This window comes from Coregonus clupeaformis, chromosome 29 (genome assembly GCF_020615455.1).
Source record: "Coregonus clupeaformis isolate EN_2021a chromosome 29, ASM2061545v1, whole genome shotgun sequence".
In the NCBI taxonomy this organism is placed as follows: domain Eukaryota; kingdom Metazoa; phylum Chordata; class Actinopteri; order Salmoniformes; family Salmonidae; genus Coregonus; species Coregonus clupeaformis.
In genome coordinates, this window is record NC_059220.1 from 6,563,675 (window position 1) to 6,707,853 (window position 144,179).

The 144,179-nt window shown below is 45.8% G+C and overlaps 3 protein-coding genes across 5 annotated transcripts in view; 2 read left to right on the top strand and 1 right to left on the bottom strand.

Moving 5' to 3' along the window:
• Positions 1-1,396: 1,396 nt before the first annotated feature.
• Positions 1,397-63,062, bottom strand: capn3a (calpain 3a, (p94)). Its single transcript, XM_045209083.1, has 23 exons — positions 62,676-63,062; positions 59,264-59,333; positions 54,997-55,115; positions 54,543-54,676; positions 49,864-50,032; positions 49,210-49,293; positions 47,750-47,844; positions 41,756-41,833; positions 38,917-39,077; positions 35,374-35,429; positions 34,518-34,631; positions 34,202-34,213; positions 33,823-34,031; positions 30,691-30,727; positions 29,497-29,574; positions 27,071-27,128; positions 26,019-26,083; positions 25,215-25,283; positions 25,034-25,112; positions 17,136-17,252; positions 16,969-17,027; positions 4,033-4,097; positions 1,397-3,155 (listed from the first exon to the last, which is right to left on the bottom strand). Exons 1-22 carry the CDS (start codon positions 62,925-62,927, stop codon positions 4,071-4,073), a joined length of 2,142 nt encoding a protein of 713 aa, XP_045065018.1. The 5' UTR covers positions 62,928-63,062; the 3' UTR covers positions 1,397-3,155; positions 4,033-4,070.
• Positions 63,063-99,438: 36,376 nt separating this feature from the next.
• Positions 99,439-120,452, top strand: LOC121544527 (transmembrane protein 87A). The gene is made up of 19 exons (XM_041854464.2): positions 99,439-99,808; positions 100,700-100,757; positions 101,390-101,487; positions 101,772-101,888; positions 102,000-102,047; positions 103,613-103,669; positions 104,458-104,587; positions 106,888-106,949; positions 111,654-111,837; positions 112,050-112,149; positions 112,798-112,891; positions 113,401-113,581; positions 113,795-113,853; positions 115,539-115,642; positions 115,769-115,845; positions 116,883-116,953; positions 118,171-118,223; positions 118,984-119,014; positions 119,172-120,452. The coding sequence occupies exons 1-19, from the start codon at positions 99,704-99,706 to the stop codon at positions 119,211-119,213; spliced, it is 1,671 nt and encodes a 556-aa protein (XP_041710398.1). The 5' UTR covers positions 99,439-99,703; the 3' UTR covers positions 119,214-120,452.
• A 430-nt stretch (positions 120,453-120,882) lies between these two features.
• LOC121544529 (vam6/Vps39-like protein) overlaps positions 120,883-144,179 on the top strand; it is a 64,500-nt gene continuing 41,203 nt past the window's right edge. Inside the window, exons 1-10 of one of the 3 annotated variants that reach the window (XM_041854466.2) lie at positions 120,883-121,529; positions 121,945-122,010; positions 122,439-122,503; positions 122,986-123,028; positions 123,170-123,264; positions 123,424-123,522; positions 123,927-124,019; positions 124,324-124,507; positions 141,227-141,347; positions 143,913-144,033. In XM_041854466.2, coding sequence (XP_041710400.2) covers positions 121,457-121,529; positions 121,945-122,010; positions 122,439-122,503; positions 122,986-123,028; positions 123,170-123,264; positions 123,424-123,522; positions 123,927-124,019; positions 124,324-124,507; positions 141,227-141,347; positions 143,913-144,033 — 960 coding nt within the window. In that variant the 5' untranslated portion in view covers positions 120,883-121,456. The remainder of the gene's footprint in view (positions 121,530-121,944; positions 122,011-122,438; positions 122,504-122,985; positions 123,029-123,169; positions 123,265-123,423; positions 123,523-123,926; positions 124,020-124,323; positions 124,508-141,226; positions 141,348-143,912; positions 144,034-144,179) is intronic. The other 2 variants (XM_041854469.2, XM_041854467.2) reach the window with 2 other exon arrangements.

A 144,179-nucleotide genomic window follows, 5' to 3' on the forward strand; every position in this document is an offset into this window, starting at 1 on the left:
TATCTTAGTCTTGATCTTTTTCTTTCTGGCGTTGAGTGTGGTTGCTCCTTGATATTTTGGTGTTTGTTGAAGGACAGTGTAAAGTGTCAGGGTCTGAGATTGCCATTTGAAAATGTGGTTTTGCAGTGATGGAGCACTGAGGAACTGAGAGACATAATGGTGTGTGTTCTAGAATGGTTCTAGAATGTGTTCTAGTGTCAGTTCTAGTGTTGGTTCTAGAATGTGCTCTAGTGTTGGTTCTAGAATGTGCTCTAGAATAGGTTCTAGTGTCGGTTCACTGTGTTCCTATGCGTGAACAGGCGTGTGTGATGAGCGTAGTTAATTTGTCCTCATCGTTGAGACAGACGTGAGAAATTTGAAATAATCACTGTTTTGTTGTTTTTTTCCTGAAGGAGTGAGTTTGTACTTAGCAATAATTGTTGGATATTGCTGTGCATCTTTTGTGGAACTCTTACAGTATGTGGGTGTATTTTAAATCGGGTGTATCTACTCCACAGTAAGTAAGGGTTTGTTTTGAAGCACGGGCCGTTTCTGTGTAGAGATGAAGATGGTATAGAGGTGGTGTGTCGAGGGGTTGAAGAGCCCAGAGGGACAGAATCAGGATCCACCTCCCATGCCACACCTCAAAACCCCCTGATGAGACACACGTCACTCAAACCAATATAAACCACTCACACACACACATCACACAAACCAAGCTGATACGTTGATCAATCATGCCTTTTTTTCCCAAACAGTTTTTTTTCTTCTTTTTATAGTATTATAAAGCAACACGTTTTTTTAAATTAAATTGTAATCAATGTAAAAAAAAAAGTTCAGCCAATGTTCTCGTTGTAACGCTCCTTATCCATGTAGTGGCAGCTCTGGGTTGTGGTGGTGTAGGTGTTTGTTCAGCTGAGGTGAGAAGACGTACCTCCAGACGCGTGGAACCTTTCCTCTTCCCCTGGTATTGGAGGGAAAACATACAGTCGTCTTCTTATCTGACATTCCTGAGTTTCTTTGACAAACTTTGTTTGGTTCTTGCCAACAGTTGTGAACTTGTTATTGTATAAGTAAAAACCTGGTAAAAGCCTGTTGATTTTGTTGTCTTTCATCTGTAGTTGTGTATGTGCTTGAATATTATCTTGAACTAAAGCATTCACAGACAGAGCAGCGGTTTAAAATATTATCTTGAACTAAAGCATTCACAGACAGAGCAGCGGTTTAAAATATTATCTTGAACTAAAGCATTCGCAGACAGAGCAGCGGTTTAAAATATTATCTTGAACTAAAGCATTCGCAGACAGAGCAGCGGTTTAAAATATTATCTTGAACTAAAGCATTCCGACAGAGCATTTGACTTGTTTCTGCATTCATTTAATAAAGCATGTATTAGAGAAAAAATCAGTCCAACCAATAACTACACAATTATTTATTGTGTTAAAATGTTTAAAAATGCATTACTCTCATTTGACCAAAACTTTAATAGGAAACCACAAAAAGTCCAACCCATAGTCATATTCACAACTCCACATGTTGAACCCACCCTGTAGGGAGCTCTTCAACAGGCTAGGGAGGCTTCTGCCTGGTCGCTAGGGAGGCTTCTGCCTGGTCCTGGTCGCTAGGGAGGCTTCTGCCTGGTCCTGGTCGTACAGGGGAGGGTGGGAGGAGCTAGGGAGGCTTCTTCCTGGTCGCACAGCGGAGGTTGAGGAGGAGGAGTGTTCTTGGCAGGTTCTGTCTGTCCTGTTCTGCGTCTCGTCCATCCATTGGTAGGACTGGCAGATTAGCAGATTCTATAGACATTTCTCTGACACCAGTGTTTCAGAGCTGATGGGGAGATTTTTCCGGTTCCCACGGACCAACCAGTCCGGTGCTGAGTCAGAAAGTTCCAAGACTGAAGGGAGGAAGCACGGGTCCTTTTCCAACATCTCCAGTTCATCCAATGGCCATGAGAGAACCGTGGTCTTCACTGGAGCGATGTCGAGAAGGGGCTTGGCAGCGCATCATGTCAGGGTGGGTTGATATCCCAAATGTTAAGGATGGTATAGGGGAGATGTTCAGGATGGTAGGTGGTATAGGGGAGATGTTCAGGATGGTAGGCAGTATAGGGGAGATGTTCAGGATGGTAAGTGGTATAGGGGAGATGTTAAGGATGGTATAGGGGAGATGTTCAGGATGGTAGGTGGTATAGGGGAGATGTTCAGGATGGTAGGTGGTATAGGGGAGATGTTAAGGATGGTATAGGGGAGATGTTCAGGATGGTAGGTGGTATAGGGTAGATGTTAAGGATGGTAGGTGGTATAGGGGAGATGTTCAGGATGGTAGGTGGTATAGGGGAGATGTTCAGGATGGTAAGTGGTATAGGGGAGATGTTCAGGATGGTATAGGGGAGATGTTCAGGATGGTAGGTGGTATAGGGGAGATGTTCAGGATGGTAGGTGGTATAGGGGAGATGTTCAGGATGGTAGGTGGTATAGGGGAGATGTTAAGGATAGTAGGTGGTATAGGGGAGATGTTCAGGATGGTAGGTGGTATAGGGGAGATGTTCAGGATGGTAGGTGGTATAGGGGAGATGTTAAGGATAGTAGGTGGTATAGGGGAGATGTTCAGGATGGTAGGTGGTATAGGGGAGATGTTCAGGATGGTAGGTGGTATAGGGGAGATGTTAAGGATAGTAGGTGGTATAGGGGAGATGTTCAGGATGGTAGGTGGTATAGGGGAGATGTTCAGGATGGTAGGTGGTATAGGGGAGATGTTCAGGATGGTAAGTGGTATAGGGGAGATGTTCAGGATGGTAGGTGGTATAGGGGAGATGTTCAAGATGGTAGGTGGTATAGGGGAGATGTTCAAGATGGTAGGCATAATGAGGGAATCTATTCAGTAGATAGGAGTAGGGAACCAGGTGAAGGCTTAGAACGACAGGCACATTTTCCCCAGATAAATAAAACGGTGAATATTTTAAGAGATATTTGATGGGTTATGGAGAAGTGGTTCTGTGAGGTATCGTGACAGAAAAAGAGAGGTTATGTGTGTTTGATGCCTGAGAGAGAGAACAGTACATGTTGTAAGGAGTGGGGTGTGTTAAAAAAAGACATGGACGACTCAGAAGACACTGATGTTTCAGCAATACTGGGAAATGGACATGGTCAGGAGAGGAAATTAGAGAAGCCTGAGACCTAGAGAGAGGGAAGAGAGAGGATGAGGATGTGCAAACTGGTATGGACTGGTAAGTAGCAGTCTAATGTGAGGACTGGACTGGTAAGTAGCAGTCTAATGTGAGGACTGGACTGGTAAGTAGCAGTCTAATGTGAGGACTGGACTGGTAAGGAGCAGTCTAATGTGAGGACTGGACTGGTAAGTAGCAGTCTAATGTGAGGACTGGACTGGTAAGTAGCAGTCTAATGTGAGGACTGGACAGGTAAGTAGCAGTCTAATGTGAGGACTGGACAGGTAAGTAGCAGTCTAATGTGAGGACTGGACAGGTAAGTAGCAGTCTAATGTGAGGACTGGACTGGTAAGGAGCAGTCTAATGTGAGGACTGGACTGGTAAGTAGCAGTCTAATGTGAGGACTGGACTGGTAAGTAGCAGTCTAATGTGAGGACTGGACTGGTAAGTAGCAGTCTAATGTGAGGACTGGACAGGTAAGTAGCAGTCTAATGTGAGGACTGGACTGGTAAGTAGCAGTCTAATGTGAGGACTGGACTGGTAAGTAGCAGTCTAATGTGAGGACTGGACTGGTAAGTAGCAGTCTAATGTGAGGACTGGACTGGTAAGTAGCAGTCTAATGTGAGGACTGGACTGGTAAGTAGCAGTCTAATGTGAGGACTGGACTGGTAAGTAGCAGTCTAATGTGAGGACTGGACTGGTAAGTAGCAGTCTAATGTGAGGACTGGACTGGTAAGTAGCAGTCTAAAGTGAGGACTGAGGGTTGAAGTGAGGTGAACAGGAAGGAAGTGATGGTATTGGCATGGTTAGGGCAATGTTTTGGTACAGTCAGTATTGAGGTACATTCTGGTAGTTCTGCTCTGTTCTTCATGTGGGATGGGTCTCACCTGGGAGGCCGACCGGCCGAGAAGACCTTTCTGGCTCTCTAGGCATACATGGTCAGCTGGAGCCACTGGACATAGAGGAGAGACATAGAGGGGTAGTATCAGTTAGGATATAGAGGGGTATTATCAGGACATAGAGGGGTAGTATCAGGACATAGAGGGGTAGTATCAGGACATAGAGGGGTAGTATCAGGACATAGAGGGGTAGTATCAGGACATAGAGGGGTAGTATCAGGACATAGAGGGGTAGTATCAGGACATAGAGGGGTAGTATCAGTTAGGATATAGAGGGGTAGTATCAGTTAGGATATAGAGGGGTAGTATCAGTTAGGATATAGAGGGGTAGTATCAGGACATAGAGGGGTAGTATCAGTTAGGACATAGAGGGGTAGTATCAGTTAGGATATAGAGGGGTAGTATCAGGACATAGAGGGGTAGTATCAGGACATAGAGGGGTAGTATCAGGACATAGAGGGGTAGTATCAGGACATAGAGGGGTAGTATCAGTCAGGACATAGAGGGGTAGTATCAGGACATAGAGGGGTAGTATCAGTCAGGACATAGAGGGGTAGTATCAGGACATAGAGGGGTAGTATCAGTTAGGATATAGAGGGGTAGTATCAGGACATAGAGGGGTAGTATCAGGACATAGAGGGGTAGTATCAGGACATAGAGGGGTAGTATCAGTCAGGACATAGAGGGGTAGTATCAGGACATAGAGGGGTAGTATCAGTTAGGATATAGAGGGGTAGTATCAGGACATAGAGGGGTAGTATCAGTTAGGATATAGAGGGGTAGTATCAGTTAGGATATAGAGGGGTAGTATCAGGACATAGAGGGGTAGTATCAGGACACAGAGGGTAGTATCAGGACATAGAGGGGTAGTATCAGGACATAGAGGGTAGTATCAGTCAGGACATAGAGGGGTAGTATCAGGACATAGAGGGGTAGTATCAGTCAGGACATAGAGGGTAGTATCACAGGACATAGAGGGCAGTATCAGTCAGGACATAGAGGGGTAGTATCAGGACATAGAGGGGTAGTATCAGTTAGGATATAGAGGGGTAGTATCAGGACATAGAGGGGTAGTATCAGTCAGGACATAGAGGGGTAGTATCAGGACATAGAGGGGTAGTATCAGTTAGGATATAGAGGGGTAGTATCAGGACATAGAGGGGTAGTATCAGGACATAGAGGGGTAGTATCAGTCAGGACATAGAGGGGTAGTATCAGGACATAGAGGGGTAGTATCAGTCAGGACATAGAGGGGTAGTATCAGGACATAGAGGGGTAGTATCAGTTAGGATATAGAGGGGTAGTATCAGGACATAGAGGGGTAGTATCAGTCAGGACATAGAGGGGTAGTATCAGGACAGAGGGGTAGTATCAGGACATAGAGGGGTAGTATCAGGACATAGAGGGGTAGTATCAGGACATAGAGGGTAGTATCAGGACATAGAGGGGTAGTATCAGTTAGGATATAGAGGGGTAGTATCAGGACATATAGGGGTAGTATCAGTCAGGACATAGAGGGGTAGTATCAGGACATAGAGGGGTAGTATCAGGACATAGAGGGGTAGTATCAGGGCATAGAGGGGTAGTATCAGGACATAGAGGGGTAGTATCAGTTAGGACATAGAGGGGTAGTATCAGTTAGGATATAGAGGGGTAGTATCAGGACATAGAGGGGTAGTATCAGTTAGGACATAGAGGGGTAGTATCAGTTAGGACATAGAGGGGTAGTATCAGTCAGGACATAGAGGGGTAGTATCAGGACATAGAGGGGTAGTATCAGGACATAGAGGGGTAGTATCAGTTAGGATATAGAGGGGTAGTATCAGTTAGGACATAGAGGGGTAGTATCAGGACATAGAGGGGTAGTATCAGGACATAGAGGGGTAGTATCAGTTAGGATATAGAGGGGTAGTATCAGGACATAGAGGGGTAGTATCAGTTAGGACATAGAGGGGTAGTTACAGTTAGGACATAGAGGGGTAGTATCAGTTAGGACATAGAGGGGTAGTATCAGGATATAGAGGGGTAGTATCAGGACATAGAGGGGTAGTATCAGTTAGGACATAGAGGGGTAGTATCAGTTAGGACATAGAGGGGTAGTATCAGTTAGGACATAGAGGGGTAGTATCAGTTAGGATCAGTGGCGGCTCCTGAAAAAATTCTCAGGAGGGGCAATTTTTCTGATGATTTAGGTGACCTACACACATTTTTAAAAAGATATGTCCAGCAACAACATGAAGACAGGGGCAGCATATAAGTCAATACCAGAATCATTTATTGACTGATCTCAGGGAGTGCTCCTAATCTCAGCTTGTTACCTGTATAAAAGACACCTGTCCACAGAAGCAATCAATCAATCAGATTCCAAACTCTCCACCATGGCCAAGACCAAAGAGCTCTCCAAGGATGTCAGGGACAAGATTGGAGACCTACACAAGGCTGGAATAATAATAATAATAATAATAAATGCCATTTAGCAGACGCTTTTATCCAAAGCGACTTACAGTCATGCGTGCATACATTTTTGTGTATGGGTGGTCCCGGGGATCGAACCCACTACCTTGGCGTTACAAGCGCCGTGCTCTACCAGCTGAGCTACAGAAAGTGGATACTCATGGATGCGCATCGCAATTGTAAAATGTCAACACAATTGGAGACACCACGTCATTTTTGGAGACATGTTATTGACAGTAAACTATTGTAGATGCGACTGCTAACTAAATAAAACATTTTAGCTGGCTAGCTAATCATCTTAGCTAAATGTGGGGGCAAACAATTCAGTTATTTACCGTTAATTTGAGGGATTGGGGTGAAAGAAATCGAGTTACATAGTGATACTTTACGATATACTGTATTGACAATATCGCAATATAACCATATCCACCCTGTCCAAAGTCTCTACTTGGTCTCAGTTCTCCAGTAAACTTGTGATTATCAACACTAACCTCATCGTTGTGGCGGCGGACAGCTAGCCTGTATCCCTCATCCAGTTGAGTGGCAATGTTATTTTTTCGTTCGTACCATTTTTTGGAAAATCCTCGGGTGTAGGACTTCCCCCTTTAGTAGAAACCTGTTGAATTATTAAATTTGGTCTGGGGAGGTCCTAATTGTTTCGTTGCCAATTTATCTTCATTTGTTCGCGACAAAAAGGAACTTCTTTCAAAGACACAATCGAGTTGGACTGAAGCCTAGCCATTTTGATAGTAGTGAATTGATTGAGGCTGCTACCCGGTTTTTTCTTAGTTACGTTCATTCATGGTTACGTTACGTATGACGAAAGCGCGTAAGTGCAAGCCCTCAGACACCCATAGAGATTGTATTGAAAGCTCTGAAATTTGAAAAAAATAGATTTTACATGGGAGTCTATGACAGACTTCTGGGCGATTTTCAACCTGACTGAAATCGCCCCAAAAAGTGGGGGGGCCATTTGAAGCACGACTTTACCCTGATTGGACATTTAGTGGCACTGTGGCAGATCAGGCGTCTAGATTACAACACTGATAACTACTGTTGCCGTGATATAATTGATTAGAAAAAAAATCCCTTCCTTTTCCCGTTTGGCAGTGCGTCGCCCATATCGCCCTATTGAACACACCGCCCCTGGTTAGGACATAGAGGGGTAGTATCAGTTAGGACATAGAGGGGTAGTATCAGGACATAGAGGGGTAGTATCAGTTAGGACATAGAGGGGTAGTATCAGGACATAGAGGGGTAGTATCAGTTAGGACATAGAGGGGTAGTATCAGTTAGGATATAGAGGGGTAGTATCAGGACATAGAGGGGTAGTATCAGGACATAGAGGGGTAGTATCAGGACATAGAGGGGTAGTATCAGTTAGGATATAGAGGGGTAGTATCAGGACATAGAGGGGTAGTATCAGTTAGGATATGAGGAGTATCAGGACATAGAGGGAGTATCAGGATATAGAGGGTAGTATCAGTTAGGATATAGAGGGGTAGTATCAGGACATAGAGGGGTAGTATCAGTTAGGATATAGAGGGGTAGTATCAGGACATAGAGGGGTAGTATCAGGACATAGAGGGGTAGTATCAGGACATAGAGGGGTAGTATCAGTTAGGACATAGAGGGGTAGTATCAGTCAGGATATAGAGGGGTAGTATCAGTTAGGATATAGAGGGGTAGTATCAGTTAGGACATAGAGGGGTAGTATCAGGACATAGAGGGGTAGTATCAGTTAGGACATAGAGGGGTAGTATCAGTTAGGATATAGAGGGGTAGTATCAGTTAGGATATAGAGGGGTAGTATCAGTTAGGATATAGAGGGGTAGTATCAGGACATAGAGGGGTAGTATCAGGATATAGAGGGGTAGTATCAGTTAGGACATAGAGGGAGTATCTGGGACATAGAGGGTAGTATCAGTTAGGACATAGAGGGGTAGTATCAGTTAGGATATAGAGGGTAGTATCAGGACATAGAGGGGTAGTATCAGGACATAGAGGGTAGTATCAGGACACAGAGGGTAGTATCAGTTAGGATATAGAGGGTAGTATCAGGACATAGAGGGTAGTATCAGTTAGGATATAGAGGGAGTATCAGGACACAGAGGGTAGTATCAGGACATAGAGGCAGTATCAGTTAGGATATAGAGGGAGTATCAGGACACAGAGGGTAGTATCAGTTAGGATATAGAGGGTAGTATCAGGACATAGAGGGGTAGCATCAGGACATAGAGGGTAGTATCAGGACATAGAGGTAGTATCAGGACATAGAGGGGTAGTATCAGGACATAGAGGGGTAGTATCAGTTAGGATATAGAGGGTAGTATCAGTTAGGACATAGAGGGTAGTATCAGGACATAGAGGGTAGTATCAGTTAGGACATAGAGGGTAGTATCAGGACATAGAGGGGTAGTATCAGTTAGGACATAGAGGGGTAGTATCAGTTAGGACATAGAGGGGTAGTATCAGTTAGGACATAGAGGGGTAGTATCAGTTAGGATATAGAGGGGTAGTATCAGGACATAGAGGGGTAGTATCAGTTAGGATATAGAGGGGTAGTATCAGGACATAGAGGGGTAGTATCAGTTAGGATATAGAGGGGTAGTATCAGTCAGGACATAGAGGGTAGTATCAGTCAGGGACATAGAGGGGTAGTATCAGTTAGGACATAGAGGGGTAGTATCAGTCAGGACATAGAGGGGTAGTATCAGTCAGGACATAGAGGGGTAGTATCAGTAAGGACATAGAGGGGTAGTATCAGTCAGGACATAGAGGGGTAGTATCAGTTAGGATATAGAGGGGAGTATCAGGATATAGAGGGTAGTATCAGGACACAGAGGGTAGTATCAGGACACAGAGGGTAGTATCAGGACACAGAGGGTAGTATCAGGACATAGAGGTAGTATCAGTTAGATATAGAGGGTAGTATCAGTTAGGATATAGAGGGTAGTATCAGGACACAGAGGGTAGTATCCAGGACATAGAGGGGTAGTATCAGGACATAGAGGGGCAGTAACTCAGTTAGGATATAGAGGGTAGTATCAGGACATAGAGGGGTAGTATCAGGACATAGAGGGGTAGTATCAGTTAGGATATAGAGGGTAGTATCAGGACATAGAGGGAGTATCAGGACACAGAGGGTAGTATCAGGACATAGAGGTAGTATCAGTTAGGACATAGAGGAGTAATCAGTTAGGACATAGAGGGTAGTATCAGGACACAGAGGGGTAGTATCAGGACATAGAGGGGTAGTATCAGTTAGAATATAGAGGGGTAGTACTCAGGACATAGAGGGTAGTATCAGGACACAGAGGGGGTAGTATCAGTTAGGATATAGAGGTAGTACTCAGGACACAGAGGGGCAGTATCAGGACACAGAGGGTAGTATCAGTTAGGATATAGAGGAGTACTCAGGACACAGAGGGTAGTATCAGGACATAGAGGGCAGTATCAGGACACAGAGGGTAGTAATCAGTTAGGACATAGAGGGGCAGTATCAGTTGGGACACAGAGGCAGTACTCAGACACAGAGGGCAGTATCAGCCAGGATATAGAGGGAGTATCAGTTAGGATATAGAGGGGTAGTACAGTTAGGATATAGAGGCAGTATCAGTTGATATAGAGGGCAGCACCGGACATGAGGTAGTACACGCACATAGAGGGGTAGTATCAGACATAGAGGCAGTATCAGAGACATAGAGGCAGTATCAGGACATAGAGGGGTAGTATCAGGACATAGAGGGGTAGTATCAGGACATAGAGGGAGTATCAGGACATAGAGAGGTAGTATCAGTTAGATATGGGGGGTAGTATCAGTGCGGGGATATAGAGGGGTAGATCAGTCAGATATAGAGGGTAGTCAGTTAGATATAGAGGGCAGTATCAGGACATAGAGGTGGTATCAGTTAGGACACAGAGGGCAGTACTCGTGCTAGACATAGAGGGTAGTATCAGTTAGGATATAGAGGCAGTATCAGGACATAGAGGGGCAGCATCAGGACACAGAGGCAGTATCAGGACATAGAGGGAGTATCAGTGGGATATAGAGGGCAGTATCAGGACATAGAGGGTAGTATCACTTAGAATATAGAGGTAGTATCAGGACACAGAGGGCAGTATCAGACATAGAGGGGCAGTATCAGGACATAGAGGGGTAGTATCAAGGACATAGAGGGGTAGTAATCAGTTAGATATAGAGGGTAGTATCAGGACACAGAGGTAGTATCAGTTAGGACATAGAGGGGTAGTATCAGGACATAGAGGCAGTATCAGTGACATAGAGGGCAGTATCAGTTAGGACATAGAGGGTAGTATCAGGACATAGAGGGCAGTATCAGTTAGGACATAGAGGGAGTATCAGGCGGGATATAGAGGGGCAGTATCAGTTAGGATATAGAGGTAGTATCAGTTAGGATATAGAGGGAGTATCAGGACATAGAGGCAGTATCAGTTGGACAAGAGGGGTAGTATCAGGCAGGATATAGAGGGGTAGTATCAGTTAGGATATAGAGGAGTATCAGGACATAGAGGGTAGTATCAGTTAGGACATGAGGGAGTATCAGGACATAGAGGGGTAGATCAGTTAGGACATAGAGGGTAGTATCAGGACATAGAGGGGTAGTATCAGGACATAGAGGGGCAGTACAGAGACATAGAGGGCAGTATCCAGGACATAGAGGGTAGTATCAGTAGGACATAGAGGGTAGTATCAGGACATAGAGGGTAGTACAGTTAGGACATAGAGGGTAGTATCAGGACACAGAGGGGTAGCATCAGTTAGGACATAGAGGGTAGTATCAGGACATAGAGGGGTAGTACTCAGTTAGGACATAGAGGGAGTATCGGACATAGAGGGAGTATCAGTTAGGACATAGAGGCAGTATCAGGACACAGAGGGCAGTATCAGTCTAGGACATAGAGGGCAGTAATCGTCAGGACATAGAGGCAGTACTCAGAAGACATAGAGGGTAGTATCAGTTAGGATATAGAGGGTAGTACCGGGACACAGAGGGTAGTATCAGACCAGAGGCAGTATCAGGACATAGAGGGTGTATCAGATACAGAGGAGTATCAGGGACATAGAGGGCAGTATCATTGACATAGAGGTAGTATCAGTCGGACATAGAGGGGTAGTATCAGTCAGATCAGAGGTAGTATCAGGACATAGAGGAGTATCAGACACAGAGGTAGTATCAGGACATAGAGGGTAGTATCAGGACATAGAGGGAGTATCAGTTAGACATAGAGGGTAGTATCAGTTAGGACATAGAGGGTAGTATCAGGACATAGAGGGGCAGTATCAGTTAGACATAGAGGGCAGTATCAGGACATAGAGGAGTACAGGACACAGAGGGTAGTACTGCTAGGACATAGAGGGAGTATCAGTTAGATATAGAGGGTAGTATCAGGACATAGAGGGAGTACTGTCAGGATATAGAGGGAGTATCAGGACATAGAGGGAGTATCAGTTGTGACACAGAGGGGGAGTATCAGGAGGATATAGAGGTAGTATCAGTTAGGATACAGAGGTAGTATCAGGACATAGAGGGCAGTACTGCGACATAGAGGCAGTATCAGTGACATAGAGGGTAGTATCAGTAGGATATAGAGGCAGTATCAGGACATAGAGGGGAGTATCAGTTAGGATCAGAGGGGTAGTATCAGGACACAGAGGGTAGTATCTGCTAGACATAGAGGGTAGCATCAGGACACAGAGGGCAGTATCAGTTAGATATAGAGGGCAGTATCAGTTAGATATAGAGGTCAGTATCAGGACATAGAGGGTAGTATCAGTAGACATAGAGGCGTAGTATCAGTCAGGACATAGAGGGATATCAGGACATAGAGGGTAGTATCAGGACATAGAGGGGTAGTATCAGGACATAGAGGGTAGTATCAGGACACAGAGGGGTAGTATCAGTCAGGACATAGAGGGGTAGTATCATAGGACATAGAGGGGTAGTATCAGTTAGGACATAGAGGGGCAGTATCAGAGACACAGAGGGTAGTATCAGTCAGGACACAGAGGGGCAGTATCAGTCAGGACACAGAGGGTAGTATGTGCTAGGATATAGAGGGGCAGTACTCAGGACATAGAGGGTAGTATCAGTTAGGATATAGAGGAGTATCAGAGACATAGAGGGTAGTATCAGGAGACATAGAGGTAGTATCAGTTAGGACATAGAGGTAGTATCAGGACACAGAGGGGGTAGTATCGCGGATCATAGAGGGGAGTATCAGTTAGGACATAGAGGGAGTATCAGTTAGACATAGAGGAGTATCAGGACATAGAGGGGTAGTATCAGGGACATAGAGGGGAGTATCAGTTAGGACACAGAGGGAGTATCATGACAAGAGGGTAGTATCAGGACATAGAGGGGTAGTATCAGTTAGGATATAGAGGGTAGTATCAGGACATAGAGGGGCAGTATCAGTGGACATAGAGGGGCAGTATCAGGACATAGAGGGTAGCAGATCAGTTAGATATAGAGGGTAGTATCAGGATATAGAGGTAGTATCAGGACATAGAGGGGTAGTATCAGTTAGGACATAGAGGGGTAGTATCAGTCAGGACATAGAGGGGTAGTATCAGTTAGGATATAGAGGGGCAGTATCAGGACATAGAGGGGTAGTATCAGTGGACACAGAGGGTAGTACTGCTAGGACATAGAGGGTAGTATCAGGACATAGAGGGGTAGTATCAGTTAGGATATAGAGGGGAGTATCAGTGACATAGAGGGTAGTATCAGCTAGGACACAGAGGTAGTATCAGTTAGGACATAGAGGCAGTAGTATCAGGATATAGAGGGAGTTCAGGACATAGAGGGGTAGTATCAGTTAGGACACAGAGGGCAGTACTCAGGACACAGAGGGGCAGTATCAGGACATAGAGGGGTAGTATCAGTTAGACATAGAGGGTAGTACTCAGGACACAGAGGTAGTATCAGTTAGGACATAGAGGGTAGTATCAGGACATAGAGGGGTAGTATCAGTTAGGACATAGAGGGTAGTATCAGGATATAGAGGTCAGTATCAGTAGGACATAGAGGGTAGTACTGCTAGGACATAGAGGTAGTACTCAGGACATAGAGGGCAGTATCCAGTTAGGATATAGAGGGCAGTATCAGTCAGGACATAGAGGGAGTATCAGTTAGGATATAGAGGGTAGTATCAGTGACATAGAGGGTAGTATCAGGACATAGAGGGTAGTACTGCTAGGACATAGAGGGAGTAGTATCAGTTAGGACACAGAGGTAGTACTCAGGGACATAGAGGTAGCAGTCAGGACATAGAGGGGTAGTATCAGTTAGACATAGAGGGGTAGTATCATGGGACATAGAGGGTAGTATCAGCCAGGATATAGAGGGTAGTATCAGACATAGAGGTAGTATCAGCTAGGATATAGAGGGTAGTATCAGTTAGGATATAGAGGGCAGTATCAGTTAGATATAGAGGGTAGTATCAGTCAGGATATAGAGGGGTAGTATCAGGACACAGAGGGCAGTAATCAGGACATAGAGGGAGTATCAGTTAGGACATAGAGGGTAGTATCAGGACATAGAGGGTAGTATCAGTTAGGACACAGAGGGGTAGTATCAGGACATAGAGGGTAGTATCAGTTGGGACACAGAGGGCAGTATCAGGACACAGAGGGTAGTACTGCAGGACACAGAGGGTAGTATCAGGACATAGAGGGGAGTATCAGTTAGGACATAGAGGGCAGTATCAGGCAGGATATAGAGGGGCAGTATCAGTTAGGATATAGAGGGGAGTATCAGTTAGGATATAGAGGGGCAGTACCGGGACACAGAGGGGCAGTATCAGGACATAGAGGGTAGTATCAGGCACAGAGGGGTAGTATCAGTCAGGACATAGAGGGTAGCATCAGGACACAGAGGGCAGTATCAGTTAGGACACAGAGGTAGTATCAGGACATAGAGGGAGTATCAGGACATAGAGGGGTAGTATCAGGACATAGAGGGGAGTAATCAGTTAGGATATAGAGGGAGTATCAGGACATAGAGGGCAGTATCAGTTAGGACATAGAGGGTAGTATCAGTTAGGACATAGAGGGTAGTATCAGGACATAGAGGGTAGTATCAGGACATAGAGGCTAGTATCAGGACATAGAGGGGCAGTATCAGGATATAGAGGGGTAGTATCAGTTAGGATATAGAGGGTAGTATCAGTTAGGATATAGAGGGGAGTATCAGACATAGAGGTAGTATCAGTTAGGACATAGAGGGTAGTATCAGGACATAGAGGGGTAGTATCAGGACACAGAGGGGTAGTATCAGTCAGGACATAGAGGGTAGTATCAGGACATGAGGGGTAGTATCAGTTAGGACATAGAGGGTAGTATCAGGACACAGAGGGCAGTATCAGTCAGGACATAGAGGGTAGTATCAGTTGACATAGAGGGGTAGTTACAGTTAGATATAGAGGGGAGTATCAGGACATAGAGGGGTAGTACTCAGTTAGGACATAGAGGGGTAGTATCAGTTAGGACATAGAGGGGTAGTATCAGGACATAGAGGGAGTATCAGGACATAGAGGAGTATCAGACATAGAGGGTAGTATCAGGACATAGAGGGGTAGTATCAGTTAGGATATAGAGGGGTAGTATCAGTTAGGATATAGAGGGGTAGTATCAGGACATAGAGGGGTAGTATCAGTTAGGACATAGAGGGGTAGTATCAGGACATAGAGGGGTAGTATCAGGCAGGATATAGAGGTAGTATCAGTTAGGATATAGAGGGGTAGTATCAGTAGATATAGAGGGTAGTATCAGGACATAGAGGGTAGTATCAGTCAGGATATAGAGGGGTAGTATCAGTTAGGATATAGAGGGTAGTATCAGTCAGGACATAGAGGGGTAGTATCAGGACACAGAGGGTAGTATCAGTTAGGACATAGAGGGTAGTATCAGTCAGGATATAGAGGGGAGTATCAGTTAGGATATAGAGGGGTAGTATCAGTCAGGACATAGAGGGTAGTATCAGTTAGGATATAGAGGGTAGTACAGCATGAGGGTAGTATCAGTTAGACATAGAGGGTAGTATCAGGACATAGAGGGCAGTATCGTGATATAGAGGGCAGTACTGTAGATATAGAGGGTAGTATCAGTCAGGATATAGAGGGGTAGTATCAGTTAGGACATAGAGGGAGTATCATGGACATAGAGGGGTAGTACTGCAGGATATAGAGGGGTAGTATCAGTCAGACATAGAGGTAGTATCAGTTAGGATATAGAGGGTAGTATCAGTTAGGACATAGAGGGGAGTATCAGGACATAGAGGGGTAGTATCAGTTAGGACATAGAGGGGTAGTATCAGTTGGACATAGAGGGGTAGTATCAGGACACAGAGGGGTAGTATCAGTCAGGATATAGAGGGTAGTATCAGTTAGGACATAGAGGGAGTATCAGCAGATATAGAGGAGTACGACATAGAGGCTAGTATCAGGACATAGAGGGTAGTATCAGCTTCAGGACATAGAGGGGTAGTATCAGTTAGGACATAGAGGGGTAGTATCAGGACATAGAGGTAGTATCAGGACATAGAGGGTAGTATCAGGATACAGAGGGCAGTATCAGGATATAGAGGGGCAGTATCAGGACATAGAGGGAGTACAATCAGAGTATCAGTGGACATAGAGGGTAGTATCAGTTAGGATATAGAGGAGTACTGCCGGACACGAGGGTAGTATCAGGACAAGAGGGTAGTATCAGGATATAGAGAGCAGTCCAGGATATGAGGAGTACAGTTAGGACATAGAGGGAGTATCAGTTAGGATATAGAGGAGTATCAGGACATAGAGGGTAGTACTGGGACACAGAGGTAGTATCAGGACACAGAGGGTAGTATCAGGACAGAGGGCAGTATCAGGACATAGAGGGTAGTATCAGGACATAGAGGGCAGTATCAGTTAGGATATAGAGGTAGCACAGGACATAGAGGGTAGTATCAGGCAGGATATAGAGGGGTAGTATCAGGACATAGAGGGGTAGTATCAGACAGGATATAGAGGGGCAGTATCAGGACATAGAGGGGTAGTATCAGGCGGATATAGAGGGTAGTATCAGCTAGGATATAGAGGGGTAGTATCAAGTTAGGACATAGAGGGTAGTATCAGGACACAGAGGGGTAGTATCAGGACATAGAGGGGTAGTATCAGGACATAGAGGGTAGTATCAGTTAGGACATAGAGGGTAGTATCAGGATATAGAGGGGTAGTATCAGGACATAGAGGGGTAGTATCAGTTAGGACATAGAGGGGTAGTATCAGGACATAGAGGGGTAGTATCAGTTAGGACATAGAGGGGTAGTATCATAGCGCACCATAGAAAACAAGGAGTGAAAAGACATTAGCGCTGAAGAATGTCTTCTGTCGACACAGCCCCTAAGGCAACACGTTATTCGTCATCGTACTCCATACTGTGTAACGTTAGCATTAGCAGCATACCTCCAAGACACTGAGTCTGATCGTACCATCCCCATCCTGGTCAAAGGCCTGGAACGCCCCTGCAAACAAACCCCATTTCATCAATCAATCAATAAAACATGAACATGGCTTTGAGCCGGACCAGATAGAATAGGAAGGTGAAGTTTGTGTGCGCGTGAGTGACTTACTGAACATGGCTTCGAGCCGGACCAGACAGCTGATGAAGCTGTCAAAGTCGATGTTCATGCCCTCGTTGGCGTAACGCATGGTGATGATGTCATACAGCTGGTTGTTGAGACGGAAGCCTGAACGGGTCACAAGACACAACTGAGCAGTGACAAGACCGTTAGAGATAAAATATATTGGACATAGAGATTAGGCTGTGGAGTGGATGGAGTCAGTTACCAGGCTGCCACATTTAACGATAACACTAAGGTCTGAATACATTTACTCTGATTTTTAAATGACCTCTAACAATGTCACAGATACTCTGAATACTTTTCTAACACTTTTCTTACCTCGTCCCCAGGATTGGATTGCTCGCGCATAGATCCTGGTAACATTGTGCAACAAAGTGGGACTTTGGGTGTGGATAAAATAGAGGCCGGAGATGGAGCGAGCTGGCTACAGCTGTATTAGATGGGACTTTTCAAAAATGGCGACAATCGAAATAAATGTTCTATTTACATGTAAGTCATTTAGCAGACGCTCTTATCCAGAGCGACTTACACGTAGTGAGTGCATACATTATTATTTTTTTGTTATATATATATATATATATATTTTTTTTTTTTCATACTGCCCCCCCGTGGGAATCGAACCCACAACCCTGGCGTTGCAAACGCCATGCTCTACCAACTGAGCTACATCCCTGCCGGCCATTCCCTCCCATACCCTGGACGACGCTGGGCCAATTGTACGCCGCCCCATGGGTCTATCACATTGGCTTTATTCTTTTAAGGAAGCCCAACTGATTCTGAGTTTGGGCCAGTAGTGGGGTGTGGGTAAAATCACTGGGGAAGCCAGGCCAGTCAAAAAGCCATATTACAACCTATGTTGTGATAATTGCGTTGTTTGCTCTATATCCCATTAGTTCATACGCCACCGTGATATACAATAAGGTCGTGACAACAAAAAGACAACAGTCAAACAGTGAAGGACTAAATTCAACTACACATACTGTTTGTTTCGTCACAAAACCCGGAGAGCAACGTCTGTCCGGTAATATTGCACGTAACAAACTGTTTATATGACCTGCAGCACGGTCAAGCAAGTTCACGTTTTCGACAGTTTACTAAACCACTACTGCTTTAGAACCACAGAGTTACAGCAAGTCAGCCCAAAGACAACAGGAGCACTGCCTCCACTATACTAACTAACCCTAACCCTAACCCAAAGACAACAGGAGCACTGCCTCCACTATACTAACTAACCCTAACCCTAACCCAAAGACAACAGGAGCCCTGCCTCCACTATACTAACTAACCCTAACCCTAACCCAAAGACAACAGGAGCACTGCCTCCACTATACTAACTAACCCTAACCCTAACCCAAAGACAACAGGAGCCCTGCCTCCACTATACTAACTAACCCTAACCCAACCCAAAAGACAACAGGAGCACTGCCTCCACTATACTAACTAACCCTAACCCTAACCCAAAGACAACAGGAGCACTGCCTCCACTATACTAACTAACCCTAACCCTAACCCAAAGACAACAGGAGCACTGCCTCCACTATACTAACTAACCCTAACCCTAACCCAAAGACAACAGGAGCCCTGCCTCCACTATACTAACTAACCCTAACCCAAAGACAACAGGAGCACTGCCTCCACTATACTAACTAACCCTAACCCTAACCCAAAGACAACAGGAGCCCTGCCTCCACTATACTAACTAACCCTAACCCTAACCCAAAGACAACAGGAGCACTGCCTCCACTATACTAACTAACCCTAACCCTAACCCAAAGACAACAGGAGCACTGCCTCCACTATACTAACTAACCCTAACCCTAACCCAAAGACAACAGGAGCCCTGCCTCCACTATACTAACTAACCCTAACCCTAACCCAAAGACAACAGGAGCACTGCCTCCACTATACTAACTAACCCTAACCCTAACCCAAAGACAACAGGAGCCCTGCCTCCACTATACTAACTAACCCTAACCCTAACCCAAAGACAACAGGAGCACTGCCTCCACTATACTAACTAACCCTAACCCTAACCCAAAGACAACAGGAGCACTGCCTCCACTATACTAACTAACCCTAACCCTAACCCAAAGACAACAGGAGCACTGCCTCCACTATACTAACTAACCCTAACCCTAACCCAAAGACAACAGGAGCCCTGCCTCCACTATACTAACTAACCCTAACCCAAAGACAACAGGAGCACTGCCTCCACTATACTAACTAACCCTAACCCTAACCCAAAGACAACAGGAGCCCTGCCTCCACTATACTAACTAACCCTAACCCTAACCCAAAGACAACAGGAGCACTGCCTCCACTATACTAACTAACCCTAACCCTAACCCAAAGACAACAGGAGCCCTGCCTCCACTATACTAACTAACCCTAACCCTAACCCAAAGACAACAGGAGCACTGCCTCCACTATACTAACTAACCCTAACCCTAACCCAAAGACAACAGGAGCACTGCCTCCACTATACTAACTAACCCTAACCCTAACCCAAAGACAACAGGAGCCCTGCCTCCACTATACTAACTAACCCTAACCCAAAGACAACAGGAGCACTGCCTCCACTATACTAACTAACCCTAACCCTAACCCAAAGACAACAGGAGCCCTGCCTCCACTATACTAACTAACCCTAACCCTAACCCAAAGACAACAGGAGCACTGCCTCCACTATACTAACTAACCCTAACCCTAACCCAAAGACAACAGGAGCCCTGCCTCCACTATACTAACTAACCCTAACCCTAACCCAAAGACAACAGGAGCACTGCCTCCACTATACTAACTAACCCTAACCCTAACCCAAAGACAACAGGAGCACTGCCTCCACTATACTAACTAACCCTAACCCTAACCCAAAGACAACAGGAGCACTGCCTCCACTATACTAACTAACCCTAACCCTAACCCAAAGACAACAGGAGCACTGCCTCCACTATACTAACTAACCCTAACCCTAACCCAAAGACAACAGGAGCACTGCCTCCACTATACTAACTAACCCTAACCCTAACCCAAAGACAACAGGAGCACTGCCTCCACTATACTAACTAACCCTAACCCTAACCCAAAGACAACAGGAGCACTGCCTCCACTATACTAACTAACCCTAACCCAAAGACAACAGGAGCACTGCCTCCACTATACTAACTAACCCTAACCCTAACCCAAAGACAACAGGAGCACTGCCTCCACTATACTAACTAACCCTAACCCAAAGACAACAGGAGCACTGCCTCCACTATACTAACTAACCCTAACCCAAAGACAACAGGAGCACTGCCTCCACTATACTAACTAACCCTAACCCTAACCCAAAGACAACAGGAGCACTGCCTCCACTATACTAACTAACCCTAACCCTAACCCAAAGACAACAGGAGCACTGCCTCCACTATACTAACTAACCCTAACCCTAACCCAAAGACAACAGGAGCACTGCCTCCACTATACTAACTAACCCTAACCCTAACCCAAAGACAACAGGAGCACTGCCTCCACTATACTAACTAACCCTAACCCTAACCCAAAGACAACAGGAGCACTGCCTCCACTATACTAACTAACCCTAACCCTAACCCAAAGACAACAGGAGCACTGCCTCCACTATACTAACTAACCCTAACCCAAAGACAACAGGAGCACTGCCTCCACTATACTAACTAACCCTAACCCTAACCCAAAGACAACAGGAGCCCTGCCTCCACTATACTAACTAACCCTAACCCAAAGACAACAGGAGCACTGCCTCCACTATACTAACTAACCCTAACCTAACCCAAAGCCAACAGGAGCACTGCCTCCACTATACTAACTAACCCTAACCCTAACCCAAAGACAACAGGAGCACTGCCTCCACTATACTAACTAACCCTAACCCTAACCCAAAGACAACAGGAGCCCTGCCTCCGCTATACTAACTAACCCTAACCCAAAGACAACAGGAGCACTGCCTCCACTATACTAACTAACCCTAACCCTAACCCAAAGACAACAGGAGCACTGCCTCCACTATACTAACTAACCCTAACCCTAACCCAAAGACAACAGGAGCCCTGCCTCCACTATACTAACTAACCCTAACCCTAACCCAAAGACAACAGGAGCACTGCCTCCACTATACTAACTAACCCTAACCCTAACCCAAAGACAACAGGAGCCCTGCCTCCGCTATACTAACTAACCCTAACCCAAAGACAACAGGAGCACTGCCTCCACTATACTAACTAACCCTAACCCAAAGACAACAGGAGCACTGCCTCCACTATACTAACTAACCCTAACCCTAACCCAAAGACAACAGGAGCACTGCCTCCACTATACTAACTAACCCTAACCCTAACCCAAAGACAACAGGAGCACTGCCTCCACTATACTAACTAACCCTAACCCTAACCCAAAGACAACAGGAGCACTGCCTCCACTATACTAACTAACCCTAACCCTAACCCAAAGACAACAGGAGCACTGCCTCCACTATACTAACTAACCCTAACCCTAACCCAAAGACAACAGGAGCACTGCCTCCACTATACTAACTAACCCTAACCCTAACCCAAAGACAACAGGAGCACTGCCTCCACTATACTAACTAACCCTAACCCTAACCCAAAGACAACAGGAGCACTGCCTCCACTATACTAACTAACCCTAACCCTAACCCAAAGACAACAGGAGCACTGCCTCCACTATACTAACTAACCCTAACCCTAACCCAAAGACAACAGGAGCACTGCCTCCACTATACTAACTAACCCTAACCCTAACCCAAAGACAACAGGAGCACTGCCTCCACTATACTAACTAACCCTAACCCTAACCCAAAGACAACAGGAGCACTGCCTCCACTATACTAACTAACCCTAACCCTAACCCAAAGACAACAGGAGCACTACCTCCACTATACTAACTAACCCTAACCCTAACCCAAAGACAACAGGAGCACTGCCTCCACTATACTAACTAACCCTAACCCTAACCCAAAGACAACAGGAGCACTGCCTCCACTATACTAACTAACCCTAACCCTAACCCAAAGACAACAGGAGCACTGCCTCCGCTATTCCAGCCCCATTTCAACTTAAACATTTAAACATAATTAAATCAACAAGGCTATATATGCTTCGTTTAATACACTGAAAACAAACTTAATGATACCAAAAAACAATTTTGTCTAATCAATGTTGCTAAATATCATGTGGCTGTCCATGGTACTGATTTTTGGGCGCGCAAGTAAAGAAATATTGGGGACTCAACCTACTACCCTTGTAGACTAGTTGGCAAAACGGTCTATGGCTCTCTACGCTTTTAGTTTTAGTTTTCATAAGCTAGCAAGCATTTTAGCTAGGTAGCCTAACTTCCTCACATGGGCAACAATGAACCAGCTAAGTTAGCTAGCTAGCTAACATGGGCAACAATGAACCAGCTAAGTTAGCTAGCTAGCTAACATGGGCAACAATGAACCAGCTAAGTTAGCTAGCTAGCTAACGTGAGCCTACTGGGCTACATCTAGGCTACGTGAATATGTATGAGTAGCCTGCATCATTCTTCGGCGGTGGAACTTAAACAAGCATGTCCACTCTATGGCAGGAGTTATGTGGAAATAGGGGTGCATTGCCCTCTGCTGGGTGCCTTTTTTAAATCACTTGTGCTGCTTGCTCTTTGAAGTCGACAATGTAGCGGGGAGGTTCTAAGGCTTGTGCTGGATGGTGATGGACTGAGAGATCAGCCAATCAAAACCGTTGTCTGTTTTCGCCACTCCTGCCATAGACTCCCAGTCAAGTCCCGTTCTGAGGCGCTAGTCCCGTTCTGAGGCGCTGTGAAACCAGACGTCTCCACAGAGAGGGAGCCGGCTGGTGGGTGTGACTAACAATTTTCTTCCTAATAGAAGTATCTACTCTAACATCACCTAGATTTACATTTACATTTTAGTCATTTAGCAGACGCTCTTATCCAGAGATATTCTGGATACTTTTCTTTCGATACAGAGGACCCTCTTTATAATACAGTGCATTCGGAAAGTATTCAGACCCCTTGACTTTTTCCACATTTTGTTACATTACAGCATTATTCTAAAATTGATTACATTGTTTTTTCCTCATCAATCTACACACAATACCCCATAATGACAAAGCGAAAACAGGTTTTTAGTCATTTTTGCTAATTTATTCAAAATAAAAAACAGATGGAGGTGACCAAGAACCCGATGGTCACTCCGACAGAGCTCCAGAGTTCCTCTGTGGAGATGGGAGAACATTCCAGAAGGACAACCATCTCTGCAGCACTCCACCAATCAGGCCTTTATGGTAGAGTGGCCAGAAAGAAGCCACTCCTCAGTAAAAGGCACATGAAGGCCTGCGCACCTAAAGACTCTCAGACCATGAGAAACAAGATTGAACTCTTTGGCCTGAATGCCAAGTGTCACGTCTGGAGGAAACCTGGCTTCATCCCTACGGTGAAGCATGGTGGTGGCAGCGTCATGCTGTGGGGATGTTTTTCAGAGGCAGGGACTGCGAGACTAGTCAGGATCGAGGGAAAGATGAACGGAGCAAAGTACAGAGAGATCCTTGATGAAAACCTGCTCCAGAGCGCTCAGGACCTCAGACTGGGGCGAAGGTTCACCTTCCAACAGGACAACGACCCTAAGCACACAGCCAAGACAACGCAGGAGTGTCTCTAAATGTCCTTGAGTGGCCCAGCCAGAGCCCGGACTTTAACCCTATCAAACATCAACCTGGCAGAGCTTGAGAGGACCTGCAGAGAAGAATGGGAGAATCTCCCCAAATACAGGTGTGCCAAGCTTGTAGCGTCATACCCAAGAAGACTCGAGGTTGTAATCGCTGCCAAAGGTGCTTCAACAAAGTACTGAATAAAGGGTCTGAATAATTATGTAAATGTAATATTTCAGTTTATTTTTTAATTGCAACAATTTCAAAAAACCTGTTTTTGCTTTGTCATTGTGGGGTATTGTGTGTAGATTGACGAGGGGAAAACAACTATTTAATCAATTTTAGAATAAGGCTTTAATGTAACAAAATGGGGGGGGGAAAGTCAAGGGGTCTGAATACTTTCCGAATGCACTGTATATCTACTATAGTACTCTATGTTAGGAACTTAATTTCAATGCTGAAAGTGTTCTGGAATGTAAAGGGTATCAATCACCCTATAAAGATAAATAAAACGATATCCTTCCTGGAAAGGAGAGGGCAGCTTTCTATAGGGCAGTGGTGTAAAAAGTACCCAATTTGTTATACTTGTGTAAAAGTAAAGATACCTTAATAAGTGGAAGTCACCCAGTAAAATACCACTTGAGTAAAAGTATTTGGTTTTAAATATACTTAAGTATCAAAAGTAAAAGTGTAAATCATATCAAATACTTTATATTAAGCCAACCAGACGGCACCATTTTCATTTTTTTTTTCAGTTACGGATAGCCAGCGGCACACTCCAACACTCAGACATCATTTACAAATTTAAGCATGTGTGTTTAGTGAGTCCGCCAGATCAGAGGCAGCAGGGAGGACCAGGGATGTTCTCTTGATAAGTACGTGAATTGGACCACAAGCATTCAAAATGTAACGAGTACTTTTGGGTGTCAGGGAAAATGTATGGAGTAAAAAGTACATTATTTTCTTTAGGAATGTAGTGAAGTAAAAGTTGTCAAATATATAAATAGTAAAGTACAGATACCCCCAAAAACTACCTAAGTAGTACTTTAAAGTATTTTTACTTAATTACTTTACACCACTGCTATAGGGGACTTTAACAAAACAGAACATGTCTTTACATATTGTTGTAGATGCTGAAACAGGGAAACAATCTACCCGTCTATTCTATTGATTGTATCTGGTAAATCCGGAAAACACATTAACCTGCATCGTTGACGGCGTTTCTCATCTCGTAGCTGTTGATGCTACCAGCCTGGTCCGAGTTATAGTGTTGAAAGATTCCCTGAAAAACAGAGCATTTATGAATCTACAAATCTGACCGTATTTACAGTGCCATTAGGAGTGAAGATAAACCCAGGATTCTTAAGAAGAAGAGCATTCTCACCTGCCACTGTTTGATCTTGTTCCAGAGATGTCTGAACTCCTGCAGGTTGAGTCTGCCAGTCCCGTCCATCTGGTTAGCTGTAGTTAAGGACCACAATGGCGGACGACACATGGAAAACTCACAATCACCCCGGTCAACAAAGTCACTTACTCAGAATAACCTGTTTCAACACTCCCTGGTTGATGCATTAGTATACGTCATCAGTTCTTTTCTGTAACACCCCCATGACCTTGGGCACGTGCTACTGCAGTAAAAGGTGAATTTGGCCCTGATGTTTGTCCCACCGTAGGCCTGTCTTGGGTCCCAACGGGCTGTGCTCTCTCTCTCTCTCTCTCTCTACACACCGCTCAGACCTCTCATGGGGACCCACAACTGTTGCATGTTTTTAGATTTATTCCAGCGCCAGCACATCTGATTTCAAATTGTCAACCAGTTATTCAAGCCCTTGACTATGTGTGGTCCTCTGTAGCACAATTGGTAGAGCACGGCGCTTGTAACGCCAGGGTAGTGGGTTCGATCCCCGGGACCACCCATACGTAAAAATGTATGCACGCATGACTAAAGTCGCTTTGGATAAAAGCGTCTGCTAAATGGCTTATTATAATAATAATAATAAGTGAACCGGGTGAACTAGTTCAGGGCTACAACGACATTGTGAAAGGTCTGGGGGTCCCGAGGAGAGGTTTGAGAACCACTGCTATAGACAACACAACCGGACCCGGGCGGGTCTCTGCAGGCGGGTCTCTGCAGGCGGGTCTCTGCAGGTTGTGTTCTATCTACAGACAACACAGATACAGAGGATACGTCCATGAGTGCGATCATGCTCCTGCAGCACTCCACGCTAAAACCCTCTGTGTTCAGGTCATTATCTGAGGAAGAGAGAGAGAGAGGGGGGGTAACTAATCGACCAATCATCAACAAACCCTAACTTAGTTGAATAAGGTGTCAGTTCAAGGCTAATCTGTCATTGACAGACTACGTAAACATAAAACGGAGCCTTGTTGAACCCCTTCTCTAATGATGCAGAAGATGACTGTAAAGTGTCGTTTTAGGGTGTTTTCTCAAAATGCATGCTACCGTGGTCCCGGCATGCAAATCGGAGCACACAACGGTCGGAGTACGAGTCCAAATCAAAGTATGCGAAACGGAGCACGGAGGGCCCTTCTCAGATGCGTACTTCATTTGTACACACATTTCAAAGCATACGTCGATGCAATCTTCGACTGAAATATTCCCAGGGTTGTTTACATAATGTAATGCAACCACGTTAAAAAACGCAGAAAAATGTATTTAAAAAGAAATGGCAACTGCTTTTGAGCTGAAGCGAGAGAAAGTGAACTCTGACTTCAGAATGAAAAGTTGCCCATTCACATCTTATATGTTGCCTGACAATAGTTTATCATAATACGTTAATAAATACGTACTGTTTACCTGGCTACAATACCAACTGTAGTGTCGTAGATCGCACGTTAACTGACGAAGAATTGGTAGCTAGCTAGCTGCCCACAAGAAATCTTAAGCGAACGTTGGCCATATACCTTGCATAACAACATTAGTTGTAGGTCATTTTTTTTACATGTAAAACTAGCTGGCTAGCTAGATTAATAGGATTCACATATAGCTTGCTAATAATGATGTAAAACCTTTGCTTTATGTACATCTTGTTTCGTCTGTTTTGGTCAAAGGTCACGTTAATGCATTAACGTTAGCACAGAGTGCTTCTCAAATGTAACATTTTATGTGTTCTCCACACTCTCGTCCTCACAAGAACGTACTCAAGAGAACCTCTTCGGAGAACGAACTCGGAGCGTGTGGAGCACGGTAGTATGCGTATTGAGAAACACGCTTAGTCTTACGTTTGGAGACAACCCTGTTGAGCACATTCTTCAGCTCGTTGGCGGTTATTTCCATTTCCTGTGAGAGAGGAGACAGTGGGAGAAGGACATATGGACTCATCTGAGTTTATCTCTGGACACTTTTAACATTTTAAACATGAACATTGTTAATGACATTTGTTTTTTTGTGTTAATCTTTTGATGTCTGAAAGCATCCTCACCTGATACATAGAACCTCATCAAATTCATTTGATAACCAGATCTGAGTTCAAATAGTTTTTGTTTTCTTTTGATAATACTTACTTAAATCATTTGAGACATTCATTTCACCAGGCAAGCTCAGTCAAGTGTAGATAAAGTATTTGAACCCAGGTCTGATAACAACAGTAACATGACTGATACAGTGCCTTCGGAAAGTATTCAGAGCCCTTGACTTTTTCACATTTCGTTATGTTACAGCCTTATTCTAAAATGGATTTTTTTTTTTATATTCCTCAGCAATCTACACACAATACCCCATAATGACAAAGTGAAAACAGGTTTTTAGAATTGTTAGCAAATTTATAAAAAACTAAAAAACATACCTTATAAGTATTCAGACCTTTTTCCATTGATCATCCTTGAGATGTTTCTACAACTTGATTGGAGTCCACCTGTGGTAAATTCAATTGATTGGACATGATTTGGAAAGGGACAAACCTGTCTATATAAGGTCCCACAGCATGTCAGAGCAAATACCAAGCCATGAGGTCGAAAGAATTGTCCGTAGAGAATTTTGTCGAGGCACAGATCTGGGGAAGGTTACCAAAACATTTCTGCAGCATTGAAGGTCCCCAAGAACACAGTGGCCTCCATCATTCTTAAATGGAAGAAGTTTGGAACCACCAAGACTCTTCCTAGAGCTGGCCTCCCGGCCAAACTGAGCAATCGGGGGAGAAGGGCCGTGGTCAGGGAGGTGACCAAAAACCCGATGGTCACTCTGACAGAGCTCCAGAGTTCCTCTGTGGAGATGGGAGAACCTTCCAGAAGGACAACCATCTCTGCAGCACTCCACCAATCAAGCCTTTATGGTAGAGTGGCCAGATGGAAGCCACCCCTCAGTAAAAGGCACATGACAGCCCGCTTGGAGTTTGCCAAAAGGCACCTAAAGGACTCTCAGACCATGAGAAACAAGATTCTCTGGTCTGATGAAACCAAGATTAAACTCTTTGGCCTGAATGCCAAGCGTCACGTCTGGAGGAAACCTGGCACCATCCCTACAGTGAAGCATGGTGGTGGCAGCATCATGCTGTGGGGATGTTTTTCAGCGGCAGGGACTGAGAGACTAGTCAGGATCAAGGGAAAGATGAACGGAGCGAAGTACAGAGAGATCCTTGATGAAAACCTGCTCCATAGCACTCAGGACCTCAGACTGGGGCAAAGGTTCACCTTGCAACAGGACAACGAACCTAAGCACACAGTCAAGACAACGCAGGAGTGGCTTCGGGACAAGTCTCTGAATGTCCTTGAGTTGCCCGGCCAGAGACCGGACTTGAACCCGATCGAACATCTCTGGAGAGACCTGAAAATAGCTGTGCAGCAACGCTCCCCATCCAACCTGACAGAGCTTGAGAGGATCTGCAGAGAGGAATGGGAGAAACTCCCCAAATACAGGTGTGCCAAGCTTGTAGCGTCATACCCAAGAAGACTCAAGGCTGTAATCGCTGCCAAAGTTGCTTCAACAAAGGACTGAGTATAAGTTCTGAATACTTCTGTAAATATGATATTTCAGTTTGTTTTTTTTGTTTTAAAATTTGCAAAAATATCAAAAAACCTGATTTTGCTTTGCCGTTATGGGGTATTGTGTGTAGATTGATAAGAAGAAAAAGCAATGTAATCAATTTTAGAATAAGGCTGTAACGTAACAAAATGTGGACTAAGTGGAGGGGTCTGAATAATTTCCGAATGCACTGTATACAGCAGGTCTGATAACAACCGTGACATGACAGATATACAGTAACATGACAGATATACAGTAACATGACAGATATACAGTAACATGGCAGATATACAGTAACATGACAGATATACAGCAGGTGTAATACAGTAACATGGCAGATATACAGTAACATGACAGATATACAGTAACATGACAGATATACAGCAGGTGTAATACAGTATATAATAATAACCCAGGCATGATTCAATCTGATCGTGGGTTGTAGACAATGCAACTTTGAAAGGGAATGTTCCCGTGTTCGAAGAGATTGCATTCACGGTAAACGCTGCATATGTCGGCTCAATCTGAAAATTACCTTTAAATGTAAAGCGTGCTATAATGCGGCTCTGACGCAGATCGGATTGAATCCCGGCACTAAATTGGGAGCACATTGATTGACCACCCACCCCAGCACTATACTCACACTCCCCCAAGCGCTCCCTGGCCTCCCTGTACTCCCAGTACTCACATCCCCGGCTATCTGCAGAAAGATGCTCCGGAACTGCTGGTCCTCCTCACTCTCCTCCCCCGCATTGGCTGGGGCTGGCTGAGAAGGAGAAGAAGAGAGAGGGGGGAGAGAGGGAGAGGGAAAGAGATACAGAGAGATGGGGAGGGGGAGAGATACAGAGAGATGGGGAGGGGGAGAGATACAGAGAGATGGGGAGGGAGTGAGGGAGAGATACAGAGAGATGGGGAGGGAGAGAGGGAGAGATACATAGAGATGGGGAGGGAGAGAGAGGGAGAGATACAGAGAGATGGGGAGGGAGGGAGAGAGAGAGATGGGGAGAGAGGGAGAGATACAGAGAGATGGAGAGGGAGAGAGAGGGAGAGATACAGAGAGATGGGGAGGGAGGGAGAGAGAGATGGGGAGGGAGAGATACAGAGAGATGGAGAGGGAGAGAGATATACAGACAGATGGGGATGGAGGGAGAGATACAGAGAGATGGGGAGGGAGAGAGAGGGAGATATATATATATATAGAGAGAGATGGGGAGGGAGGGAGAATACAGAGAGATGGGGAGGGAAGAACATACAGAGAGAGAGAGGGAGAGATACGGAGGGAGAGGGAGAGATACAGAGAGAGAGAGGGAGGGAGAGATACAGAAAGATGGGGAGGGAGAGATACAGAGAGATGGGGAGGGAGAGATACAGAGAGATGGGGAGGGAGAGATACAGAGAGACGGGGAGGGAGAGAGAGGGAGCGATACAGAGAGATGGGGAGGGAGAGATAGAGTGATGGGGAGGGAGAGAGAGGGAAAGATACAGAGCGATGGGGAGGGAGAGATACAGAGAGATTGAGGGAGGGAGGGAGGGAGGGGGAGAGAAAGTGTCTGAGAGGCAAATACTATCAGCCAATATCACTTCTGAATACTGATGTAAACATTTTAACACAAAAAATAAATACCGTCCTTTTCAAGTAATTTCTCACAGATATCGGCCAATTTTCTGTTTCAATGCCGATGTAAAAATCCAAATAAAAAAAGTACAAGGGAAAACTATCTTTTTTTATTCATCTCTCACTGATCCGAGGCATGGGCTCCCTGCCAGAGGGTAAGCAAATAGAGACTGGAGAAGACTGACAGAAACAGGAAGTTGGGCTGTGGACTGTGAGAGATGAATACATGATGCTGGGCAGAATGAAGGACAGAGAACTAAAACTCACCACTGGATGATCAGCCTCGATCCTGTTCTCGATCTCCCTGAGTGGAAACCAACAAACCACAGTCACCATGGTGACACTAACAGGACTTTTAACATCTCATTGGACCATAAGCCTACACACTTCCTTACAAAGGAGCCGAACGCTCTACAGCATCCTAACTAAACATTTCAGCACATTTACATGTTTTTATCGGTATTCCTAAGTGTCTATATATATATATATATATGAATATTGTTACTAACTGTAATTTTGTGACATCAATAATATGGAACTATACTGCACATTTCTCTCGGAATATTCTAGAGGATTATGGTCCCATACCCAATAGCATTGAGTTGAATGACAGTATTGTACAACACACTCTTACCGCCTCACACCGAGCTGTGAACAAAATGTTAGTTAATTGTGTTATATATATATTTTTTTTTTATCCATGTTTTGTTATTTTTCCTCTTCTTCTTGAGAACTTGTTTTCTTTTAGTCAACTTCTAATATAGGTTTTATTGACCATATTCTTCTGAAGGCCACTATTTAAGACCAGGGACTCTTATGGGCAGTTTTCTGCCTTGTCTCGGCCTCTTAGGTTCAGTCCATGTTTGTTGGTCATGTCTGCTCTGTAGGAGCGTTGGGTCCAGACCTGGTCTACTCTGTAGGAGTGTTGGGTCCAGACCTGGTCTACTCTGTAGGAGCGTTGGGTCCAGACCTGGTCTACTCTGTAGGAGCATTGGGTCCAGACCTGGTCTACTCTGTAGGAGCGTTGGGTCCAGACCTGGTCTACTCTGTAGGAGTGTTGGGTCCAGACCTGGTCTATTCTGTAGGAGCGTTGGGTCCAGACCTGGTCTATTCTGTAGGAGCGTTGGGTCCAGACCTGGTCTATTCTGTAGGAGCGTTGGGTCCAGACCTGTCTGCTCTGTAGGAGCGTTGGGTCCAGACCTGGTCTATTCTGTAGGAGCGTTGGGTCCAGACCTGGTCTACTCTGTAGGAGTGTTGGGTCCAGACCTGGTCTACTCTGTAGGAGTGTTGGGTCCAGACCTGGTCTACTCTGTAGGAGTGTTGGGTCCAGACCTGGTCTACTCTGTAGGAGTGTTGGGTCCAGACCTGGTCTACTCTGTAGGAGCGTTGGGTCCAGACCTGTTTACTCTGTAGGAGTGTTGGGTCCAGACCTGGTCTATTCTGTAGGAGCGTTGGGTCCAGACCTGGTCTACTCTGTAGGAGCATTGGGTCCAGACCTGGTCTACTCTGTAGGAGCATTGGGTCCAGACCTGGTCTACTCTGTAGGAGCGTTGGGTCCAGACCTGGTCTACTCTGTAGGAGCGTTGGGTCCAGACCTGGTCTACTCTGTAGGAGCGTTGGGTCCAGACCTGGTCTACTCTGTAGGAGTGTTGGGTCCAGACCTGTCTGCTCTGTAGGAGTGTTGGGTCCAGACCTGGTCTACTCTGTAGGAGCGTTGGGTCCAGACCTGGTCTACGCTGTAGGAGCGTTGGGTCCAGACCTGGTCTACTCTATAGGAGCGTTGGGTCCAGACCTGGTCTACTCTGTAGGAGTGTTGGGTCCAGACCTGGTCTACTCTGTAGGAGCGTTGGGTCCAGACCTGGTCTACTCTGTAGGAGCGTTGGGTCCAGACCTGGTCTACTCTGTAGGAGCGTTGGGTCCAGACCTGGTCTACTCTGTAGGAGCGTTGGGTCCAGACCTGGTCTACTCTGTAGGAGCGTTGGGTCCAGACCTGGTCTGCTCTGTAGGAGCGTTGGGTCCAGACCTGGTCTGCTCTGTAGGAGCGTTGGGTCCAGACCTGGTCTACTCTGTAGGAGTGTTGGGTCCAGACCTGGTCTACTCTGTAGGAGTGTTGGGTCCAGACCTGGTCTACTCTGTAGGAGTGTTGGGTCCAGACCTGGTCTACTCTGTAGGAGTGTTGGGTCCAGACCTGGTCTACTCTGTAGGAGCGTTGGGTCCAGACCTGGTCTACTCTGTAGGAGCGTTGGGTCCAGACCTGGTCTACTCTGTAGGAGTGTTGGGTCCAGACCTGGTCTACTCTGTAGGAGTGTTGGGTCCAGACCTGGTCTACTCTGTAGGAGTGTTGGGTCCAGACCTGGTCTACTCTGTAGGAGCGTTGGGTCCAGACCTGTCTGCTCTGTAGGAGCGTTGGGTCCAGACCTGGTCTACTCTGTAGGAGTGTTGGGTCCAGACCTGGTCTACTCTGTAGGAGTGTTGGGTCCAGACCTGGTCTACTCTGTAGGAGTGTTGGGTCCAGACCTGGTCTATCATATCTCTTAACAGCTTCTTCCAGTCCTTTAGGTCCCCCTCTTCCATCAGAGCTAGGAGCTCTTGTCGTCTAGGGTGGAAATTGTTTTGGGATACTTGGAGTCAGAGCAGGAGGTTTATTTTAATACTGAAAGAAAATGTTTACCCGAGCATGCCCAAATCTGAAGTCGCTTGTCCTAAAAAAGATTCCATAACAGCTTCAAACTGGGACCGATTCCTTCCAGCTCTAGAAATCAAATTGCCGTTAAAATAGTTTGTCCTTAGCGGTCTGACCTCACCACCATAACCCCAGTACCCCCTCCCCCCAAAGGGGGCGCTGTAACCTGACACCAACCCATCTAAGACATGGGACCAGATGCTGTGGCTGTTCACCCATCATAGACATAAGATACTATAAATGGGAAACACCAGAGAAGCTGGCGATAATACATACTAATTCCCCATCCCGATACTATTACCAAGATAGCAGTTAAGGAAATAGAATGGATAAATGTATTTGCAGATCTATAGATCTATAGATATATATATCGTTAACCAGTGACCAAGGAAAACATTGGTCCGGGATTCAAACAAACGCAAATAAACGGCCTGTGCACTGCGATTGACTTTTAAAAGGTGATTTAATCTTTAGACAACGACATCTGCTGCATTTACAGCGACACAACGTGATCGCAGCAAAAACGTCTGGGAAATTGCCTTTAAAAAGTATATCGCAGTGCACAGGCCGTTTATCTGTGTTTGTTTAAATCCCAGACTGTTAATAAACCTCTATGACACTCCACTATGGCCTTGCATTGCTTTTCCCAGGGGGACTCGACATATTCCCATATTCCCTCTGCGCTCCACCACCACCCCGCTCTCTCAGCCACTCACTCTGAGGTGTTCCTCTTTTCGGAGAAGATTCTGAGGATGAACTCTCCCTCCTGGTGAGGCTCGTAGGTGGAAGGGATGATGACGTACTCTCCGGGGCTCAGACGGAAGCGCTGGGTCACCTCCCTCAGGTTGATGTAGGACTTGCAGCGAGCCTTGGACGAGTTGAACAGGAAGAAGTCCTTCTGCATGTGCTGCTTGTTGCCGTGCATCTGGTCAGAAACACACAGACGGAGGAGAAGAAAGATTGGGAATGAAAAGTAATTGTTGTTATACTATGAATCATAGAAACGTTCATAGTAAAACGTTTATAAATAAATATGGCGGTAAAGTGTATTAAGAACGATAAAACCTCAATGTGTAAACAAACTCCAGTCCTTACCTCCTTCGGCACCTGCAGGCAGACAGACAGAGAGAAGAGTGAGTTGTGTTTGCACCAGAAACAGGATCAGCAAACACCGCTCTGCTCAAAACGAAACTGTTTACAAACAGAATGCTGCATGTATGTGGCCATGCATTAAAGGGGCAATCTGTGATTTGTATATCCATTTTTGGACATTTAAACTAACTATGTGCTTTGTTGTTATTTGAACTGCAGATTACCCCTTTAAAGAATAATACAAGTTATCTTAGATTCTTTAGTAGTGGATTTTTTTGTTTAGTAGTTCGTTTTTGGGGGGATGGCTGACAGGGGTCACCTCGTAGATGGCAAATCCGATGGTAAAGAGATTGGCTCCCAACTTCCTCTCTTTCCGTCTGTTCTTCTGCATCAGAGTGATCACGAAGGAACACGCCACCTCGTTGTCCTCTGGGTCATCGTCCTCCTCCAGGAGACGCAGGCGGTACTGAGGGTTGGTCCAGAATGTATCTGCAAGTAGGGAGTGAGTCCAGAACCAAAAACACCAACATCACTCAATGAGCATGGGGTCCAGAACCAAAAACACCAACATCACTCAATGAGCATGGGGTCCAGAACCAAAAACACCAACATCACTCAACGAGCATGGGGTCCAGAACCAAAAACACCAACATCACTCAATGAGCATGGGGTCCAGAACCAAAAACACCAACATCACTCAATGAGCATGGGGTCCAGAACCAAAAACACCAACATCACTCAATGAGCATGGGGTCCAGAACCAAAAACACCAACATCACTCAATGAGCATGGGGTCCAGAACCAAAAACACCAACATCACTCAATGAGCATGGGGTTTAGGACCAAACACACCAACATCACTCAATGAGCATGGGGTACAGAACCAAACACACCAACATCACTCAATGAGCATGGGGTCCAGAACCAAAAACACCAACATCACTCAATGAGCATGGGGTTTAGGACCAAACACACCAACATCACTCAATGAGCATGGGGTTTAGGACCAAAAACACCAACATCACTCAATGAGCATGGGGTCCAGAACCAAAAACACCAACATCACTCAATGAGCATGGGGTCCAGAACCAAAAACACCAACATCACTCAATGAGCATGGGGTCCAGAACCAAAAACACCATCACGAAGGAACACGCCACCTCGTTGTCCTCTGGGTCATCGTCCTCCTCCAGGAGACGCAGGCGGTACTGAGGGTTGGTCCAGAATGTATCTGCAAGTAGGGAGTGAGTCCAGAACCAAAAACACCAACATCACTCAATGAGCATGGGGTCCAGAACCAAAAACACCAACATCACTCAATGAGCATGGGGTCCAGAACCAAAAACACCAACATCACTCAACGAGCATGGGGTCCAGAACCAAAAACACCAACATCACTCAATGAGCATGGGGTCCAGAACCAAAAACACCAACATCACTCAATGAGCATGGGGTCCAGAACCAAAAACACCAACATCACTCAATGAGCATGGGGTCCAGAACCAAAAACACCAACATCACTCAATGAGCATGGGGTCCAGAACCAAAAACACCAACATCACTCAATGAGCATGGGGTTTAGGACCAAACACACCAACATCACTCAATGAGCATGGGGTCCAGAACCAAACACACCAACATCACTCAATGAGCATGGGGTCCAGAACCAAAAACACCAACATCACTCAATGAGCATGGGGTTTAGGACCAAACACACCAACATCACTCAATGAGCATGGGGTTTAGGACCAAAAACACCAACATCACTCAATGAGCATGGGGTCCAGAACCAAAAACACCAACATCACTCAATGAGCATGGGGTCCAGAACCAAAAACACCAACATCACTCAATGAGCATGGGGTCCAGAACCAAAAACACCAACATCACTCAATGAGCATGTGGTTTAGGACCAAAAACACCAACATCACTCAATGAGCATGGGGTCCAGAACCAAAAACACCAACATCACTCAATGAGCATGGGGTTTAGGACCAAAAACACCAACATCACTCAATGAGCATGGGGTCCAGAACCAAAAACACCAACATCACTCAATGAGCATGGGGTCCAGAACCAAACACACCAACATCACTCAATGAGCATGGGGTCCAGAACCAAACACACCAACATCACTCAATGAGCATGGGGTCCAGAACCAAAAACACCAACATCACTCAATGAGCATGGGGTCCAGAACCAAACACACCAACATCACTCAATGAGCATGGGGTCCAGAACCAAAAACACCAACATCACTCAATGAGCATGGGGTCCAGAACCAAAAACACCAACATCACTCAATGAGCATGGGGTTTAGGACCAAACACACCAACATCACTCAATGAGCATGGGGTCCAGAACCAAAAACACCAACATCACTCAATGAGCATGGGGTCCAGAACCAAAAACACCAACATCACTCAATGAGCATGGGGTCCAGAACCAAAAACACCAACATCACTCAATGAGCATGGGGTTTAGGACCAAACACACCAACATCACTCAATGAGCATGGGGTCCAGAACCAAAAACACCAACATCACTCAATGAGCATGGGGTCCAGAACCAAACACACCAACATCACTTAAAGGTCCAATGTTACCGTTTTTATCTCAATATCAAATCATTTCTGGATAACAATTAAGTACCTTACTATGATTTTTCTTCAATTAAAATAGACAAAAATAATCAAAAATAGCTTCTTAGCAAAGAGCAATTTCTCAAGCAAAAATGTTGCTAGGAATGTCTGGGAGTGGTCTGAGTGGGGAGGGGCTGGGAGTGGTCTGAGTGGGGAGGGGCTGGGAGTGGTCAGAGTGGGGAGGGGCTGGGAGTGGTCAGAGTGGGGAGGGGCTGGGAGTGGTCAGAGTGGGGAGGGGCTGGGAGGGGCTGGGAGTGGTCAGAGTGGGGAGGGGCTGGGAGTGGTCAGAGTGGGGAGGGGCTGGGAGTGGGGAGGGGCTGGGAGTGGTCAGAGTGGGGAGGGGCTGGGAGTGGTCAGAGTGGGGAGGGGCTGGGAGTGGTCAGAGTGGGGAGGGGCTGGGAGTGGTCAGAGTGGGGAGGGGCTGGGAGTGGTCAGAGTGGGGAGGGGCTGGGAGTGGTCAGAGTGGGAGGGGCTGGGAGGGGCTGGGAGTGGTCAGAGTGGGGAGGGGCTGGGAGTGGTCTGAGTGGGGAGGGGCTGGGAGTGGTCAGAGTGGGGAGGGGCTGGGAGTGGTCAGAGCGGGGAAGGGCTGGGAGTGGTCTGAGTGGGGAGGGGCTGGGAGTGGTCTGAGTGGGGAGGGGCTGGGAGTGGTCAGAGTGGGGAGGGGCTGGGAGTGGTCAGAGTGGGGAGGGGCTGGGAGTGGTCTGAGTGGGGAGGGGCTGAGTGGGGAGGGGCTGGGAGTGGTCAGAGTGGGGAGGGGGCTGGGAGTGGTCAGAGTGGGGAGGGGCTGGGAGTGGTCTGAGTGGGGAGGGACTGGGAGTGGTCAGAGTGGGGAGGGGGCTGGGAGTGGGGAGGGGCTGGGAGTGGTCAGAGTGGGGAGGGGCTGGGAGTGGTCTGAGTGGGGAGGGGCTGGGAGTGGTCAGAGTGGGGGAGGGGCTGGGAGTGGTCAGAGTGGGGGAGGGGCTGGGAGTGGTCAGAGGGGGCTGGGAGGGGCTGGGAGTGGTCAGAGTGGGGAGGGGCTGGGAGTGGTCAGAGTGGGGAGGGGCTGGGAGTGGTCAGAGGGGGCTGGGAGGGAAGTGGGGAGGGGCTGGGAGTGGTCAGAGTGGGGAGGGGCTGGGAGTGGTCAGAGTGGGGAGGGGCTGGGAGTGGTCAGAGCGGGGAGGGGCTGGGAGTGGTCAGAGCGGGGAGGGGCTGGGAGTGGTCAGAGCGGGGAGGGGCTGGGAGTGGTCAGAGCGGGGAGGGGCTGGGAGTGGTCAGGGCTGGAGTGGGGAGGGGCTGGGAGTGGTCTGAGTGGGGAGGGGCTGGGAGTGGTCAGAGTGGGGAGGGGCTGGGAGTGGTCAGAGTGGGGAGGGGCTGGGAGTGGGGAGGGGCTGGGAGGGGGGAGGGGCTGGGAGGGGCTGGGAGGGGCTGGGAGTGGGGAGGGGCTGGGAGTGGTCAGAGTGGGGAGGGGAAAACTAAAAACTAGCTGTTATTGGCAGAGAGGTTTGGAACTCTCTTTCTTATCGGTCTTTTAACTAATTTACCGCCTGGTGATGTCACCAGGCAGGCCAAAACTCCATCCCATCAAAACAGCTGAAATTTCATACGGTCTTTTCAAAAAGCTTTTACGCTAAAAAGGCATTATCATAATTTTCACAATTTCACAGTATTATTCTAACCTCATAGTGTGGAAATATATATAAAACACAGGAAAATCACGTTTTTGACTGCACTGGGCCTTTGATGGACATTGTCTACTACGTAATGGTGCCCCGTATGAGGACAATCCTATACACGAGGCAACCAGACCTGGGTTCAAATAATATTATTCTTTCAAACACTTTGGGAACATTTGATTTAGCCTGACCGGAGTGCCAGGTGGAAGGGAAGTGCAATTGTAGGACTATTCAATTGGTTCCATTGCATCAGGCAAGCTCAATCAACCACAGCTAAAGTATTTAAAATAAAACAATTATTACTGTAATTACTAACCAAGTCTGAATTCAACTCTTAAGTTTCTAAACTAAAATAATAACAAATTACAGACGAGGGTAATATATAATACAGGGTTAGAGTTTAGAGGTCAGGGGTCATCTCCTACCTGGGTAGTTCCTGCAGCCCCCAGCAGAGCAGCCTCTGACCCAGCGACCCTCGTTCACGGACACCGTCCACTTGTGGATCTTATCGTCCTCCAGGGCGTCAGGGGTCAGGTTGCAGATCTCAATCTTGGTGTAGTTCTTCTTGAAGTCCTCAAAGGACATCCTGGGGGGTGGGGGGGAGAGAGAGAGAGAGAGAGAGAGAGAGAGAGGGGGAGGGAGAGAGAGAGAGAGAGAGAGAGAGAGGGGAGGGAGAGAGAGGGGGAGGGAGAGAGAGAGAGAGAGAGGGGGGGAGGGAGACAGAGGAGATTTGTATTTGTATTTATTAAGGATGCCCATTAGCTGCTGCCAAGGCAGCAGCTACTCTTCCTGGGGTCCAGCAACATTAAAGCAGTTACAGTGCATTAGGAAAGTATTCAGACCCCTTGACATACAGTTTCACAACCTGGTTACAACCTTATTCTAAAATGGATTGAATTGTTATTTTTTTCTCATCAATCTGCACACTACGTGGCACAATTGGCCCAGGTGTCGTCCGGGTTTGGCCAATGTGGGCCGTCATTGTAAATAAGAATTTGTTCTTAACTGACTTGCCTAGTTAAATAAAGGTTAAATAAAATAACAAATGAAAATAAAGTGTATGGTGTTGGCCAGTGGCATGTCATTAGTAAAGATTTAAAAAGGTAAGGGGCCTAGACAGCTGCCCTGGGGAATTTCTGATTCTACTTGGATTATTCTGTCTCTCACTGTTCAAATAAACCTTCCATTAAAATTATAGACTGATCATGTCTTTGTCAGTGGGCAAACGTACAAAATCAGCAGGGGATCAAATGCTTTTTTCCCTCACTGTATGTTTTTCCATCAGAAGACTACAGTGGCTTGCTAAAGTATTCACCCCCCTTTGCATTTTTCCTATTTTGTTGCCTTACAACCTGGAATTAAAATTGATTTTTTGGGGGGTTGTATCATTTGATTTACACAACATGCCTACCACTTTGAAGATTCAAAATATTTTTTTATGGTGAAACAAACAAGAAATAAGACAAAAAACAGAAAACTTGAGAGCGTGCATAACTATTCAACCCCCCAAAGTCAATACTTTGTAGAGACACCTTTTACAGCAATTACAGCTGCAAGTCTCTTGGGGTATGTCTCTATAAGCTTGGCACATCTAGCCACTGGGATTTTTGCCCATTCTTCAAGGCAAAACTGCTCCAGCTCCTTCAAGTTGGATGGGTTCCGCTGGTGTACAGCAATCTTTAAGTCATACCACAGATTCTCAATTGGATTGAGGTCTGGACTTTGACTAGGCCATTCCAAGACATTTAAATGTTTCCCCTTAAACCACTCGAGTGTTGCTTTAGCAGTATGCTTAGGGTCATTGTCCTGCTGGAAGGTGCACCTTTGTCACAGTCTCAAATCTCTGGAAGACTGAAACAGGTTTCCCTCAAGAATTTCCCTGTATTTAGTGCCATCCATCATTCCTTCAATTCTGACCAGTTTCCCAGTCCCTGCCGATGGAAAAACATCGACAGGGACTGTGTTCTCGGGGTGATGAGAGGTGTTGGGTTTGTGCCAGACATAGAGTTTTCCTTGATGGCCAAAAAGCTCAATTTTAGTCTCATCTGACCAGAGTACCTTCTTCCATATGTTTGGGGAGTCTCCCACATGCCTTTTGGCAAACACTAAATGTGTTTTCTTATTTTTATCTTGAAGCAATGGCTTTTTTCTGGCCACTCTTCCGTAAAGCCCAGCTTAAAGTGGTCCTATGGACAGATACTCCAATCTCCGCTGTGGAGCTTTGCAGCTCCTTCAGGGTTATCTTTGGTCTCTTTGTTGCCTCTCTGATTAATGCCCTCCTTGCCTGGTCCGTAAGTTTTGGTGGGTGGCCCTCTCTTGGCAGGTTTGTTGTGGTGCCATATTATTTCCATTTTTTAATAATGGATTTAATGGTGCTCTGTGGGATGTTCAAAGTTACGGATATTCTTTTATAACCCAACCCTGATCTGTACTTCTCCACAACTTTGTCCCTGACCTGTTTGGAGAGCTCCTTGGTCTTCATGGTGCCGCTTGCTTGGTGGTGCCCCTTGCTTAGTGGTGTTGCAGACACTGTGGCCTTTCAGAACAGGCGTATATATACTGAGATCATGTGACAGATCATGTGACACTTAGATTGCACACAGGTGGACTTTATTTAACTAATTATGTGACTTCTGAAGGTAATTGGTTGCACCAGATCTTATTTAGGGGCTTCATAGCAAAGGGGGTGAATACATATGCACACACCACTTTTCCTGTTATTTATTTTTTAGACTTTTTTGAAACATTTATTTCATTTCATTTCACCAATTTGGACTATTTTGTGTATGTCCATTACATGAAATCCAAATAGAAATTACAGGTTGTAATGCAACAAAATAAGAAAAACGCCAAGGGGATGAATACTTTTGCAAGGCACTGTATGATCGATAATGTCAAAAGCCGCACTGAAGTCTAACAAAACAGCCCCCACAATAGGGAGGGAGAGGGAGCGGGAGACGGGGTGGGAGAGGGGATGAGAGAACTGGCATGTTCTACTCGATAATTTCTAATCAAACATCTTTTGATGCAGTGTTCAAAAGGCATATCAACTGGAAAAGGAAGACTTGCACTCACTGAAATAGTCTGTACGTTTAGATGTTCTTTAGCAGCAGAATAACTTTAAAAACTGAAAGACAATTTCAGTGAGTGTGGGTTTTCCTTTTCCAGTCGAGACAGGAGAGGACACGAAATGTAGGTAGAGACAACAAGCTTAGATTTTCAAGAGCAGCTAGAATTACTTGTTGAAGAGAGGAACAGACTCACCAGAACTCACCGTCCTCAGCACTCTGATGCTGGAGCTTGTCCTTCTCTCCCTTAGACAGAGATACCCACTCCTTAGAGCTGTGGACGGGAGGGAACAACATCAACAACATCATCACTCCTTAGAGCTGTGGACGGGAGGGAACAACATCAACAACATCATCACTCCTTAGAGCTGTGGGCAGGGAGGGAACAACATCAACAACATCATCACTCCTTAGAGCTGTGGGCAGTGGGGAACAACATCAACAACATCATCACTCCTTAGAGCTGTGGGCAGTTCCAGTGTGACGGAGGGAAACAACATCAACAACATCATCACTCCTTAGAGCTGTGGGCAGGGGGGAACAACATCAACAACATCATCACTCCTTAGAGCTGTGGACGGGAGGGAACAACATCAACAACATCATAACTCCTTAGAGCTGTGGGCAGTGGGGAACAACATCAACAACATCATCACTCCTTAGAGCTGTGGGCAGTGGGGAACAACATCATCACTCCTCAGAGCTGTGGACGGGAGGGAACAACATCAACAACATCATCACTCCTTAGAGCTGTGGACGGGAGGGAACAACATCAACAACATCATCACTCCTTAGAGCTGTGGACGGGAGGGAACAACATCAACAACATCATCACTCCTCAGAGCTGTGGACGGGAGGGAACAACATCAACAACATCATCACTCCTCAGAGCTGTGGACAGGAGGAACAACATCAACAACATCATCACTCCTTAGAGCTGTGGACGGGAGGGAACAACATCATCACTCCTCAGAGCTGTGGACGGGAGGAACAACATCAACAACATCATCACTCCTCAGAGCTGTGGACGGAAGGAACAACATCAACAACATCATCACTCCCTCAGAGCTGTGGACAGGAGGGAACAACATCAACAACATCATCACTCCTTAGAGCTGTGGACGGGAGGGAACAACATCAACAACATCATCACTCCTCAGAGCTGTGGACAGGAGGGAACAACATCAACAACATCATCACTCCTTAGAGCTGTGGACGGGAGGGAACAACATCAACAACATCATCACTCCTCAGAGCTGTGGACAGGAGGGAACAACATCATCACTCCTTAGAGCTGTGGACGGGAGGGAACAACATCATCACTCCTCAGAGCTGTGGGCAGTGGGGAACAACATCAACAACATCATCACTCCTTAGAGCTGTGGACAGGAGGGAACAACATCAACAACATCATCACTCCTTAGAGCTGTGGACGGGAGGGAACAACATCAACAACATCATCACTCCTCAGAGCTGTGGACAGGAGGGAACAACATCATCACTCCTTAGAGCTGTGGACGGGAGGGAACAACATCATCACTCCTCAGAGCTGTGGGCAGTGGGGAACAACATCAACAACATCATCACTCCTTAGAGCTGTGGACGGGAGGGAACAACATCAACAACATCATCACTCCTCAGAGCTGTGGACGGGAGGGAACAACATCAACAACATCATCACTCCTCAGAGCTGTGGACAGGAGGGAACAACATCAACAACATCATCACTCCTTAGAGCTGTGGACGGGAGGGAACAACATCAACAACATCATCACTCCTCAGAGCTGTGGACGGGAGGGAACAACATCAACACTCCTCAGAGCTGTGGACAGGAGGGAACAACATCAACAACATCATCACTCCTCAGAGCTGTGGACGGGAGGGAACAACATCAACAACATCATCACTCCTCAGAGCTGTGGACGGGAGGGAACAACATCAACACTCCTCTAGAGCTGTGGACAGGAGGGAACAACATCAACAACAACATCATCACTCCTCTAGAGCTGTGGACGGGAGGGAACAACATCAACAACATCATCACTCCTCAGAGCTGTGGACGGGAGGGAACAACATCAACAACATCATCACTCCTCAGAGCTGTGGACAGGAGGGAACAACATCAACAACATCATCACTCCTTAGAGCTGTGGACGGGAGGGAACAACATCAACAACATCATCACTCCTTAGAGCTGTGGACGGGAGGGAACAACATCAACAACATCATCACTCCTTAGAGCTGTGGACGGGAGGGAACAACATCAACAACATCATCACTCCTTAGAGCTGTGGACGGGAGGGAACAACATCAACAACATCATCACTCCTTAGAGCTGTGGACGGGAGGGAACAACATCAACAACATCATCACTCCTCAGAGCTGTGGACGGAGGAACAACATCAACAACATCATCACTCCTTAGAGCTGTGGACGGGAGGGAACAACATCAACAACATCATCACTCCTTAGAGCTGTGGGCGGTGGGGAACAACATCAACAACATCATCACTCCTTAGAGCTGTGGGCAGTGGGGAACAACATCAACAACATCATCACTCCTTAGAGCTGTGGACGGGAGGGAACAACATCAACAACATCATCACTCCTCAGAGCTGTGGACAGGAGGGAACAACATCAACAACATCATCACTCCTTAGAGCTGTGGACGGGAGGGAACAACATCATCACTCCTCAGAGCTGTGGACGGGAGGGAACAACATCAACAACATCATCACTCCTCAGAGCTGTGGACGGGAGGGAACAACATCAACAACATCATCACTCCTCAGAGCTGTGGACAGGAGGGAACAACATCAACAACATCATCACTCCTTAGAGCTGTGGACGGGAGGGAACAACATCAACAACATCATCACTCCTCAGAGCTGTGGACAGGAGGGAACAACATCAACAACATCATCACTCCTTAGAGCTGTGGACGGAGGGAACAACATCAACAACATCATCACTCCTCAGAGCTGTGGACAGGAGGGAACAACATCATCACTCCTTAGAGCTGTGGACGGGAGGGAACAACATCATCACTCCTCAGAGCTGTGGGCAGTGGGGAACAACATCAACAACATCATCACTCCTTAGAGCTGTGGACAGGAGGGAACAACATCAACAACATCATCACTCCTTAGAGCTGTGGACGGAGGGAACAACATCAACAACATCATCACTCCTCAGAGCTGTGGACAGGAGGGAACAACATCATCACTCCTTAGAGCTGTGGACGGGGAGGGAACAACATCATCACTCCTCAGAGCTGTGGGCAGGGGGGAACAACATCAACAACATCATCACTCCTTAGAGCTGTGGACGGGAGGGAACAACATCAACAACATCATCACTCCTCAGAGCTGTGGACGGGAGGGAACAACATCAACAACATCATCACTCCTCAGAGCTGTGGACAGGAGGGAACAACATCAACAACATCATCACTCCTTAGAGCTGTGGACGGGAGGGAACAACATCAACAACATCATCACTCCTCAGAGCTGTGGACGGGAGGGAACAACATCAACACTCCTCAGAGCTGTGGACAGGAGGGAACAACATCAACAACATCATCACTCCTCAGAGCTGTGGACGGGAGGGAACAACATCAACAACATCATCACTCCTCAGAGCTGTGGACGGGAGGGAACAACATCAACAACATCATCACTCCTTAGAGCTGTGGACGGGAGGGAACAACATCAACAACATCATCACTCCTCAGAGCTGTGGACAGGAGGGAACAACATCATCACTCCTTAGAGCTGTGGACAGGAGGGAACAACATCATCACTCCTCAGAGCTGTGGACGGGAGGGAACAACATCATCACTCCTTAGAGCTGTGGACGGGAGGGAACAACATCAACAACATCATCACTACTCAGAGCTGTGGACGGGAGGGAACAACATCAACAACATCATCACTCCTCAGAGCTGTGGACAGGAGGGAACAACATCAACAACATCATCACTCCTTAGAGCTGTGGACGGGAGGGAACAACATCAACAACATCATCACTCCTTAGAGCTGTGGACGGGAGGGAACAACATCAACAACATCATCACTCCTTAGAGCTGTGGACGGGAGGGAACAACATCAACAACATCATCACTCCTTAGAGCTGTGGACGGGAGGGAACAACATCAACAACATCATCACTCCTTAGAGCTGTGGACGGGAGGGAACAACATCAACAACATCATCACTCCTCAGAGCTGTGGACGGGAGGGAACAACATCAACAACATCATCACTCCTTAGAGCTGTGGACAGAAGGGAACAACATCAACAACATCATCACTCCTTAGAGCTGTGGGCAGTGGGGAACAACATCAACAACATCATCACTCCTTAGAGCTGTGGGCAGTGGGGAACAACATCAACAACATCATCACTCCTTAGAGCTGTGGACAGGAGGGAACAACATCAACAACATCATCACTCCTCAGAGCTGTGGACAGGAGGGAACAACATCATCACTCCTCAGAGCTGTGGACGGGAGGGAACAACATCAACAACATCATCACTCCTCAGAGCTGTGGACAGGAGGGAACAACATCAACAACATCATACTCCTTAGAGCTGTGGAGAGAAACCACAACATCATCACTCCTTAGAGCTGTGGACAGGAGGGAACAACATCATCACTCCTCAGAGCTGTGGACGGGAGGGAACAACATCATCACTCCTCAGAGCTGTGGACAGGAGGGAACAACATCAACAACATCATCACTCCTTAGAGCTGTGGACAGGAGGGAACAACATCATCACTCCTCAGAGCTGTGGACGGGAGGGAACAACATCATCACTCCTCAGAGCTGTGGACAGGAGGGAACAACATCATCACTCCTCAGAGCTGTGGACAGGAGGGAACAACATCATCACTCCTCAGAGCTGTGGACGGGAGGGAACAACATCATAACTCTTTAGAGCTGTGGACAGGAGGGAACAACATCAACAACATCATCACTCCTCAGAGCTGTGGACGGGAGGGAACAACATCAACACTCCTCAGAGCTGTGGACGGGAGGGAACAACATCATCACTCCTCAGAGCTGTGGACAGGAGGGAACAACATCAACAACATCATCACTCCTTAGAGCTGTGGACGGGAGGGAACAACATCAACAACATCATCACTACTCAGAGCTGTGGACGGGAGGGAACAACATCAACAACATCATCACTACTCAGAGCTGTGGACGGGAGGGAACAACATCAACAACATCATAACTCCTTAGAGCTGTGGATGGGAGGGAACAACATCATCACTCCTTAGAGCTGTGGACAGGAGGGAACAACATCAACAACATCATCACTCCTTAGAGCTGTGGACAGGAGGGAACAACATCAACAACATCATCACTCCTTAGAGCTGTGGACAGGAGGGAACAACATCAAGAACATCATCACTCCTCAGAGCTGTGGACAGGAGGGAACAACATCAACAACATCATCACTCCTTAGAGCTGTGGACAGGAGGGAACAACATCAAGAACATCATCACTCCTCAGAGCTGTGGACAGGAGGGAACAACATCAACAACATCATCACTCCTTAGAGCTGTGGACGGGAGGGAACAACATCATCACTCCTTAGAGCTGTGGACAGGAGGGAACAACATCAACAACATCATCACTCCTTAGAGCTGTGGACAGGAGGGAACAACATCAAGAACATCATCACTCCTCAGAGCTGTGGACAGGAGGGAACAACATCAACAACATCATCACTCCTTAGAGCTGTGGACAGGAGGGAACAACATCAAGAACATCATCACTCCTCAGAGCTGTGGACAGGAGGGAACAACATCAACAACATCATCACTACTCAGAGCTGTGGATGGGAGGGAACAACATCAACAACATCATCACTACTCAGAGCTGTGGACGGGAGGGAACAACATCAACAACATCATCACTCCTTAGAGCTGTGGACAGGAGGGAACAACATCAACAACATCATCACTCCTCAGAGCTGTGGACAGGAGGGAACAACATCATCACTCCTCAGAGCTGTGGACAGGAGGGAACAACATCATCACTCCTCAGAGCTGTGGACAGGAGGGAACAACATCAACAACATCATCACTCCTTAGAGCTGTGGACGGGAGGGAACAACATCAATTAAGTAATCAATCAATCAATTAAGTAATGAATCAACCAATCAGGTGTCTCTTACTTGTCGCTCCAGGGCCCGTTCCACTCCACCTGTCCCCAGGGGTTCCTGAGGCGCACCAGACGCACCTTAGACTCCTTGTGATGGGACTGCTTACACTGAGGAGAAACACACACACACACCGGTCCATGTAACAATCACAACGGCAACAACCACTGGCCCATTGAGTCAGCTTTCAAATGGCTACTGTCATCTAACCACCGCTCTGTATCTCATGGTCTATCTAATAATGTAGTGTATCTCATGGTCTATCTAATAATGTAGTGTATCTCATGGTCTACCTAATAATGTAGTGTATCTCATGGTCTATCTAATAATGTAGTGTATCTCATGGTCTATCTATCTAATAATGTAGTGTATCTCATGGTCTATCTAATAATATAGTGTATCTCATGGTCTACCTAATAATGTAGTGTATCTCATGGTCTATCTAATAATGTAGTGCATCTCATGGTCTATCTATCTAATAATGTAGTGTATCTCATGGTCTATCTATCTAATAATGTAGTGTATCTCATGGTCTATCTATCTAATAATGTAGTGTATCTCATGGTCTATCTATCTAATAATGTAGTGCATCTCATGGTCTATCTAATAATGTAGTGTATCTCATGGTCTATCTAATAATGTAGTGTATCTCATGGTCTATCTAATAATGTAGTGCATCTCATGGTCTATCTATCTAATAATGTAGTGTATCTCATGGTCTATCTATCTAATAATGTAGTGTATCTCATGGTCTATCTATCTAATAATGTAGTGCATCTCATGGTCTATCTATCTAATAATGTAGTGTATCTCATGGTCTATCTATCTAATAATGTAGTGTATCTCATGGTCTATCTAATAATGTAGTGTATCTCATGGTCTATCTAATAATGTAGTGTATCTCATGGTCTATCTATCTAATAATGTAGTGTATATCATGGTCTATCTATCTAATAATGTAGTGCATCTCATGGTCTATCTATCTAATAATGTAGTGTATCTCATGGTCTATCTAATAATGTAGTGTATCTCATGGTCTATCTAATAATGTAGTGTATATCATGGTCTATCTATCTAATAATGTAGTGCATCTCATGGTCTATCTATCTAATAATGTAGTGTATCTCATGGTCTATCTAATAATGTAGTGTATCTCATGGTCTATCTAATAATGTAGTGTATCTCATGGTCTATCTATCTAATAATGTAGTGTATCTCATGGTCTATCTAATAATGTAGTGTATCTCATGTTCTATCTAATAATGTAGTGTATCTCATGGTCTATCTAATAATGTAGTGTATATACAGCAATCACAAGATGATAAATAAATATATTTCATTAGCAGACGCTTTTATCCAAAGCGACTTACACTCATGCCTGCATATATTTTACTTATGTGCAGCCCCCTTGCGGGAATCGAACCCACGATCTATGGCGTAAAGTGAACATATATGTTTCTATAGGTGTATCTCACCTCCTCAACGGCAGTCACAGAGTAGGCGTGGCCCTTCACCAGGCCAGTCACGGTACGGGTCTCGAAGCGAGCTGGAACCAGGGACTGGGGAATGGAATGAACAACAGGACAGGAATCACAACATGGCTTCTGGATCGTCAATGATGACATGAGGAGCAGGACTGATTGGATACAGTTGGTTAAACCTGTGGAAGGGGATCGTTTTTAAATTGCTCTTGATCATCGATGAGTTCCAGCACTCGATACATTTTGTTAAACCTATGGATTATTTTTAAAAAATTCTAATGTTTTTTTGTTTTTTTTGGGGGGGGGGGGGTTTCCACTCCTCTTGTATTTCTACATGCTTCTGTGGATAGTGAGTAGGGGAGGCAGGAAAGACGGGAGAAGGTATTGTGTGAAATAGGCAATGGGATGGATTTGTATCCACACCGACACGGCACTGCGGGTGGCGGGACTAACTGTGGGCAAGACCTCCACAGACAGGCCATACATAGCTGAACGTTTTGACTGAAATGGCTTCTAGATCTGGTCTGAATCAATAACTGAAGAGAGAGAGGCTCCCTGATGGGCTGCTCTATTGACGGGAGTCTCTTCAATTACGGTTTGTGAGACCTGTTGGAGGTCGGGGTCACGCTCCTAAGGTCAGAGACTCACGTCGATAGAGCAGCCCATCATAGAGCCTCTCTCCAGGGCCTTCTTCATGATCTTGTACAGCTCCTTGGGCGCCTCCTTCATCTCATAGAACTCTGTCACTCCCCCGGTGAAATCTTCCATGGCCTCCGTGGTGTTGCCGCCCTTCAGGGCCTCATAGGAACCGTGCAGCCTGGGGGATGGGAGGGTGAGACAGGGTGAGTGTTGGGGGTAGGTCAGAGGATGACGGGGGGTGAGAGAGAGTGAGACAGGGTGAGGGGGTGGGGAGAGGGTCAGGGGGAGACAGGGTGAGTGTTGGGGGTAGGTCAGAGTGTGAGACAGGGTGAGAGAGGGTTAGGGGTATGTCAGAGGATGACGGGGGTGAGAGAGAGTGAGACAGGGTGAGAGAGGGTTAGGGGTATGTCAGGGGGGAGAGGGTCAAGGGGGGAGACAGGGTAAAGGGGGGGAGAGGGTTAAGCACATGACCAAATGAATTTCCCCCTGGTGGGATAATAAAGTTGATCTGAATCTGAATCTGGAGACAGGGTGAGGGGGTGGGGGAGAGGCTCAGGGGGAGACAGGGTAAAGGGGGTGGGGAGAGGGTCAGGGGGAGACAGGATGAGGTGGTGGGGAGAGGTTCAGGGGGGAGTCAGGGAGAGGATCAGGGGGAGTCAGGGTGAGGGGGAGACAGGATGAGGTGGTGGGGAGAGGCTCAGGGGGGAGTCAGGGTGAGGGGGAGACAGGATGAGGTGGTGGGGAGAGGTTCAGGTGAGGATTAGGGGAGCGATTAGGGAGAGCAGGGTAGAGTAGTCATTGGAAAGATGTTTTTAAGCAATAAGGCCCGAGGGGGTGTGGTATTTGGCCAATATACCATTGCTAAGGGCACTATACCACAAACACCCTTATTATTAAACTGGTTACCAACGTAATTAGAGCAGTACAAATACATGGTTTGTCATACCCGTGGTCTACGGTCTGATATACCACGGCTGTCAGCCAATCAGCATTCAGGGCTCGAACCACCCTGTTTATAGTGGCTGTTATAGGGTTTCTGGATGCTAAAAAGACATTAACAAAACGTCCATATAGGTCGTCTTCAATAAAACGTCACAATGTGTTAGATTTGGCTGCTTGGGGGCAAGGAGACCACCAGCTCCGCTAAAACCATTGACAACTACGTGCCGTGTTTAAATGTTATAGCTATTTAGTCAGAACTACACATTTCTGATTATTCCACATTTAGCTCTGTCATCAGAGTTATCATGATCGGTAAACATCAATGATCATGTAATTTCAGATATGCGAAGGTACCTATCCATTTGGCATGTAGCTAGCTAAGCAAACAACGTAATTTAGCTTGTTCCATCAGCCATTAGGCTTTTGGAAAGAGCTTGACATCAACCTGGTAAAGTTGTCAGTTGGACTCCTGTCGTCATCACTATAGAGAACAAGCAAATCAAACAATATTTGGATATAGCCATCTAGTTTATCCCCTGAACGTTAGCTTGTTCACTAGCCATATTGACTTGATCTGTTATTAGCTAGCTAGCCAGTTAAGTGGAGGGAGTACAGGGCTTATTATGTCTCTTGAGGAGGGTAAAAAGAGATTTCGGCCTGGAAAAGTTGAATATTTTCAGGAGTCTGGTAATTGGTTAGGGGAGGTGGATTGGACGGAAAGAGAGAGGAGGTTGAAAACACTGAGGGAGGCAGAGAATGGGTTTGAATCTGTTGAAGCTAGCAATAACCAGGGAGAGGGTATGTCGAGGAAGATTGGTGTCAAGTTCAAACAGAGTGAGCCGGACGCCAGTTCGAGTTCTGGAGGTGAAAAAACCCCACAAAGAATAGCATGATTGGTTAGGAGCCCGTAAAACAGTAGCCATCCCAATTACACTGAGTGAGTTACACTGAGGGAGTCAGTTATCCTGTAGGAGGGAGATTCCAAGATGTGGGAAGTGTGCAGGAGGGCATGGGATAGAGGATTGTGTAGTTTTGGTGGATAAAATTGTGTGTGTCAACTGTAGGGGTACCAATGGGGCTGGGGATCAGAAGTGTCCGGTGCGAGAAAGGCAGGTTGGGGTTTTCCAGGGTCAGAGTAGTGCAGAAGGTGTCGTATGCTGAGGCAGTGAAGAAAGTAGAGGAGGATGGGTCAAGGGTGAGGGATTCAGAGAGGAATCCTGTGAATAGTAGATCAATGCTAATATGGCAGAAAATTCGCTAGCTAGCTAACCAACAACTGTAAGGATGTATTTGAGAGACAACAAGTGCTCATTGTGTAAATGTATTTATGTTTTCAATAAACATTGAATATGAAATATAGCTTACATGTTGTCAACAATCTAAAGCCCAAATCAAACAAAAATATTTTTTTTTTTTACTCGCTTCGAACGAGCGTGTACCCGCTGGAATTAGAATGAGAGAACAGACGGGCGGAGAGCGTCAACTCCGTCATATAAAATACGTATTTTTCCAGACGTTGAAGTTAGGTTCAATTTAGGTTCTGAATGAGAGGTGAAAATACGTATTTTCCCAGACAATAAAAATGTTTTTTTCCGGACGTTAATATCAGGTTTATTTTCGGTTGTGAATGAAAGTTGAAAATACTACATTTATAGACGTCTTTGTTTGGGCCAAATCAAGGCTGGTCCAGACCAGACAAAATCTGAACCAAAAATAGACGTCTACGACTGGGTCAGATTTGGTCCGGACCGGACCAAGAAACCAACGTCCGTGGATGTGGAAATCAAGGCCGGTCCGGACTGCACCAAAAAACATGACAGGACCAAAAAAAAAGATGTACAAAAAGGCCTCAGCGTCAGTCGGTGATTACTGAGGTACAGTCTACAGTGTCAACTGAACATTAATTTTAATTTCATCTATGTGGTAGGCCTAACGTTTGTAAAACACCCCCCCAAAAAAAGACTGCTGGTCCGGACAGGACCAAAAAAAGATGTCCAAAAGATGTCGGCCCGTGCTTACTGGGGTGTATGTAACCTTACCATGTCCATGTGGTGGGCCCACTGTTGCATTGACTTCACTAGTCCTGATTCATGTGACTAATCAGTTTGGCTATTTAAGCTCTGAATATCAGCTACCCAACTTTATCAGGAGGAGTTATCCTGAGCCTATTTGCAATGTGTTTACAGAGAGGTAAATGCAGAAGTGTTTTATTTTTTCCGCTATGATCAGCGCGTCAGAAATGTAGGGATACAAACTAGGAACCACTGATCATTACAGTTTAGCCCACGGGATGAAACTCCTGGACAGCAGTTGAGAGTAGCCTGATTGTCCATTCCATAATGTCCATGGGCGCCATTTAGATTAGGCAATTAAAAAAAAAATGTGTCTCATTACATATTCATCCATTTTATCTCCAGTCTGTAGGTGTCAGAAAAGGCCACACTCTTTCTACCATATCCTAAATCCGCTACATGGTTTATGTTAGATTCATTTTTGGGGACGGAAATGTTGGTGGAGCGCCGCAGCGATGCGTTTCTCCAACAGCACCCTGGAGAGGCATACTGGGAATGGACAAGTTAAATATTTTGCTTCCCTGGAGAGGCTTACTGGGAATGGACAAGATCAATATTTTGCTTCCCTGGAGAGGCTTACTGGGAATGGACAAGTTAAATATTTTGCTTCCCTGGAGAGGCATACTGGGAATGGACTAGTTAAATATTTTGCTTCCCTGGAGAGGCTTACTGGGAATGGACAAGATCAATATTTTGCTTCCCTGGAGAGGCTTACTGGGAATGGACAAGTTAAATATTTTGCTTCCCTGGAGAGGCATACTGGGAATGGACTAGTTAAATATTTTGCTTCCCTGCCTTTGACAAAGTGGGCGCTGCTCATCACAGGGCGGCATCAACGCCCACCTAAAAAGCCCATATGCCACTGGTTGGGAGAAATTGTTATTGTTTTTGGGGCAAGAACTATGTGGGGTTTTATGTGTTGTTGGAGGTGCGTCTTGGTCATTTTAGCTCAGAAAATGCCCCCCTCATCAATCTGCCACCACAGGCGGCCTCCTAAACCTGCCTACTGAGCGGACCGGCCATGGCTAGAGCTGACCTGGCTGTGGTAACTACTAGCTAGCGTAGCTAATTCATTCAGGTATAGTTCACTTTTATTTTATATCTCTTAAATATCCAATTAATGGTGGCAAATATTGAGAGAAATCTTAAGGCTACTCTATGTATCTGAAATGACATGATCAATTGATGTTTACTGATCATGAAAAGCATGCAGTTACTTGCTGTATAACTCTGATGATAGAGCTAAATGTGGACAGTTGTTTTGGATGGAATGATCTGGAATGTGTAGGTCTGACGATGCTCTTCATGAGGTGATGCTATTACAACCATATAGTTAACATTTATTTAACAATCCCTTGAAAACGGCACGTCAATGGTTTTAGAGGAGCTGGGGGTCTCCTTGACCCCCAGCAGGTAAATCGAACACTACACCTTATTGTGACGTTTTTTTTTGATAACGACCTATACTGCTAGTGTAATCTGACCATGATGTCATAATAGACGTCGTAATGACGTACTGGCAACACATTTTGCTTGTCCTACTTAGGGGTAGGGGTAGGGCTAGGGTTAGGGCTAGGGCTAGGTTAGGGTAGGGTTAGGGCTAGGGTTAGGGGTAGGGTTAGGGGTAGGGTTAGGGCTAGGGTTAGGGTTAGGGCTAGGGTTAGGGGTACGTACTTGGCGTAGGCCTTCTCCAGCAGGGCGCTCCAGAACTCATTCCTCTCAGCAGACTTGGTGAACACCAGCTGGTTGTTGAAGGTGGGGATGCGGTCGTCAATGACAACGTCAACCCAGTCGCCATAGCGCCAGAACTGGAGGAGGAAGAGATGTCCCATGCAGGAAATGACATGGTTGAAGACATTTGACAGGAGTTGATAATGTATTGCAATCAGGGTAGGGGGTTGATTTCAGTTCAATTCAGAAAGTAAACCGAAATTCCTATCCCACTTTTGAGGAAATTCATTGAGGACAATTTCAGTTTCAAATGTCAGTGTACTTCCTGAACTCACTGACTTGAAATGGAATTGAGCCCTTCCCTGATTACAATACAACATAGAAATTAGTCAATGTAACATGTGTTATTGTTTATAGTTTATAGTAATTAGGGTTGTTTTGATTGGTGGGTTCTGACCTGGAAGTGGAAGATTCCTCCATATCCCTCGGAGTAGCTCTGTTCCTGAGGAACGACACGGTAGAGAAGCTTCTCATTCAGGGTCAGACAGGCTATAGCAGCCAGCAGCCAGCAGTCACCTAGGAAACACACAGTCAGACAGGCTATAACAGCCAGCAGCCAACAGTCACCTAGGAAACACACAGTGAGACACACACCAATAACAAACAGTCACCTAGGAAACACACAGTGAGACACACACCAATAACAAACAGTCACCTAGGAAACACACAGTGAGACACACACCAATAACAAACAGTCACCTAGAAACACACAGTGAGACACACACCAATAACAAACAGTCACCTAGGAAACACACAGTGAGACACACACCAATAACAAACAGTCACCTAGGAAACACACAGTGAGACACACACCAATAACAAACAGTCACCTAGGAAACACACAGTGAGACACACACCAATAACAAACAGTCACCTAGGAAACACACAGTGAGACACACACCAATAACAAACAGTCACCTAGGAAACACACAGTGAGACACACACCAATAACAAACAGTCGTGCATTTGTAGATCTATAACAACACTGTGATGTGAATCTAAAAATACTGATACAATATTTTCAGCCAGCAGTCACCTACACACACACACACACACACACACACACACACACACACACACACACACACCAAGGAACACACCAAGCCACACAGTCCCACACACACCAAGATACACACACACACACCCCAAGCTACACACACATCATCATCATCACGCACTTACACACAATGAACACAGTCCAGGATACTGGTAAAATGTACACAACATGTAGAATCATTGTTCTGTGAAGCCATTATGATTGATTGGAGTGGATGGACGAGATATTGTTGTTGTTGTTGTTGTTGTTGTTGTTATTTTGTCTTTATTGTTCGGTTACTGAGTAGTGGGCCATCATCCCCTTGGTTGTCTCCAGATGGGACTTGATATCTGAATACTACTAATGCAATATTTCCTCTGATATCTTTGTGTTGTTGAGGGAAAAGTCTCCCTCTCTCACTCCTGACCTCAGTGTTTTCTGGTTGTCACTCCACACCTGTGTGTAGGCTGTGCCCAGTCAGGGAGTTAACTGTTGAACAATGTCCGTTTTGAGCATTTAGAATATTTTTGGTCCCAGCCTGCATGAACCTTTGTCCCCCTGGATGGACGAACGGCTCAACAATGAGAAGTGCTGCTAGCTGGAATCCTTTCCATAGAGCCAGTACAATATAGAGAGGCCACTGGAAAAGCATCCATAAGTGTAGCAATAACAGAGGATGAGGGGGACCTGTCCCCCCCCCAAAATATTCAAAACACTCAACTCAATTGTCCAAAGTTAACAACAAACTAGCAAGAGAACAGATAACCATGTTGGGGTCATTGTTGTATTGTGTTGGGGTCATTGTAGTGTAGTGTTGTGTTGGGGTCATTGTAGTGTTGTGTTGGGGTCAGTGTAGTGTTGTGTTGGGGTCAGTGTAGTGTTGTGTTGGTGTCAGTGTAGTGTTGTGTTGGGGTCATTGTAGTGTTGTGTTGGGGTCAGTGTAGTGTTGTGTTGGGGTCATTGTAGTGTAGTGTTGTGTTGGGGTCATTGTAGTGTTGTGTTGGGGTCAGTGTAGTGTTGTGTTGGGGTCAGTGTAGTGTTGTGTTGGTGTCAGTGTAGTGTTGTGTTGGGGTCATTGTAGTGTTGTGTTGGGGTCAGTGTAGTGTTGTGTTGGGGTCAGTGTAGTGTTGTGTTGGTGTCAGTGTAGTGTTGTGTTGGGGTCATTGTAGTGTTGTGTTGGGGTCAGTGTAGTGTTGTGTTGGGGTCAGTGTAGTGTTGTGTTGGGGTCAGTGTAGTGTTGGTGTCAGTGTAGTGTTGTGTTGGGGTCAGTGTAGTGTTGTGTTGGGGTCAGTGTAGTGTTGTGTTGGGGTCAGTGTAGTGTTGTGTTGGGGTCATTGTAGTGTAGTGTTGTGTTGGGGTCATTGTAGTGTAGTGTTGTGTTGGGGTCATTGTAGTGTTGTGTTGGGGTCAGTGTAGTGTTGTGTTGGGGTCAGTGTAGTGTTGTGTTGGGGTCATTGTAGTGTTGTGTTGGGGTCATTGTAGTGTTGTGTTGGTGTCAGTGTAGTGTTGTGTTGGGGTCATTGTAGTGTAGTGTTGTGTTGGGGTCATTGTAGTGTTGTGTTGGGGTCAGTGTAGTGTTGTGTTGGGGTCAGTGTAGTGTTGTGTTGGGGTCAGTGTAGTGTTGTGTTGGTGTCAGTGTAGTGTTGTGTTGGGGTCAGTGTAGTGTTGTGTTGGGGTCAGTGTAGTGTTGTGTTGGTGTCAGTGTAGTGTTGTGTTGGGGTCATTGTAGTGTTGTGTTGGGGTCAGTGTAGTGTTGTGTTGGGGTCAGTGTAGTGTTGTGTTGGGGTCAGTGTAGTGTTGGTGTCAGTGTAGTGTTGTGTTGGGGTCAGTGTAGTTTTGTGTTGGGGTCAGTGTAGTGTTGTGTTGGGGTCAGTGTAGTGTTGTGTTGGGGTCAGTGTAGTGTTGTGTTGGGGTCAGTGTAGTGTTGTGTTGGGGTCAGTGTAGTGTTGTGTTGGGTGTCAGTGTAGTGTTGTGTTGGGGTCATTGTAGTGTTGTGTTGGTGTCAGTGTAGTGTTGTGTTGGGGTCATTGTAGTGTTGTGTTGGGGTCATTGTAGTGTTGTGTTGGTGTCAGTGTAGTGTTGTGTTGTGTTGGGGTCATTGTAGTGTTGTGTTGGGGTCAGTGTAGTGTTGTGTTGGGGTCATGTGTAGTGTTGTGTTGGGGTCATTGTAGTGTTGTGTTGGGGTCAGTGTAGTGTTGTGTTGGTGTCAGTGTAGTGTTGTGTTGGGGTCAGTGTAGTGTTGTGTTGGGGTCAGTGTAGTGTTGTGTTGGTGTCAGTGTAGTGTTGTGTTGGGGTCAGTGTAGTGTTGTGTTGGGGTCAGTGTAGTGTTGTGTTGGTGTCAGTGTAGTGTTGTGTTGGGGTCAGTGTAGTGTTGTGTTGGGGTCAGTGTAGTGTTGTGTTGGTGTCAGTGTAGTGTTGTGTTGGGGTCATTGTAGTGTTGTGTTGGTGTCAGTGTAGTGTTGTGTTGGGGTCATTGTAGTGTTGTGTTGGGGTCAGTGTAGTGTTGTGTTGGGGTCAGTGTAGTGTTGTGTTGGGGTCAGTGTAGTGTTGTGTTGGGGTCAGTGTAGTGTTATGTTGGGGTCAGTGTAGTGTTGTGTTGGGGTCATTGTAGTGTTGTGTTGGGGTCAGTGTAGTGTTGTGTTGGGGTCAGTGTAGTGTTGTGTTGGGGTCAGTGTAGTGTTGTGTTGGGGTCAGTGTAGTGTTATGTTGGGGTCAGTGTAGTGTTGGTGTCAGTGTAGTGTTGTGTTGGGGTCATTGTAGTGTTGTGTTGGGGTCAGTGTAGTGTTGTGTTGGGGTCAGTGTAGTGTTATGTTGGGGTCAGTGTAGTGTTGTGTTGGGGTCAGTGTAGTGTTGTGTTGGGGTCAGTGTAGTGTTGTGTTGGGGTCAGTGTAGTGTTGTGTTGGGGTCAGGTTAGTGTTGTGTTGGGGTCAGTGTAGTGTAGTGTTGGGGTCATTGTAGTGTTGTGTTGGGGTCAGGTTAGTGTTGTGTTGGGGTCAGTGTAGTGTAGTGTTGGGGTCAGTGTAGTGTTGTGTTGGGGTCAGTGTAGTGTAGTGTTGTGTTGGTGTCAGTGTAGTGTTGTGTTGGGGTCAGTGTAGTGTTATGTTGGGGTCAGTGTAGTGTTGGTGTCAGTGTAGTGTTGTGTTGGGGTCATTGTAGTGTTGTGTTGGTGTCAGTGTAGTGTTGTGTTGGGGTCAGTGTAGTGTTGTGTTGGGGTCAGTGTAGTGTAGTGTTGTGTTGGTGTCAGTGTAGTGTTGTGTTGGGGTCAGTGTAGTGTTGTGTTGGTGTCAGTGTAGTGTTGTGTTGGTGTCAGTGTAGTGTTGTGTTGGGGTCATTGTAGTGTAGTGTTGTGTTGGGGTCATTGTAGTGTAGTGTTGGGGTCAGTGTAGTGTTGTGTTGGGGTCAGTGTAGTGTTGTGTTGGGGTCAGTGTAGTGTAGTGTTGGGGTCAGTGTAGTGTTGTGTTGGGGTCAGTGTAGTGTAGTGTTGGGGTCAGTGTAGTGTTGTGTTGGGGTCAGTGTAGTGTTGTGTTGGGGTCAGTGTAGTGTTGTGTTGGGGTCAGTGTAGTGTAGTGTTGGGGTCATTGTAATGTTGTGTTGGTGTTATGTTGGGGTCATTGTAGTTATTTTTTACCAAGGTCTCCCTGGCAAATGTCTGTCCTGCTGGCTCCGCCCACAATGAACTGAGGGTTTTCGCAGATCTCCTGAAGACACAGAAACACATGGATTGGCTGACAGAATGCATGTATTCTCAACTAGTTCACTGTTGTGAAATAGTGAACCATTACAGTGAATAACAATGTAACAGCAACACTATGGAGTTGAAGGAACACATTATGTCAATACTCACGTAGAAACAAATGGAGTAGCTAACTGTGATCTAACTGTGAAATAAACTATACTGAACAAAAATATAAACGCAACATACAACAATTTAAAAGATTTTACTGAGTTACAGTTCATTTAAAGAAATCAGTCAATTGAAATAAATAAATTAGGCTCTAATCTATGGATTTCACATGACTGGGCAGGGGGTGCAGCCATGGGTGGGAGAAGGATTAGAATGAATCAGAATTAGTTTTCCACCCACAAAAGGGCTTTATTACAGACAGAAATACTCCTCAGTTTCATCAGCTGTCCGGGTGGCTGGTCTCAGACGATCCCGCAGGTGAAGAAGCCGAATGTGGAGGTCCTGGGCTGGAGTGGTTACACATGGTCTGCGGTTGTGAGGCCAGTTGGACATACTGCCAAATCCTCTAAAACGACGTTGGAGGTGGCTTATGGTAGAGAAATTAACATTAAATTCTCTGGCCACGGCTCTGGTGGACATTCCTGCCGTCAGCATGCCAATTGCACACTCCCTCAAAACTTGAGACATCTGTGGCGTTGTGGTGTGTGACAAAACTGCACATTTTAGAGTGGCCTTTTATTGTCCCCAGCACAAGGTGCACCTGTGTAATGATCATGCTGTTTTTTAATTTTAATTTTATTTCACCTTTATTTAACCCGGTAAGCCAGTTGAGAACAAGTTCTCATTCTCAACAAGTTTAATCAGCTTCTTGATATGCTACACCTGTCAGGTGGATGGATTATCTTGGCAAAGGAGAAATGCTCACTAACAGGGATGTAAACAAATTTGTGCACAAAATTGGAGAGGAATATGCTTTTTTGTGCGTATGGAACATTTCTGGGATCTTTTATTTCAGCACATGAAACACGCGACCAACACTTTACATGTTGCGTTTATATTTTTGTTCAGTGTAGTTCACTGCTGTAAGGGAACCATTATAACACCAAAACGACAAGGTGATGCAACACTGTCATTACTGACATAAACAATATGCCAGGGTTCTTCAATTCCGGTCCTGGAGGGCCGAAACACCTCTGTTTTTCATCCTCTCCTTCTAATCAGGGGCTAATTCAGACCTGGGACACCAGGTGAGTGCAATTAACTACCAGGTAGAAATAAATAAAAAACAGAGGTGTTTCGGCCCTCCAGGACCGGAATTGAAGAACCCTGCAATATATGCCAATGATAACCTAGACACCGAACAGCCCCAACATTATTTTGTTTTCTATTGTATTGTATCGTATCATGTGACTGCCAGTGTAGCGTTATATAAAAGTAACAAAGGTAGTTCACTAGGTCTGTAACGGTACACGTATTCATACGAACGGTCCGGTATGGGGACCTTGTTCGGTCCGCATTGTGAACCCGAATGAATACGTTGTGCCATCTACAGCCTATGCGCATGTTGTAATCAAAATGATCATCTTAACTGGCGGAATTTCAAACTATCCTTTTTGTGAGGCGCAGCTGGGAACTCTGTAGATGGCTAATGGTGGGATCGATAAACCATCATTGGAGGATCATCCATCATTGTTTAAATCTCCAGTTTGGGAACAAATTTGGCTTCACAGTGGATTACAACTGCGATGGACAGAGAATTGTCGATAAAAAGTGAATAGTATGTTCTCCACCGCTCAACGAGAATAGCCTATGCAGAGTGGCGCCTGTAGCTTGATGTTGTTGTCGGCCAATCACAAATCATCAAAGCGCCATTACAGTCATAGAGCGTGTGGCAATGCAAATTAGGAGATTATCTCAAATTGAATTACAATTATGGAATTAAAAGTTAAGTGAGAAGTATATGCTACAACGAACAAGAGCCAACAGGTAGGCTGCTATTTAGGTATCTGAATGGAGGTGTTATTTGTAACTGTATGACAGGAAGAAAGCGCATGCAGACTCAATTAGCCTAGCTAGCTGGCTAGCTAACTTAGCTAGCTAATTTAGCTAGTTATTTTAGCCAACTAGCTTCTCTCGGTTTGATGCAGTCAAGACAGGTACTAGTAATCATATTGGATGATAAATAACCTAGCTATGACAAGCTAGACGTTAGTCTACTAGCGCAAATCGGCTCGGTTGGTTGCTGCCTCTCCCTCCCTCCCTCTCTCCCTCCCTCCCTCCTCCTTGGTCCAGTTTCACTCGCTCACAGTAGGTCTGGTTAATAAAATATCTTACAAATTGACTTTTCTGCTGCTTCCCTCACTTCGACCACGTCTATATGGAACTGGTCGTCCTTGGATCCGTTCGGAACGGGTCTCTATATTGAAAAATTTATTTATACATATTTGTCCGGGTGGGAAAAGCCCCAGGTCCATTTCGGAATTACAAAATAGATTATTTGTTTCCTAACACTGAAATAAAAACAAACAACCAAGAAGAAGAAGAGGCAGTAATCCTTAGTTTAGTTTAGTTTAACCAGCCAAAGTCATATAATGTTTTAAATGTTGCTAAATGTAGCTTTTTCTAACCAAAAACCGATGTAACCCATGCAAATCACCTCAAAGTAAATTCACATCCAGTCAATAAGCTACACAATCATTTTCAGAGATTTCGGGCCTATTTCCATCTGTATTACTTTAACCATATGTTTCATAACCATTTCTAACCATTCTTTAACGATATGATTCATAACCATTTCTAACCATTCTTTAACGATATGATTCATAACCATTTCTAACCATTCTTTAACGATATGATTCATAACCATTTCTAACCATTCTTTAACGATATGATTCATAACCATTTCTAACCATTCTTTAACGATATGATTCATAACCATTTCTAACCATTTTTTAACGATATGATTCATAACCATTTCTAACCATTCTTTAACGATATGTTTCATAACCATTTCTAACCATTCTTTAACGATATGATTCATAACCATTTCTAACCATTCTGACACATCCATGTTTCAAGCAGCCATATCAACAGTTATTCCAGCCCATAATGCTGAACATTTAGATCCAGATAAGATTCCACAAAATCTGTGAGAAATATTAGTTTTGCCATCGTGAATCCCTTTAAAACATCCTGAAACGTTTAAAACATCCTGAAACGTTTAAAACATCCTGAAACGTCGCTGCAGTTGACTTGGTATTGTAGATATCATCCCTCATGCGTGCCCGTCCCTTCCCCTCTTTATTAAGGTCATCCTCTTTTCCCCTGCATGTCCCCTCTGTTCCCCCCCTCCTACCTTGGGTCTCTTCCAGACGATGTTCTTGACCTTGTTGGACTTGTGTCCCAGCTCCTTGTACCCCAGAGACTCCACGGAGGCAGGGAAGGTGTCATCCTCAAACAGGCACTTCTTGGTGAGGCACTCCTGTTTCAGCGTGGCAAAGTCCTGTCCGCTGAAGCGTAGGGGCTTGCTGAGGGAACCTTCTCCGTCTCTTCTCTCTCTCTCCCGGATCAACCGGTCGCAGAAAAAGCCAGACGGTGTATAGGGCATTTTGGATTTTTTAAAACTGGTTTTTTTTCACTTCCACTGAAGTATTACAAGCCTAAAAAACCTTGGCATAAATCTAACAGGCTAACCTCTGATTGGCTGTGTCTCTGTACGACGTCCCCCTCCCTCTTGGTCATAGAGTAGACTCTAAAGGCATGCCGGGCGAAAAAGACTCAACATGCATTCACCTGCATTAGCATGCACACACACACACACACACACACACACACACTCACACTGACACACATGCGCTCACACGCAGACACACACACATTACACACACACTCTCTCACACACACATAAAGGTTGTCTATTTGTTGCATTTCCCATTGGTCCCTGAACAATGCCCCAACGTTCCTTGGGATTGGTCATTCCAGTTCCATTACTGTGTGGCCACACAAAGGGGTGGTGTAAAGAGTGGTCAGTGGACAGCCTGCCTCAGCAGAAGGCATTCAGTCCCTTTGAACCCTATTCCATTGTCTCCATGGAGCTCCGTAAACAGCGGTCTCAGCACATCTCCACTGCAGCAGCAGGCCGCTCTCTCTCTCTCTGAGGTAAAATTAGCGCCGCTCTCTCTCTCTCTCTCTCTCTGAGGTAAAATTTGCGCCGCTCTCTCTCTCTCTGAGGTAAAATTAGCGCCGCTCTCTCTCGCTGAGGTAAAATTAGCGCCGCTCTCTCTCTCTCTCTGAGGTAAAATTAGCACCGCTCTCTCTCTCTCTGAGGTAAAATTAGCGCCGCTCTCTCTCGCTGAGGTAAAATTAGCGCCGCTCTCTCTCTCTCTCTGAGCTAAAATTAGCGCCGCCTCTCTCTGAGGTAAAATTAGCGCCGCTCTCTCTCTCTCTGAGGTAAATTTAGCGCCGCTCTCTCTCTCTCTCTCTCCCTGAGGTAAAATTAGCGCCGCTCTCTCTCTCTCTGAGGTAAAATTAGCGCCGCTCTCTCTCTCTCTGAGGTAAAATTAGCGCCGCTCTCTCTCTCTCTCTGAGGTAAAATAAGCGCCGCTCTCTCTCTCTGAGGTAAAATTAGCGCCGCTCTCTCTCTCTCTCTCTCTCTGAGGTAAAATTAGCGCCGCTCTCTCTCTCTCTCTGAGGTAAAATTAGCGCCGCTCTCTCTCTCTCTGAGGTAAATTTAGCTACCGCTGTGAGGGGAACTTCAACGCCCCTTTAATCGGTCAGGTACGTTTTAAGCATCCGACCAATAGACACGGAGACCTTTTGGGACTATAGAGGTTCTACCTGGGCAAAGCATAGTTCTGAGATATTGAGCGTCAACGTTTTCACATCCCAGATTTCAGAACTGTTTTGTAGTGAATTCTTCTTTCATAACTCATTAAGGTCCTGACCTTTTAAAGGTACCATTTATTAAAGCGATAGTTCCCTAAAATGACAAATAAACTATATGCTATGGATAACTAGCAACATTGCTAAAGCTTTGCTCTGGATGAGTAAACTGATGTATATTTTTGGTCTCTGACACCCCAAAGTAAGTAAACTACTTGCTAGTTATCAATAAAATGTGGTAAGATTTTAATTTTAGTAAAATACTCCTTCCATGGAGGTTTTCATATTGATATAGAACAAGACCAAAACAGCAATGCCTCTCCTAAGGGCCTTAAACCTGTATTTATTTTCTTTTACCATAAAGAGCTAACGTCATGGCCATTCTTCCCGAAAAAGTGGTGAAAAGATATTTAAGCAATTGAAAAAGAGGACCAGGACCTGTGATATGAATAATCAAAGACTTGGGACTTATAAGGTTCTGTCTGAACAATGTATAGTTTTGAGATAATGAGTCCAAGATGTCAGAACTGTTTTGTGAGGTCTTCCTCTTTCATGACTCGGTAAGTATATCACCTTACATACAGTTATTTTTGATTGACAACCCAGCATTGTCTGGTTGGATTGCAGGTAGCTAGCACCAAGTTAAAAGGTGTTTGCGCAGATAGAACTTTCGGATGTTTTTCTTTTTCTTTATCGTAAATGGACTTTTAAAAAAAATATTCTCACATGTAAAAGGACCACTTAAAAAGCAACTCTATGTGAACAACTAATTTTTTGACCAAAATGTCACATATGACCTTGGGAATATAAGGTTCCGACACAGTCAAAACAGAACACAACAGTAATTCTCACTCATCACCACAATGGATGTCCCACCAGTCAATGACTGTACGGTATTCATTAAAATAGTATATCGTGGATGACGTTGCTATGACTTTGGCCGTTTATCATAAAGCGGCGATAAAGGGGGTAAAAACAGGTTATCAGGTACCCTAACTCTGACCTCCCATGGTTAGAGGACACAATGACAAAACACCTGACCACATCCATCTCCTGTTCTACAATGACCCCTGAAAGGTCAGCACTCTCAGCCTGGTCTCATAGACTAGACGTAAGATAGTAAACGTAAATCTGGGCCACCTCAAATTGGTATGATGTGTTACGTTTGGTACGGCTACATAAGACAGATGGTTACTTAAGGCAAAAACAAAAGTAGGGTGGTTGTTCGGGGTGGACGTATAACGCGAACGTCTAGCAACCTAAAGGTTGTGAGTTCGAATCTCATCACGGACAACTTTAGCATTTTAGCTAATTAGCAACTTTTCAACTACTTACTACTTTTAGCTAACCCTTTAACTCCTAAACGTAACCTTAACCACTAACTCTAATCCCTAGCCTAGCCAACGTTAGCGAGCTAGCTAACGTTCGCCACCTAGCTAGAATTCATTTCATAACATATCATACGTTTTGCAAAATTTTTAACATATTGTACATGTTGCAGATTCGTGACATATAATACGACTTGTAATTCGTAACATATCATACAAACTAGGTGATGGAGAACTAGAAATGAATACATACCATACGAAACGTATCATATCATACTAAATGGAGTGTCTCGGATTTACATACAGAATAATACAAAATGCTCATGAGACCAGGTTGCTCATCCACAACATCAACTATGGTCTCCAGCTGCAGCAAGGCCTTTCACTAAAAACTGGCCTTTTACTAAAAACTGGCCTTTTACTAAAAACTGGCCTTTTACTAAAAACTGGCCTTTCACTAAAAACTGGCCTTTCACTAAAAACTGGCCTTTTACTAAAAACTGGCCTTTTACTAAAAACTGGCCTTTTACTAAAAACTGGCCTTTTACTAAAAACTGGCCTTTTACTAAAAACTGGCCTTTTACTAAAAACTGGCCTTTTGCTAAAAACTGGCCTTTTGCTAAAAACTGGCCTTTTACTAAAAACTGGCCTTTTACTAAAAACTGGCCTTTTACTAAAAACTGGCCTTTTACTAAAAACTGGCCTTTTACTAAAAACTGGCCTTTTACTAAAAACTGGCCTTTTACTAAAAACTGGCCTTTTACTAAAAACTGGCCTTTTACTAAAAACTGGCCTTTCACTAAAAACTGGCCTTTTACTAAAAACTGGCCTTTCACTAAAAACTGGCCTTTTACTAAAAACTGGCCTTTTACTAAAAACTGGCCTTTTACTAAAAACTGGCCTTTCACTAAAAACTGGCCTTTCACTAAAAACTGGCCTTTTACTAAAAACTGGCCTTTCACTAAAAACTGGCCTTTTACTAAAAACTGGCCTTTTACTAAAAACTGGCCTTTCACTAAAAACTGGCCTTTTACTAAAAACTGGCCTTTCACTAAAAACTGGCCTTTCACTAAAAACTGGCCTTTCACTAAAAACTGGCCTTTTACTAAAAACTGGCCTTTTACTAAAAACTGGCCTTTTACTACAGCCAATACCTTTGACATCAATCTCTCTCTGGTCATGGTTTTAAAAGTTTTGAAATCTCACTGCGGTATCGACTTTGCTGTGGGGCCGTGGAAGCTGCTGTTTTCAGATATAATTGTAACATGGTCTAAAGAACAATACTAGCAGGCCAATTCAAGCATTACTAGTGTCTTTTCTATAGCATTTTGGCCAGTAGAGACCATAAAGACAATTTGGTGTATAATGTGCATGGTTTAATACATCTACATGGTTTAATACATCTACATGGTCTAATACATCTACATGGTCTAATACATCTACATGGTCTAATACATCTACATGGTTATACATCTACATGGTTTAATACATCTACATGGTCTAATACATCTACATGGTTATACATCTACATGGTCTAATACATCTACATGGTCTAATACATCTACATGGTTATACATCTACATGGTTTAATACATCTACATGGTCTAATACATCTACATGGTTATACATCTACATGGTTTAATACATCTACATGGTTTAATACATCTACATGGTCTAATACATCTACATGGTTTAATACATCTACATGGTCTAATACATCTACATGGTCTAATACATCTACATGGTCTAATACATCTACATGGTTATACATCTACATGGTCTAATACATCTACATGGTTTAATACATCTACATGGTTTAATACATCTACATGGTCTAATACATCTACATGGTCTAATACATCTACATGGTCTAATACATCTACATGGTCTAATACATCTACATGGTCTAATACATCTACATGGTCTAATACATCTACATGGTCTAATACATCTACATGGTCTAATACATCTACATGGTCTAATACATCTACATGGTCTAATACATCTACATGGTCTAATACATCTACATGGTCTAATACATCTACATGGTCTAATACATCTACATGGTCTACCTGGTCTAATACATCTACATGGTCTAATACATCTACATGGTCTAATACATCTACATGGTCTAATACATCTACATGGTTCCTACTGTCTAATACATCTACATGGTCTAATACATCTACATGGTCTAATACATCTACATGGTCTAATACATCTACATGGTTTAATACATCTACATGGTCTAATACATCTACATGGTCTAATACATCTACATGGTCTAATACATCTACATGGTCTAATACATCTACATGGTCTAATACATCTACATGGTCTAATACATCTACATGGTCTAATACATCTACATGGTCTAATACATCTACATGGTCTAATACATCTACAGCTCTTCCTCCCGGGGAAGGACTGCCCGTTCCGTGATCTCGCCATCACGGTTGACAACTCCGCTGTGTCCTCCTCCCAGAGTGCGAAGAGCCTAGGCGTGACCCTGGACAACACCCTGTCGTTCTCCGCCAACATCAAGGCGGTGACCCGCTCCTGCAGGTTCATGCTCTACAACATTCGGAGAGTACGACCCTGCCTTACACAGGAAGCGGCACAGGTCCTAATCCAGGCACTTGTCATCTCCCGTCTGGACTACTGCAACTCGCTGTTGGCTGGCCTCCCTGCCTGTGCCATTAATCCCCTACAACTCATCCAGAATGCCGCAGCCCGTCTGGTGTTCAACCTTCCCAAGTTCTCACGTCACCCCCTCCTCCACACACTCCACTGGCTTCCAGTTGAAGCTCGCATCTGCTACAAGACCATGGTGCTTGCCTATGGAGCAGTGAGGGGAACGGCACCTCTGTACCTTCAGGCTCTGATCAGTCCCTACACCCAAACGAGGGCATTGCGTTCATCCACCTCCGGCCTGCTGGCTCCCCTTCCTCTGCGGAAGCATAGTTCCCGCTCAGCCCAGTCAAAACTGTTCGCTGCTCTGGCACCGCAATGGTGGAACAAGCTCCCTCACGACGCCAGGACAGCGGAGTCACTCACCACCTTCCGGAGACATTTGAAACCCCACCTCTTTAAGGAATACCTGGGATAGGATAAAGTAATCCTTCTAACCCCCCCCCAAATTGTAAAGTGGTTATCCCACTGGCTATAGGGTGAACGCACCAATTTGTGAGTCGCTCTGGCTAAGAGCGTCTGCTAAATGACGTTAATGTGCCCTTGAGCAAGGCACTTAACCCTAATTGCTCCTGTAAGTCGCTCTGGATAAGAGCGTCTGCTAAATGACTAAAATGTAAATGTAAATGTACATGGTCTAATACATCTACATGGTCTAATACATCTACATGGTCTAATACATCTACATGGTCTAATACATCTACATGGTCTAATACATCTACATGGTTTAATACATCTACATGGTTATACATCTACATGGTCTAATACATCTACATGGTCTAATACATCTACATGGTTTAATACATCTACATGGTTTAATACATCTACATGGTCTAATACATCTACATGGTCTAATACATCTACATGGTCTAATACATCTACATGGTCTAATACATCTACATGGTTTAATACATCTACATGGTTTAATACATCTACATGGTCTAATACATCTACATGGTCTAATACATCTACATGGTCTAATACATCTACATGGTCTAATACATCTACATGGTTTAATACATCTACATGGTCTAATACATCTACATGGTTTAATACATCTACATGGTTTAATACATCTACATGGTCTAATACATCTACATGGTTTAATACATCTACATGGTCTAATACATCTACATGGTTTAATACATCTACATGGTTTAATACATCTACATGGTCTAATACATCTACATGGTTTAATACATCTACATGGTCTAATACATCTACATGGTTTAATACATCTACATGGTCTAATACATCTACATGGTCTAATACATATACATGATCTAATACATCTACATGGTTTAATACATCTACATGGTCTAATACATCTACATGGTTTAATACATCTACATGGTTATATACATATACATGGTCTAATACATCTACATGGTCTAATACATCTACATGGTTTAATACATCTACATGGTCTAATACATCTTCATGGTCTAATACATCTACATGGTTTAATACATCTACATGGTTATACATCTACATGGTCTAATACATCTACATGGTTTAATACATCTACATGGTTTAATACATCTACATGGTTTAATACATCTACATGGTCTAATACATCTACATGGTCTAATACATCTACATGGTTATACATCTACATGGTTTAATACATCTACATGGTCTAATACATCTACATGGTCTAATACATCTACATGGTCTAATACATCTACATGGTCTAATACATCTACATGGTCTAATACATCTACATGATCTAATACATCTACATGGTTTTATCCAAGATGGCGTAGTAGTGTGGTCGTGTATTGTGTTGTGTCCTCGTGTAAATAGCCTCTTTTTTAGTTTTTGTGTATTTTTTTCGTATATATTTCTCTATCTCACTTTCCATCCTTTAACTAAATATACTTTCCTGCAACCCGCCTCACCCAATGTGGAACGGATTCTATTATTTCTTTATTTTTATCAAGAACCTACGGCTGAAACTAGCCAGCTAACTAGCTACTTGCTATTAGCCACCGTTAGCAGTCTTCACCACTGTCCGTGGCCTGCACTACCTACCAGCCAGCTCTAGCCTGGACAATTATCGGCCAGTCTGCACATCGCGCTATCGACCCAGAACCTATCGGATTTTCTGCCGGAATCACTGAATCACTGGACCTTAACACCGGATCATCGCAACTAGCTAGCTGCAACCGAATGGCTGTTGTTGGCTAATCACCACTGTCCCGACGCACCAGTTAGCCTTGAGCTAGCCTCGAGCCAGGCCCATCTCCCGGCTATCTACCTCTCTGTCAACCGGACGGGACCTCCTAGTGTCGACACGAAGCCCCGCCGATCCATCACAACTGGTCTGCCGACGTAATCGTCTGATGTGGTTTCAACAGGCTTCCCGTTGCGACGACCATGAAGATCCATCTGCTAGCCCCGGCCCGCTAGCACGCGCAATCAACAGCCGTGCCTCCTGCTCGCCTGTGCTTTAGCAGCCTACGATCTGCTCCCGGACTTACCTATTGCTGTTCACTGGACCTTATGATCACTGAGGCTAATGCCTGCTGGACTGTTCCTTTACACGGTACCCTGTCCTGTTAATCTGTTTAGCCTCAGCCCAAACTTTCGGCGCCATTACCAGTTGTTGTCTTAGCCCTCTCGAATAACACCTGTGATTGCTTTATGCCTCTCTCCCATGTCAATATGCCTAGCCTATTGCTGTTTGGGTTAGTTCTTATTGTACTATTTCACTGTAGAACCCCAAGTCACTCTCAACCTGCCTCAGATAGCTCCTTTGTCCCATCCCCCCAATACACGCGGAGACCGGCTCAATCGGTACCTCCAGTGATGCTATCTCTTTCATAGTTACCCAATGCTTAGGTGTACCTCCACTGTACTCATATCCTTCCATATCCTTGTCTGGTTTCTCAAATGACTGCCTCGCCTGGTTCACCAACTACTTCTCAGATAGAGTTCAATGTGTCAAATCGGATGGCCTGTTGTCTGGACCTCTGGCAGTCTCTATGGGGGTGCCACAGGGTTCAATTCTCGGACCGACTCTATTCTCTGTGTATATCAATGATGTCGCTCTTGCTGCTGGTGACTCTCAGATCCACCTCTATGCAGACGACACCATTTTGTATACATCTGGCCCTTCACTGGACACTGTGTTAACAAACCTCCAAACGAGCTTCAATGCCATACAACACTCCTTCCGTGGCCTCCAACTGCTCTTAAACGCTAATAAAACTAATTGCATGCTCTTCAATCAAACACTGCTTGCACCTGCCCGCCCGACTAGAATCACTACTCTCAGCGGGTCTGACTTAGAATATGTGGACAACTACAAATACCTAGGTGTCTAGTTAGACCGTAAACTCTCCTTCCAGACTCACATTAAGCATCTCCAATCCAAAGTTAAATCTAGAATCGGCTTCCTATTTCGCAACAAAGCCTCCTTCACTCATGCTGCTAAACATGCCCTCGTAAAGCTGACTATCCTACCGATCTTTGACTTCGGCGATGTCATTTACAAAATAGCTTCCAACAGTCTACTCAGCAAATTGGATGTAGTCTATCACAGTGCTATCCATTTTGTCACCAAAGCCCCATATACTACCCACCATTGTGACCTGTACGCTCTCGTTGGCTGGCCCTCACTACATATTCGTCGCCAAACCCACTGGCTCCAGGTCATCTATAAATCACTTCTAGGCAAATCCCCGCCTTATCTTAGATCATTGGTCACCATAGCAACACATTTTACATTTACATTTTAGTCATTTAGCAGACGCTCTTATCCAGAGCGACTTACAGTTAGTGAGTGCATGCATTATATATTTTTTTCCATACTGGCCCCCCGTGGGAATCGAACCCACAACCCTGGCGTTGCAAACGCCATGCTCTACCAATATCCCAACACCCACCCGTAGTATGCGTTCCAGCAGGTATATCTCACTGGTCATCCCCAAAGCCAACACCTCCTTTGGCCGCCATTCCTTCCAGTTCTCTGCTGCAAATGACTGGAACGAACTACAAAAATCTCTGAAGCTGGAGACACTTATCTCCCTCACTAACTTTAAGCATCAGTTGTCAGAGAAGCTTACCGATCACTGCACCTGTACACAGCCCATCTGTAATTAGCCCACCCAACTACCTCATCCCCATATTGTTATTTATTTTGCTCATTTGCACCCCAGTATCTCTATTTGCACATCATCTCTTGCACATCTATCATTCCAGTGTTAATACTAAATTGTAACTATTTTGCACTATAGCCTATTTATTGCCTTACCTCCATAACTTTCTACATTTGCACACACTGTATATATATTTTCTATTGTGTTATTGACTGTACGTTTTGTTTATTCCATATGTAACTCTGTGTTGTTGTTTTTATCGCACTGCTTTGCTTTATCTTGGCCAGGTCGCAGTTGTAAATGAGAACTTGTTCTCAACTGGCTTACCTGGTTAAATAAAGGTGAAATAAAATAAAATAAAAATACTATCTAAGTGTTTCCTTTCGAAAACTTCTTTGGTCAAATAAAACAAATGGTTTGAAGTTATAAGACGTTAGAGTTTTAACCCTCTGATGGTTGTAGTGAAGTACCATGGGGAAACATCTCACAATGATGTTCCTATTCCACAACATCTCACAATGATGTTCCTATTCCACAACATCTCACAATGATGTTCCTATTCCACATCATCTCACAATGATGTTCCTATTCCACAACATCTCACAATGATGTTCCTATTCCACAACATCTCACAATGATGTTCCTATTCCACAACATCTCACAATGATGTTCCTATTCCACAACATCTCACAATGATGTTCCTATTCCACAACATCTCACAATGATGTTCCTATTCCACAACATCTCACAATGATGTTCCTATTCCACAACATCTCACAATGATGTTCCTATTCCACAACATCTCACAATGATGTTCCTATTCCACAACATCTCACAATGATGTTCCTATTCCACAACATCTCACAATGATGTTCCTATTCCACAACATCTCACAATGATGTTCCTATTCCACAACATGTCACAATGATGTTCCTATTCCACAACATGTCACAATGATGTTCCTATTCCACAACATCTCACAATGATGTTCCTATTCCACAACATCTCACAATGATGTTCCTATTCCACAACATCTCACAATGATGTTCCTATTCCACAACATGTCACAATGATGTTCCTATTCCACAACATGTCACAATGATGTTCCTATTCCACAACATCTCACAATGATGTTGCTATTCCACAACATGTCACAATGATGTTCCTATTCCACAACATGTCACAATGATGTTCCTATTCCACAACATCTCACAATGATGTTGCTATTCCACAACATGTCACAATGATGTTCAGTCAGTGAATATAAGGAAATATATCTAGCCTGTGAGCGTATAATGAGTTCACTTCTGTCACAAACCTTTTTGACTTCCCAATTAACTCAATTTACAGTGTGGCTTTAAGGTTTTTCTGAACATCAATGTACATATGTAAATGTTTATGTCTTCTCTCCTCTGGTTGTCTTCTCTCCTCTGGATGTCTTCTCTCCTCTGGTCGTCTTCTCTCCTCTGGTGGTCTTCTCTCCTCTGGTGGTCTTCTCTCCTCTGGTGGTCTTCTCTCCTCTGGTGGTCTTCTCTCCTCTGGTGGTCTTCTCTCCTCTGGTCGTCTTCTCTCCTCTGGTGGTCTTCTCTCCTCTGGTGGTCTTCTCTCCTCTGGTGGTCTTCTCTCCTCTGGTCGTCTTCTCTCCTCTGGTCGTCTTCTCTCCTCGGGAGCCATTTCTCAGACTGCCCATCGTAATCTTTTATTTTTATTGGCCAGTCTGAGATATGGCTTTTTCTTTGCAACTCTGTCTAGAAGGTCAGCATCCCGGAGTAGCCTCTTCACTGTTGACGTTGAGACTGGTGTTTTGTGGGTACTATTTAATGAAGCTGCCAGTTGAGGGCCTGTGAGGCGTCTGTTTCTTAAACTAGACACTCTAATGTATTTGTCCTCTTGCTCAGTTGTGCACCGGGGCCTCCCACTCCTCTTTCTATTCTGGTTAGAGCCAGTTTGCGCTGTTCTGTGAAGGGAGTAGTACACAGCGTTGTACGAGATCTTCAGTTTCTTGGCAATTTCTCGCATGGAATAGCCTTCATTTCTCAGAACAAGAATAGACTGACGAGTTTCAGAAGAAAGTTATTTGTTTCTGGCCATTTTGAGACTGTAATCGAACCCACAATTGCTGATGCTCCAGATACTCAACTAGTCTCAAGAACGCCAGTTTTATTGCTTCTTGAATCAGCACAACAGTTTTCAGCTGTGCTAACATAATTGCAAAAGGGTTTTCTAATGATCAATTAGCCTTTTAAAATGATCAACTTGGATTAGCAAACACAACGTGCCATTGGAACACAGGACTGATGGTTGCTGATAATGGGCCCCTTTACGCCTATGTAGATATTCCATACAAAATCAGCAGTTTCTAGCTACAATAGCCATTTACAACATTAACAATGTCTACACTGTATTTCTGATCAATTTGATGTTATTTTAATGGACAAAAAAATTGCTGAAAGAAAACAAGGACATTTCTAAGTGACCCCAAACTTTTGAACGGTAGTGTATATATATATATATATATATATATATATATATATATATATATATATATATATATATATATATATATATATATATATATATATATATATATATATATATATATAATATATATACATATGGGGGATTGGAAGTGATGCAGACAATTACATTGATAGACGTTACAATCTACAGTGAGGGAAAAAAGTATTTGATCCCATGCTGATTTTGTACGTTTGCCCACTGACAAAGAAATGATCAGTCTATAATTTTAATGGTAGGTTTATTTGAACAGTGAGAGACAGAATAACAACAAAAAAATCCAGAAAAACGCATGTCAAAAATGTTATAAATTGATTTGCATTTTAATGAGGGAAATAAGTATTTGACCCCCTCTCAATCAGAAAGATGTCTGGCTCCCAGGTGTCATTTATACAGGTAACGAGCTGAGATTAGGAGCACACTCTTAAAGGGAGTGCTCCTAATCTCAGTTTGTTACCTGTATAAAAGACACCTGTCCACAGAAGCAATCAATCAATCAGATTCCAAACTCTCCACCATGGCCAAGACCAAAGAGCTCTCCAAGGATGTCAGGGACAAGATTGTAGACCTACACAAGGCTGGAATGGGCTACAAAACCATCGCCAAGCAGCTTGGTGAGAAGGTGACAACAGTTGGTGCAATTATTCGCAAATGGAAGAAACACAAAAGAACTGTCAATCTCCCTCGGCCTGGGGCTCCATGCAATATCTCACCTTGTGGAGTTGCAATGATCATGAGAACGGTGAGGAATCAGCCCAGAACTACACAGGAGGATCTTGTCAATGATCTCAAGGCAACTGGGACCATAGTCACCAAGATAACAATTGGTAACACACTACGCCGTGAAGGACTGAAATCCTGCAGCGGCCGCAAGGTCCCCCTGCACAAGAAAGCACATATACAGGCCCGTCTGAAGTTTGCCAATGAACATCTGAATGATTCAGAGGAGAACTGGGTGAAAGTGTTGTGGTCAGATGAGACCAAAATCGAGCTCTTTGGCATCAACTCAACTCGCCGTGTTTGGAGGAGGAGGAATGCTGCCTATGACCCCAAGAACACAATCCCCACTGTCAAACATGGAGGTGGAAACATTATGCTTTGGGGGTGTTTTTCTGCTAAGGGGACAGGACAACTTCACCGCATCAAAGGGACGATGGACGGGGCCATGTACCGTCAAATCTTGGGTGAGAACCTCCTTCCCTCTGCCAGGGCATTGAAAATGGGTCGTGGATGGGTATTCCAGCATGACAATGACCCAAAACACACGGCCAAGGCAACAAAGGAGTGGCTCAAGAAGAAGCACATTAAGGTCCTGGAGTGGCCTAGCCAGTCTCCAGATCTTAATCCCATAGAAAATCTGTGGAGGGAGCTGAAGGTTTGAGTTGCCAAACGTCAGCCTCGAAACCTTAATGACTTGGAGAAGATCTGCAAAGAGGAGTGGGACAAAATCCCTCCTGAGATGTGTGCAGACCTGGTGGCCAACTACAAGAAACGTCTGACCTCTGTGATTGCCAACAAGGGTTTTACCACCAAGTACTAAGTCATGTTTTGCAGAGGGGTCAAATACTTATTTCCCTCATTAAAATGCAAATCAATTTATAACATTTTTGACATGTGTTTTTCTGGATTTTGTTGTTGTTATTCTGTCTCTCACTGTTCAAATAAACCTACCATTAAAATTATAGACTGATCATGTCTTTGTCAGTGGGCAAACGTACAAAATCAGCAGGGGATCAAATACTTTTATTCCCTCACTGTACCCCTCTGAATAAATAAATACTGTGCCTTTGAAGATTTGTCTCTGGTCATGAAACTACAATACAAGCTGGATTTCTAAACAAAGTCAATTCTGAACGTCAATAGATTTTTTTATTCATTCTCATCAATGACAACATTCTAGAACGGAGTTATCATTCGTCGAAATCTGGTATCCGGGGTAATCTGGTTAATGATTATTATATCATTGATTAAGTAGCTCTTTCCTTGTATAATGTTGACAGCTGTATAGAACACATGATATTGCTAAGATGCTCAAACTTAACTTAACAGCTACACTCACCGACACAGGATAAACTGTATCCCTCACGCAGGCCCTGACCATAGCTACACTCACCGACACAGGATAAACTGGATCCCTCACGCTGGCCCTGACCAAACCGCTAAGTTTCCCCTCACTGTAGCTGCACTTCTCCACATGGCCAGACTTCTAGAGGTCTTCCCTCCTTTTAATGTTCTGATGCTCATCCTTGAAGAATGCCATAAGGTCTAAAATAGACAGCAAAGTCGACATTCTGTACAAACAATGATCTAGGCTAAGTAAAACAAAATGATTTTTTTGATCTACTGCTATGCTAACTAGCTAGCTAAAGTGTAGTCAGTGGCTAGCTAAAACTGAGAAAGGGGATGGAAGAAGTTCAACACTTTATTCAATTCATTTCAATACAGCACATATGATTCATCATGGATTGGACACAGAAGGTCTCTGATCCCGCTGGTGAAGGGTAGCTGACAGTGTCGACTAGACATGAGGTACAGGAGCTTCCTGTAGGAATTTGTAGTCTTGCTGAGGTCTTTTTCTGTCACTAATTAGCATTTCGAATTTTTTAGAGTAAATTGAGGCGAATATATATTGATAAAACTCACCTTGTCCGAGAGAGAATTACACGGTTATCAAAACGTCACGCCAAGGTAAGCCTACACCAAACACATACTTATTTTGAAGTGTTTATAAAATTCACAATGTGAAAAATGAACGGTGGAAAAACGATTGGAACCATTTCCGTGCTCGACCTCTAGGTTTTATGGGTATTATGACTTGCCCACTGTGCCGGACTACGGCAGGGGGAAGATGGAATTCATATTTTGCAACATTGTTGAAAAGGTCTGAGTGGCAAACAGCAAGGTTCATACAAACCTGTGCTGCTGCGAACTAAATGCTAGCTAGAAGCAAGAGGAAATACTGTGTTTAATAAACACATACACTCTTAGATTAAAATAAAGGGGGGTTCTATGTAGAACCATTTGGTCAATTCAAAATGTAACTGTTAAGACAAGAAGAGTGGTTGAGGACGTTGTTAGACCTTGTTAAGACAAGAGGCTGAGGGGTTGAGGACGTCCTTAGACCCTATTAAGACAAGACGAGGGGTTGAGGACGTCCTTAGACCCTATTAAGACAAGAAGAGTGGTTGAGGACGTCCTTAGACCCTGTTAAGACAAGAGGCTGAGGGGTTGAGGACGTCCTTAGACCCTGTTAAGACAAGACGAGGGGTTGAGGACGTCCTTAGACCCTATTAAGACAAGAAGAGTGGTTGAGGACGTCCTTAGACCCTGTTAAGACAAGAGGCTGAGGGGTTGAGGACGTCCTTAGACCCTGTTAAGACAAGAGGCTGAGGGGTTGAGGACGTCCTTAGACCCTATTAAGACAAGACGAGGGGTTGAGGACGTCCTTAGACCCTATTAAGACAAGAGGCTGAGGGGTTGAGGACGTCTTTAGACCCTGTTAAGACAAGACAAAAGGCTGAGGGGTTGAGGACGTCCATAGACCCTATTAAGACAAGAGGCTGAGGGGTTGAGGACGTCCATAGACCCTATTAAGACAAGAGGCTGAGGGGTTGAGGACGTCTTTAGACCCTGTTAAGACAAGAGGCTGAGGGGTTGAGGACGTCCTTAGACCCTGTTAAGACAAGAGGCTGAGGGGTTGAGGACGTCCTTAGACCCTGTTAAGACAAGAGGCTGAGGGGTTGAGGACGTCCTTAGACCCTGTTAAGACAAGAGGCTGAGGGGTTGAGGACGTCCTTAGACCCTATTAAGACAAGAGGCTGAGGGGTTGAGGACGTCCTTAGACCCTGTTAAGACAAGAGGCTGAGGGGTTGAGGACGTCCTTAGACCCTGTTAAGACAAGAGGCTGAGGGGTTGAGGACGTATTAGACCATATTAAGACAAGAGGCTGAGGGGTTGAGGACGTCCTTAGACCCTGTTAAGACAAGAGGCTGAGGGGTTGAGGACGTCCTTAGACCATGTTAAGACAAGAGGCTGAGGGGTTGAGGACGTATTAGACCCTGTTAAGACAAGAGGCTGAGTGGTTGAGGACGTCCTTAGACCATGTTAAGACAAGACAAGAGGCTGAGGGGTTGAGGACGTCCTTAGACCCTATTAAGACAAGAGGCTGAGGGGTTGAGGACGTCCATAGACCCTATTAAGACAAGAGGCTGAGGGGTTGAGGACGTCTTTAGACCCTGTTAAGATAAGAGGCTGAGGGGTTGAGGACGTCCATAGACCCTGTTAAGACAAAACAAGAGGCTGAGGGGTTGAGGACGTCCTTAGACCCTGTTAAGACAAGACAAGAGGCTGAGGGGTTGAGGACGTCCTTAGACCCTGTTAAGACAAGACAAGAGGCTGAGGGGTTGAGGACGTCCTTAGACTCTATTAAGACAAGAGGCTGAGGGGTTGAGGACGTATTAGACCCTGTTAAGACAAGACAAGAGGCTGAGGGGTTGAGGACGTCCATAGACCCTATTAAGACAAGAGGCTGAGGGGTTGAGGACGTCTTTAGACCCTGTTAAGACAAGACAAGAGGCTGAGGGGTTGAGGACGTCCATAGACCCTATTAAGACAAGAGGCTGAGTGGTTGAGGACGTCTTTAGACCCTGTTAAGACAAGACAAGAGGCTGAGGGGTTGAGGACGTCTTTAGACCCTGTTAAGACAAGACAAGAGGCTGAGGGGTTGAGGACGTCTTTAGACCCTGTTAAGACAAGAGGCTGAGGGGTTGAGGACGTCCTTAGACCCTGTTAAGACAAGACAAGACGAGGGGTTGAGGACGTCCTTAGACCCTGTTAAGACAAGACAAGAGGCTGAGGGGTTGAGGACGTCCTTAGACCCTATTAAGACAAGAGGCTGAGGGGTTGAGGACGTATTAGACCATGTTAAGACAAGAGGCTGAGGGGTTGAGGACGTCCTTAGACCCTGTTAAGACAAGAGGCTGAGGGGTTGAGGACGTCCTTAGACCATGTTAAGACAAGAGGCTGAGGGGTTGAGGACGTCCTTAGACCCTATTAAGACAAGAGGCTGAGGGGTTGAGGATGTCCTTAGACCCTGTTAAGACAAGAGGCTGAGGGGTTTAGGACGTCCTTAGACCATGTTAAGACAAGAGGCTGAGGGGTTGAGGACGTATTAGACCATGTTAAGACAAGAGGCTGAGGGGTTGAGGACGTCCTTAGACCCTGTTAAGACAAGAGGCTGAGGGATTGAGGACGTCCTTAGACCATGTTAAGACAAGAGGCTGAGGGGTTGAGGACGTCCTTAGACCCTATTAAGACAAGAGGCTGAGGGGTTGAGGACGTCCTTAGACCCTGTTAAGACAAGAGGCTGAGGGGTTGAGGACGTCCTTAGACCATGTTAAGACAAGAGGCTGAGGGGTTGAGGACGTATTAGACCCTATTAAGACAAGAGGCTGAGGGGTTGAGGACGTCCTTAGACCCTGTTAAGACAAGAGGCTGAGGGGTTGAGGACGTCCTTAGACCATGTTATGACAAGAGGCTGAGGGGTTGAGGACGTCCTTAGACCCTATTAAGACAAGAGGCTGAGGGGTTGAGGACGTATTAGACCCTGTTAAGACAAGAGTCTGAGGGGTTGAGGACGTCCTTAGACCATGTTAAGACAAGAGGCTGAGGGGTTGAGGACGTATTAGACCCTGTTAAGACAAGAGGCTGAGGGGTTGAGGACGTCCTTAGACCCTGTTAAGACAAGAGGCTGAGGGGTTGAGGACGTATTAGACCCTGTTAAGACAAGAGGCTGAGGGGTTGAGGACGTCCTTAGACCCTATTAAGACAAGAGGCTGAGGGGTTGAGGACGTCCTTAGACCCTGTTAAGACAAGACGAGGGGTTGAGGACGTCCTTAGACCCTGTTAAGACAAGAGGCTGAGGGGTTGAGGACGTCCTTAGACCCTGTTAAGACAAGAGGCTGAGGGGTTGAGGACGTATTAGACCCTGTTAAGACAAGAGGCTGAGGGGTTGAGGACGTCCTTAGACCATGTTAAGACAAGAGGCTGAGGGGTTGAGGACGTCCTTAGACCATGTTAAGACAAGAGGCTGAGGGGTTGAGAGGTTGAGATGCTGAAGGAAACAGTGTGTAAACGCTGGAGAATCCTGTTGATAGGCCAAGAGCACATTGACCTGCACCGCAGACACTGAAAGACCCGCTGGCCATCTGCCATGACCACCCAAAGACAGGTTTCACTAACCTAAAGCCGATAGGATTGGATGAGGGACTTTAGGGAGGACACACAGTTTAACTATTGTTGAAGTATCAAGTTTTATTGCATCGTGTAAAAAATAAAAAGACGAACAATATATTTTCAGTTGAGCATTGTAGGCAAGGATGTTGGATCTATTTGTTATCTGTTGTGGTTCAAAACTTCAACATTTAAAGGAAAGTGTAAGGCTTGGATGCCACCTGTTGGTATGGTGCTAAACTGTTATGCCATTGTTTTACATGCCGGATATCGAAGTTGTTACACGTTGGCTAAGGCACTGTTGGCTTCTTCAATAAAACTACATGAAATAGCTACTATTAGTCAGTCATGCACAGACATCTTCTGTCTCTTTCTCTGTCTTGTGCGCAGAACAGACACTAGCCTAGCTAACGTTTGGAGGCTAGGATCCATTTTTTCCACAAACTTCACTCCTGCTGTCACAGACTCATCTTCATCCTGACCCTCGGTGCTAGCCTCGGGCTCCGAGTACTTCACCACACCTTCCACCTCCGATACATCGCCCTCATTCACTTCCACTTCCATTTCTCCTCCTGTCTTCAGCTCACTCTGCTTACATTTCCTACCACTCTCCTTTAACAAACCTTCTCCCTTTTCTCAACCATTTTTAACCGACTCAAACTCACAATCTTCCTCCCTCTCTCTCTTAGACCTCCTCTGCCTCTCTTTTTCCCTTCATTCCTCCTCATTCATCCAAGTATACGTCTCCTTATGATAATACTGCATTTCTCCAAACCTATATCTGTTTCTTGCCTTCTCTAAGGACTCCATTCCCCCCTCCTTTCCCTTCCAGCGTCTATTCTATCCTGGGCCTTGACCTCTTCATTGCTCTCCTCTTCTGATCCGCTGTCCTCCTCTCCTGAATCACCATCGTCTTCATCATCGGGACTTACTCCCTTTCCAACTGCTCGTCTTTTCGCTGAAGACGCCATGCTCCCACCCTCATGGCGGTTACATCAGCCTTTTTATTGGAGTGGGTATAATTCACAAACCATGTTTCCTGCTCACTGAAAGGCAGCTGAAGAAAAGGCATAATATATATACAGTGGGGGAAAAAAAGTATTTAGTCAGTCACCAATTGTGCAAGTTCTCCCACTTAAAAAGATGAGAGAGGCCTGTAATTTTCATCATAGGTACACGTCAACTACGACAGACGAAATGAGAAACAAAAATCCAGAAAATCACATTGTAGGATTTTTAATGAATTTATTTGCAAATTATGGTGGAAAATAAGTATTTGGTCAATAACAAAAGTTTCTCAATACTTTGTTATATACCCTTTGTTGGCAATGACACAGGTCAAACGTTTTCTGTAAGTCTTCACAAGGTTTTCACACACTGTTGCTGGTATTTTGGCCCATTCCTCCATGCAGATCTCCTCTAGAGCAGTGATGTTTTGGGGCTGTGGCTGGGCAACACAGACTTTCAACTCCCTCCAAAGATTTTCTATGGGGTTGAGATCTGGAGACTGGCTAGGCCACTCCAGGACCTTGAAATGCTTCTTACGAAGCCACTCCTTCGTTGCCCGGGCGGTGTGTTTGGGATCATTGTCATGCTGAAAGACCCAGCCACGTTTCATCTTCAATGCCCTTGCTGATGGAAGGAGGTTTTCACTCAAAATCTCACGATACATGGCCCCATTCATTTTTTCCTTTACACGGATCAGTCGTCCTGGTCCCTTTGCAGAAAAACAGCCCCAAAGCATGATGTTTCCACCCCCATGCTTCACAGTAGGTATGGTGTTCTTTGGATGCAACTCAGCATTCTTTGTCCTCCAAACACGACGAGTTGAGTTTTTACCAAAAAGTTCTATTTTGGTTTCATCTGACCATATGACATTCTCCCAATCCTCTTCTGGATCATCCAAATGCACACTAGCAAACTTCAGACGGGCCTGGACATGTATTGGCTTAAGCAGGGGGACACGTCTGGCACTGCAGGATTTGAGTCCCTGGCGGCATAGTGTGTTACTGATGGTAGGCTTTGTTACTTTGGTCCCAGCTCTCTGCAGGTCATTCACTAGGTCCCCCCGTGTGGTTCTGGGATTTTTGCTCACCGTTCTTGTGATCATTTTGACCCCACGGGGTGAGATCTTGCGTGGAGCCCCAGATCGAGGGAGATTATCAGTGGTCTTGTATTTCTTCCATTTCCTAATAATTGCTCCCACAGTTGATTTCTTCAAACCAAGCTGCTTACCTATTGCAGATTCAGTCTTCCCAGCCTGGTGCAGGTCTACAATTTTGTTTCCTGTGTCCTTTGACAGCTCTTTGGTCTTGGCCATAGTGGAGTTTGGAGTGTGACTGTTTGAGGTTGTGGACAGGTGTCTTTTATACTGATAACAAGTTCAAACAGGTGCCATTAATACAGGTAACGAGTGGAGGACAGAGGAGCCTCTTAAAGAAGAAGTTACAGGTCTGTGAGAGCCAGAAATCTTGCTTGTTTGTAGGTGACCAAATACTTATTTTCCACCATAATTTGCAAATAAAATCATAAAAAATCCTACAATGTGATTTTCTGGATTTTTTTCCCTCATTTTGTCTGTCATAGTTGACGTGTACCTATGATGAAAATTACAGGCCTCTCTCATCTTTTTCAGTGGGAGAACTTGCACAATTGGTGGCTGACTAAATACTTTTTTTCCCCACTGTATATTTATTACACCTTTATTTAACTAGGCAAGTCAGTTAAGAACAAATTCTTATTTACAATGACGGCCTACACCGGCGAATGCTGTGCCAATTGAGCGCTGCCCTATGGGACTCCCAATCACGGCCAGTTGTGATACAGCCTGGAATTGAACCAGGGGGTCTGTAGTGACGCCTAAAGCACTGAGATGCAGTGCCTTAAGACCGCTGGGCCACTCGGTCTGTAGTGGCACCTCAATCACTGAGATGCAGTGCCTTAGACCACTGGGCCACTCGGGAGCCCATGGTGAGGATACTACATTAATTTCTACGACAATTGGCCTACCTTTCTGAATGTATACCTACCACCTTTTGGGGGGCTAATGATCAATGATACAGAGAAAGTCTGATATTACTTGATTACCGATTCCCCCCACTCTCTCTCTCTCTCTCTCTCTCTTCTCTCTCTCTCTTCTCTCTCTTTCTCTCTCATTCACAGGACCATTCACACAGTCCAGTCACTCAGCCCTATCCAGAAGCTCTCAAGGTCCTTCACTACTTCTTCCTACAACACCCTGATGAGAAGCAAAAAGCCTGGCCCCATGACTAAGTTTGCATCTCTCTAACCCTGCTGTACCCTACTGTGCTGAGTCAGTATCTCTCTAACCCTGTTGTACCCTACCGTGCTGAGTCAGTATCTCTCTAACCCTGCTGTACCCTACCGTGCTGAGTCAGTATCTCTCTAACCCTGCTGTACCCTACCGTGCTGAGTCAGTATCTCTCTAACCCTGCTGTACCCTACCGTGCTGAGTCAGTATCTCTCTAAACCTGCTGAGTCAGTATCTCTCTAACCCTGCTGTACCCTACCGTGCTGAGTCAGTATCTCTCTAACCCTGCTGTACCCTACCGTGCTGAGTCAGTATCTCTCTAACCCTGCTGTACCCTACCGTGCTGAGTCAGTATCTCTCTAACCCTGCTGTACCCTACCGTGCTGAGTCAGTATCTCTCTAACCCTGCTGTACCCTACCGTGCTGAGTCAGTATCTCTCTAACCCTGCTGTACCCTACCGTGCTGAGTCAGTATCTCTCTAACTGCTGTACCCTACCGTGCTGAGTCAGTATCTCTCTAACTGCTGTACCCTACCGTGCTGAGTCAGTATCTCTCTAACCCTGCTGTACCCTACCGTGCTGAGTCAGTATCTCTCTAACCCTGCTGTACCCTACCGTGCTGAGTCAGTATCTCTCTAACCCTGCTGTACCCTACCGTGCTGAGTCAGTGTCTCTAGAACAGTCTTACAGTATTTTAAATGGAATGCTCAACAGTAATTATTGATCTCTCTCTCTCTGCCATCCTCACAGTTCACTCACTCAGATGGTATGTCCAACAGTGATTATTGATCTCTCTCTCTGCCATCCTCACAGTTCACTCACTCAGATGGTATGTCCAACAGTGATTATTGATCTCTCTCTCTGCCATCCTCACAGTTCACTCACTCAGATGGTATGTCCAACAGTGATTATTGATCTCTCTCTCTCTGCCATCCTCACAGTTCACTCACTCAGATGGTATGTCGGCTGGTTGATGGCACCTACAGGCCTGTTTGAGGGACAACTGGACAGAACATATCAGAATGCTTGGACCTAATAATAATAATAATAATAATATGCCATTTAGCAGACGCTTTTATCCAAAGCGACTTACAGTCATGTGTGCATACATTTTTACGTATGGGTGGTCCCGGGGTTCGAACCCACTACCCTGGGCGGTACAATCGCCGCGCTCTACCCGCTGAGCTACAGAGGACCACCACCTCAGCTGAGACCCTCCTCTCCTCCCCTGTCTTTCATGGAAAGACCCTTCTTTACACTTCCTGTTTGACCTGATGCTCTCAGGGTGTGTCTCTTTCTCATGTTGTGTGGTATCACCTGTGATGACCCCTAGACACTTTCACATAGTTTGCCTCTGAATTGGTGTCCACATCAGGCTGTTTACTTGTTTACCTGTGTGTTAGAATACTGCGTCCCTTTCACATTATTTGAATGATCCCTCCACTGCCACCTGCTCTCGCTCTCTCTCCAGGATACATTAGGGGAAGTTGCTTTGCTGTTGGCACCAACCCCACGCTGCCAGGTTGCCAGACATCCACTATATCCCCCTCATCCTAAACTTTGTTAACTCTTGTTCAACTGATTAAATCGGTTTAATTAAATGTTTACATTCGCTTCAAGTGTGCTTTTTTACTGAAAGTTGACAGATGACACTTGTATGGAGTTTGACATTTCAAAGGGTAACTTGAAGCATAAAGCCCATTTTCCACTTGGTTTTGGCTCAGTAAAACACATTCTAGTCATTTAGCAGACGCTCTTATCCAGAGCGACTAACAGTTAGTGCATAACATTTTTTTCTTCATACTGGGCCCCCGTGGGAATCGAACCCACAACCCTGGCATTGCAAGCACCAAGCTCTACCAACTGAGCTACACCAATCCCTGTCCTGATTTCAACAATGTGGTATATCTGGTATGTTTTGTAGTAAATCTCGCGCATTTGTGCCCCTGGTCTGGAAAGTCGGTCATATTTCTAGATCTATTTTCAGCTTCAGTTCTGACTGCTGCCGTAGGACATAGTAATAACAAAAGTGTACATTTTTATATTTAGCAGACGCTCTTATCCAGAGCAATTACGGTTAAATGCTTTGCTCAAGGGCACATCAACAGATTTTTCACCTAGTCAGCTCGGGGATAAGAACCAGCGACTTTTCGGTTACTGGCACAACGCTCTTAACCACTAAGCTACCTGCCGCCCAACGTCGAAAGTAGAGCTTAGGTATAAAAGCTCTCGTATGGTGTTTGTCATTAGAGTTTTGCTGGACACTATTTTGACCTAAAGGTTCCATGTCCACAGTAAAGCTACATTATGAATCAGAATGTCATGGGAATCTTCTACCACAATTAATTTGACCATGATAACAGAGGACCTACAGCCTGATGCCTCTGGATCCGCAGATAGATACAGAGAATATAACAATCACCTTCCAGTCGGTGTTGGCAACTCGATGGAAATGAGACACCCTTCAAGTATTGAGCAAATGTCCAAAATGCCCTTAAAATTTGCATTGCGAATGTTGCATTGACGGTTGTGATCAACAGTACGAATGTAAGCGTGGTAATGAAATGAATTACAGTAGCAGTATTTTTATGATCCAGCAGATGGCAGTAATCCACCTTCAATAACTGAGCAGCTCAAACGATTAGTGGCAGGGTCCAGGAGGTTTAGGCTTGAGAACCAAAGGCCTTGAATTCAGACAGAATTCAGTCTACATTTAGCAGATGCTCTTATCCAGAGTGACTTACAAGTGCAATTAAGTGCCTTGCTCAAGGGCACATTGACAGAGCCTTGTCAGCTTGGGGATTCGAACCAACAACCTTTCAGTTACTGGCTCAACACTCTAACCGCTAGGCTACCTGCCACCCGTAAACGAGGGTTTCCCAAACTAGGTCCTCGGGACACCAAGGGGTGCACGTTTTTTTTTTTTTTTGTCCCCAGCACTACACAACACAGCTGATTCAAATAATAAATTAATCATCAAGCTTTGATCATTTGAATCAGCTGTGTAGTGTTGGGGCAAAAACCCAAATGTGTCCCAGTTGGGGTCCGGAGGACCGAGTTTGCGAAACCCTGGTTTACGGGCGGCAGGTAGCCTGGCGGTTAGAGCGTTGGCCCAGTAACTTAACATTTGCTGGTTCCAATCCCCAAGCCAACAAGGCTCTGTCAATGTGCCCTTGAGCAAGGCACTTAACCTTTCTTGTAAGTCGAGCAGCTTGAGTGCCATTACTCAGCGTTGAAGTCATTACAACCACATTTCTGAAACTTTTTACCTGCTGTGCTCAGCTCACAATACTATCAACACTAAGTGCAACATCCTCCTGTTTCGTAAAAAGAAGTATGAACACAGAGCAGTTTACAAACTACATGTAAAACATAACGCCAGAATTGGATGACCTTCACTTAGATATAAATCAACTAAAAAAAAACACAATAGATCTGGTGAAAAAGTGGCTTTACCAAATATGAGAGGTCTATCTCTAAAGCTGTTGGAAACACGTATGACATCTGTATTAGCAGACAATGGCAATGCCCCATTCCCCACATATCTACCAGTGATATCAATGCTGTGGCAATGCCCCATTCTACACATATCTACCAGTGATATCAATGCTGTGGCAATGCCCCATTCTACACATATCTACCAGTGATATCAATGCTGTGGCAATGCCCCATTCTCCACATATCTACCAGTGATATCAATGCTGTGGCAATGCCCCATTCTACACATATCTACCAGTGATATCAATGCTGTGGCAATGCCCCATTCTCCACATATCTACCAGTGATATCAATGCTGTGGCAATGCCCCATTCTACACATATCTACCAGTGATATCAATGCTGTGGCAATGCCCCATTCTCCACATATCTACCAGTGATATCAATGCTGTGGCAATGCCCCATTCTACACATATCTACCAGTGATATCAATGCTGTGGCAATGCCCCATTCTCCACATATCTACCAGTGATATCAATGCTGTGGCAATGCCCCATTCTCCACATATCTACCAGTGATATCAATGCTGTGACAATGCCCCATTCTACACATATCTACCAGTGATATCAATGCTGTGGCAATGCCCCATTCTCCACATATCTACCAGTGATATCAATGCTGTGACAATGTACCATTCTACACATATCTACCAGTGATATCAATGCTGTGACAATGCCCCATTCTCCACATATCTACCAGTGATATCAATGCTGTGACAATGCCCCATTCTCCACATATCTACCAGTGATATCAATGCTGTGACAATGCCCCATTCTACACATATCTACCAGTGATATCAATGCTGTGACAATGCCCCATTCTCCACATATCTACCAGTGATATCAATGCTGTGACAATGCCCCATTCTACACATATCTACCAGTGATATCAATGCTGTGACAATGCCCCATTCTCCACATATCTACCAGTGATATCAATGCTGTGACAATGCCCCATTCTCCACATATCTACCAGTGATATCAATGCTGTGACAATGTACCATTCTACACATATCTACCAGTGATATCAATGCTGTGACAATGCCCCATTCTCCACATATCTACCAGTGATATCAATGCTGTGGCAATGCCCCATTCTCCACATATCTACCAGTGATATCAATGCTGTGGCAATGCCCCATTCTCCACATATCTACCAGTGATATCAATGCTGTGACAATGCCCCATTCTCCACATATCTACCAGTGATATCAATGCTGTGACAATGTACCATTCTACACATATCTACCAGTGATATCAATGCTGTGGCAATGCCCCATTCTCCACATATCTACCAGTGATATCAATGCTGTGACAATGCCCCATTCTCCACATATCTACCAGTGATATCAATGCTGTGACAATGCCCCATTCTCCACATATCTACCAGTGATATCAATGCTGTGGCAATGCCCCATTCTACACATATCTACCAGTGATATCAATGCTGTGACAATGCCCCATTCTCCACATATCTACCAGTGATATCAATGCTGTGGCAATGCCCCATTCTCCACATATCTACCAGTGATATCAATGCTGTGACAATGCCCCATTCTCACATATCTACCAGTGATATCAATGCTGTGACAATGCCCCATTCTCCACATATCTACCAGTGATATCAATGCTGTGGCAATGCCCCATTCTACACATATCTACCAGTGATATCAATGCTGTGACAATGCCCCATTCTCCACATATCTACCAGTGATATCAATGCTGTGGCAATGCCCCATTCTACACATATCTACCAGTGATATCAATGCTGTGACAATGCCCCATTCTCCACATATCTACCAGTGATATCAACGCTGTGACAATGCCCCATTCTCCACATATCTACCAGTGATATCAATGCTGTGGCAATGCCCCATTCTACACATATCTACCAGTGATATCAACGCTGTGACAATGCCCCATTCTCCACATATCTACCAGTGATATCAATGCTGTGGCAATGCCCCATTCTACACATATCTACCAGTGATATCAATGCTGTGGCAATGCCCCATTCTCCACATATCTACCAGTGATATCAATGCTGTGGCAATGCCCCATTCTCCACATATCTACCAGTGATATCAATGCTGTGGCAATGCCCCATTCTCCACATATCTACCAGTGATATCAATGCTGTGACAATGCCCCATTCTCCACATATCTACCAGTGATATCAATGCTGTGGCAATGCCCCATTCTCCACATATCTACCAGTGATATCAATGCTGTGACAATGCCCCATTCTCCACATATCTACCAGTGATATCAACGCTGTGACAATGCCCCATTCTCCACATATCTACCAGTGATATCAATGCTGTGGCAATGCCCCATTCTCCACATATCTACCAGTGATATCAATGCTGTGGCAATGTACCATTCTACAGTCCCCTGTAGCTACCAGTGATATCATGCTGTGACAACGCCCCATTCCCACATACTACCAGTGATATCAATGCTGTATGCCCCATCTCACATAACTACCAGTGCTGATATCAATGCTGTGGCAATGACCCATTCTCCACATATCTACCAGTGATATCAATGCTGTGGCAATGCCCCATTCTCCACATACCAGTGCTATCAATGCTGTTGACAATGCCCCATTCTCCACATATCTACCAGTGATATCAATGCTGTGACAAATGTCCATTCTACACATATACTACCAGTTATTATCAATGCTGTGGCAATGCCCCATTCTACACATATCTACGCAGTGATATCAATGCTGTGATGCCCCACTGCTGCCACATATCTACCAGTGATATCAATGCTGTGACAATGCCCCATTCTCCAGGGCATATCTACCAGTGATATCAAGATGTTGCTGTGGCAATTGACTGTACACATATCCAGTGATATCAATGTCAGAGGTCACCAAGAGCAACAGAGGTCACCAAGAGCAACATAGCTTCAGCGTGTAAATGAGCTAGAAAGATGTGTCGGCATCGAGTAATTGTCTCTGGCCCCCTCCCAGTTAGGGGGAGGAGTGATGAGCTCTACAGCAGAGTCTCACAACTCAATCGCTGGTTGAAAACTGTTTTCTGCCCCTCCCAATAGAAAGAATTTGAAGATAATTGGCCCTCTTTCTGGGACTCACCCACAAACAGGACCAAGCCTGGCCTGCTGAGGAGTGACGGACTCCATCCTAGCTGGAGGGGTGCTACAGGACCAAGCCTGGCCTGCTGTGGAGTAACGGACTCCATCCTAGCTGGAGGGGTGCTACAGGACCAAGCCTGGCCTGCTGAGGAGTGACGGACTCCATCCTAGCTGGAGGGGTGCTACAGGACCAAGCCTGGCCTGCTGTGGAGTAACGGACTCCATCCTAGCTGGAGGGGTGCTACAGGACCAAGCCTGGCCTGCTGAGGAGTGACGGACTCCATCCTAGCTGGAGGGGTGCTACAGGACCAAGCCTGGCCTGCTGAGGAGTGACGGACTCCATCCTAGCTGGAGGGGTGCTACAGGACCAAGCCTGGCCTGCTGAGGAGTGATGGACTCCATCCTAGCTGGAGGGGTGCTACAGGACCAAGCCTGGCCTGCTGAGGAGTGATGGACTCCATCCTAGCTGGAGGGGTGCTACAGGACCAAGCCTGGCCTGCTGAGGAGTGATGGACTCCATCCTAGCTGGAGGGGTGCTACAGGACCAAGCCTGGCCTGCTGAGGAGTGATGGACTCCATCCTAGCTGGAGGGGTGCTACAGGACCAAGCCTGGCCTGCTGAGGAGTGATGGACTCCATCCTAGCTGGAGGGGTGCTACAGGACCAAGCCTGGCCTGCTGAGGAGTGATGGACTCCATCCTAGCTGGAGGGGTGCTACAGGACCAAGCCTGGCCTGCTGAGGGGTGACGGACTCCATCCTAGCTGGAGGGGTGCTACAGGACCAAGCCTGGCCTGCTGAGGAGTGATGGACTCCATCCTAGCTGGAGGGGTGCTCTCATCTTATCTACCAACATAGACAGGGCTCTAACTCCTCTAGCTCCACAATGAGACAGGGTGCAGGCCAGGCAGCAGGCTGTTAGCCAGCCCAATGAGACAGGGTGCAGGCCAGGCAGCAGGCTGTTAGCCAGCCCAATGAGACAGGGTGCAGGCCAGGCAGCAGGCTGTTAGCCTCCCCAATGAGACAGGGTGCAGGCCAGGCAGCAGGCTGTTAGCCAGCCCAATGAGACAGGGTGCAGGCCAGGCAGCAGGCTGTTAGCCTCCCCAATGAGACAGGGTGCAGGCCAGGCAGCAGGCTGTTAGCCTCCCCAATGAGACAGGGTGCAGGCCAGGCAGCAGGCTGTTAGCCTCCCCAATGAGACAGGGTGCAGGCCAGGCAGCAGGCTGTTAGCCAGCCCAATGAGACAGGGTGCCTGCCAGGCAGCAGGCTGTTAGCCTCCCCAATGAGACAGGGTGCAGGCCAGGCAGCAGGCTGTTAGCCTCCCCAATGAGACAGGGTGCAGGCCAGGCAGCAGGCTGTTAGCCTCCCCAATGAGACAGGGTGCAGGCCAGGCAGCAGGCTGTTAGCCAGCCCAATGAGACAGGGTGCAGGCCAGGCAGCAGGCTGTTAGCCTCCCCAATGAGACAGGGTGCAGGCCAGGCAGCAGGCTGTTAGCCTCCCCAATGAGACAGGGTGCAGGCCAGGCAGCAGGCTGTTAGCCTCCCCAATGAGACAGGGTGCAGGCCAGGCAGCAGGCTGTTAGCCAGCCCAATGAGACAGGGTGCCTGCCAGGCAGCAGGCTGTTAGCCTCCCCAATGAGACAGGGTGCAGGCCAGGCAGCAGGCTGTTAGCCTCCCCAATGAGACAGGGTGCAGGCCAGGCAGCAGGCTGTTAGCCTCCCCAATGAGACAGGGTGCAGGCCAGGCAGCAGGCTGTTAGCCAGCCCAATGAGACAGGGTGCCTGCCAGGCAGCAGGCTGTTAGCCTCCCCAATGAGACAGGGTGCAGGCCAGGCAGCAGGCTGTTAGCCTCCCCAATGAGACAGGGTGCAGGCCAGGCAGCAGGCTGTTAGCCTCCCCAATGAGACAGGGTGCAGGCCAGGCAGCAGGCTGTTAGCCTCCCCAATGAGACAGGGTGCAGGCCAGGCAGCAGGCTGTTAGCCAGCCCAATGAGACAGGGTGCAGGCCAGGCAGCAGGCTGTTAGCCTCCCCAATGAGACAGGGTGCAGGCCAGGCAGCAGGCTGTTAGCCTCCCCAATGAGACAGGGTGCAGGCCAGGCAGCAGGCTGTTAGCCTCCCCAATGAGACAGGGTGCAGGCCAGGCAGCAGGATGTTAGCCAGCCCAATGAGACAGGGTGCAGGCCAGGCAGCAGGCTGTTAGCCTCCCCAATGAGACAGGGTGCAGGCCAGGCAGCAGGCTGTTAGCCTCCCCAATGAGACAGGGTGCAGGCCAGGCAGCAGGCTGTTAGCCTCCCCAATGAGACAGGGTGCAGGCCAGGCAGCAGGCTGTTAGCCTCCCCAATGAGACAGGGTGCAGGCCAGGCAGCAGGCTGTTAGCCTCCCCCAATGAGACAGGGTGCAGGCCAGGCAGCAGGCTGTTAGCCTCCCCAATGAGACAGGGTGCAGGCCAGGCAGCAGGCTGTTAGCCTCCCCCAATGAGACAGGGTGCAGGCCAGGCAGCAGGATGTTAGCCAGCCCAATGAGACAGGGTGCAGGCCAGGCAGCAGGCTGTTAGCCTCCCCAATGAGACAGGGTGCAGGCCAGGCAGCAGGCTGTTAGCCTCCCCAATGAGACAGGGTGCAGGCCAGGCAGCAGGCTGTTAGCCTCCCCAATGAGACAGGGTGCAGGCCAGGCAGCAGGCTGTTAGCCTCCCCAATGAGACAGGGTGCAGGCCAGGCAGCAGGCTGTTAGCCAGCCTGCCAATTTAGTCTGCCACTAGCACAGTCAGCTCAGCTATCCCCATTGAGACTGTGTCTGTGCCTCGATCTAGGTTGAGCAAAACTAAACATGGCGGTGTTCGCCTTAGCAATCTCACTGGAATAAAGATCTCCTCAATTCCTGTCATTATTGAAAGAGATTGTGATATCTCACATCTCAAAATAGGGCTACTTAATGTTAGATCCCTCACTTCCAAGGCAGTTATGGTCAATGAACTAATCACTGATCATAATCTTGATGTGATTGGCCTGACTGAAACATGGCTTAAGCCTGATGAATTGACTGTGTTAAATGAGGCCTCTCCTCCTGGTTACACTAGTGACCATATCCCCCGCGCATCCCGCAAAGGCAGAGGCGTTTGTCAAATTTTTGACACAAATTTAAAGAAAAAAAAAGACTGCGTTTTCTATGCAGCCCACTCAATCACTTCCTATAGCTACTGTTAACAGGCCTCCTGGGCCGTATATACAGCTACTCAATCACTTCCTATAGCTACTGTTAACAGGCCTCCTGGGCCATATATACAGCTACTCAATCACTTCCTATAGCTACTGTTAACAGGCCTCCTGGGCCGTATACAGCTACTCAATCACTTCCTATAGCTACTGTTAACAGGCCTCCTGGGCCATATATACAGCTACTCAATCACTTCCTATAGCTACTGTTAACAGGCCTCCTGGGCCGTATACAGCTACTCAATCACTTCCTATAGCTACTGTTAACAGGCCTCCTGGGCCATATATACAGCTACTCAATCACTTCCTATAGCTACTGTTAACAGGCCTCCTGGTCCGTATACAGCTACTCAATCACTTCCTATAGCTACTGTTAACAGGCCTCCTGGGCCATATATACAGCTACTCAATCACTTCCTATAGCTACTGTTAACAGGCCTCCTGGGTCGTATACAGCTACTCAATCACTTCCTATAGCTACTGTTAACAGGCCTCCTGGGCCATATATACAGCTACTCAATCACTTCCTATAGCTACTGTTAACAGGCCTCCTGGGCCATATATACAGCTACTCAATCACTTCCTATAGCTACTGTTAACAGGCCTCCTGGGCCATATATACAGCTACTCAATCACTTCCTATAGCTACTGTTAACAGGCCTCCTGGGTCGTATACAGCTACTCAATCACTTCCTATAGCTACTGTTAACAGGCCTCCTGGGCCATATACAGCTACTCAATCACTTCCTATAGCTACTGTTAACAGGCCTCCTGGGCCATATATACAGCTACTCAATCACTTCCTATAGCTACTGTTAACAGGCCTCCTGGTCCGTATACAGCTACTCAATCACTTCCTATAGCTACTGTTAACAGGCCTCCTGGGTCGTATACAGCTACTCAATCACTTCCTATAGCTACTGTTAACAGGCCTCCTGGGCCATATATACAGCTACTCAATCACTTCCTATAGCTACTGTTAACAGGCCTCCTGGGCCATATATACAGCTACTCAATCACTTCCTATAGCTACTGTTAACAGGCCTCCTGGGCCATATACAGCTCCTCAATCACTTCCTATAGCTACTGTTAACAGGCCTCCTGGGCCATATATACAGCTACTCAATCACTTCCTATAGCTACTGTTAACAGGCCTCCTGGGCCATATATACAGCTACTCAATCACTTCCTATAGCTACTGTTAACAGGCCTCCTGGGTCGTATACAGCTACTCAATCACTTCCTATAGCTACTGTTAACAGGCCTCCTGGGCCATATACAGCTACTCAATCACTTCCTATAGCTACTGTTAACAGGCCTCCTGGGCCATATATACAGCTACTCAATCACTTCCTATAGCTACTGTTAACAGGCCTCCTGGTCCGTATACAGCTACTCAATCACTTCCTATAGCTACTGTTAACAGGCCTCCTGGGCCATATATACAGCTCCTCAATCACTTCCTATAGCTACTGTTAACAGGCCTCCTGGGCCATATATACAGCTACTCAATCACTTCCTATAGCTACTGTTAACAGGCCTCCTGGGTCGTATACAGCTACTCAATCACTTCCTATAGCTACTGTTAACAGGCCTCCTGGGCCATATATACAGCTACTCAATCACTTCCTATAGCTACTGTTAACAGGCCTCCTGGGCCATATATACAGCTACTCAATCACTTCCTATAGCTACTGTTAACAGGCCTCCTGGGTCGTATACAGCTACTCAATCACTTCCTATAGCTACTGTTAACAGGCCTCCTGGGCCATATACAGCTACTCAATCACTTCCTATAGCTACTGTTAACAGGCCTCCTGGGTCGTATACAGCTACTCAATCACTTCCTATAGCTACTGTTAACAGGCCTCCTGGGCCGTATACAGCTACTCAATCACTTCCTATAGCTACTGTTAACAGGCCTCCTGGGTCGTATACAGCTACTCAATCACTTCCTATAGCTACTGTTAACAGGCCTCCTGGGCCGTATACAGCTACTCAATCACTTCCTATAGCTACTGTTAACAGGCCTCCTGGGCCGTATACAGCTACTCAATCACTTCCTATAGCTACTGTTAACAGGCCTCCTGGGTCGTATACAGCGTTCCTCACTGAGTTCCCTGAATTCCTATTGGACCTTATAGTGATGGCAGATAATATTCACATTTTTGGTGACTTTAATATTCACATGGAAAAGTCCACAGACCCACTCCAAAAGGCTTTCGGAGCCATCATCGACTCAGTGGGTTTTGTCCAACATGTCTCCGGACCTACTCATTGCCACAGTCATACCTTGGGTGTAGTTTTGTTGATCTAAATGTTTTTCCTCATAATCCTGGACTAATCGGACCACCATCATATTACGTTTGCAATCTCAACAAATAATCTGCTCAGACCCCAACCAAGGATCATCAAAAGCTGTGCTATAAATTCTCGGACAACAAAGATTCCCAGCTGCCCTTCCAGACTCCCTCCACCTACTCAAGGACGTCGGAGTACAAAAATCAGTTAACGACATAACCGAGGATCTTAATTTAACCTTGCATAATACCCTAGATGCAGTCGCACCCCTAAAAACAAAAAAACATTTGTCACAATAAATTTGCTCCCTGGTATACAGAAAATACCCGAGCCCTGAAGCAAGTTTCCAGAAAATTGGAACGGAAATTGCGCTTCACCAAACTGGAAGTCGTCTGACTAGCTTGGAAAGAAAGTACAGAGCAATATCGAAGAGCCCTCCCTGCTGCTCAATCAGCCTATTTTTCCAACCTAATTGAGGAGAATAAGAACAATCCAAAATGTATTTTTGATACTGTCACAAAGCTAACTAAAAAGCAGCATTCAACAAGAGAGGATAGCTTTCACTTCAGCAGCGATAAATTCATGAACTTCTTCGATGAAAAGATCATGATCATTAGAAAGCAAATTACCGACCCCGCTTTGAATCTGCGTATCAAATTACCGACCCCGCTTTGAATCTGCGTATTTCGCCAAAACCTGAGTCTGCAGTGAACTGCCAGGACCTCGGATCAATTGAGACAAGTTTTTAAATCCTGTATCTCTTGACACATTCCTGAAAATAGTCATGGCCTCTAAACCTTCCAGCTGTCTACTGGACCCTGCTCCAACTAAACTACTGAAAGAGCTACTTCCTGTGCTTGGCCCTCCTATGTTGAACATAATAAACGGCTCCCTATCCACTGGATGTGAACCAAACTCACTAAAAGTGGCAGTAATACAGGCTCTCTTGAAAACCCCAAACCGTGACCCGGAAAATGTAAAAAAAACTATTGGCCTATATCGAATCTCCCATTCCTCTAGAAAAAGCTATTGCACAGCAACTCACTGGCTTCCTGAAGATAAAATAATGTATACAAAATGCATTCAGTCTGGTTTTAGACCCCATCATAGCACTGAGACTGCACTCGTGAAGGTGGTAAATGACCTTTTAATGGCGTCAGACCAAGGCTCTGCATGTTGTCCGTGTAAACCAACTGGGGTTTGTAATCTCTAAGAGAACGAGAGCTCTTAGACCTTAGTGCTGCTTTTGACACCATGGATCACCACATTCTTTTGGAGAGATTGGAAACCCTAATTGGTCTACACGGACAAGTTCTTGCCTGGTTTAGATCTTATCTGTCAGAAAGATATCAGTTCGTCTCTGTGGATGGTTTGTCCTCTGACAAATTAATTGTACGTTTCGGCGTTCCTCAAGGTTCCGTTTTAGGACCACTATTGTTTTCACTATATATTCTACCTCTTGGTGATGTCATTCAGAAACACAATGCTAACTTTCATTGCTATGCGGACGACACACAGCTGTACATTTCGATGAAACATGGTGAAGCCCCAAAACTGCCTACCCTGGAAGCCTGTGTTTCAGACATAAGGAAGTGGATGGAGGCAAATGTTTTACTTTTAAACTCTGACAAAACAGAGATGCTAGTTCTAGGTCCCAAGAAACAAAGAGATCTGCTGTTTGATCTGACAATTAGTCTTGATGTCTGTACAGTCGTCTCAAATAAAACTGTGAAGGACCTCGGCGTTACTCTGGACCCTGATCTCTCTTTTGACGAACATATCAAGAATATTTCAAGGACAGCTTTTTTCCATCTTTGTAACATTGCAAAAAATCTGAAACTTTTTGTCCAAAAATGATGCAGAAAAGCTAATCCATGCTTTTGTCGCTTCTAGATTAGATTACTGCAATGCTCTACTCTCCGGCTACCCGGATAAAGCACTAAATAAACTTCAGCTAGTGGTAAACACGGCTGCTAGAATCTGGACTAGAACCCCAAAATGTGATCATATTCCTCCAGTGCTAGCCTCTCTACACTGGCTTCCTGTTAAGGCTAGGGCTGATTTCAAGGTTTTACTGCTAACCTACAAAGCATTACATGGGTTTGGTCCTGCCGTACATACCAACACGTATGCTAGCGTAACTGTAGCGTAACCATAGCTCAGTTGGTAAAGCATGGCGCTTGCAATGCCAGGATTCTGGGTTCGATTCCCACGGGGGGCCAGTATGAAAAATGTATGCACTCATTAACTGTAAATCGCTCTGGATAAGAGCGTCTGCTAAATGACTAAAATGTAAATGCTATGGTCACAAGACGCAGGCCTTGTTATTGTCCCTAGAATTTCTAAGCAAACAGCTGAAGGCAGGGCTTTCTCCTATAGAGCCTATCCACGTGAGAGACGCAGACTTGGTCTCGACCTTTAAGTCTTTACTGAAGACTCATCTCTTCAGTAGGTCCTATGGTTGAGTGTAGTCTGGCCCAGGGGTGTGAAGGTGAACGGCAAGGCACTGGAGCGATGAACCTCCCTTGCTGTCTCTGCCTGGCCGGCTCCCCTCGCTCCACTGGGACTCTCTGCCTCTGACCCTATTATGGGGGCTGAATCACTGGTTTACTAGTGCTCTTCCATGCTGTCTCTAGGAGGGGTGCGTCACTTGAGTGGGTTGAGTCACAGACGTGATCTTCCTGTCCGGTTTTGCGCCCCCTCGGGCTCGTGCGGTGGAGGAGATCTTCGTGGGCTATACCCAGCCTTGTTTCAGGGTAGTAGGTTGGTGGTCTGTTGATATCCCTCTGGTGGTGTGGGGGCTGTGCTTTGACAAAGTGGATGGGGTTATATCCTGCCTGGTTGGCCCTGTCCTGGGTTAATTAATTTGTTAATTGTTGTATTATTTATTATTATTTTTATTGCAGAAAAATAAGTATAAAAACAGACAAGGACAACATATGCTAGGGGGTACAACAAATGACAGATTATACAAAGACCTTAAAAGACATATACGTATTGAACCCCACCTCTTTAAGGAATACCTGGGATAGGATAAAGTAATCCTTCTACCCCCCCTTACCCCATTTATTAATGACATTTTTACATTAACACAATTAGATTTAAGAGGTACAATTGATTTTCTTCATGCTTATTATAACGAATCCATTCGACTCAGTTGCACGACGTCATCTATTTGGGCACCAGGCGTGTCGGTATAGCCTCTCCCCGGGCCGGAACTGACTGCGGAACTGCTTCGGACACAAATTAAAAATGCCAGATGTCACGGTGTATTGGTCATGTTCGTTGTTTTTTATTTCAATTTTGCGTCCAGGGATCGCGGCAGAAGTGTCCTTGTGGAATGTCGACATCAACTCAGTGAGTACATGCGACCTGACTGTCCTGTGTGTGTGTTAACGTGTTGTATGTAGCATGACAGTATTTCATTATCAGCTGCGGCAGGTAGCTAGCTAAGTAACCTCAGCTAGCTTAGCAGGTTTGTTATAGTAGAACAGTCGAGCCCAGGGAAGTCAATTCATCCTGGGGGGGGTTGACAGATGTAATCATCCTGGGGGGGGTTGACCGATGTAATCATCCTGGGGGGGTTGACAGATGTAATCATCCTGGGGGGGTTGACAGATGTAATCATCCTGGGGGGGTTGACCGATGTAATCATCCTGGGGGGTTGACCGATGTAATCATCCTGGGGGGGTTGACAGATATGAAGGTGTTCGACAATCAGACACCTGTGTATGTACTGTAACTAACGTTACCTTGCCTGATTTGTTTTCATGGTTAATATTACATCACATGATCTGGGAGGTTAGGCTACTAGCTAGCTACCACAGATTATTAGCTAACTACTCCTTGAGCCTAGAAGACTCTGTTGTGTCCTCAATAGCCTGACAATGCTGTTATTAATGTCGACAACAGTGTACCCCAAACTACTACCTTCGTCACCTTACCTTTCTCTAGTGCTCATCTGCTCCAACTCATGACCACTCATCTAAGGTCTGGTAGTGAATGGAATATTGCATGTAGCTAGTTAACTCCATACTAATGGGGGCGGGAGGCTATTTCTTAAGTTAAGATAATACTGCTAGCAAGAACAAGGCTAATGCTTGATACCATTCCAACTAGCTAGTTGTCTGTATTGTATTGAACACTCATGAAAAGTATTTCCATAAAACCTTACTGTCACATGATTTAGTAAAGAGGTAGTCCAAGGTTGCTTGCTGCAATGATAACTTGATCTATTTGTTTCCTCAGTCACAAAATGCCGTCTTCAGGAAGACGTTGTATGCCAACACAACCATCTTCATGAGGTGTAAGTATAAAGCCTTGGAAGACGACAAAGATAATTTGCTGACAGACCAAAAAAGATTGATTGACAGCTGTAGTTAAACAGGGTTTTCATGTTGCTCCTGTCGTGCTACTTGCTCGTGGCTTCGTCTGAAATGGCACCCTGTTCCTTATCCGCTCCCTGGTCAAAAGTAGTGCACTGTACTGTATAGGGATATAGTGCCATTTTGGACACACCCTGACTCCATGGCTGTGTTTCTCCCAGTATCCTTCATTTCACTGCAAAGACACCTACCTGCCTTACACTTCATATAAGTGGGGCGGCAGGTAGCTTTAGTGGTTAATAAGAGCGTTGTGCCAGTAACCGAAAGGTCGCTGGTTCTAATCCCCCGAGCAGACTAGGTGAAAAATCTGTCGATGTGCCCTTGAGCAAGGCACTTAACCCTAATTGCTCCTGTAAGTCGCTCTTGATAAGAGCGTCTGCTAAATGACAACAAACATTTTTTTTTTTTATATATATTTAACCTTATAAGAATGTAGTACAACTAGCCATGTGTTGTATTCCACCTTTTTTCCTTTCTGCCAGTGACTCTCCTTTCCTCCTTCTCCTCCTCCTTCTCCTTTCCTCCTTCTCCTTTCCTCCTTCTCCTCCTCCAGTCCAGGGCGACTTGGCTTTATGTGATCCCACCCTGGCCTTCAACATCAGCTGGTACCTCCGTTCCTCTATCTGCTACAATGAAGTCTTTAATACTCCAGTGAGTACAATCCCTTTTCTTCTCTGCTGCCCATTTCTAACAGGCTAACACGGGCAGACGCATCGTAACCCTGCACACAAAGCACACAGAGCAACAGTACTGCAACTGTGCCCGTCACATCAATGTTTGTAGTGGCCAGTACCATGAAATAGTGTGTTGCCTGGAATGATTAAGACGCCATCATTTCTCCCAATAGAACAGACACGCCTCTGTCTTGTCCCTTTTTGTTGTTGTTGTTTTTGTGCCCAGTCACAGTGAGTTGTGTCTGTTTCTACTCCCTGCAGGACAACAAGGCCCTGAGTATGTTTGGTCTGGACAACATGCTGAAGGAGGACTGGAGAGGTTCCTACAGCCAGGGATACATGTATTTCGAAAACTGCTCTGTCCTCCTCCTACCCAAGGTGGGTTGGCTATTCTGTTGTGGGGTTGGGGGGGGGTTTGGGACATACACTGCCTTTAACATTCTTGGTTGATGTATTATTATCTCTGTCCCCATCCAATCCTCCTTCCAGGTGTACTACACTGACTTCAGCCCCCATCAACCCCTCACCAGCCCACAGGTATTTATACAGAGCATTGGGGAAAGTATTCAGACCCCTTGACACTTTTTCCACGTTTTGTTACGTTACAGCCTTATTCTAAAATGGATTAAATTGTCCCCCCCTCAAATCTACACACAATACCCCATAATGACAAAGCAAAAACTGGTTTAATAACAAAGCAAAAAAAATTATGTAAATGTAAAATATCACATTTGGCAAAAATATGATATAACATTTACATAAGTATTCAGACCATTCACTCAGTACTTTGTTGAAGCACCTTTGGCAGTGATTACAGCCTCCAGTCTTCTTGGGTATGACGCTACAAGCTTGGCACACCTGTATTTGGGGAGTTTCTCCCATTATTCTCTGCAGATCCACTCAAGCTCTGTCAGGTTGGATGGGGAGCGTCGCTGCACAGCTATTTTCAGGTCTCTCCAGAGATGTTAGATCGGGTTCAAGTCCGGGCTCTGGCTGGGCCACTCAAGGACATTCAGAGACTTGTCCCGAAGCCACTCCTGCGTTGTCTTGGCTGTGTGCTTAGGGTCGTTGTCCTGTTGGAAGGTGAACCTTCGCCCCAGTCAGAGGTCCTGAGCGCTCTGGAACAGGTTTTCATCAAGGATCTCTCTGTACTTTGCTCTGTTAATCTTTGCCTTGATCCTGACTAGTCTTCAAGTCCCTGCCACTGAAAAACAGCCCCACAGCATGATGCTGCCACCACCATGCTTCACTGTAGGGATGGTGCCAGGTTTCCTCCAGACGTGACGCTTGGCATTCAGGCCAAAGAGTTCAAACTTGGTTTCAACAGACCAGAGAATCTTGTTTCTCATGGTCAGAGAGTCCTTTAGGTGCCTTTTGGCAAACACCAAGCGGGCTGTCATGTGCCTTTTACTGAGGAGTGGCTTCCGTCTGGCCATTCTACCATAAAGGCCTGATTGGTGGAGTGCTGCAGAGATGGTTGTCCTTCTGGAAGTTTCTCCCATCTCCACAGAGGAACTCTGGAGCTCTGTCAGAGTGACCATCAGGTTCTTGGTCACCTCCCTGACCAAGGCCCTTCTCCCGTCTCCCTTGATTGATCAGCTCTAGGAAGAGTCTTGGTGGGTCCAAACTTCTGCCATTGCAGAATGATGGAGGCCACTGTGTTCTTTGGGACCTTCAATGTTGCAGACATTTTTTGGTACCCTTCCCCAGATCTGTGCCTCGACACAATCCTGTCTCGGAGCTCTACAGACAATGGCTTGGTTTTTGCTCTGACATGCACTGTCAACTGTGGGACCTTATATAGACAGGTGTGTGCCTTTCCAAATCATGTCCAATCAATTGAATTTACCACAGGTGGACTCCAATCAAGTTGTAGAAACATCTCAAGGATGATCAAATGGAAACAGGATGCACCTGAGCTCAATTTCGAGTCTCATAGCAAAGGGTCTGAATACTTATGTAAATAAGTTATTTCTTTAATTTTTATTTTACTTCTACCGTGGGCAAATATGTAGATAATGCTTTGTTCAAATGAAGAGGTGCGGTCAAAAAATTAAATGGAACGGCCCATCAGTCACTAACCGTCACTGTTGTTGTTTTAGAGCGAGGAAGGCAGGCCTTCCAATCAGAGCGCTCCACAGGGGTGGCTGGAAAAGCCGGTAAGCCAAACAGAACTCTATATATAGTGTGGAGATTTGTGTAAACAAGGTGTACATAGTCATGTCTGTGTCTAAAATGTGTTCTGCATTGAAAGTGTGCTTCCCAAAAGGCAGCCAATGGGCCCTGGTCAAAAGTAGTGCACTAAATACAGTGGTGGAAAGTACTTAAGTAAAAATACTTTAAAGTACCACTTAAGTCGTTTTTTTGGGGGTATCTGTACTTTACTTTACTATTTATATTTTTGAATACTTTTACTTCACTACATTCCTAAAGAAAATAATGTACTTTTTACTACATACATTTTCCCTGACACCATAAGTACTCGTTACATTTTGAATTATTAGCAGGAAAGGAAAATCGTCCAATTCACGCACTTATCAAGAGAACATCCCTGGCTATCTGTAAATTTTAAAAACAAGACAATTGTGCCATCTGTTTTGCTTAATATAAGGAATTTGAAAGTTTTTTTTATTTTGATACTTAAGTATATTTTAGCAATTACATTTCCTTTTGATACTTAAGTATATTTTAAACCAAATACTTTTACTCAAGTGGTATTTTTACTGGGTGACTCTCACTTTTACTTGAGTCATTTTTCTGTAAAGGTATCTATACTTTTACTCAAGTATGATAATTGGGTACTTTTTCCACCACTGACTAAATAGGGAACAGTGACCTCTGGAGGGTAACTGTGGGATTACACTAATTACACTAATTCATAATTCTTATAAATAGGGAACAGTGTGTCATTTGGGACACATCCAGTCTTGTCATGTGTCCCCTGCAGGATGTAGGTGCCGTGGCCAAGGCGTGGTCCGATAGCCCCTATCTGTTTATAGTGAAGGTACAGCCGCAGCAGCGCCCTGGAGCAGAGGAGGAGGAAGCTAATGATGTCCAGGGAAACTTGGCCTTAATCAGTCAGTATCACCATCGCTAACTCTCTTCTATGAACATACAGTGGCTTGCGAAAGTATTCACCCCACTTGGCATTTTTCCTATTTTGTTGCCTTACAACCTGGAATTAAATTGATTTTTTGGGGGTTTGTATCATTTGATTTACACAACATGCCTACCACTTTGAAGATGCTAAATATTTTTTATGGTGAAACAAACAAGAAGTAAGACAAAAAAAACTGAACTTGAGCGTGCATAACTATTCACCCCCCCAAAGTCAATACTTTGTAGAGACACCTTTTGCAGCAATTACAGCTGCAAGTCTCTTGGGGTATGTCTCTATAAGCTTGGCACATCTAGCCGCTGGGATTTTTGCCCATTCTTCAAGGCAAAACTGCTCCAGCTCCTTCAAGTTGGATGGGTTCCGCTGGTGTACAGCAATCTTTGTCATACCACAGATTCTCAATTGGATTGAGGTCTGGACTTTGACTAGGCCATTCCAAGACATTTAAATGTTTCCCCTTAAACCACTCGAGTGTTGCTTTAGCAGTATGCTTAGGGTCATTGTCCTGCTGGAAGGTGAACCTCCGTCCCAGTCTCAAATCTCTGGAAGACTGAAACAGGTTTCCCTCAAGAATTTCCTTGTATTTAGCGCCATCCATCATTCCTTCAATTCTAACCAGTTACCCAGTCCCTGCCGATGGAAAAACATCCCCACAGCATGATGCTGCCACCACCATGCTTCACTATGGGGATGGTGTTCTCGGGGTGATGAGAGGTGTTGGGTTTGCGCCAGACATAGTGTTTTCCTTGATGGCCAAAAAGCTCAATTTTAGTCACATCTGACCAGAGTACCTTCTTCCATATGTTTGGGGAGTCCCCCACATGCCTTTTGGCGAACACCAAACATGTTTGCTTATTTTTTTCTTTAAGCAATGGCTTTTTTCTGGCCACTCTTCCGTAAAGCCCAGCTCTGTGGAGTGTACGGCTTAAAGTGGTCCTATGGACAGATAATCCAATCTCCCCTGTGGAGCTTTGCAGCTCCTTCAGGGTTATCTTTGGTCTCTTTGTTGCCTCTCTGATTAATACCATCCTCGCCTGGTCCGTGAGTTTTGTTGGGCGGGCCCTCTCTTGGCAAGTTTGTTGTGGTGCCATATTCTTTCAATTTTTTTATGATGGATTTAATGGTGCTCCGTGGGATGTTCAAAGTGTCTGATATTTATTTATAACCCAACCCTGATCTGTACTTCTCCCCAACTTTGTCCCTGACCTGTTTGGAGAGCTCCTTGGTCTTCATGGTGCCGCTTGCTTGGTGGTGCCCCTTGCTTAGTGGTGTTGCAGACTCTGGAGCCTTTCAGAACAGGTGTATATATACTGAGATCATGTGACAGATCATGTGACACTTAAATTGCACACAGGTGGACTTTATTTAACTAATTATGTGACTACTGAAGGTAATTGGTTGCACCAGATCTTATTTAGGGGCTTCATAGCAAAGGGGGTGAATACATATGCACACACCACTTTTCCGTTATTTATTTTTTAGAATTTATTTGAAACAAGTTATTTTTTTAATTTCACTTCACCAATTTGGACTATTTTGTGTATGTCCATTACATGAAATCCAAATAAAAATCCATTTAAATTACAGGTTGTAATGTAACAAAATAGGAAAAACGCCAAGGGGGATGAATACTTTTGCAAGGCACTGAAGGCCTTTGACTTAATGCTTCATCATTGAAGTGCCCTTCTGTCTGCAGTGCTATGAGAAATATACATTGTCTGACTGCCTGTCTGCCTGCCTGTCTGTCTGCCTGCCTGTCTGCCTGTCTGCCTGTCTGCCTGCCTGTCTGCCTGCCTGCTCTGTCTGTCTGCCTGTCTGTCTGTCTGTCTGTCTGATTGCCTGTCTGTCTGTCTGTCTGTCTGATTGCCTGTCTGTCTCTGATTGCCTGTCCGTCTGTCTGTCTGTCTGATTGCCTGTCCGTCCGTCTGTCTGTCTGTCTGATTGCCTGTCTGTCTGTCTGTCTGTCTGTCTGTCTGTCTGATTGCCTGTCTGTCTGTCTGATTGCCTGTCTGTCTGTCTGATTGCCTGTCTGTCTGTCTGATTGCCTGTCTGTCTGTCTGATTGCCTGTCCGTCTGTCTGTCTGTCTGATTGCCTGTCTGTCTGATTGTCTGATTGCCTGTCTGTCTGATTGTCTGATTGCCTGTCTGTCTGTCTGATTGCCTGTCTGTCTGTCTGATTGCCTGTCTGTCTGTCTGATTGCCTGTCTGTCTGTCTGTCTGTCTGTCTGTCTGTCTGTCTGTCTGTCTGTGTACTTACAGTGACCGTGGAGATGAAGGGGCCTCGTGAATACTCCTCCCCTGCAGACTGGCCTCTTATGATGGTATGTTTCAAGTTTTATTCGTCACATGCACAAGTACAGTGAAATGCTTAACTTGCAAGCCCTTCCCAATAGTGTTGTATTCAATATCAAAATAGTGTAACTGAAAAAAATACACAAATAAGAGAGACAAAAAACAACAGAAGAATGTATGCTGTATACAGGGTCAGGGCTAGGTCTAGGGTCAGGGCTAGGGTCAGGGCTAGGGTCAGGGCTAGGGTCAGGGCTAGGGTCAGGGCTAGGGTCAGGGCTAGGGTCAGGGCTAGGGTCAGGGTCAGGGTCAGGGCTAGGGCCAGGGTCAGGGCTAGGGCCAGGGTCAGGGCTAGGGTCAGGGTCAGGGCTAGGGTCAGGGCTAGGGCCAGGGTCAGGGCTAGGGTCAGGGCTAGGGTCAGGGCTAGGGCCAGGGCCAGGGCTAGGGCCAGGGCTAGGGTCAGGGCCAGGGCTAGGGTCAGGGCTAGGGTCAGGGCTAGGGTCAGGGCTAGGGCCAGGGCCAGGGCTAGGGTCAGGGCTAGGGCAGGGTCAGGGCTAGGGTCAGGGCTAGGGTCAGGGCTAGGGCCAGGGCCAGGGCTAGGGTCAGGGCTAGGGTCAGGGCTAGGGTCAGGGCTAGGGCCAGGGCTAGGGCCAGGGCCAGGGCTAGGGTCAGGGCCAGGGCTAGGGTCAGGGTCAGGGCTAGGGCCAGGGCCAGGGCTAGGGTCAGGGCTAGGGCCAGGGCTAGGGCCAGGGCCAGGGCTAGGGTCAGGGTCAGGGCTAGGGTCAGGGCTAGGGTCAGGGCTAGGGCCAGGGCCAGGGCCAGGGCTAGGGTCAGGGCTAGGGTCAGGGCTAGGGTCAGGGCTAGGGTCAGGGTCAGGGCTAGGGTCAGGGCTAGGGTCAGGGTCAGGGTCAGGGCTAGGGCCAGGGCTAGGGTCAGGGCTAGGGTCAGGGCTAGGGTCAGGGCTAGGGTCAGGGCTAGGGTCAGGGCTAGGGTCAGGGCTAGGGTCAGGGTCAGGGCTAGGGTCAGGGCTAGGGTCAGGGTCAGGGCTAGGGTCAGGGCTAGGGTCAGGGCTAGGGGTCAGGGCTAGGGTCAGGGCTAGGGCCAGGGCTAGGGCCAGGGCCAGGGCTAGGGCCAGGGCCAGGGCTAGGGCCAGGCCAGGCTAGGGTCAGGGCTAGGGCCAGGGCTAGGGTCAGGGGTCAGGGCCAGGGCTAGGGTCAGGGCTAGGGCCAGGGCTGGGGCCAGGGCAGGGCCAGGGTCAGGGCTAGGGTCAGGGCTAGGGGTCAGGGCTAGGGTCAGGGCTAGGGTCAGGGCCAGGGTCAGGGCCAGGGCCAGGGCCAGGGCTAGGGTCAGGGCTAGGGTCAGGGCTAGGGTCAGGGCTAGGGCCAGGGCTAGGGTCAGGGCTAGGGTCAGGGCTAGGGTCAGGGCTAGGGTCAGGGCTAGGGTCAGGGCTAGGGTCAGGGCTAGGGTCAGGGCTAGGGTCAGGGCTAGGGTCAGGGCTAGGGTCAGGGCTAGGGTCAGGGCTAGGGTCAGGGCTAGGGTCAGGGCTAGGGCCAGGGCTAGGGCCAGGGCCAGGGCCAGGGTCAGGGCTAGGGTCAGGGCTAGGGTCAGGGCTAGGGTCAGGGCCAGGGTCAGGGCCAGGGCCAGGGCCAGGGCTAGGGTCAGGGCTAGGGTCAGGGCTAGGGTCAGGGCTAGGGCCAGGTCAGGGCTAGGGTCAGGGCCAGGGCTAGGGTCAGGGTCAGGGCTAGGGTCAGGGCTAGGGTCAGGGTCAGGGCTAGGGTCAGGGCTAGGGTCAGGGCTAGGGTCAGGGCTAGGGCCAGGGTCAGGGCTAGGGTCAGGGCCAGGGCTAGGGTCAGGGTCAGGGCTAGGGTCAGGGCTAGGGCCAGGGCCAGGGCTAGGGTCAGGGCTAGGGTCAGGGCTAGGGTCAGGGATAGGGTCAGGGGCAGGGTCAGGGCTAGGGCCAGGGCCAGGGCTAGGGTCAGGGCTAGGGTCAGGGCTAGGGTCAGGGCTAGGGTCAGGGCTAGGGTCAGGGCTAGGGTCAGGGCCAGGGCTAGGGTCAGGGCTAGGGCAGGGTCAGGGCTAGGGCCAGGGCCAGGGCTAGGGTCAGGGCTAGGGTCAGGGCTAGGGTCAGGGCTAGGGTCAGGGCTAGGTCAGGGCCAGGGTCAGGGCTAGGGTCAGGGCTAGGGTCAGGGCTAGGGTCAGGGCTAGGGTCAGGGCCAGGGTCAGGGCCAGGGTCAGGGCCAGGGTCAGGGCTAGGGTCAGGGCTAGGGTCAGGGCTAGGGTCAGGGCTAGGGTCAGGGCCAGGGTCAGGGCCAGGATCAGGGCTAGGGTCAGGGCTAGGGTCAGGGCCAGGGCTAGGGTCAGGGCTAGGGTCAGGGCTAGGGTCAGGGCTAGGGTCAGGGTCAGGGCCAGGGCCAGGGCTAGGGTCAGGGCTAGGGTCAGGGCCAGGGCTAGGGTCAGGGCTAGGGCTAGGGTCAGGGCTAGGGTCAGGGCCAGGGCCAGGGTCAGGGCTAGGGTCAGGGCTAGGGTCAGGGCTAGGGCCAGGGCCAGGGCTAGGGTCAGGGCTAGGGTCAGGGCTAGGGTCAGGGCTAGGGTCAGGGCTAGGGTCAGGGCTAGGGCCAGGGTCAGGGCTAGGGTCAGGGCTAGGGCCAGGGTCAGGGCTAGGGTCAGGGCCAGGGTCAGGGTCAGGGCCAGGGTCAGGGCTAGGATCAGGGCCAGGGCCAGGGCTAGGGCTAGGGCTAGGGTCAGGGCTAGGGCTAGGGTCAGGGCCAGGGTCAGGGCTAGGGTCAGGGTCAGGGCTAGGGTCAGGGCCAGGGCTAGGGTCAGGGCCAGGCCAGGGTCAGGGTCAGGGTCAGGGCTAGGGTCAGGGCCAGGGTCAGGGCCAGGGTCAGGGCTAGGGTCAGGGTCAGGGTCAGGGCTAGGGTCAGGGCTAGGGTCAGGGCTAGGGTCAGGGTCAGGGCTAGGGTCAGGGCTAGGGTCAGGGCCAGGGCTAGGGTCAGGGTCAGGGTCAGGGCTAGGTCAGGGCCAGGGCTAGGGGTCAGGGCCAGGGCCAGGGTCAGGGTCAGGGTCAGGGCTAGGGTCAGGGCCAGGGTCAGGGCCTAGGGTCAGGGGTCAGGGCTAGGGTCAGGGCCAGGGCTAGGGTCAGGGTCAGGGCTAGGATCAGGGTCAGGGCTAGGGTCAGGGCTAGGGTCAGGGTCAGGGTCAGGGTCAGGGCCAGGGCTAGGGTCAGGGCTAGGGTCAGGGCCAGGGCTAGGGTCAGGGCTAGGGTCAGGGCCAGGGCCAGGGTCAGGGCTAGGGTCAGGGCTAGGGTCAGGGCTAGGGCCAGGGCCAGGGCTAGGATCAGGGCTAGGGTCAGGGCTAGGGTCAGGGCTAGGGTCAGGGCTAGGGCCAGGGTCAGGGCTAGGGTCAGGGCTAGGGTCAGGGCTAGGGCCAGGGTCAGGGCTAGGGTCAGGGCCAGGGTCAGGGTCAGGGCCAGGGTCAGGGCTAGGATCAGGGCCAGGGCCAGGGCCAGGGTCAGGGCTAGGATCAGGGCCAGGGCCAGGGCTAGGGCTAGGGTCAGGGCTAGGGCTAGGGTCAGGGCTAGGGCTAGGGTCAGGGCTAGGGCTAGGGTCAGGGCCAGGGTCAGGGCTAGGGTCAGGGTCAGGGCTAGGGTCAGGGCCAGGGCTAGGGTCAGGGCCAGGGCCAGGGTCAGGGTCAGGGTCAGGGCTAGGGTCAGGGCCAGGGTCAGGGCCAGGGTCAGGGCTAGGGTCAGGGTCAGGGCTAGGGTCAGGGCCAGGGTCAGGGCTAGGGTCAGGGGTCAGGGCTAGGGTCAGGGCTAGGGTCAGGGTCAGGGTCAGGGCTAGGGTCAGGGTCAGGGCTAGGGTCAGGGCCAGGGCTAGGGTCAGGGTCAGGGCTAGGGTCAGGGTCAGGGCTAGGGTCAGGGCTAGGGTCAGGGTCAGGGTCAGGGCTAGGGTCAGGGCCAGGGCTAGGGTCAGGGTCAGGGTCAGGGCTAGGATCAGGGTCAGGGCTAGGGTCAGGGCTAGGGTCAGGGTCAGGGTCAGGGCTAGGGTCAGGGTCAGGGTCAGGGCTAGGGTCAGGGTCAGGGCTAGGGTCAGGGCTAGGGTCAGGGTCAGGGTCAGGGTCAGGGTCAGGGCTAGGGTCAGGGTCAGGGTCAGGGTCAGGGCTAGGGTCAGGGTCAGGGCTAGGGTCAGGGCTAGGGTCAGGGCTAGGGTCAGGGCTAGGGTCAGGGTCAGGGCTAGGGTCAGTTCTACATGGTGATGTGTATGTTTTGATAAAGAAATGTGTGAGGTGAGAGATGACTAAAATGTCACTCCCTCAGTTAAACTAATAATGTCTGGCTAATTAGTAGACTAGAGCTTAGAGAGTTAATCAAATGTGTTTATATCCCAGCAAGAGTATAGACTGGTTCCCAAAACACACAGGGAGGGGGAGTGGAAGGCTGGCAGGATATTGTGAGGAGGCGATAACTCAGGAATGCAGCCTATGATAAGAACATGTATGTCTGTGTGTGTGTGTGTGTGTGTGTGTGTGACCTGATGGTCAGGAGAGCAGTTTTCCAGTGGAAAACTACAGCCCGCCTAAAGAGGAATAAATATGCTGACCATTGCAGGATTGAGTCTTTGTTTAATTAATTTAAACTAAGAGATTTACAACCTTTTGGGAATTATTCAGAGATTTAAGAAGTTAGTTGACTTCAACCATTGAGATAACAAAATTCTTGTGACAATGTTCTTCTACAGTTCTACATGGTGATGTGTATAGTGTATGTGTTCTTCGGGGCGCTCTGGCTTTTCTGGTCGGCCTGTTACTGGAGGGATCTGTTGAGGATCCAGTTCTGGATCGGAGGAGTCATCATCCTGGGCATGCTGGAGAAAGCAGTCTTCTATTCTGAGTACCAGAGCATCGGCTACAGAGGAGACTATGGTGGGGTTAAATTCCCGCTCTTATTTTGGAATGCACTGTCAGTTCTTTTATTTTTATTTTGGGTCAGTCGGATCGGTTGACTGATTTTGATTTAAAGGAGAGCTGCATCATGGTCATTCTCTTTTATTTAGAATGTAGTGATTGTTATAAATCGGTAAATTATTTATTTTATCATTTATTTATCATTAAATTATCATTTTCTCCCTCCACAGTCCAAGGTGCCGTGATCTTTGCTGAGCTGCTGTCTGCTCTGAAGAGATCTCTGGCTAGGGTCCTGGTGCTCATTGTCAGTTTGGGCTACGGCATCGTCAAGTGAGTTCAGCCACACTGTAGGCTTCCCAAATGGCATCCTGTTATAGTGCACTATATGGCCCATAGAGCTCCAGTCAAAAGTAGCGCACTATATAGGGAATAGGGTGCCATTTGGGACGTAAACAATATTAATACTGTACTAACTATGATTTACACTAGTCTATGGGTTTAGAACTGAACTGGTATTGTCACTTAGACAGCTGCCATTGTCCGTCACCTACTCACTGGATGGTATCTTCCCTACCAATATTTATCCAGGCAGGATTCTCCTACTCTACTCTCACCCTACAATCTTATACAAGGAGTTGTGACACACACACACACACACACACACACACACAGCATAGGTTTTACTATCCTTGTGGGGACTTTTGGGGATTTCCGGTACCCACGAGGATACTAATACAAGCCCACACAAAACACACACCAACGCCCTGGTTTTATGGCCTGTCTTTGACCACATATCAGAGCCCGTATCCACAAAGCATCTCTGAGTCAGTGCTGATCTGGGATCAGACCCCTTCCTTTTTAATATCATATTTTTTCAGTATGATCTAAAAGGGGAAGCTGACCCTAGATCTGTACTCCTGAGACTGTTTTGTGAGTACAGGCCCTGATCCCCCTGTTTTCCTGCGATGTCTCCCACAGACCCAGGCTGGGCACCACAGTCCACCGGCTGGCAGCAGTGGGTCTACTCTACCTGCTCTTCTCCTCTGTGGAGGGAGTGCTGCGCGTCACAGGAGTGAGTAGCTACAGTTTGGATAATTACTACACTTAGCATCTAGTGCAAGATCCTATATCACTTAGCATCTAGTGCAAGATCCTATATTATATCATGAGACACCTGTTGGATCTGTCTCTCTCTCTCTCTCTCTCTGTCTCTCTCTGTCTCTCTCTCTCTCTCTGTCTCTCTCTGTCTCTCTCTGTCTCTCTCTCTGTCTCTCTCTGTCTCTCTCTCTGTCTCTCTCTCTCTCTCTCTCCTCTCTCTCTCTCTCTCTCTCTCTCTCTTTCTCTCCCTCTCTCTCTCTCTCTCTCTCTCTCTCTCTCTTCTCTCTCTTCTCTCTCTCTCTCTCTTTCTCTCTCTTCTCTCTCTCTCTCTCTCTCTCTTCTCTCTCTCTTCTCTCTCTCTCTCTCTCTCTCTCTCTCTCTCTCTCTCTCTCTCTCTCTCTCTCTTCTCTCTCTCTCTCTCTCTCTCTCTCTCTCTCTCTCTCTCTCTCTCTCTCTCTCTCTCTCTCTCCTCTGTCTCTTCAGGGTTTCTATGGGACTGTAGCCCTGGTGGCTAACCTGAGTCTCTCTCTCATTGACTCCTGTGTCATGTGGTGGATCTTCATAAGCCTGTCCCAGACCACTCGTCTTCTGAAGCTGCGTAGGAACGTGGTGAAGCTGTCTCTATATCAGCATTTCACCAACACGCTCATCTTCTCTGTCCTGGGTGAGTTGGAGGAATATTTACGGATGGTGTTAATGTGCTCTTTATGTGTCACAATGCTATGAAATAAACAACTTTTCAATTTTATATCATTTTGTTTGTTGTACACAGGTCTTACTTGAAAAAAGAGATTCTGTAATCTCAATATTGACTTATTGAATAAACAAAGGATACATTTAATAAAATAATTAATCTCTACGCTTTTTGTTCCCGTAGCTTCTATAATCTTCATCATCTGGACGACCAAAGTGTTTAAGCTGGTGGACTGCCAGACGGTGAGTTGGTAGATTTTACACTGAACAAAAATACAAACGCAACATGTAAAGTGTTGGTCCCATGTTTCATGAGCTGAAATAAAAGATCCCAGAAATGTTCCATACGCACAAAAAGCTTATTTCTCTCATTTTGTGCACAAATTTGTTTACATCCCTGTTAGTGAGCATTTCTCCTTTGCCAAGATAATCCATCCACCTGACAGGTGTGGCATATCAAGAAGCTGATTAAACAGCATGATCATTACACAGGTGCACCTTGTGCTGGGGACAATAAAAAGCCACTCTAAAATGTGCAGTTTTATCACACAACACAATGCCACAGATGTCTCAAGTTTTGAGGGAGTGTGTAATTGGCATGCTGACTGCAGGAATGACCACCAGAGCTGCTGCCAGAGAATGTAATGTTCATTTCTCTACCATAAGCCGCCTCCAACATCATTTTAGAGAATTTGGCAGTACGTCCAACCGTCCTGTGTATGGCGTCGTGTGGGTGAGAGGTTTGCTGATGTCAACGTTGTGAACAGAGTGCCCCATGGTGGCGGTGGGGTTATGGTATGGGCAGGCATAAGCTACGGACAACGAACACAATTGCATTTTATCGATGGCAATTTGAATGCACAGAGGTACCGCGACGTGGTCCTGAGGCCCATTGTTGTGCCATTCATCCGCCGCCATCACCTCATGTTTCAGCATAATAATGCACGGCCCCATGTTGCAAGGATCTGTACACAATTCCTGGAAGCTGGAAATGTCACAGTTCTTCCATGGCCTGCATACTCACCAGACATGTCACCCACTGAGCATGTTTGGGATGCTCTGGATCGACAGTGTGTTCCAGTTCCCGCCAATATCCAGCTACTTCGCACAGCCATTGAAGAGGAGTGGGACAACATTCCCACCAGCCATAATCAACAGCCTGATCAACTCAATGTGAAGGAGATGTGTCGCGCTGCATGAGGCAAATGGTGGTTACACAAGATACTGACTGGTTTTCTGATCCATGCCCCTACTTTTTTTTTAAAGTTATCTGTGAGCAACAGATGCATATCTGTATTCCGAGTCATGTGAAATCCATAGATTAACTCTAATTCTTGAACTGCATTGTTGGTTAAGGGCTTGTAAGTAAGCATTTCACGGTAAGGTCTACACCTGTTGTATTCGGCACATGTGACAAATACAATTTGATTTGAATGAATTTATTTCAATTGACCGATTTCCTTATGAACTGCATATCTTTTGAAATTGTTGCATGTTGCGTTTTTATATTTTTGTTCAGTGTATACCTACTGTCTACATATTCTAAACAAATGATAATTGATTATGATGGACTGTCTCTGCTGTTGTCTTTTGTGTTTTACTACACTGTGTAATCCAGGCTCTGTCGTAGCCGGCCGCGACCGGGAGACCCCATGGGGCGGCGCACAATTGGCCCAGCGTCGTCCAGGGTAGGGGAGGGAATGGCCGGCAGGGGATGTAGCTCAGTTGGTAGAGCATGGCGTTTGCAACGCCAGGGTTGTGGGTTTGATTCCCACGGCGGGCCAGTATTAAAAAAATAAAAAATGTATGCACTCACTAACTGTAAGTCGCTCCGGATAAGAGCGTCTGCTAAATGACTGAAATGTTAAATGTAATGTGTCTCTGTTCATTGTCTGTATGTTAACTGTCTCTGCCTGTGTGTGTCTCAGGGCTGGAGGGACTTGTGGGTAGACGATGCGTTCTGGCGTCTCCTCTTCTCCACCATCCTCCTGGTCATCATGGTGTTGCTGCGACCCTCCGCCAACAGCCAGAGGTCAGAGGTCAACATTTTTATAACAGACTATGTACCTGTCTAAGCGTTTTCATAGAGGTCAGAGGTCATAGTATTAACACTAATAATATATACATATACAGTAGTGACAGTGTTGTGTTCTCGCAGGTTCTCCCATTCCCCTCTGATCGATGAAGACGATGAGGAGGATGAAGCAAAGGAACCCATGCTGAATGAAGCCTTTGGTGAAAGACTAACCAGTTTAACATTAGGATTTCCGGCCGCATTGCCACAAGATTGATATAATATATGATAATAGGGATCTCTAGCAGGGTTGGGGTCAATTCCTGTCTAGCAGGGTTGGGGTCAATTCCAGTCTAGCAGGGTTGGGGGTCAATTCCAGTCTAGCAGGGTTGGGGTCAATTCCTGTCTAGCAGGGTCGGGGGTCAATTCCAGTCTAGCAGGGTTGGGGTCAATTCCAGTCTAGCAGGGTCGGGGGTCAATTCCTGTCTAGCAGGGTTGGGGTCAATTCCAGTCTAGCAGGGTTGGGGTCAATTCCAGTCTAGCAGGGTCGGGGGTCAATTCCTGTCTAGCAGGGTTGGGGTCAATTCCTGTCTAGCAGGGTTGGGGTCAATTCCAGTCTAGCAGGGTTGGGGTCAATTCCTGTCTAGCAGGGTTGGGGTCAATTCCTGTCTAGCAGGGTTGGGGTCAATTCCTGTCTAGCAGGGTTGGGGTCAATTCCAGTCTAGCAGGGTTGGGGTCAATTCCAGTCTAGCAGGGTCGGGGGTCAATTCCAGTCTAGCAGGGTTGGGGTCAATTCCTGTCTAGCAGGGTTGGGGTCAATTCCAGTCTAGCAGGGTTGGGGTCAATTCCAGTCTAGCAGGGTTGGGGTCAATTCCAGTCTAGCAGGGTCGGGGGTCAATTCCTGTCTAGCAGGGTTGGGGTCAATTCCAGTCTAGCAGGGTTGGGGTCAATTCCAGTCTAGCAGGGTTGGGGTCAATTCCTGTCTAGCAGAGTTGGAGTCAATCCATTTCAATTCAGAAAGTAAACTAAATTCCAATTCCACATTTTCCTAATGGAAAAGCATTGACGAGAATTGGAATTGGAATTTCAGTGTACTTCCTGAATTGACCCCAACCCTGGTCTCTACAATGCCTTCAGAAAGTATTTATACCCCTTGACTTACTCCACATTTTGTTGTGTTACAGCCTGAATTGAAAATGATGAGTGATGTATGAATACTTTGTAAAGGCGCTGTATCTAACTCCCCATTCTATTGCAGAGGGGGTGAAAATGAGAGGCACCAAGGCTGAGACTAACGGATCCCAGTCACAGAAACTACTGAGTAAAGAGGCGAGTCCATTCAATTCAAAACTACTGAGTAAAGGGGTCAGTCCATTCAATTCAATACTACTGAGTAAAGGGGTCAGTCCATTCAATTCAATACTACTGAGTAAAGGGGTCAGTCCATTCAATTCAATACTACTGAGTAAAGGGGTCAGTCCATTCAATTCAATACTACTGAGTAAAGGGGTCAGTCCATTCAATTCAAACTACTGAGTAAAGGGGTCAGTCCATTCAATTCAATACTACTGAGTAAAGGGGTCAGTCCATTCAATTCAAAACTACTGAGTAAAGGGGTCAGTCCATTCAATTGAAAAACTACTGAGTAAAGGGGTCAGTCCATTCAATTCAAACTACTGAGTAAAGGGGTCAGTCCATTCAATTCAAAACTACTGAGTAAAGGGGTCAGTCCATTCAATTCAAAACTACTGAGTAAAGGGGTCAGTCCATTCAATTCAAAAACTACTGAGTAAAGGGGTCAGTCCATTCAATTCAAAACTACTGAGTAAAGGGGTCAGTCCATTCAATTCAAACTACTGAGTAAAGGGGTCAGTCCATTCAATTCAATACTACTGAGTAAAGGGGTCAGTCCATTCAATTCAAAACTACTGAGTAAAGGGGTCAGTCCATTCAATTCAAAAACTACTGAGTAAAGGGGTCAGTCCATTCAATTCAATACTACTGAGTAAAGGGGTCAGTCCATTCAATTCAAAACTACTGAGTAAAGGGGTCAGTCCATTCAATTCAATACTACTGAGTAAAGGGGTCAGTCCATTCAATTCAAAACTACTGAGTAAAGGGGTCAGTCCATTCAATTCAAAACTACTGAGTAAAGGGGTCAGTCCATTCAATTCAATACTACTAAGTCATTGGTCACATTCAATTCAATACTACTGTAAAGGGGTCGTCCATTCAATTCAATACTACTGAGTAAAGGGGTGAGTCCATTCAATTCAAAACTACTGAGTAAAGGGGTCAGTCCATTCAATTCAAAACTACTGAGTAAAGAGCTGAATCCATTCAATTCAATAAAAATAAAAACATGATTTATCCCAGAGGGGTAATTACTTTGGGCATGTCTGCAGCAACAAAAACAACAGTGTCTTGTATAAGATTGGAAGGATGACTAATTTAGTCATCTTTTCACAGTCCAATCTGATTGAAGACACTGTTTACATATAGACAAATAAATAAATAAATGAATGTATCCTTTCTCTTGTTCTCAGGATGAGGACCTGAAGTGGGTCGAGGAGAACATTCCCACAACTGTTGCTGACGTGTGAGTAGGAAAGAAAGGAACATTTGAGGTGCATTGGCCCAAGTCAAGCACTGCCACATTCATTCTAGAACTGGTCACCTTTCTGCTCTCAATTCAAGAAATGCTTCATTGGCATGAATGGTGGTAGTAATTATTTGCAAAAGCAATGTATATGAAGTATAATTTCTTTTTTGAATTTATTTGAGCTACAATATTAATAATTATATATAAAAAACAAAAATCATACATGAACAAATGATATACACCTCTCTCTCTCTCTGTCTCTCTCTCTCTCTGTCTCTCTCTCTCTCTCTCTCTTTCTCTCTCTCTCTCTCTCTCTCTCTCTCTCTCTCTCTCTCTCTCTCTCTTTCGCTCTGTCTCTCTCTCTCTCTCTCTGTCTCTCTCTTTCGCTCTCTCTCTCTCTCTCTCTCTCTCTCTCTCTCTCTTTCGCTCTGTCTCTCTCTCTCTCTCTTTGTCTCTCTCTCTTTCTCTCTCTCTCTCTCTCTTTCGCTCTGTCTCTCTCTCTCTCTCTCTCTTTCGCTCTGTCTCTCTCTCTCTCTCTGTCTCTCTCTCTTTCGCTCTCTCTCTCTCTCTCTCTTTCGCTCTGTCTCTCTCTCTCTCTCTCTCTCTCTGCTCTCTCTCTCTCTTTCTCTCTTTCGCTCTGTCTCTCTCTCTCTGTCTCTCTCTCTTTCGCTCTCTCTTTCGCTCTCTCTCTCTCTCTCTCTCTCTCTCTCTCTCTCTCTCTCTCTGTGTCTCTCTGTCTCTCTCTCTCTCTCTGCAGAGCTCTCCCAGTAATGCTTGACGAGGAGGAGGTAAATAAGAAACTTCTCTTCCTGCAGCCTCATAATGACTGGCAGTCACATTTATGTCTATTAAAAAAGCTCACAGTAAAACGGGATATTTTGTCTTACCATCATTCAACAGAGACTCATAGGACACGTTTCTCTCGCTCTCACTTTTTGTCCCCAGGAAATTCTGAAAACCAAGATGGAGAGATCCAAAATGGAATGACCGAGTGGGGGGGGTTTCACTGAGGCAGCCATTGATGGAGTTAAATGAAATGACACATCAGATCCAATATTTATGTACAACACTTTTTTTTTTTTAATGTTCCTTCATTCGGAGCTCTGCCATGCAGCCTCTAATAAACTCTATGGATGTACCAAATGTCACTCTATTCCCTGTGTAGTGCACTACTTTTGTTTCCTTTTATAGTGCACTACTTTAGACCAGGGCCTACATAGTGCGCCAGTCGGCCATGATGCTGTATCCTCAGAGAGATAGGAGTGACAAGTCGACGGATATAGAGCCAATAGTATCTCCTTTCTCTTGAAGTGTACACTCGTTCACTACCGCCCATAATAAATCTAAACGCATTGGATTGGTGGAGGCATGGACTAGTTTCCACCCATTTTCCTTTCAAATCAGTGAAGGGAAGTGAACAAGTGCACACTTTGGGAGGAAGGAGAGATCATTGGGACATAGCCAGGGAGGGAGGGAGTTGAGTGAGCTAGGCGAGCAGCATTGCTGTAGGGTGATGTACTGCATGTATTATATTTGTGACCATGTGAAGATTTGCAGTTTTGGTAAATCTAGGGCGCGCATCCCAAATAGATCCCTATATAGTGCACTACTTTTGGCTAGGGCCCTGGTCAAAAGTAGTGCGCTAAATAGGGTGCCATTTGGGACGCGCCCCCCGTCACTTGGCCCAGGGAGTCGGTCAGGCTGCCATTGCCACCTGTCTATATTCGTATTGACACACACACACATAGTGCAGTCTGATAATTTGTCTTAATATTTGCTAAATGCATTATTATGTGTCACCGTGGGGCTTTTCATATGTCCGTTTCTGCCCACTCAATCCTGCCTCCACCTCCCAAGATTAATTAATTTGGAAGTCCCCCAACCCCTGGCACAGTGTGATCTACTGCAATATGGCTGTGGATTCACAGGCAGCCCAACTCTGATCTTTTGCCAATAATTAGGCAAAAGATCAGAATTGGGTTGCCTGTTGAAACGCAGCCCATGTGGCCAGACTAGGGCCCAACTGGCCCAGTAATTTATTCCACAGACAGCATATGGTTTTGCATTGTTAAATTGTCATGCATCCCATTGTTTCTTTTGTTTTGCAGGAAATAAGGAAGGTATCTAATGTACTGTAAAAAGTGGGTCTGCGTTGTAATTTCTTTGTTACATTATTGTATGCCTTTTTGCTGTTTGTTCTGGGATTAAAGTTTATATTAAAAACCTCGTCATAATTATGCAAATGAATACAATCCGTATATAGTATTATGTGAAATGGATTTGACCTGTGGGGTGATGTTTATACAAGGTGGGCATTATTCTCTACTACGACCCCTGTGCCAGAACGCTGGTGAAGATGGGTTTTGTTATAATTCATCCCTCGTGAATGTACTCACAGATTATCCATTCTGTTGACCAGATGGTCGAGTGGCCGCTCTAGCAATGGAAATACATGTCCTTAAAGATGGGAGCATACATGTCCTTAAAGATGACAAGCACAGCCCCCCCGGCACAACTTCGATATAAAGTTTTTTTTTTTTTTCTGAAAGTTGCCGGGGTATCACGTGTCCTATTTATATCAGTACAACCTAAGCATTACGACACTTCTATTCGATCAAATAAGCCATTACATTTTTGGTTGACTAAATTCGACATGCTGGAGGAGACAGATTTTGGGCGGAGTTGCACCTCTCGCTTCGCCTCTTCCTCTGTCTGTCAAAACGCGAGTCAGTAAGGAGCAAGCCACTGAGTGTTAGCAGCTATATATATATATTATTATTATTTTATCTCTGGCGTTGGCTTATTGACAAGCAGAACAATTTGTACGATAAGTATTTAACCACTTCTTTCAGATTTCTTGTCGATGAAGTTTTCAAGTATACGGAATTTTGCTACCCCAGCTAGCAAACGCGTTATCTCGTTAGCATTTTTGTGTGCGCTCGCTAACATAGCAAGTTAGCTAGCTAATCAATTACTATTTATTGGATGTCATGGCTTCAACGAATGACAGAGGAATTCTCTTATGGTTACCTCCACGGGTTAAAGAAACGGTTTGATCGGTGGGTGGGACTTGACATTTTAGACGTGCCTTGTAACGTCGCCCTAAAAGTGTTTGTTATTGTCACTGCTAGCTACAGTAACTGTAGCTGCTGACTAGCTAACGTTAGCGCATAGCTAGCTAAAACGGAAAACAACAGTTTCCCTCAACTAGCTACCAAGAAAGCGCCACAATGCATGACGCTTACGAACCGGTCCCTATCCTGGAGAAACTGCCTCTCCAGATTGATTGTCTTGCGGCCTGGGGTAAGTTAATATTGTCAGCAAGCTAGCTAGCTACAGTAGCAAGCTAACATAGCAAATTATTGTTGCCATACACTAGCTGACTAGGTAGGTACTAAGCTAGCTAGCTGGCTGGTTTAAGCTAGCTAGCTGGCTGGTTTGTTTAACAGATAACCAACTGATAACTCTCGCCAGCTAGTTGTAGCAGATTTAACTTGATGAGTTTTGAGTTGACAGACAATTGTAAACAAAGCAACCCTGTTTTGCACCTGGTCGAGAACTTGGGAGGGTTTTTTGTTGTTTTTGTTTGTAGAGACGTCCTATTTAATTGATACCGTTATGTTATAATGTCGCTCAGTGACGTGTGTTCCCTATGTAGTGCACTACATTTTGGGATGTAGTCATACTTATTGACCTTCTCTCCCGTATCACGTAACAGAGGAATGGCTTCTGGTGGGGACTAAACCAGGCCATCTCCTGCTCTACAGGATAAAAAAGGATGCAGGTGAATAAGAGAAAGACATCTGCTGTCAGTGTCCTGTGTCCCTGCCAGTGTCCTGTGTCCCTGCCAGTGTCCTGAGTCCCTGTGTCCCTGTCAGTGTCCTGTGTCCCTGTCAGTGTCCTGTGTCTCTGTCAGTATCCCTGTCAGTGTCCTGTGTCCCAGTGTCCTGAGTCCCTGTGTCCCTGTCAGTGTCCAGTGTCCTGTGTCCCTGTCAGTGTCCTGTGTCTCTGTCAGTGTCCTGAGTCCCTGTGTCAGTGTCCTGTGTCCCTGTGTATTTGTATGCGTGTCCCAGGCCCTGTCTATTTGTATGTGAATGGTTGGCGTCTTAAAGCATAGTTTCCAGTGTCATTTTTTGTTGTTGGCTATTTCCTCATTCCTTAGCAGGTGTTTCAAACAAGGAAACATATCCTATCTCTCTTTCTTCCTCATAGGTACCAACAGGTTTGAGGTGACTCTGGAGAAGTCCAACAAGAACTTCTCCAAGAAGATCCAGCAGGTACCATTTAGTCATAGTGAGGATGAGACTTCACATTCTGTTGACGTGACAGTCGTTTCTAAATGAGGTTATGTCAGATTAAAGAAATATAGTAGCCACTCCGTTGTCCTAGCCGGGTTCAGTTGCTGTCATTGTGAAGCCAAGCATGGTATGATAATGACTGACGAGGATTTGGTGTGTGTGTGTGCGTCCTGCGCTAGCTTAGCACCATTAGCTTCCTCCCTCTCTATGAGTACAACTCAGGGTAAACTGTTCATACCACAGCTTGAACACGTGACCGCCCACTTGACAACGTATCAACTAGTCGCGCCACCAAAAAGGATCCTCCTCGATAGCCCCAACTGGCGACATTTCAAGCTGTGGAGAGAGCGTACAGCCCGTCCTTATATCCGTTGCACTGGCTTGATCACAAACAGACTTGCACTCAGGCTACCGTTGTCCCGCTGTCCAGTTCAACCTCCTCTTGTCTCTCCTTCTCTCAGCTGTTTGTTGTGTCACAGTACAAGATCCTCATCAGTCTGTTAGGTAGGTGAAACAGATTCTCTTCAGCAAACAAGCAGACATGTTGTTTACTTGAACATGTGGTTGTTAATCTCAGTAATCCATAGGTCATATGTTTTTTTAATATTGCTTTACTGGGTGTGTGAACCCTTCTCCCCCCTACAGAGAACAACATCCATGTCCATGATCTGTTGACCTTCCAGCAGATTACTGTGGTCTCCAAGGCCAGAGGGGCAACGCTCTTCGCCTGTGACCTGCAGGTGAGATGACAAAGTGACATAGTTTGTAAATGTCTTGCCGTGAACCAGTGAATTCTATTTATCTGTAGCTCCTGTAAAGATATCTCCTGTAAAATCTGTTTCCCTGTGACAATGGACAAATATATCTTCTTCTTCTTCTTCTTCTTCTTCTTCCCGCAGCAGTCCCCCTCAGGAGAGGCCCAGCTGAGGATGTGTGTTGCTGTGAAGAAGAAGCTTCAGCTGTACTACTGGAAGGACAGGGAGTTCTATGAGCTACAGGTAAGACAGGGAGTCCTATGAGCTACAGGTAAGACAGGGAGTCCTATGAGCTACAGGTAAGACAGGGAGTTCTATGAGCTACAGGTAAGACAGGGAATTCTATGAGCTACAGGTAAGACAGGGAGTTCTATGAGCTACAGGTAAGACAGGGAGTTCTATGAGCTACAGGTAAGACAGGGAGTTCTATGAGCTACAGGTAAGACAGGGAGTTCTATGAGCTACAGGTAAGACAGGGAGTTCTATGAGCTACAGGTAAGACAGGGAGTTCTATGCGCTACAGGTAAGACAGGGAGTCCTATGAGCTACAGGTAAGACAGGGAGGGAGGTGACATGGGGAGGGGAGGGATATTGTTCACCAAAAGGTATTAACCCGATAAGTGTTTTTGTTGTTGTTTGTGTGTCAGGGAGACTTTGCTGCTCCAGACATCCCGAAGTCCATGGCCTGGTGTCAGAACTCCATCTGTGTTGGCTTCAAGAGGGACTACTACCTCATCCGGGTCAGTTCGGCACATTACCAGAAAAACAGTCCACTCTGTGTATTTTAATGTTTTGCTGCAGACATGACAGAATGAAGTTCGACGAAGATCTATGAAGGTCTATGAGTCACAATGTTGCAGAGTCCTTGTTACCCTTCGGCCTCTCCTGGGTTGTGTTCATTAGGGCCATACTGTATCAAAACGTTTAAAAAAGGAAAACCAAAATGAGTGTTTTTGTCCTTTTTTTTTCTTCCATTTGGTGCCTAATGATCTCTCCCCTGGCGCGTCATCTCTCTCTCTCTCTCTGTCTTTCGGTGCCCTCCAGATGGATGGTCGTGGTTCCATCAAGGAGCTCTTCCCCACGGGGAAGCAGCTGGAGCCACTGGTGGTTCCCCTGGCTGATGGGAAGGTGGCGGTGGGTCAGGATGACCTCACAGTGGTGCTCAACGAGGAGGGCGTCTGCACTCAGAAGTGTGCCCTCAACTGGACCGACATCCCCATCGCTATGGGTACTAACACTAACTCACTCCTTTTTGTTTACGTTTGTGTAATACCTGCAGCGTCACAAATAGAACCCTGTTCCCTATATATGGGGCCTGGTCAAGGGATGCCGACCCGCCCGTTCCCTCCGACCCTGTTCCCTATATATGGGGCCTGGTCAAGGCAGGTGCCATCCCTTCCCTTCCTGTCACATTTACCTAGCAGAGCCATTGGGACGCCAGAATACTTTCTGTCCTGACAATGCCAAAATTACTTTTACACGCTAAAACTAAGGCAACCGTCCTGCCCTTTTTGGTCTCTATAGTAGATATTTTATATAATGGGTCAAATGACTCTTTATTTGTTGTCTATAGACTCAATTGTAGTGTGATATGGTTTGAAAACTTGATGGTATCTCGAGACAGTTGCTAATAGTTTGTTTGCAATACTCCCTTCGTCCAGCAGGAGGCAGACTGTGTGGTGTTTGATGTTCCTATTCCTTAGTGGAGATTAGTTTCAAGTTTTAATGTCATGTGCACAAGTACAGTGAAATGCCTTTCTTGCAAACTCTAAACCCAACAATGCAGTAATCAATGTCAATGTAGTACTAAAAATAACACAAGGTAGAACAAAAACACACAAGAAAGTAAGAAGCCAGGGTCAGTTCCAATACCATATTAACAATGTGCAGGGATACTGGAGTGATGGAGGTAGATGTGTATAGGGGTCAGGTGACTATATACAGGGTCAGTTCCAATACCATATTAACAATGTGCAGGGATACTGGAGTGATGGAGGTAGATATGTATAGGGGTAAGGTGACTATATACAGGGTCAGTTCCAGTACCATATTAACAATGTGCAGGGATACTGGAGTGATGGAGGTAGATATGTATAGGGGTAAGGGGACAGGGATACTGGAGTGATGGAGGTAGATATGTATAGGGGGTAAGGGGACAGGGATACTGGAGTGATGGAGGTAGATATGTATAGGGTAAGGGGACAGGGATACTGGAGTGATGGAGGTAGATGTGTATAGGGGTAAGGTGACTATATACAGGGTCAGTTCCAATACCATATTAACAATGTGCAGGGATACTGGAGTGATGGAGGTAGATATGTATAGGGGTAAGGTGACTATATACAGGGTCAGTTCCAATACCATATTAACAATGTCCAGGGAGACTGGAGTGATGGAGGTAGATATGTATAGGGGGTCAGGTGACTATATACAGGGTCAGTTCCAGTACCATATTAACAATGTGCAGGGATACTGGAGTGATGGAGGTAGATATGTATAGGGGTCAGGTGACTATATACAGGGTCAGTTCCAATACCATATTAACAATGTGCAGGGATACTGGAGTGATGGAGGTAGATATGTATAGGGGGTAAGGTGACTATATACAGGGTCAGTTCCAGTACCATATTAACAATGTGCAGGGATACTGGAGTGATGGAGGTAGATATGTATAGGGGTCAGGTGACTATATACAGGGTCAGTTCCAATACCATATTAACAATGTGCAGGGATACTGGAGTGATGGAGGTAGATATGTATAGGGGTCAGGTGACTATATACAGGGTCAGTTCCAGTACCATATTAACAATGTGCAGGGATACTGGAGTGATGGAGGTAGATATGTATAGGGGTCAGGTGACTATATACAGGGTCAGTTCCAGTACCATATTAACAATGTGCAGGGATACTGGAGTGATGGAGGTAGATATGTATAGGGGTAAGGTGACTATATACAGGGTCAGTTCCAGTACCATATTAACAATGTGCAGGGATACTGGAGTGATGGAGGTAGATATGTATAGGGGTAAGGTGACTATATACAGGGTCAGTTCCAGTACCATATTAACAATGTGCAGGGATACTGGAGTGATGGAGGTAGATATGTATAGGGGTCAGGTGACTATATACAGGGTCAGTTCCAGTACCATATTAACAATGTGCAGGGATACTGGAGTGATGGAGGTAGATATGTATAGGGGTCAGGTGACTATATACAGGGTCAGTTCCAATACCATATTAACAATGTGCAGGGATACTGGAGTGATGGAGGTAGATATGTATAGGGGTAAGGTGACTATATACAGGGTCAGTTCCAATACCATATTAACAATGTGCAGGGATACTGGAGTGATGGAGGTAGATATGTATGGGGGTAAGGTGACTATATACAGGGTCAGTTCCAGTACTATATTAACAATGTGCAGGGATACTGGAGTGATGGAGGTAGATATGTATAGGGGTCAGGTGACTATATACAGGGTCAGTTCAATACCATATTAACAATGTGCAGGGATACTGGAGTGATAGAGGTAGATATGTATAGGGGTCAGGTGACTATATACAGGGTCAGTTCCAATACCATATTAACAATGTTCAGGGATACTGGAGTGATGGAGGTAGATATGTATAGGGGTAAGGTGACTAGGCATCAGGATATATGATAAACAGAGTAGCAGCAGCTTGTATGTGAGTGGGTGTGTAGAGTCAGTATAAATGTATATACTGTGTGAGTGTCAGTGTGTGTGAGCGTGTAGGGTCCTGTGAGCGTGTAGGGTCCTGTGAGCGTGTAGGGTCCTGTGAGTGTGCATAGAGACAGTGGAAATATATAATACAAAGGTCAACTCAGACCCTGTAGTCATTCTGTTAGGTATTTAGCAGTCTTACGGCTTGGGGCCAAAAGCTGTTCAGGAGCCTGTTGGTGTCAGACTTGATGCGCCGGTACCGCTTGCCGAGCGGAAGCAGAGAGAACAGTCTATGGCTTGGGTGTCTGGAGTCTTTAACGATTTTCCGGGCCTTCCTTTCACACCGCCTGTATAGAGGTCCTGGATGGCAGGCAGCTCGGCCCCAGTGATGTACTGGGCTGTCCGCACCAACCTCTGTAGCACCATGCGATCCAGGGCGGTGCTATTGCCGTACCAAGCAGTGATGGAGCCAGTCAAGATGCTCTCAATGGTGCAACTGTATAACTTTTTAAGGATTTGATGGCCCATGCCAAACATGGGAAGGGAAGAGACACTGTCGTGCCTTCTCCATGACTGTGCGCGCGTGGACCATTTTTTAAGTCCTTAGTGATTTGGACCTCCAAGGAATTTGAAGCTCTTGACTCGCTCCACTGCAGCCCCTTCGATGTGGATGGGGGCGTGCTCGCCCCTCCGTTTCCTGTAGTCCACGAAGAGCTCCCTGGTCTTACTGGCTTTGAGGGGGAGGTTGTTGTCCCGGCCCCACACTGCCAGGTCACTGACCTCCTCCCTGTAGGCTGTCTCATCGTCGCCGGTGATCAGGCATACCACCGTCGTGTCGTCAGAAAACTTGATGATGGTGTTGGAGTCTTGTTTGGCCTCTCAGTCGTGGGTGAACAGGGAGTGCAGGAGGGGACTAAGCACACACCCCGGTTGGGTCAGCGTGGCGGAGGTGATGTTGCCTACCCTTACTACCTGGGGTCGGCCAGTCAGGAAGTCCAGGATTGCAGAGGGAGGTGTTCAGTCCCAGGGTCCTAAGCTTGGTGATGAGCTTGGAGGGGACAATGGTGTTGAACGCTGAGATGTAGTTAATGAACAGCGTTCTCACATAGGTATTCCTCTTATCTAGGTGGGTGAGGGCAGTGTGGAGTGCAATTGAGATTGCGTCGTCTATGGATCTGTTGTGGCGGTATGCAAATTGGAGTGGGTCTAGTGTGTCTGGGATGATGGAGTTGATGTGAGCAATTACCGGCCTTTCAAAGCACTTCATGATTACAGATGTGAGTGCTACAGGGCGGTAGTCATTGTGGCATGAAGCCTTAGAGTTCTTAGGAACAGGAATGATGGTGGTCATTTTAAGACGTGTGGTGATTACAGACTGGAACGAGGAGAGGTTGGAAATTACAGTGAATATGGCTGCTCTGAGCCCCTGGGATACTTGCCATATATGCTGCTCTGAGTACGCGCCCTGGGATACCGTCCGGCCTGCTCTTACAACGCGCCCTGGGATACCGTCCGGCCTTGCCTGCGCCTGCTCCTACAACACGCCCTGGGATACCGTCCGGCCTTGCCTGCGCCTGCTCTGAGAACACGCCCTGGGATACCGTCCGGCCTTGCCAGTGAATATGCCTGCTCTGAGAACACGCCCTGGGATACCGTCCGGCCTTGCCTGTGAATATGCCTGCTCTGACAACACGCCCTGGGATACCGTCCGGCCTTGCCTGCGCCTGCTCTGACAACGCGCCCTGGAAAACCGTCCGGCCTTGCGAGTGTTGACCTGATTTTTAAAGACCTTACGGCCTCGAGAGCGAAATCACCCAGTCCTCCGGGTCGTTGGGGGCCCTCAAGCGTGGTACGGTGTTGTTATTGTCGACGCGTGCATAAAATGCATTGAGTTCATCTGGTAGAGTGGCATCGTTTGGGCAAGATCACGGCTGGGTCTTCCTCTGTAATCCGTAATGGACTGTAGCCCCCAGCCACATGCAGCGGGCGTCGGAGCCTGTGTAGTATGATTCCACCTTGTTCCTATATTGTCCTTTTGCTAATCTGATGGCTCTGCGGAGGTCGTAGCGGGACTTCCTGTACTTGTTCCTGTCCTCCTCAGCCATAGCCCTGTCCTTAGCTTAGCGCCAACCAGTGTTAATCCCAGGCTTTTTATTGGGGAAGCAGCGAACCTTCACTGCGGGGACAACGTCAGCGATGCATTTCCTTATGAAGCCGGTGACTGAGGTGGTTAACTCGTCGATGTTATTGGCGAAGCAGTCCTGGAGCATAATCTCTGATTCTGATTACCATTTCTCAACGGAGAGAGTCACATACTTCCTGTTTGAGCTTCTGCTTGTAAACAGGAAGTAGGAGTACAGAGTCACGGTCTGATTTGCTGAATGGTGGACGAGGGAGGGCCTTGTATGCTTGCTTGTGGGTAGAGAAACACTGGTCTAGGACTCTATTGCCCCTAGTGGTGAAGGAGATGTGTTGCAGGAAGTTGGGCATTTTTAATTTAATTTTTAATTGTACCTTTTATTTAACTAGGCAAGTCAGTTAAGAACAAATTCTTATTTACAATGACGGCCTACACCGGCCAAACCCAGACGACGCTGGGCCAATTGTGCGCCACCCTATGGGACTCCCAATCATGTCCGGTTGTGATACAGCCTGGAATCGAACCAGGGGGGTCTGTAGTGACGCCTCAAGCACTGAGATGCAGTGCCTTAGACCACTGCGCCACTCGGGAGCCCAACAAGGAAGGCAGCCTCCGGATGTAGCCTATCTTTTCCTACTTGTTTATAGCCTCGTACAGTTCCTTAAGTGCCAGCTTGTTATATGTCTTGAGGTGGAATGTACACAACAGTCACGATAACAGCTGAAAACTCCCTTGAGAGGTAGAAGAGTCGGCATTTGACCATCAGGTATTGCAAGATGGGTGAACAGTGGGTCGAGACTACCACTGCGCTCGAGTCAGAACACCATTTGTTGTTGATGAAGAGGCATTGATTTCCCTTGATTTCCCTGACTCTACTATCCTGTCCGCTCGGTGAATGGAGAATCAGAGGTCATCCTTCTATTGGTCCTCTGTAGCTCAGCTGGTAGAGCACAGCGCTTGTAACGCCAAGGTAGTGGGTTCGATCCCCGGGACCACCCATGCACAACATTTTTTTTATGCACGCATGACTGTAAGTCGCTTTGGATAAAAGCGTCTGCTAAATGGCGTATTTTTTTATATTTTTTTTTATTGGCCAATAGAATGGAGGGAAGAGCTGGCCAGTTCTACCTTCGCCTTAATCTCGCCAGGATCCCCCCTCTCTTGCCTCTGTAACGCCAGCGTTTCCTATTGGATGCCCTGGAAATTGGTTCGGAATTACAGAAGGAGACCAGGGCAGATGAGTCGAAGTTGAAGCTGGAATTGGGATAAGTAACTGCTGATCTGATGTTCATAAGTTATTGTCGGTTATAATAAATCATAGCAGATACATTTAGTGAAAAATGAAGTAAAAATAAACACCAAAAGAATCACAAAACGGCCAATGTTTGGTCGGAACTCACATAATGGCTGCCGTACAGCATGGCGCCGTCTTTGGATGGGTTTTGCAGGGCTTGAATTTTAGACAGGGACTCCTTCTTCTTCTCCTTCTTCAGAGTGCTGCTGTTAACTCTCCTCCTCTCGTAATCACTCTCTCCCTCACTTAAAAAAAATAAAAAGATCCTTTTTTAAACTTTGTTTTTTTGTACTGTGTCTAATGCCATTACCTCACAGTTGCAACACAACACATACAGGAGCACTGCTGTAATCTCTTGTTGACTAGACTGTGGAAACATGAGCATCTGACTAAATTATGCCAGATTTTAGTTTTGGTTTAACCAAGATTGCTATGTTGTCCGTTTTAGTTTGGCAAGTCTAGCTGTGGAACACAACGTGGAGCTGTCTTTTTTGGCCTGAGATGCCACCAGTCCAGTTTTCTAATGAGACAAAGAAAATGAAGTCTCTCTCTGTCTATCTGTATCTCATGGTAACAATCTGACAGGGGGAATGAAGTCTCTCTCTGTCTATCTGTATCTCATAGTAACAATCTGACAGGGGGAATGAAGTCTCTCTCTGTCTATCTGTATCTCATGGTAACAATCTGACGGGGGAATGAAGTCTCTCTCTGTCTATCTGTATCTCATGGTAACAATCTGACAGGGGGAATGAAGTCTCTCTCTGTCTATCTGTATCTCATAGTAACAATCTGACAGGGGGAATGAAGTCTCTCTCTGTCTATCTGTATCTCATAGTAACAATCTGACAGGGGGAATGAAGTCTCTCTCTGTCTATCTGTATCTCATGGTAACAATCTGACAGGGGAAATGAAGTTCGAAGCTACTGAGGTTTCAATTCAAACAGCAATTTCCTCATTTAGTATGATCCGACTGATCGTGTGGTTTTGGCAGGAGGCAGGGCAGGAAGAGGACTGGCCAGCTTCGGCCCCTAACCCCCCCATATCTCCACACACACACACTTCCTACTCATCTCTGTGCAAGACTGGCTAACTAAGAACTTGGATGATATGGGATCCCCCCCCGTGATCTGTCAGTCTGTCCCCAATCCCCAGGCCAGTGTGAGGCGCTGTGAGCTGTAGAAGGAGTTGTAATGTGTCATTCCACCACAGCTGTAGATGTCCGGCTAAACTATGATTTCCTGTGTGCCCTGCTAGCCCCAAGGTCTCCAGTCTCTACACAGACTTACAGATAGAGCCTGTTGTATGGGCTTTGAACCACTAGAACCGTGACTTGAGGATGCATATTTTAACATTCTGATCCCAAAGTTGTTTGTTTCAGTAGGTCCCAGTGCTTTGTAGTCAGTGTTGGGTAGATACCTGGCTGTAATCCATTAGGAGTGTATTCTGTTGATAGTAATGATAATATCACATCAAGCCTCCCCTGTTCTTTTACCCACCTGTCTCTCTGTCTCTGTCTCTCTCTCTCTCTCTCTCTCTCTCGCTCTCTGTCTCTCTCTGTCTCTCTCTCTCTGTCTCTCTCTCTCTGTCTCTCTCTCTCTGTCTCTCTCTCTGTCTCTCTCTCTCTCTCTCTCTGTGTCTGTGTCACGAGAATTTTGTTATCTCCATGGTTGAAGTCAACTAACTTCTTAAATCTTTGAATAATTCCCAAAAGGTTGTAAATCTCTTAGTTTGAATAAATTAAAGAAAGACCCAATTCTGCAATGGTCAGCATGTTTATTCATGAGAGCGCTCTGCAACAAAATGGTCTTGCAATCTTTTTATATACACACACGTCAGAGGAAAAATCCCACCCTGCTTTAGGCGGCTGTATTTTTCCACCGTACACATCTTGTAAACTCACCTGGGTTTAGCTGATGTGGTTTTCCTCTGCTCTCCTGACCATCAGGTCACACACACACAGACACACGCACACACACACACACGTACACACGCACGCACACACACACACACACACACACACACACTCCTTGCTCGGGCAGGCTGCATTTTTTTGTTATCGCCGTCCTCACAATATTCTGCAAGCCTTTTTTTTCACTCCCCATTCCCTGTGTGTTTTGGGAACCAGTCTCCTGTTATTGGTTTCAATCGTTTTGCACTTCTGCTTGCCTAATTACAAGACACAAATACTCTGTTGCTGGGATATAAACACATTTGATTAACTCTCTAAGCTCTAGTCTACTAATTAGTCATACATTATTAGTTTAACTGAGGGAGTGACATTTTAGTCATATCTTACTCACACATTTCTTTATCAATCCACCCTTTGACTAAATTTCACACACACGTTTAAAATACATTCTTATCAAATGAAACACACAACAAGGCATACAACTTGTTTTGCATATTAAATGAATCACTAGTACAAAACACACTATAAAAATACAATTCGTCTTGCATTGCTACCAAATGTTACTTCCAACCATAACTCAACGCTCCTTGTTAGGATTTTCACTATAATTTTCATTGAAAAGATAATACACTTAACATCAAAAATTGTCTCATCCAATTTAGGTTCATCAGGGTTAAAATCTTCTGCATCGTCCACTAGAGCGGGAGGATATAGGTCGTCGTTCCATCGGTCTGAGTAGGGAATGGGCCCATCTCCAATGCCTTGCTCACCAACCCTCAGACACAGGGAATAAGACAACACCCACAAAGAATACCCATACAAGCTATAGCTGCACCCAGAATAGTTGCAACAATAGTTTTCCATTTACCAAACATTTCATCAACCCATCCAGTCAATGATGTATTCACCCCCCCCCAGTTCTCAGCCCATTCTTCACTCAATGCAGTGAGACCTGCCAGTGCTCTAGTTACTGTACCATCTGGGGCTGTATTGTTGGGGATAAACGTACAACGATGACCTCCCACCATCTTGCAAATCCCGCCCTTCTCTACTGAAAGCATATCGAGAGCCAACCTGTTCTGTCAGGCATGAGTGAGGTGGCGGATAGTTGGTCTATTCTGTCAGGGCATGAGTGAGGTGGCGGATAGTTGGTCTATTCTGTCAGGGCATGAGTGAGGTGGCGGATAGTTGGTCTATTCTGTCAGGGCATGAGTGAGGTGGCGGATAGTTGGTCTATTCTGTCAGGGCATGAGTGAGGTGACGGATAGTTGGTCTATTCTGTCAGGGCATGAGTGAGGTGGCGGATAGTTGGTCTGAGATTCCCTTCACTGCATCCTTTGTCTGATTAATGAACCTTTTGTTGATTGTAATAGATGTAATTAATCCAGTCAATATTTGTATTAATTGTAACCCACCAGAAATGTTTTGTTGTAAACCCTTCTCCAATTTGATCTGCGATTCGCATTACTTTGGTGTCTATAACATTGATAATCTCCGGGGGTCATGGTGAATTGGGGTGTCTTAACATTCTCTTTTTTAAGAGCGAATATTTTAATATCAGAACAATTAGGTGAGGTTTGGTTTGATCCCAAATCTATCACACAAGAGAACATGGTCTGAGGCATAGGTGCAGTTAGAAGGGTTGGCCTACCTGTTGAACAGGCATAGTTTGGCCCAACGCCCTAGCTGTGTAGTTCATCCACTTTACCCAGAAGTTCTCTTTTGAAATTCCTTCTACTTCTCCTTGGTTCATTTCCTGCATGAGGAAATGTTCTACCCTTGGTGGTTTAGTGCTATTTAGGATTCCTTCTGAGGGCCTTCCAAAGGGTGTTAGACTAGTTTTTTATTTTACATACCTCTGGTGATAACATTGGATCTACCTGCTGTTCTGTCCCGGGGGTGGAAGTTTCATTTCTCTCCTGAAAAATGAGCGTCCCACATGTATTTGCCCCGACATCAACACAGACCCAATAGTTCCTTGCTATGTCATCTTGCATAATTGACTTTACCGTTATCACCAGTTCCGTTTTGCATTTATCATGGGTTTGTTTAATTCCTCATCGGTGTGCTGCGTCCATCCCATTCTCATAGTATGTTCCCCAGGTATGTTTAAACACCTTTGCCCAAGGACATATGCTATCCCCAGTGCAAATGTATTTTCCATACCTTCTAGGACCTTCCTTTCTTGTACACGCCCCCCTCTTACCAATGCCCCCAAAGCCTCCTAACTCTTCATGAGAGAAGGCGAATGGTACTTTGAATCCCCCATCTTGTCCTAAACGGACTTTAACTATAAAATAATCATTCTCCCAATAGTCTTTCTTGGTTTCAGTATTTCTACGAGATCGAATCAGTGCCTTGGTATTATTTTGTTCATCATTTCCCTGTTTAGGTTGACCTGGATGAATCCATAATATGGTTAACAAGATGATGCAGCTCAGAGTCCCCCAAAATCCCCAAAACTGCCATCCCAATCCTGTCCCTGACCCACCTGCCTGGTACTTCCCCATACCCACACCTCTAGGAACACCCCACAGTGATGAAAGGTCGGGGTAGGGTTTCTTCGTTAACAGAGTTTACCCCCTAACCCTAGTGGTTCAGTTCTTCTCTTTAACTCTGTGTGTGTTCAACGGTGCTGGTATGTGGGCGTACCTTTTTGCAGTGGGTAACGTGGACCCAAGTGGCTCTCTCAGCTATTCTTACAGCGAAGGCAGTTACCAATAGGACTTGGTATGGTCCCTCCCAGCAGGGCTGCTTCCAGTCTTTCTTCTTTAAGGATTGGATCCACACCCAGTCACCTGGTTGGATAGAGTGGGTTACCTTCTCCTTTAGTTCTCCTGTGGGACACAATCTTTGACATACGGCTTTGGTTAACGAACAGTCTCCTCATATGTTCTGCCAATGTGTCTTCTGCCTCTGTCTGCCTGTTCAAGTCTACCTAACTCGGGCATTCTGTATGGTCTCCCAAATACCTTCTCGACGGGGGATAACCCATCTTTATCTGGGGTTACTCTAATGGTGATCAACACTATTGGTAGGCATTGTACCCAATTTCTTCCCTTCACTCCGTGATAACTCTATAAAATCAATTTCCAATTGCTGGACTGGATATTTTGCCAGGGGATATTCCCCCTGGGGTGCTCTCTCTACCTTGGTGATTATTCTGTGCACAGATGACACATCTGTAACAAAACAATGTTTTCAGTATGTCGTTATACCATAGGCCACAAAGTGTTTCCTGTTCCTGCTCTAACAGTGTTTCCTAACCTGCTCTACCATCCCCCCTATTGACACATGACTTTACCCATGTGTCAATATTTCCGCATATCAAAACGGTAACTTTAATAAAATAAATAATTTATCTTTATGCCAGACATTATCTCGCAGGATTGCCCCTTTCTTTTTTTCCACATGTTCAATTCTTTATCCTGTGTTCTTTACAGTATGAAAATGTATCCACTCACTAACTGTAAGACGCTCCGGACAAGAGCGTCTGCTAAATGACCAAAATGCAAAATATTATCAAGAACATAGGAAATGTCTGTTTCCCCGTATGTTGTTCCTGTCACCTTTCTTAATGTCATATTTCACTCATTTGCTAATATAATCCCTTCGTGTAAGTAAGCAGTGATATTTTGTTCCCAGGCATCTATTTTAAAAAAAGTTTGATACGTTGTCTCCTACTGTCCCTTAACATATACTGTAGGGGATTTCCCTCAATCCTGGGAAATAAAGAAAATTAAAAAACTCCTCCCTCAGAACACATCGGATAACTCCACGTTTCATTAAATTCACTAAACCTATAAATAACAAACCCATAACCACTTTCCGGTAATCTACTGATTTTAAACCTGTTGCATTAATTTATTAAAATATAAACGTATTGTTTAATAAATCCATAACCTTCGAAAAATGTTTACTACGGCATCAGCCTAATAGTAAAAATGATCTCCCATTGTTCAACGTGAACTGTCTGCATAACTCACTGTTGTATAAACAAACTGTTCAGACATCCGCTTCACATTTCCCTCTGCTTCGTTTACTAAATCCTGGCATTAGTAAATCCTATCCACACACCACCGAAAATGAATAACATATTTGCATACACGTAACTAGAAAGCATGAATTGAATACCATTCTTGCTTAAACAATGCAATTCAACATTTCTCATCACCCAATTTCTATTACCTTTTTTTTTTTTACACAGGAAATCCTCTACAATCTCTACCCTCATCTAAATCTACCATTGGCTCTCCAATTCAATTTCCGACGATACCTAAACCGTGGATGTGCTGTGCTGATCTCCATTCTCAATGTTGACCCAATCAGTGATCCTCTTACCCTTGGATACTCACTGGCCCATGTCTTTCCAGTCCTCTGCTGGCTCCTTTGCGTGGGTGTTGTCATAGTGAAACCATTTCAATGCTACAGTTCTTTCTGTGGTTTTAAATAGTGCTTCCTCATAGATTGAATCTAGATCTGGGTGTTGGTTAAACCAGAGAGTACAGTGTAGGTCATCGGGGGACATTTTAGTGGGGCCTGGTACCACATCATCAGCAAGTTCCATTAAGGTTCGGGGAATATCAGTTACCCCCTTAACAAGTCTTGACTATACCAATAACATGGTTCCCCCTCCCCACAGATCACCATATTGTCTCTGACCATGTGTGTTTTCATTCCCCTCTCAGTGGGAGTGACGGCCACATTCAATTTAGCCATTACATCACGTCCTAGTAAGTTTACCGGACACACCTTAGATATCAGGACGGGTATGGTTGCCTCTCCTCCTGATTGGTCATGTTTTAGGGTTATTGGGGCTGATAACCTTTCAATAAATTGATGACCAGAGGCAGATCGCACTATGATTTTCTCCCCATCAAACCTCACTCCCTCTGGATTGTCTGCTGAACAGATTGCTGTCCTGCAAGCCCCTGTATCGCATAGGAATTTAATGTTCTTACCCATTACTGTCAATGTCAAATAAGGTTTCTGTTCCTGTTGAAGTGCCAGGTCAATAGTAGCCAATTCAAACACCTCACAACTTGGATCAATGGGCTCCTCAGTCTCCTCCTCACTAGAATCTACTCCCAGCAGAACTGACAAAAGAAAACACAGACTGTGATTTCCAGGACACTGCCCCTTTGTTCTGGCCTTCTGTCTCCCCGAGAGTTGGCACTCCCTTCAGGTCTCTTACTCCTCTTTTCTCTCCCGTTCTGCTCTTGGTAAACTGCATACCTTTTAACCTCAATCAGTGTTTCTGTGCCCCAGCCAATCAGGGTCTTTTTTTTTTATTGTTTGAGAAATTTCAGGCCTCATTCCGCTTAAAAAAAGGCTATTTTTAATTGTTGATGATACGGCCCATCTGCTACCTGTTTGCACTCGTGGATTTTAGAAAAATCAGCATGTCTATGGTAGTAATCTCTGAGATTGTTACATAGTTGATTACGTTTATCTCAATACTCTCCGTCTACGGCCCACTGTAAAATAACTCTGTCCTGGGGTCCAGTCTCCCTTCACAGTTGCCCAATCCTATCCTACCACTATCTGCAATCTCGATGGTTGTGGCCTGTTCTAGGCCAGTATTTGCAGGGCGCCTCACACTCTTTGGCAAAATGCCCTTCCTGACTACAGTTAAAGCACTTATTCTGTTCATGATGGATTGCATATCTTGTAACCTCAGCTAGCGGTGCCGTTCCCCACCCTATTAAAGTATTTTTAATGGTCCTGCTTATCTCTGATCTCATTCCACTGAAGAATGCTTTTTTAAATTGCTGATGGTAGGGCGTATCATTCCCCTGTCTCTGGTCTGGCTCGGGTATGCCACTGTTTGCGTTGAACACATCCTTAAGCCTCTCTAAGTATTGGCTAATAGTCTCACTATCCTCTTGTTTACACTCATGTACTTTAGAGAAGTCTGCATGACGATGGTAATGTTCCCCTGAGGCTATTACACAATTCAGTTGTTTTCCCAACATACTGGCCGTATCTAGCCCTTTCACTCGCTCTCTTTCTACTCTGCCTTTACACACCTTGTGCATCTGTTTTACCATGGATTCGAGTTTGTCTGCGTCCAGACGTCCCTCAAAACCATACCTCTCTAATAATTATTGTATCACTCTAACTGAATTGTTAGGTATTAAATAATTTTACAATATATATAAATATATATATTTGTAAACATTTATTTGGTCTTTAATTAGTTGATAACTCTGATGTCTTATACTTTTTAATTGTATGTTTCTTCCTCAAAAGAATCAATTGTAATTCGTTTCTTTCTACTTTGGACTTATTATTAGGTGTGACTTTTGAGCAAATGTTATGATCAACTTTTGTAATTAACCATTTAAATTATTCAACCCATAACCCAGAGTGTTTTAAGACCCCAGTTTCATGAAACGGACGGGACAACCATTCTTTCTCACGCGACCCATTTTAGTCCCCTCCTTTGGAATTAATTAATTATCGCGATTAATATATCTATTTTCTGGTGTACTTTTGACAACCCTCTTTCAGATTGTCTCAACACAAGTTTAAGTTTATGTTCGGTAATGGCCTCTCTACCTGAAGTCAATTTCGGACCCACCTCTCTTTACTTAAGTTTACTGGCTATACCACTCGCATTTTTTATCTGTCTAGAATACTGGCGCATTGGGTTTTCTCTAGATAAACGTCTAAAAACGCGATGGCAAGGCTTAGTGGATTTTGGTAATCATTCTCTGCCCTTTACAAGAATCACAGCAGTATTATTGCAAGTTCAGATCACTTCCCCCAAAATCCAATGAATAAAGATTACTGACCTTATTCTTGCAGCTCAATTTTGGTTGGATATCGTCACCGTTTCTGTCGTTTCCAGGTTGTCACCAGCCTGTATTGATCCCCCAATCTCAGAGGGCAGGTCTTTGTCTATACGGATGTATCATCCGCCGGTGTCCCCCGGAACGACAGAAGACGGATATTGATATCCGGCTCGAAGGACCAAGCTGTCACGAGAATTTTGTTATTTCAATGGTTGAAGTCAACTAACTTCTTAAATCTTTGAATAATTCCCAAAAGGTTGTAAATCTCTTAGTTTGAATAAATTAAACAAAGACCCAATTCTGCAATGGTCAGAATGTTTATTCATGAGCGCTCTGCAACAAAATGGTCGTACAATCTTTTTATATACACACACGTCAGAGGAAAAATCCCACCCTGCTTTAGGCGGCTGTATTTTTCCACCGTACACATCAACTCACACCTGGGTTTAGCTGATGTGATTTTCCTCCTGACCATCAGGTCACACACACACGCACACACACGCACGCACGCACGCACGCACACACACACACTCCTTGCTCGGGTAGGCTGCATTTTTTAGTTATCGCCGTCCTCACAATATCCTGCAAGCCTTTTTTTCACTCCCCTTTCCCTGTGTGTTTTGGGAATCAGTCTCCTGTTATTGGTTTCAATCGTTTTGCACTTCTGCTTGCCTAATCTTCTCTTGAGAGCCAGGTCTGCCTACGGCGGCCTTTCTCAATAGCAAGGCTATGCTCACTGAGTCTGTACATAGTCAAATATTTCCTTAATTTTGGGTCAGTCACAGTGGTCAGGTATTCTGCCACTGTGTACTCTCTGTTTAGGGCCAAATAGCATTCTAGTTTGCTCAGTTTTTTTGTAAATTCTTTCCAATGTGTCAAGTAATTCTCTTTTTTGTTTTCTCATGATTTTGTTGGGTCTAATTGTGTTGTCCTGGGGCTCTGTGGGGTCTGTTTGTGTTTGTGAACAGAGCCCCAGGACCAGCTTACTTAGGGGACTCTTCTCCAGGTTCATCTCTCTGTAGGTGATGGCTTTGTTATGGAAGGTTTGGGAATCGCTTCCTTCCTCTTTTCTGGATTTTGATAATTAGCGGGTGTCGGCCTAATTCTGCTCTGCATGCATTATTTGGTGTTTTACATTGTACACTGAGGATATTTTTTCAGAATTCTGCACGCAGAGTCTCAATTTGGTGTTTGTCCCATTTTTTATGAATTCTTGGTTGGTGAGCGGACCCCAGACCTCACAACCATAAAGGGCAATGGGTTCTATAACTGATTCAAGTATTTTTAGCCAGATCCTAATTGGTATGTTGAATTTTATATTCCTTTTGATGGCATAGAAGGCCCTTCTTGCCTTGTCTCTCAGATCGTTCACAGCTTTGTGGAAGTTACCTGTAGCGCTGATGTTTAGGCCGAGGTATGTATAGTTTTTTGTGTGCTCTAGGGCGCAGTGTCTAGATGGTATTTGTGGTCCTGGCAACTGGATCTTTTTTGGAACACCATTATTTTTGTCTTACTGATATTTACTGTCAGGTCCCAGGTCTGACAGAATATGTGCAGAAGATCTAGGTGCTGCTGTAGGTCTTCCTTGGTTGGGGACAGAAGCACCAGATCATCAGCAAACAGTAGACATTTTACTTCAGATTCTAGTAGGGTGAGGCCGGGTGCTGCAGACTGTTCTAGTGCCCTCGCCAATTCGTTGATATATATGTTGAAGAGGGTGGGGCCTAAACTGCATCCCTGTCTCACCCCATGGCCCTATGGAAAGAAATGTGTGTGTTTTTTGCCAATTTTAACGGCACACTTGTTGTTTGTGTACATGGATTATATAATGTCGTATGTTTTTCCCCCAACACCCCTTTCCATCAATGTGTATAGCAGACCCTCATGCCAAATGGAGTCAAAAGCTTTTTTGAAATCAACAAAGCATGAGAAGACTTTGCCTTTGTTTTGGTTTGTTTGTTTGTCAAATAGGGTGTGCAGGGTGAATACGTGGTCTGTCATATGGTAATTTGGTAAAAAGCCAATTTGACATTTGCTCAGTACATTGTTTTCACTGAGGAAATTTACGAGTCTCTCTCAGAGCACCAGTCCTTACATCATAGCTGTTTCTCTCTCCTCTCTCAGAACATCAGTCCCCCTACATCATAGCTGTCCTGCCGCGCTATGTGGAGATCAGGACCTTTGAACCCAGGCTGCTGGTTCAGAGTGTGGAGCTGCAGAGACCACGATTCATCACATCAGCTGGGTGATTATGCTAGCTATCACACTATACAGATCAGGGAGCTATCACACTATACAGATCATCTAGGATCTATCACACTATACACTATCACACTATACACTATCACACTATACACTATCACACTATACACTATCACACTATACAGATCAGAGCGTCTCATAGAAGGAGTGATCATCTAGGATCTATCACACTATACAGATCAGAGCGTCTCAGAGAAGGAGTGATCATCTAGGATCTATCACACTATACAGATCAGAGCGTCTCAGAGAAGGAGTGATCATCTAGGATCTATCACACTATACAGATCAGAGCATCTCAGAGAAGGAGTGATCATCTAGGATCTATCACACTATACAGATCAGAGCATCTCAGAGAAGGAGTGATCATCTAGGATCTATCACACTATACAGATCAGAGCATCTCAGAGAAGGAGTGATCATCTAGGATCTATCACACTATACAGATCAGAGCATCTCAGAGAAGGAGTGATCATCTAGGATCTATCACACTATACAGATCAGAGCATCTCAGAGAAGGAGTGATCATCTAGGATCTATCACACTATACAGATCAGAGCATCTCAGAGAAGGAGTGATCATCTAGGATCTATCACACTATACAGATCAGAGCATCTCAGAGAAGGAGTGATCATCTAGGATCTATCACACTATACAGATCAGAGCATCTCAGAGAAGGAGTGATCATCTAGGATCTATCACACTATACAGATCAGAGCATCTCAGAGAAGGAGTGATCATCTAGGAGCTATCACACTATACAGATCAGATCATCTAGGATCTATCACACTATACAGATCAGAGCGTCTCATAGTAGGAGTGATCATCTAGGATCTATCACACTATACAGATCAGAGCATCTCAGAGAAGGAGTGATCATCTAGGATCTATCACACTATACAGATCAGAGCATCTCAGAGAAGGAGTGATCATCTAGGATCTATCACACTATACAGATCAGAGCATCTCAGAGAAGGAGTGATCATCTAGGATCTATCACACTATACAGATCAGAGCATCTCAGAGAAGGAGTGATCATCTAGGATCTATCACACTATACAGATCAGAGCATCTCAGAGAAGGAGTGATCATCTAGGATCTATCACACTATACAGATCAGAGCATCTCAGAGAAGGAGTGATCATCTAGGATCTATCACACTATACAGATCAGAGCGTCTCAGAGAAGGAGTGATCATCTAGGATCTATCACACTATACAGATCAGAGTAGGAGTGATCATCTAGGATCTATCACACTATTCAGATCATCTAGGATCTATCACACTATACAGATCATCTAGGATCTATCACACTATACAGATCAGAGTAGGAGTGATCATCTAGGATCTATCACACTATTCAGATCATCTAGGATCTATCACACTATTCAGATCATCTAGGATCTATCACACTATACAGATCAGATCATCTAGGATCTTTCCATATTATCTTATTTGTTGTGATCTAAAGGGTAAAACTGATCCTAGATCAGCGCTCCGACTCTGAGACTCTGAGGATACCAGCTTGATTACCTGACCAGCTTGATTACCTGACCAGCTTGATTACCTGACCAGCTTGATTACCTGACCAGCTTGATTACCTGACCAGCTTGATTACCTGACCAGCTTGATTACCTGACCAGCTTGATTACCTGACCAGCTTGATTACCTGACCAGCTTGATTACCTGACCAGCTTGATTACCTGACCAGCTTGATTACCTGACCAGCTTGATTACCTGACCAGCTTGATTACCTGACCAGCTTGATTACCTGACCAGCTTGATTACCTGACCAGCTTGATTACCTGACCAGCTTGATTACCTGACCAGCTTGATTACCTGACCAGCTTGATTACCTGACCAGCTTGATTACCTGACCAGCTTGATTACCTGACCAGCTTGATTACCTGACCAGCTTGATTACCTGACCAGCTTGATTACCTGACCAGCTTGATTACCTGACCAGCTTGATTACCTGACCAGCTTGATTACCTGACCAGCTTGATTACCTGACCAGCTTGATTACCTGACCAGCTTGATTACCTGACCAGCATGATTACCTGACCAGCATGATTACCTGACCAGCTTGATTACCTGACCAGCTTGATTACCTGACCAGCTTGATTACCTGACCAGCTTGATTACCTGACCAGCTTGATTACCTGACCAGCATGATTACCTGACCAGCATGATTACCTGACCAGCTTGATTACCTGACAAGCTTGATTACCTGACCAGGTCAACAAAATCCTCTACGGTTATGTTTTGAAACGAGGGACACAAGATATAATGCATTTTTTATCCAGTGAACCAACTGAAAGGGAAACCAGCGTTATTCAGATCAAATGTCCCCCTTTAATAGTTTTGCGGTCTCTATTAGAACCAGAAACGAAAACTATAGAATTTAAATATAGTTTCAATAAAACAGACTCTCTGACGTATTCCAAAATGTTATTTTGATAGAGAACGTTTGTCTATCAACCATCACACATCATTACCTGTTGTAATGGAAAACCCTCCCTTGTCGTTCTCTCTCCTTCTTTCTGTCCCAGGCCCAATATAGTTTACGTGGCCAGCAACCATTTTGTGTGGCGCCTGGTGCCTGTGTCCATCGCCAGCCAGATCAGACAACTCCTACAGGACAAGCAGTTTGAACTGGCCCTGCAACTGGCGGTGAGTAGGATAAACTACCACTGACAGACTGGTGTTCTACCTGGACACCAAAAGGGTTCTACCTGGACACCAAAAGGGTTCTACCTGGACACCAAAAGGGTTCTACCTGGACACCAAAAGGGTTCTACCTGGACACCAAAAGGGTT

Bases quoted from the DNA above. Each gene is read 5' to 3' on its own strand.
- capn3a (XM_045209083.1), bottom strand. From the start codon at position 62,927: ATGCCCTATACACCGTCTGGCTTTTTCTGCGACCGGTTGATCCGGGAG. The intron at 39,078-41,755 runs GTGAGTCTGTTC...CCCACCCCCCAG, and splicing joins GCTGAGGACGGTGAGTTCTG to GATGTCCTTTGAGGACTTCA. The intron at 30,728-33,822 runs GTGAGTGGCTGA...GTTTCCACTCAG, and splicing joins GAAAAGAGGAACACCTCAGA to GGAGATCGAGAACAGGATCG.
- LOC121544527 (XM_041854464.2), top strand. From the start codon at position 99,704: ATGCCAGATGTCACGGTGTATTGGTCATGTTCGTTGTTTTTTATTTCA. The intron at 104,588-106,887 runs GTCAGTATCACC...GTGTACTTACAG, and splicing joins GGGAAACTTGGCCTTAATCA to TGACCGTGGAGATGAAGGGG. The intron at 119,015-119,171 runs GTAAATAAGAAA...TTTTGTCCCCAG, and splicing joins TAATGCTTGACGAGGAGGAG to GAAATTCTGAAAACCAAGAT.